The sequence below is a fragment of the Lutjanus erythropterus genome, chromosome 9 (genome assembly GCF_056507025.1).
Source record: "Lutjanus erythropterus isolate fLutEry1 chromosome 9, fLutEry1.hap2, whole genome shotgun sequence".
In the NCBI taxonomy this organism is placed as follows: Eukaryota; Metazoa; Chordata; class Actinopteri; order Lutjaniformes; family Lutjanidae; genus Lutjanus; species Lutjanus erythropterus.
Window position 1 is genome coordinate 7,060,697 of NC_139325.1, and position 144,179 is coordinate 7,204,875.

Below are 144,179 nucleotides of genomic sequence, written 5' to 3' on the forward strand. Positions count from 1 at the left end.
ATGTTTTTACAAAAAGAAAGGGAAAAAAATTATTTATAACATTTGTCAAATTTACGAAAAGGCCAAAATGATTAAGAATTTGTTGCAGACAGCAGTATACATATTCCATAAAATTTCTCCAAACTCAACAACTCACAAAATTATGTGATTTTTTTTAAGGAAGTCTGGGGACATCTTCAACAGGAAACAAAGAAGTGGCCTATATCTGTTTACTGTTTAATGTATTTGTAAAATCCGATGTTTAACATCAATAAAATGTTGTCTTCTTTCATAATTTTAGTGTAAATGGTGAAATCAGCTGAAGGAGTGTGTTCAAGCAGCTGCTAAATGTTGGCAGGTAGGCACACTTCAGACACACAGTATCCACCGGTACAGTGACGCTGCGACAAACTCACACAATGGGCCACATTGTAAGAACATTTATGTATTTTGATCTTAAATTTCTCATATTTTTTGTAATACAAAGGGCTCGTATGAAGATTCCATGTCAGATTCAGCAAACACGTAACTTCAGATAACTTCAGATGTGTAAATGATCCACCTGTGTGTATCTGACTGCATGTGCATAAGACTCGTAAATTAGCATAAATAACATCACAGTTATACCATATAAGGCTGCTCTTCCTGCCCCACATGTCAGGAAGTGTTCATTCCTGAAAATGGCATCAAAGAAAGAGTTTGACATCCTGCTTTCAGAGATCCATACAGTAAAATCTGCCGATGCTAACATGCTAAATGGGAAAAACTAGTGCTGTTAATGCCATGTTACCTGAGGGTCGGACTGTCGTTGAAATAAAGAAAAAATGAAAAAAATTTCGATATGAAAGAGAAGAGAAAAAAATGCCTTGCCACAGCAGGGCGACTGATTACTGAAACAGGAAGAGGTGGTCAGGGTGAAGTTTCCATCATAGATATAGAGGACAGAATAAATGAGGATGTTCCAGTGGACAGTGATTTCATTAAGTGTAATTTATTTTTCAAACTCAAAATGTCTTCGAACTAATGAGATATATAGTCATTAGTGGAAAAACTGGACCTCGTAAGTTGTGGTGTATCTGAAAGAAATTTCAACAAGAAAACTGGTGAATGTGACAAGTTCTCTTAAATCACTAGTAAACACCATTTAAGAATAAATCTGTTACAAGTTCTTACATGAGGCCCAGTATTTTTATTTTTATTTTTTTAACAAAAGAATGCTGAAATGTGGCAAAGTTTATTAAGTTTATTTTTACTCAAAAACTCACAAAATAATGAGATTATTTTAAGTTTTGATACTGTGGTTACTCTTTCAATTTTTAAATCAGTTGAAACAGACAGTGTGTTCACAAACATCTGCTGCTTATCCTGGTAGGTAAGAGAGCCCAAACTGCCCATTTGCATTAAATGAACCAAATGAAAATCAGAGGGCTGTTTTGTGTGACATTACAGGATGTCAGTTAAGTGGGTGGTCCTACCTAAACAACAGAATAGGTTTATTGCCAATGACTCCCAAAACCAAATATAACTGCTGCACAGTATCCACAATAGGCTTACTGGACCTTTAGTACAACCCCAGTTCTATATAAGTTGTGATGTTGTGTAAAACATATGTGAAAACTGAATGCCATGATGCAAAAACTTTTTGACCTATATTCAATCATATAAAGTACAAATACAAGATATTTACTGTTCAGGGCCCCGTTTCCCAGAGCCTTCGTAGCGCTACGTGCGTCATAAGTTGTATTTTAAGGTCTTGCTAAACGTTATGGGCTGTTTCCCAGAGTTGGGACAACCTTAAGGGAGACCTTAAAATACAACTTACGACACACGTAGTGCTACGAAGGCTCTGGGAAACGAGGCCCAGACTGATTAAGTCTGTCTTTGTTTGACCCATCCAGCCACCCCTTCTCCTTCATATGCAGATTTTCTCACTCTGTATTCTGCTCCAGTCACAATAACTGTGGCCGCTAGAATTACCACAAATGTGGCTTCTTATAAGTTGCTTGTGCAGATGACTTAAACATCTGTTATTCTTGTAAGGATAAGGTGAGAATTTACAACATAATGTACATCCTGTTGTGTTGACCATAGTTCAGAAGCCTCCACAGAGGCTCAGTACTACCCTTTAGCTGACTCTTTCTCACAGATGAACATGTTCACTGATTGTGTTTATAACTGACAGTCTCAGTAATGTCCATACATTGGTGGTGAGGGGACAGATGATAGGGATGTACAAAGCAAAGGCTGAAGTTTGTGTAAAGAGAAAAGGGAGTTTTTCTTCTGAACACACCATATATGTTAGAAAATAGTTGCTGAAAACATTTGAAAACACTAAAAACTGAACTGTGGAGTCAGACCGTAACTGTTTTTTATGATTTCTGTGTTCAGGATTTTTTGGGCAGACCTGAAACACGGCTTGGTGACAAGCCAGACTGACACTACCTCCCCCTCCCTAAAGATCAGTTACAAACGTACCTTCAGTGACTCTCATTCCAAATCAGCCCAGCAGTTCATTTCAGCTCACTTCACTTCCAACAACCCGACACAGAAAACAAAAAAATACCATCCTGTCACTGTCCTCTGGCTCTGGTGGCTCAAACATGTCTGGACATGTCCAATAAAGCTGCTACCCAGAATAAAAGTTAACTTCAGATGACATAACACACAAAAGACAACGAGTGTCTTTGCTAGTCACTGAGGCTAGAAAGACACATAAGACAGCAAGTGTTTTGCTAGCTGAGGGGGTTAGCAACAAGACATAAGACACAAAAAGACAAGTGTCCTTGCTAACCAGTGGGGCTAGCAAGTCACATAATACTACTACTAATAATAATAACTAAAAAGCAGACTCGACTGCCAGCACAGGACTTGTCTGCAGAGATGCAGGCTGTTATCTATCAAACAGCCCACTGGTTTTGTTCTGCTGCAAACTCCCTGCTTTTAAGCACCAGGCCCTGATTGCAGATTGACTGCTGCTGCTGCCAATCACTGCAGCTGCAAGGAGGGGGAGGGGCAGTACCTGGGCACAGGAGAGCACAGCCACACACACAGTGGCACATAACACAGAGCACCATTGTTTAAGGTGGTTTTCAGGTCAGGGTGTTTGACACTGAGACAGCGTTGCAGAGTAAAGAAAACTCCTACTTTTTTAATGGTTTTAAACTTAATTTTATATACTTTTATATATTTATTATTATACTTAGGTCTTTTTAATCATACAAATCCAGCTGGGTGGTTAATAGCATGTTTTTGTGGTGTGACAAACCTAGAACACACATTTATTGTTGCCTTGCATGATCTTTAAAAGCACTGCTTAGTCTCTGAAATGATTGACAGTCACTGAGTTTGAAAAATCTCTCTTGTCTGCTTTCTTTTCTGTTCATCAGTGTTTGCAATTTGCAAGTTTTCCAACACCCCAGTGTCCCCATCCATGCCTCACTTCTACATTTTTGCATTTCCTACTCTATTATGGTGTAGACAACCATGTGGTAGTGACAGACAGCTGTCAGTGCAGTGGCAGAGACAGTGACCCTCAGTGGAAACCCACCCGCAAACACTACAAATTCTACTGAGAATTGAAACCTGACTGTTTTCGGTGGTAGATGGAAATGTCACGCCTGCACCACCTGTGCACCTCCCTGTTTTATCTGCATCCCTGTTTAAGGCAGGTGGGTGGTGTTAGATCATACAAACCTCAAACAAAGATCAGTCAGGATACATGTTGTATTTATTATTCTAAAAAGAGAACATGTGAACTGAAGTCATTTCCTCTTGATCTCCACAGGTAAAACAGGCACCAAACATTTGAGAAACACTGTCACACTCTGTACTGCAGGACAGAACCTGCTTTTGGCTCTTCCTCACTGAGTGAAATGACTAATCAGGTGATGAGACAGTTCGACTTTGATCCCCCAGACCTCCAGCTCCTCTACATTGTACCTCCTTCAATAGAAGGATTTAATGACCAGCCCGCTTGGCTAATTTCCCAAATTCAACATTGACGTAGGTATTATTTCTGTGTAAACTGTGAGGGTTAGATGTCAATCAGCGTTTGGATGTAGCAGTGTGTGATGATTAGAGCTTTTCACTCCGGGATGCATTCAGAGACTAATCAGAATAATCACTTTAATGAGGCCTCTTTCCGAGCCACGCCACGGAGCACCGGGGAGCCTCGCGACTTCCTGTGTGGTCCGGTTTCATTCTGCCTAATGAGATGAGAGTGGGATGAAACCCAGACATGCCAACAGAGTTTCATGATAGGAACACTCACATCTGAAAATGTACTTAAAGGTGGAATGAGAACTGTTACACTGACCCTTTGAACAGAGCAAGCATGTACTATTAGCAGAGGTTTGCTGATCAGCGGCGGTGTGTACCTGCTGGGATCTCATGCTCTCAGCGTGTTTACTGGCAGCGCTCAACACCCACCAGTGCACCATGCCAGCCCTGTGCTCCTACTAATTATAATAACTGGGCGATCACGCAGGGTATGATTGACGTCCAGTGCCAACGTTCAGTGTCCCCTTTATGCAGCACAGTGGTAACTAAAGAGGGACACACACACATCAGCAGTCACCAGGACACACCATTCAGTGGAATTAATGTGATATATTTGGAAGTAGGACACACGTTACCTGAGTTACCTGTTTTTCTTATGGCATATATTTTTGTATATTTTAGCACTACAATCAGACAGGTTTTTGGTGAGTTTCCTTTTGTTTCTGTTGAATTTGGAGTGTGTTCTCCAAACAAGATGACCAATACCTACCGGACCAAATCACAGCACAGGTTAGGGTGCCTCATTTCGGTGCCACACACCTGAGTCGTCTATCGAAATCGCATCAGCAAACATGCCAAGCTAACATGACTCACACTACATGGCTCTGGTGACAGGAAGCCTTCTGCTAGGTAGTAACTACGGTTAAAATGCCTGGTTAAACGATCTGAAGTGCAGTGGCGAACCATGACTGTTAGAGCTGGGACTTCAGCTCGGTCAAAACATAGCCAGACACCAAAAATGCAGTAAAATGGAAAAAGATTTTGCTGCAACCAGCAGGCAGCAGGTACCTTGTGACATGTATTTGTAGTGTGTAGTTGCCATATACAAAAAAAACCAGTAGAGGGCAGCAAACACCACACAGTGATAGTAGAATAAGGAATGTAATAAGTAACAATCATAATGAAGTTTGTGTTTTATATTAAGAGTTGTAATAATCTCAATGTTCTTATTTCTCTGTTTCAGTAACAATCACACAGTTACACAGATCTCCAGTTATATTATTTCTGTTTACCAGTACAGCTCTGTCTGCTGTGCTGCACTGTTGGAAGGTGCTTTAAAAAACAAGATTCACTGTTTTCTAACAGACGCAGGGTTGAGTGCAATGTCAGTCTCCTAAATAACACAGTCCATCACAGATCCTCCGCTACGTTGCTAAAGTCCTCCTCGAAAAAGGCAGCGCTATCAACTTAGCCGCCTAGCAACAGTGTTGGTCTCGACTGCTGCGTCTCGAGCAAGATATTAGGCTCATTTGGAAAGTAGACGACATCAGGTGGCTGCAGCATGAGGTGGAGACAAAAAGCTGCAGTCAAGTTAGACAGTTTTCAACAGACTTAAGAGAGCATAGAGGAAGAGACACGAACATCCTGTTAGATCACCTGTAGGTTACCTCTAGTTTGCAGACCACTTTCATAAATGAAGAGATGAAATGTGTTCTTGGTCGCTGATTGGAGTTGAAATAAAAGAGATCCCCTTCTGTTACATGTAAGATCTGTTCTTTTATCCGCTTTGTAAAGCACTTTGTAACTGTTGATTTGATAAGTCATATATAAAACCTGTATTATTATCAGACACAAAAGACAGATTAAAGCTTCCTAGCACAACAGAAGACTGATATGTCCAGCATTAAATATTACAATTACACAGAAAATTAGTATTTTATACAACACGTGGTGTTTGTTGTCAAAATTCAGAGCCAATCAGAGCCTGTCAGCTCATTGATCAGGTGACAGCCAGGCGTTTGCAGCTGGTGGAGAGAAACAGAGGCACCTGGCTCTAAAAACTGCGGCTGCCTCAACCTTGTGAGGTTACTGTCACCCCCGTGTGCATGACGTCAGAGCGAGTCAGTATCAAGTCAGACACAAATCTAACCTGCATGCATTGTGTGGTGATTGCTGATGATCCATTCTGCGCAGGCCTGGCTCATCTGGAACACACCTATTGCTGGCCTTCAGGAAAGAGAAAATCAAAATGTGATTGGTTAATTCACCTGTCACTTCCTAAACAAACACACAGGCTGTGGCCTTCTGTCCCAGTGATGAAGTCCAAACCAGTGAGTGAGCCAGCTCTAACCTTTCTCTGCCTAGAGACAACAACAAAAAAATGTGATTGGATAACTTTATTTTTTCTGTTTTCAGGACCGTAAACCTTTAATTTCTGAAGCAAAGTAAGCAAAGCAAAAGAAATGAGATTTGAATTTAAATTACAGGAGAATATCCTAATAATTAAATGAAACAAATCAAATATAATATATTTAAATATAACATTTAAAATACTTATATGTTAGGCTTCTCTGAAGGCCTAGAAGGCCCTCAGGGTTCCTCTCTGCTGAAGTGCATCTGCTAAGTCATGCACTGCTTAACTCTTAAAAAACTGCTAATACAGTATTCAATTTAAAATGCAAACTTGCCATAGCAATGAAAAATTCTGTTCTTTCATGTCATCGACTGTCATTTTGTGCTTCCTTTTTGAAAAAGTATCTGTTCAGGCATCAGTATCATTTTATCACCGGTACTGAAAAAAAAACAAACGATGCCCAACCCTACAGGTTTAAGTATATTTTCTTTCTTGACATTTTGTTAGTTTATTTTGTTTATTAGACTATAAAAGCAAAGACCCTGTGGAAGTAAAAATGTAGCCAAATTCATCTCCCAGCTGAGACTGAGAGGATCAGACAATCTTGTTAGAAGGAAGGGAGGGAGGGCATCAGCACTATAACCCAAGTCACTGCTTTTTGCTAACAGCTGACAGGGAGTTTCCATTTGAAAAACCTGGAAATGATTAAGGACGCAGTCTCCCTTTAATACACAGAAAACATGCTGACTGACTAATTAAAATGCTCCCTTATAAATGATTAAACATTTTATCAAGAAACATTACAAATTGAACACCAAGAGCCTCGTAAATGTAGTTTAAACATCTCTCATAAAAAGTATTGATCAGTGGAGCTTTTAAAATAAAAAAGAGTGTTTTCCCACTATGTGTTACTAAGACATATTTCACTGATTGTAACCTTAAAAATCAGCCCTCAAGAAATGTCACCTTATACTGTGTCATCTCAGTGAGAATTATGGAGGCAGCTGTGGAAATTATTAATAAGAGCTTTGAGAGCTTTTGGGTGCAGATTCAGGAGGCTTAACCTCATCATCATCAAGAGCCACTCAGAGAGGGATCAGGATGGATGTCTCAGTCACATCCAGAAAATAACCTTGGAATTTTGTCAGAACAGTGAAATATGAAGTTTTTACTGTGTCAAAGTATCACGAGAAACAACAAAGTACGGGCTAAACTCCTAAATTACACAAAGGTCTTTTCCAGTGACCCTCAGTCCAGTGCAATGACTACAGTTCTTCCTTTACTATAACCCAGCAGTTCCCAAACTTTTTTTGGCATGCCCACCTTTCAGAAGCTGAAATCATTCACTCAAAACAATAACTGGGGATGGAACTAATGAAAAAAATTCAAACGTTGAATTGTAGTGGAATAATGTGTGTGTGTGTGTGTGTGTGTGTGTGTCCATAACCACATGCTGAAGGACCTCTGTGCGTCACAATTTTTGAAAAACCTTGAAAAACTTCTTTTATGACTTTGATGCCTTTATGTTTATATGGACAGAGGCATTATGTTTTCAGGTCATCTCAGTTTGTGAAGGCGATATCTCAAACACACCTTCAGGGAGTTTCTTCAAACTTGGTTCAAGCATTGATGTTTTGGTGGTCAAAGGTTAAAGGTCACAATGACCTCACACCTGCCCCAGTATCATAGAGGTGGTCTCTCAAAAACTGCTTGAGGCAACTTCTGTAACTTGAACAAATGTTGGACTCAAAGATGATTAGATTTTTGTGGTCAAAGGTCACAGTGACCTCACTAAACACATTTTTGCCAATAATTCATGAACTGATACACTTATCATGACATTATACACAAATGTCTAATAGGATAAAATGAGGTGATGACATTTTACTTTCAAAAGGTAAAAGCTGAAGTTCACTGTGACATCATAATGTTCAGCTCTTCATGATCAGTCCTCTGTCCTCCGCTGTAAAGACAGTCTGCAAGTGAAGACAGCATGTTTCTACCTGGAAATGATTCACTGGAATCACACATGTAAGGTGAGAACTTCCATTTTCTCCCAAAAAATACACCTTTTATTAAATTACTTCAAAGTTACAGGTCAATAAATCGGTAAGTTCCATATTCAGTTCCTTCACAGTCTTCACTACAGACATTATATGAGTGTGGACAAACATGAATGTAAACAGTAACTTGACTGGTTGGTGAAGACAAACAACTGTGAGGCAGTAATTTTCTGTTTTTTTTTTTACAATCATTGACAGCTGACTTCTCACTCTTCTTAACTGGCCACTAGGGGCCGCAAGTGATCAACAACTGCTTCAGTTTGAGATCTTGTTTCAGCTCGGGACAATGGATGTGGGGTCATGTTAATGTTAGCAGGACTTTACAGATCTCCACTGGTTGCTTCTGGTAGGACTTCGTGGTGTCATTGCTGTAGGTGCTTCACCATCTGTTGCCTGGCAGGGATCTGCACTCCACTGAGTGACCCATTCTAGATTAATCTGGAATGATTCTTACAGGCAGAAATAATGTGTTTCTGGGTGCAGGATCATAAATAGCTTATACTGGCAGTTTCAACGCAATGACAACATATTTTGTTGTGTAATTTCGGAAGACTTGAAACAGCTTCTGAAACTGCATTGATACTCTCACTGGAAACTGTCCAATCAGAGGGCGTGTCACTAATAATGCTATTAATAACAATAGTGCATATTGATATGTGTGGAATCACTTCATCAAGCTGAGTGTCTCCCAAAGACAACCACTGGACGGCTGATCAATTCTGCACTAAACATGTAATCAATGAAGCTGCATCATATCAACCAATCAGAGGTGGGCGACACTCATCTGGTTGTTGTTCAGGGTGTATTCTGGTCTCACCTCTCATGTGCGGTCATATGCTTTGTGGGACAGATGAGACCTTTTAATGATCCTGCAGTGGCACACATCAATCATGTGTCCGTGGGACCTTGCGAGCCGCAGAAAGACAGACGAGACGAAAATCCGTTTGACCTGTCCGGGACTAAATTAATTATCCAATTACTCCTTTCCGAGTGACTGTGCTGCCCAGATAACTTCAGAGCTATTTACAACAGACTGCCTCGCCAAGATAACAAAAGGGCCAGTTGCCGTATAATCACTTCACATGGTAAACGATCGGCACGAAACTCCTGAGACTGCTAAAAACTCCCCAGACCTCCAAGAAGTCATCAGCATATTTTACTTTTTCTCCCCGTGAAGCTGATGATAAGGTAATGAGCAAAAATACACTGAAAATAAGACAAACCAGAGGTGATTTAACTCAACAAAATTCACTTATTTTGTCACTCATTTGCTCTCACATTCATCCCGAGCTCATCTTCAGCCTCTTCAGCCAGTTGTTTCATTACTAATGCAGCCATCCATTTTGTTTTTATCTCGCCCAAAGTACCAAAGAGGGGCAGGAGGGGGGAGCATGGCTGCGGGGGTGGGTGTCACTCGTTTCTAAAGCCCAATTACACCCTCCATCCACTCATCACCTTGGCGAGACGAGGAGCAGCGATGTTTTAATCCGGAGTTTTCACCATGGCCAAGGACGGCGGCCAGCGGGGAGATTTATCAGAGTTCTGTAACAATCTTGATGGATAAAAGCACTCCGCCAGATATCGCCACTCCACACGGGACAATACGTCTCCCCCTGTTCTCCAGGAGTAAGCATATTTCTCTCCAGAAAACAAGAAAGGAAAGAGCTCTATACATCTTTTCACAGCTTGGAAACAAGTGTCAAAGGCTGCTGTCTGTTATCTCTCTCAGAGCACCGAGCCTCAGTCATTTTCTTACATATGCTAATAGAAACCGATTCCTGCTCCCTGCCTGCCTCTGTCTTTATTTCTCACTTTTCTTTATAGCCACAATTTTAAGAGAAAAAGCCAACCTCAAGTGACATTTTAGCTGTGATAGTTTCATAAAGAATCACTAAGACTGGGTTGCACTAATAAAGATTAATTTAATTTAAGTTCTGATCATAGTTTAGTGTAAAATGAGTAAATCCAGATTTTAAATTGAGCAGAGCTGTGTTTGCTAGCTATCTAAAAAGAAGTTAGATTGTTTGCTAACAAGCTAAAAAGTATTTTAAGTTATATTGTTTGCTAGCTATCTAAAAAGTTAAAATGTTTCATTGTTTGCTAGTTATCTAAAACCAAAAAAGTTACTTTTTTTGCTAGCTAGCTAAAAACAAACAAAAAAGTTACATTGTTTGCTAGCTTGCTGAAAATTCTAGGTTTATAGTAAAAAAAATAAATTGAGACTTCTTCTTCTTCATCTTCTTCTTCTTCATTTTAAGCTAGTTTAAAAGTGTGGTACAACATAAACTGAAGTTAAACTATGCTTTAATCCTTGTTGGTGAAAAAGAATGGCCTCTGTATGCTAAAGACACACTGATGAAAGTTAAATATATCTTATTTCTGCTGGACCTGTGCCAATCACAAGGGAGGAAAGCAATTTGGCCTCAAAAGTCCATGCAGCATGTGATCGCTCTACATGAAACTGAAGAGATGGAGCTGTGAGATCAATACGGCATGTCAGCGGCCTACAGGCCTGACACAGACACCCCGAGGCCCAGCTCCACGCATCAGGGGTGGCGGCGAGCGCGGCGGCGCAGAACTGCAGCCCGGCCCACTCCACCACTGGCAACATCAGAGCCAATGTCAAACAGAGGTGGAGAGAGTTCAAACATGGAAACATGATTACTGCTCTGAACCGCTGACCCCTCGAACGCGCTCCAGCGCTAATGTGTATTCATGACTGCCGAGCAAAAAGAGGCAAGGCCAGGCTGTGGGAGAGTCCACACACACTGACTCACACTCACACACATTATAGAGTGGTTAATCCGTGCTTTGATGGGTTGACCCTTTCATAGTGCTGTGAGGCAGGAAAAAAAAAAAGCACAAGGAGGGTGACCCTGGTCATAACCCTGACCTCTGCTTTGAGGCCCGAGGCAGAGGAAGAGGAGGAGGAAGAGGAGGAGGATCCATGCATAAAAAAACAACCTGAGGCGTTCGCTCTGCCTCTCTGCCCTCCAGTGTTCACACAACATCCTGTGAGTCAAGGCTGCCACCTGGAGACACACTGCTTTCCTCATGGCCTTCACACTTTACATTTATGTTGTTTTTACATTCAAACTGAGGACAGCTAACTCACGTCTAACTCATTCTCAGTCAAATACAAATGGTACCAAATGCACCACAAGCATGGACACAGTCCCTGCTCTTTATCTGAGGCTGGGCAGATAACCACACAAGCATTTGCCAAATCAGCCAGTTAGCTTTGGTCCTTGAAGTCTTTGCTCTTGTAAAAATGAAAAATCCTGTTTGAAACTACTTGTGATGAAGAAAGCGGCAAACCTCCGGCCTCTGAAGCAGAGATGAACACACAAAAGAAACAAGGTTTCTGCTCCGTGCCGAATGAGAGGACAAAGATGTGGCTCTGAAAAATAGACTCAGACAAGCCACAAGGAGGTGAGATTTGTGCTTTATTGTGTTTTCAAACAATATGTCTTACTTCTGCAAGGTAAAATACTGAGGACTAAGTGTTTGATTTGGCAAAGGTACATCAGGTTTACCTCCCTGCTTTCACCTCACCTTCAGGATGAAAAATGGTCGCCATTAAAAAAAACCCAAAACACTGCCATAAATATTTTATACATTCCACTTTGACTGTTTTTTTTTTAACCAGCATCAGTCATATTTTTTCACTTTCAGAATTTTAACCCTTTAAATGTCAGGTTGATTACATAATATAAAAAAAAAAAAACAAAAAATGAATTATTTTCCATATACCAAGTGCTAATGGGAATTCTTGTAGAGGGGATTAACGCAGCCTGGGATATGTCAACGATGAGAAACAATTGTATTTATTTATGTATTTATCTATGTATTCCTCAGGGACAGTGCATATTAATAAATATTGCTCTAAATATGCCAATGTTAGAAACCTAAACTCAATATAAAAATTAAGAATTAAGAAACAAGTTACAACAATTCTAAATGCGTACTTTGATTTTGATGCATTATTATGTTTTTACAATGCCAGGTCACTCAGCACCACTGGGACAAAAAATGGTCACCTGAAAAAAACTACCATAAAAACATGACTACATTTTTCAGTGCTGCTATATTGATGGAGAACGTTGAGTTCTGCTGCAAGCTTTTATGTCTAGACTACTCCTCTAGGTATCCAGGGGGGTTGGTACCTAACATTGTGTTTTGGCCAACAAACTAGCAGTAACATGTCAGTGTGGTGAAACACGGCAACATGGCCGTGGGTGTCAGAAGGTTTCTGGTACAAGTAGACATCTCTGGCACGGCTCCTGAAACTGACTACATTTACCATCAACACTGTCTGGACATCCACGTTTACACTGATATTTTCCTGAGCTTTTGCACTCAGTGGATGAGACGGTCCTGAACAGGGCTAAGAGAAGCAACACCAAGCGGCAGGGATGCATTATGTGGGAAACTGAGAGACACAAAACACTTGAAAAACACACAAGCTTTGTTAATAAACGATCTTACATGAACTAGATATACAGGAAATAAGTAATTTGTGACAAAATATTCTGATATGAAAACAGCTTAGTACTTGATGAATGAACACAGCAGATTCATGAGAAAATGTTTTCAAACTTGGCACAAATGTCGACTTGGACTCAAAGATGAACTGGTTAGTTTTTGTTGGTCAAAGAAAAAACGTGTAATTAAATTACAGTTATAAATGAAAATGGGATTACATCCAGCTATATTTTTCTGGTTGCCTGGCAGACATCTGCTCTCCACTGAGTGACCTCTCCTCGTGATGATAAATACACAGAGAATCAGCCTCATATCCATTTGCAATTCTATTTGTGTGTAAATCTGCCTCCAAAACTCAAAAATGTGCATATTTGTCTGTTTGGATTTTTACTGAATCATTATTTTCATCATTATTTTCTTACCAGCTGAGCCACTCAACAGTCTCTCCATGTGGTAACAGCAGAGGCACCATCTGAGGTTCACACAGTTCAGGTAAAGAATTTACCAATTAGCAAACTGAGTCTCCTTATAAACTAGTTGGTTTGACTAAATAACAAGCTGCTGTACCTCACCCATTCACCCCACAATTAGGACCAATCATGTCCTCCAAAATAACTTAATTTTTCTTAAAAGCAACACTTTAATTCCATTTTTTGGTGAAAATGTATCATTTAAGGTTGAGGAGAAAGGCTCATTACATGAGTGAAACAGTCTCAGTAAAAGATCGAGACTACAAGTCTCCTTCAAAAACTCTCTGAGGCTCACTGTAAGGTTTGAACAGGATGAAAATGTATTTATTTTACATGGCATAAAGTCTTAAAAATGACCAACACAGGTCTTCATCAGGGTCAGACAGATCTGTGCTGTGTTCCACTCATGAGTTCAGTGACAGTGACATCAACAAAGTGAAAAAGTGGGGTGGGGGACAAGAGGAAAGGAGAAAAATAGAAAAAAGAAGAGAAATTTACAAAAAAAAAAAAGGTAAGAAAGAAAAATTCAAAAAATAAAAACCAAAAGGAGAGAAAAAGAAAAAATGAAATAAGAAAAAAAGTAATAGGAAAAAAAGAGAGAAGGACCTCATCATTTCTTTATGTACACATCACATTCTACATATATTAACATACATTTTTTTTATATTCATTCATTCATAGAAAAGAAGAAAAGTCAGTGTCATCGTTGAGGCTGGGTTGTTTCGTTGCTTTTAAGTGTACTTGCATTTTTGATGAGCCCTTCACCTGAACAATGAGCACAAAATACCTGATGTATCCAAAGATCACCTGTATTGTGACCAACAAATAGACCCAGCAGTGCTTCCATTGTGTTGTCCCAATGTTCTTTTGACATAGTTTTGTAAATCCTAATTGACACAATCATAAAAAGGCATTTCAGAGCTGGATCTGTTTGTCTGTCATAACATATTTATATATTGTGTAAAATGTTAGCTAACAATAATTGACAATAAACATCAGGTCTCTGAATGAAATCACCACACTAAGTTTGTTATTCAAATAAATGTTTCCCCTAAACAGAGCTGAATCACAAAAACCTGTGTTGCTGACATGTCTTGTTAGGAGCATGGCCAAAATATTTGTGTCAATGAGCTGATTAACTTCATCTTCATCACAAGGTTACTTTACAGCCTGTCACATTTAAAAAACTGTAAACATCCTGTACAAGACAGGAGACGTGTGGCGGCTTTGTAGGTCTGTGACAGGGACAAAATGTCAGCGACTTATATTAGAAAGTAACTAAGACTGTGCCATTTTTATGAGTAAATTAGTTCTCAGTAATGGTGAGAAATGACCAGATTATCTGTGGATCTACTCTGTATAGGAACACATCAAGCCCGAAATGAGGAGAGAAAGAGTGAGAGAGGAGCTCAAACAAACTATTTACATGTTTACAGGCTGTGGGAACAACTCCGTCTCCTGGAGTGTCTTCCTAAGTCATCTTTAGAAGGGAATCCTTGATTTACCAAACTGTCCTGAGAACATGGTTTACATTAGACTGACCACTCTTGCAAGTTTCTTAGCAGGTCTGGGGTTCCCTTCTAGACACGACCGTTCTCCTGCCTGCCAGCATGGCTCGATGGAGGGAGAAGAAAAAAGAGATCCCTACACTGTTTTCAGAATAAGTTGCTAAACTTGTCGCTACTCACTTTTTAGAAATAAAGACACTAAGGGTCTGAAAAGTCGCTAAATCTGTAGGCAACACTGTCTGTGTGATGTGTGTGATGTGAATTTCTCTGTGCCAGAAAATGCCCTTGTCCCGGATAAGAATTCACAACTTGAAACTAGTTAAAAATGTGCCTTAAAAAATCTAAAACTAACAATAACTATTGATAACATAGGTGTAAAAATTTGCTATTATAACAATATTTGTTTTAAAATATGTGTCTTTAATGAAAATGCTGGTAGTTTAAATGTGTCCCAGATTTCTAAGAGTTAGTTATATCCTAAGGACCCCTGTCTCACATCCTGGTTTAAAAAAGGCAGTGATACTGCTCAAACACCGGTAAACTTTATATTTTTAGACAAATTCATTCAATAATATTTCTATCAGATGTGTCTCAACCATAACATGTCAACTCTGTAGTCCTTCTAAATCAAAGCTAAATAAGAATTATGGTTTAAAAATGTCTATTTTGATTAACATTGAGAGAAATCTGAGACACTTTAATAAATAAGATGGCTGCTCACTATGACTATGCTGTGAAATGAAAAACTGTAACATTTTATTACTCTGTGAGATGTCAACTCTGTCAAATTTTCCATCTGAAGGAGCTGAAGTCTGCATTTAATAAAAAATGTAATCACCGGGAGGCTGACCTGTTACAAGGTTTAAGAGTTTGATCTTTTAAAATATATTTTCCACCACAACTGAAGAGTAAAAATCAAAACCTTGACCTGTTCTGTGAGATTCTGTTACCACCTCTGCACACACAAGAACATCTCAGCTTCAGTTACACGTCTTCACTGTAGCAGGTTTGTTGAAGCTGTTCAGGTCTCCTCTGCACGAGAGAGACGTTGACAGAATAGGACGAGCTGCTGGAAATGAAGGCAGAGGAGAGTGTGTGTATTAAGTCGTTGGTTTGGGCTTCTGTGTACCAACAGGAGACTCTTTTGACTGGGAGCAGACAGAGTGGCAGGTGCTATTCAGACACGCCGACACACTCTGAATATTCAGCAGGACTGACAATCCTGTGTTGTGGCGAAGCCTGTTTCTCTTGTTACCTTGTTGGACTGTGACTCAGCCCCCCCCCCCCACCTCCCCACCGACCCTATCTCTGAGGCCCGGCTGGCACGGCTCTGAGTGAATTAATGAGTGAAAGCAGCTCCTGTAACGAGGATGCCAGAGCACGTTAAGGCTGCAGCCCGATCCCGGTAAGCAGCGGCGAGGGCTGCAGTCTGCTTCAATGAGGAGCTCTCAGGGTGGGGGAGCAGGAGGAGAGGACGGGAAGAGGGGAGGGAGGGTGAGTTTGAAGGGGATGAAGCTGATACCTGCATCTGCTGCAAATACCACCTGTACGTGAAGAACAATCCCGACTAACAAAGGGTTATATGTTACACCTGTTAAGTTCGAAATCTCATTTTCAAGGAAGAGTTGAGTATGGAAAAAATGAATAATTTACCCATTAATGACGACCAATCATATGTATTATGCCAACCCTAGTTGGTTAGCCAACATGAACAGCAAGCGTATGATTACAGCTAGGATTGGGTGATATCCATTTTTCCATACCTTCATATTGTCCTGACATTTTACAGGGGTGTATGGTTTTATGACAGTATTGTGTAAAACAGCTCAACTACTCTGACCAGTCAGTAGTCTGCAGTGTTTGTTAACTTACTTTTATCATCAGCACTGAAGCTAAAATAAACCAAAGCAGGGGCAGAGGCATTCTTCATCGTTTTTATGAATAAGTCTTGTTACTTTATCACCAAGACACCATGTGTTTTCTTCTCATGATTTTTTTCTGCTCAGCTGCACCGCCACATAAAGCTTGACCCTTGGTGGTGTACGCTACACACTACAACACAGCACCTCCCCATCAGTTAAATAGAAAAAGGAGTATCAGTATTTATGACAGTATTGAAAATCACACCATCAGGATTTCTTAATACCCTGGTAATACCTTTATACTGCTCAAGCCTAATTACAACTGCAAACATCATTTAAATTCCTCTGCACATTGGCTCTTTCATTGTTCTCTGTGTCCCATCATGCATCTGGCCACAACAGCGTGATGACCCTGAGGCCTGCGACTATGATCAATGCAAATGTAAATCAGCTGCAGTTTCCTGCTGACTTCCTTAGTGCAGCTCAGCCTCCTAAATGCTTACTAAGCTTCCATGGATGCATGCACCCCTGCGTCTTTCACCCATAATCCAATCAAAGGTACCAAAGGGACAAGGTGAGTCCTAATAACCATCAGTTCTCCCCGGTGAGGACTGAGCTGCCTGCAGTAATAATTACTGGGCCAGTTAAGAGTGTGATGGTTTGAGACTGGTGCCATCAAACATGGCTGCCCTCTGCTCATCTGGAAACTGAGGATACTGTCATTATTTAAAGGTGAAGAGGGGGTAAAGGTTTTCACAGTAATAAAAATACTGTCATCATCAGCTCATGGCTCTTTATCAATAACTTCTTATGGACAGCTGTTATTAAATCTTAAAGGAAAGGTTCACAACTTTTCAAGGCTATATCTATATTGAAACAATAGCCAGGTGCCTATATGAATATTCAGACAGGTTTTGTTTGTTGTAATCATCCCTCCTGACTATTAAAAGATCCCTTCCTAATGCAGTTTCAGTGAAAGTGAAGGGAGATGACATCCACAGTCCAGCACAGTTACATAAAGCCTTCAGAATTCTTTAGGACAACATACAGGGTGTCTATAAAGTCTCTTCACAATTTAACAGATTTATTACAAAAGCAAATGAATAGACAAATCTGTGAAAATTATTACAAAATGAAAAGTAGATTTTTTTTTTTTGCCTCATTTAATACACCTCTATATGGGCACCCTTAGCTGCACGATGCACATCAAGACGGTACTTGATTTCTTGCCATGTTCGCTGTAGCACAGCCTCATCAATGGTGGCAATGGCATCAGCAATCTTTTGCTTCAGGTCGTTTATGTCCCATCTCTTGGTTCGATACATGATATCTTTAACATAACCCCATAGAAAGAAGTCCAGGGGAGTGATATCTGGTGAACGAGGTGGCCATCCCTTCCTCCCTTTATCCAAAACTGTCCGTCTCCATAAATTTCTTGTGCCATGCATGAATTGATGGACGTGATGGTGGATGTCTTCCATACTTAATCCTGTAGTTTTGCTGAGTCTGCGTATCCAATTTTGTTTCAATAAACCACAATATACACTCTGCCTTTTCTTGAAGAGTAGCCATTTTTTAGGGATGTAACAGAACCTATTTTATCAACATCATACCTGATATACACAAATGTAATGTGATTAAAAACTTTGATAACCACTGAGTACAAATCTTTTAAACTGTAAAGACACTTTATGGACACAATGTACAATAAGTGCATTAATATCGTCAACACTTGTTTTTCAGGTCTCAAAAAAGTTTCAAGTCTTTGTACTCAAGTCCTAAACTTTGACTTCTGAGTCCTAAACAAGTCATAATGTGCTCTTCACCAAATGTAATTACAGAATAAGATCTGTGCCCGAACCCAATGGGACGCGATGGGTTTGGGTCAGGTTGAGCTGCGCTTCTCACATATTTCATGGGCTTGCATCGTGTTTGGGTTTTATATTATTATTGTTTTGTTTGTATTATTATTATTATTATTATTAGTAGTAGTAGTAGTAGTAGTAGTAGTAGTAGTATTATCATCAGTAGTAGTAGTAGTAGTTTAGTTCATGTTTTGTCCCTGTCACTGCCAGCTCCTATTTTTTGGCCTGTACTCGGGTTAATGAGGGACAGGTTCGACTGGTTCAGACAGAATTTTTGTCGGGCTTTGGCCTTTCTGAGCTCAACTTTTTAGGCCCCAATAAAGTCCTAAAGTTGTGCAACTTCAAATGCTGAATAAAGTTGGTGATGATGTGACTCCATCTGTAAATTTCAACCTGCATTACTGCAGTTATTTTTTTTGTTATTGATTGCCTTGTGGTTTTTTAAGATGAACAAAATGATCTCATGGTTCCTGTGCCTTTTCTGAAGTCAAATTCAAGGACTTTTTAAGCATTTTCAAGGTGCATTTTTCAAGCTTTTCCAGCACCTTACAGCTGTGTTAAATTACATATTTATATATACATTTGCATGCTCAAAATACTTAAATCAGATCTTGCTGTACTATAAACAACTAAAATTATGTTTCAAGCAGAGGTTGCGCTAGACTTTTTCGTTGTCTGTCATTTTGACTGACAGGGTCATAAAAATCACGTCATAATCTATTTTTACCCGTCATTTTAATTTTTAAAATTATAATAATGACATATTCAATAGCATTTAATTTTCATTCATTTTAATTAATATTCAGTCCAAACAAGCTGAACAGAGAATCCACACTGTGCCATCACACATCAAGCAGATGAATACATGTAACTTTTTCTCTGCAGCGACAAAAAACACTGACTGTGGCCTCAGTAGCTACATATCAACAATTAAATTAAATGATTGCACCTAAAATATGAACAGTTCACCTGCTGTGTCTCACACCGTCCTCCTGGACCGCATGGACTTGAATTGCGTGCCTGCTTGTGCATAATCAAATGTCTCAAGTAGATTGCTGCAGAGGATATTGTCATGAGGTTTTGGACTTTTACCTCGGACAGACGATTTCTCATGACTGTTTTGATGTTGTTCTGGAGGCTGAATCCATGCTCTGCTGCCACACTGGAGACTGGAATTACAAGCACCACTTCAGCCAAAGTTTTGAAATCAGGGAAAATTTCTCCAAGTGAAGTGATCAGAAGTCGGCAAGACTCTCTGAACGAGGGGTTTCCTGATCCCGCAAGCACTCGCTTCAGCAGAAGGAAATCCCACAGCATGCGCTCCTTCTGCACCAGTGGTTCAGCTGCACCGGTCTGTGACCCGTAGTAGTCAGAGACATGCTCCAAAGCCTCCTGTCCATAACTCTTCAACACGCTGTCAGCACCGATAGCGAGATGCAATGAGTATGGTGTCCAGGTCAGAGATGATGCTCAGATGCTCTGATGGGAATCTTTTTTTGATTGATTTGGTTACCACGCGGTGTACTCTGTGCGTAAAGTTGAAAATGTCTGCGCGTCTGCATGTGTGAGTGTGACACCACAGAACTTGCTGTCTTATGAGGCCTCGTTGAATCTTTTCTCTGCCTCACCTGGCCCATTCATCAAGTCTTCCAGACTGGCCACAGTCATGCTCACGACAGGTGAGATGGAGGAGATGTTAACGTCTTCTTTTTGGAAGGTGAGGTTCATGCGGTTCACCACGGCCAAAACGTCAGTCAGCAAGTGAGTCAAAGCAGGGAACGTGTTTGTTTGAAGGTGCTTTCTGATGTCCTTAGCTACTGGGAGGTTTTTCGAATCTTCCTCCTCCCCCAACTCTGACACCAGAGCAGCCCAGTTAGCAGGTATGCCCTTAACTGCCCTCTCCAGCGACAGCCAGCATGTAGCCGATGGTTGCTTTAGGCTCAGCAGGTCGTGTTCCCCCATTTCTTTTTGAAGTTCATTTAGTCTCTATGTTCGTATGGGGGAATTCTTGTAGTATGTGTATATGTTATTAACAGTGGTAACATATGCACTTACTTGACGCACAGCCGTGGAGGCATCACAGGCAGCAAGTGCTGTCCTGTGCGCACCACAGTGAATGTTTACGAGGAAGGGACAGTCATTCTGGTGCAACTGCTGTGTAACTCCAGCCTTTCGACCCACCATCACATTCACTCCATCACTTCCAAGCCCAACAATCTGAACCATAGCGACCCCACGGCCCAACAGCACATCTCTTATTTTTGCTGTGATGCATTCAGCAGTGCCAGTGGGAATTGCGTAACTGCCGATAAACGCAGTTTCAGGCTCCCCTTTCTGTTGAAGTGACAGGTATGTGATTAGCATATTCTCCACCGTGATATTAGTGATTTCATCTACTGTTATTCCAACATATCTACTGTTGGCGACACGGCCATCAATATCGCTGGTTATGGTCTTCGCTAAGGCCTCCTCCATCTGACTGACTGTCTCATGGTGGGTTTATCTGTGTGCACTGTTAAGGTTTGGACAGCCAGCAGACTGTAAGAGGTTTATCAGGTCAGGATACAGGTGGCTCGGGGTGTTTGTTTTAGCCATATGCAACAACTTAAGTTTTTAATGCTTCGTTGCAGGCAACCTGTGATTTCTCCACATGCTTAATCATAGCCACACTCTGGTTGAGCACCTTCGAAGCCTCAGTGTGGCTGTGGCTACTTTGGTGGTCAGTTAATGCTGATTTCTGCATGTTCGTGCATCCTCAGACAAATCCGTTACTCATATTGGCTTTTTTACATATGTCGCAGAACATTTTTCCATCCTCCCTCCTCAGCCAGGAGAACTCCTGCTCCCACTGAACTCTGTACTTCCTCCTGACCTCATAGTAGTTGCTGAGGGCTGATTACTTGTTTGTCCTTCATCTTCCACTGCATCAGTCCCTCTTTTTTCACCTCTTTTATCAATACCATCATCGTTATTGGGCTTTTTGAAGAAACTTCGGACACTCAGCTGCCATGACATTTTTCTGAGTGAAACCAACGAGGTCATGCATCAAGAGAGACAATATCTAATTAATATGATCACTCGCCACCAAGTGGTCAGGGGTGTGAATTGCAATCTGTCAAAATGACAGATGACCTTCAGATTTTTCCGTCACCGTTTTAAAAAAACGGTCAACGACAGAAAATACTCAGTTAACGTGACCCCTGGTTTCAAGACAGAATTCTATAGAAGGTGGACAACCTGTCTGTAAGTAGACTTAATATCCTATTAGTGCTGCAACAGTTAATCAATTAATTGGTTATAAATTGATTATTACATTACTTTAAGGGCTGAAAGACCAACTGTGGTAAATGTGTCCAGGAATCCAAAAGTAAATTCATTCAATATACTCCATGTGTTTGGAAATGCCACAGAGAAATAGACACTTTCTCACATTGTGTTTCACTCTGCCATATTTGTTCAAGATATTACAACTACAACTGAGCAGTCCATCAGTCACTTTATGTTCTAATGCAACTTAATGAGAATGATGGGACAAAATCCACCATTCTTATTCTATGCAAAAATAATGGGCCTTTTCCACTGCTCCAAGTGGGTTGCGATGACGTCTCACTGACCGTGGCAAATCCATGATGACTCCTTTCTCCTCCTTGAGCAAGCAAATGTTGTGATACTCGTGTGTGCAAAAGAGCATAGATAAAGAAGTTTCTTATTGTCTCTTTATGATCATCTCTCAGCATTTTTGTAGCTTCTAACAGAATCTTTTGAAATGTAGTTTCTCTACTGTGTCGCTGTTTGTTCTTTCACGTATCTGCTTTATTTTACTGTTTCATATTTGTTTTCAGCTGTGTCGAAGTTGTGTTAAGTTACTGTTGATGAAATCAAAAATCAAAAAACAAGATTCTAGCAGATGCACGAGCTGACTCTAAATGGCTGTAGACTTTGTGAAGTGTATATGAAAGAGCTGACAATAATATGAGGCTTTAAGAAAATACATCAGAAATGTATACATTCATATAAAAATAGAATATACTGACTCTGCAACTGGAAAACAGTGACGGTTTTGAAACTGCAGGCTGACTTAAAGTGTGTGTGTGCTTGTCTGACTCTCCTGCTGTGCTTTTGTGAAATATGCCACATGTCTTCAGTGGGACGAGGGAGTCACATCGTACACAACCACATTTTCAGCCTCATTGCTTTGTACTGTTCCAAGCAAAGAGGACATATGTATGAATATCTGGTGTGTATGACACTTGGAGCATGTGGGCTGAATATCGAGCATGTTTCTGTGTGTGTGTGTGTGTGTGTGTGCCGTAAAATGAGGAGGGGAAGTGGAAAGAGAGAGTCAGAAGAAGAGTCAGGCAATGAGGGGGCAGAGGCAGGACGAGGTGTTTTGCAGAATGGAACAGGGTGTTGTTCTACAGGAGAGCAGCAGCCGGAGTGTGTTCCTGTGTGTGAGAGTGCAGGGTTGAACAGATGTAATCAGCTCGTGTGGATGCAGAGGTAATAACTCCATGGGGGGAAAGCTGGAGAAGTGAATTTATCTCTGTCATGAAGACATGGAGCAATCAGGAAAAACCTCAGCCAGCAGATAAAGAAGCAGCAGTTTAGAGTTCAGGCGCAGGGAGAGGATCACCTGTGTGGGATCTGCAGCTGGAGACGAGCAGATGGACTCCATGATGTTTTCTTTTTAAAATGTGGCAAGCATACACAATATGTTAGATAGAAAAACATGTCTCTAAAAGTCAAAATATGATATAAATAAATGTTGCTCTATCATGCAGTATATGTCCCACTTAGTTTGGGTCATTGTGAATTTTATTCTGTGGCTGAAGTGAAATTTGGCTAAAGGATCTCTTTTGATAGCCGCTCTTTAAATTAGGCCAGTAGTCTATAAAACTTAATTAATGAAGAGTGTCATTAAGAAAGTTCATAAATTAGGCCAAATATATCAAGCAGTATGCAGGACACGCTGCTTAAATATGTCCAAAGTTAAGTTACGCCCTCAAGTCCATCAAAGTCACCAAAACTCTCTTTCTTTGTGAAGACACTTCATTAAGCTAATGAAGATCCAGCTGCAGTATCCTTTCATGTGGACATTAGATGGGTTTTAGGGTTTGGCCTTCAGCTTCATAAAGGCCTTATGAACATTTGGGTCACAAAAGGTACCAAGCAGACTTTAGCTTGGGCCAACGTGAGCCATCATTCCCATCAGGAACCCTTTTGTCCCCTTTGTACCTGTAGTTTGGATCAGTTGGTTCATTGAATTAAAAGAGCTGGTCCATTGTTGTTTTAGTTTTGGTCTGATTGGTGTTCATACTAAAAGGCTTTTCACACCTGAAAGTCTGAACCAGAGTTTACATTTTTGTTTTATTCCAGTTACTTTTGGTTTCATATTGTAATTATATATTATGCTAGTGCACTAAGAACTATACATGGCATTCCTATGTCCTGTTGTCGGCAGTTTTCTCCCATCCATCCATCCATCCATCCATCCATCCGTCACCTGTTTCCTACACTTATCCAGGAGAGGACTGTGATGGCAGCAGATTAAGCACGGTATTCCAAGTCTTGCATATTGGAAAGAATGGTCTGCTTCATGATTGTTCTGCTATTTGTCAGCGTTTTGTCCCTCCCTCACATTACACTTTTAATGCCCTGAACGCTTTTAATTATATATTTAATCGGAGTAAGGCTTTTAGCAATTGGGCACTTTAATCTTAAGCTAACAGAGGAGCAAGCTGTGCACACAAGCTAAAGTGGCCATGGCCCCACTTACCTCGCCATCCGGCTGCAAGAGCTGTGTCTACCTCGGCAAAAAGAGGTGCTCCGGCCACTGGCTCCACTCCACTGACTGCTGCTGCTGGTGCTCCGCCTGCTGGCTTCACTCCGCCGACTGCTGCTGCTGGTGCTCCGCCCGCTGGCTCCACTCCGCCGACTGCTGCTGCTGGTGCTCCGCCCGCTGGCTTCACTCCACCGGCTGATACTGCTGCTGCTCTGGCCGCTGGCTCTACTCTTCCTGCTGTGGCCTGCGCCCGATCCTGCTCCAATGTCCTTTCCAGAGGATTCCTTGCTCCGGCTCAGAGCAAAGCCCAAAGCCCCAGTCAGTTTAACTCCATCACACCCGGAGCCTTGGGTTGCTGTCGGCAAGCGCGGAAATAAGGGGAGGCTCTCCGCTTGCACTGCTGCAGCCTATGGCATCCAGCTGGAGAACCGATATGATATCCTCAACCTGCATGACTTTCCCCCACTATCTGGGAATTGGCAGCCTCCTCCACCTCCCATCATATCATCCGGGTCCAGCGGATCTCCATCTCCCTCGGTGAACATACCTGGACGAGCCTCTCGCCCCATGCCCCGCCGCTCAATGCCGAATTTCACTCCGGCTCCGCGGGGCCGTTACTCCGCCATCTCACCTGTCCATCCTCCACACTCTGCTACCTCACCGAGGGCAAAATCTACATCTCCGCTGCCTGCTTCGCTCAACACGCTGGTTATAGGTGAATCAATAATAAAGCATGTCAGGAGAAGGTCAGCAGAGACATACTGTTTCCCAGGTGCTAAGGTAGCAGACATCATGGGCGAGATCCCCAGCCTCTTAGCAAAGCACACCTGTACTAAGAATGTCATCATTCATGTCAGCTGCAACGACGTCTCCAGCCAGACCTCTGAAATATTACAACAGGATTTTGGCAAGCTTCTCCACTTGCTGTGGACAGCCCCATACCTCCACTTGGCTGAAGTGTCGGTCATTTTAGCCAGATTCTTAGTCTTCACACATGGCTCCAGTCTGCTTGCATAGTGCATAACATGGTTTTTATTGACAATTTTAACCTCTTCTGGAACCGTCCGTCTTTTTATCAAAAAGACAGCATCCATCCCAGCAAGCTTGGTGTTCATATTTTAACGCACAACATATATCCCATTCTGTTCTTAATGCTCACACAGTTTGACTGTATCCTGCCACATGTCCAGGTGACCAAAGAGGCTCTGTCTCGACACCGGTCACTTCCGGTCAGGGTGACTTCTTCCCTGCCCCGCCCTCATCATCACCTAATCAGGGTACAGGCTTGATAACTCCCCCTTGTGCCCAGATGCCATCTATGCTAATTGTTCCAATCATAGGTCAGAGATCACAATATAGGTGCAGGGCACGTACACAGAAGAGTGTCAGACATCCAAATAATATTGTTGCTGTACCTCACCAAATTCAATCACAGCCAGTTCCAGCCACAACTAAGATGGCCTTACTTAATGTCGGATCCTTTACAATTAATGATTTAATCTCCGACATGTGTCTTGACTTCATATTTCTTGTTGAGACATGGCTTAGCTCTGATGGTGCTGCTGTCCTTATTGAAACTTGTCCACCAAACTACAGCTTCTTCCACTCAGTTAGACAGAACAAAAGAGGGGGTGGGATTGCTGTTGTTTTTTCAAACAACTTCAGCTGTGCAAGAGTTAACTTTGGTGTTTTTCCCTCATTTGAGTACATTTCATTTACTGTAAAGGCTGAGCCAATGATACTCATTCTTACAGTATACCGCCATAAGACATCATTTTGAAACCACAATTAAGAGAAGAAATTTAAGTAACGCTGTAGAGTTACAATTTGCTGAGCTTGCAAACTCCCTAGATCAACATATTTTTAATCATCCTATAGATGCAATGATAGATTCATTCATTAGTCATTTGGCTGACACACTGAATAAAGTAGCTCCTATGAAAACTATAAAACGTTCTCACAATAAACCAAGGCCCTGGATGAATAAAGATATTCGTGCATTAAAGCAGTCATGTAGGAAAGCTGAAAGAACCTGGAGAAAAACAAAGCTAGAGGTACACCACAAGATCCTTAGAGACATTTTTTTATTGCATAATAAAAATGTCTGCAGACAGAGATGGATCCATTTCTCAAAGATCATTGATGAGAATAGTGGAAACTCTAGAGTCCTATGCTCAACCATCAGTAGACGTCTACATCAGGTTCCCTCTGGCCCCATGGAGGCTTCTGCCCAGAGATGTGAGGAGTTTGCTATCTTTTTTAAAAATAGAGTTACCTCGATCAGGTCGGGCATTAGTGGTACAGATGATAAAATCTGTAACACACCCCATGGCTGCTCCCCAGTCTTTAGATGTTTTGCTAGTGTTTCCCATACTGACCTTCTCTCGCCTTCCACTTGCATGCTTCAGTTGGTCCAGAACTCTGCTGCTAGACTTTTAACAAGGACAAGGAAAAGAGAGCACATTACTACTATTTTAGCTTCCCTGCACTGGCTCCCCATTTCTTTTAGAATTGATTTTAAGGTTCTTTTACTCACATATAAAGCTCTTAACAATATAGCACCTTCATACATTTCCGACCTTTTAATTCCATATCAACCAACAAGAGCACTCCGGTCTGCCGACGCTGGTATTTTAACTGTTCCTAAGGTAGCTCACAAAACAAGTGGGGAAACTGCTTTTAGCTACTATGCTCCGAGACTCTGGAAAAGTCTACCCAGTTACCTCAGACATGCGAGCTCTGTTGGCACTTTTAAAACTCAACTGAAAACCTACTTGGTCAGGCAAGCTTTTAGTTAGTGTAATAGATTTCTACCCTGGTCTGTCATTTTTTTTTTTTTTTTTGCTATCTGCATTTGCCCGCTTATTTATTAGACCTTATATTAGAATCATTTCTATTTTTATTTTCTATTTATTCATTTACTTATTCATATTTTTTTCCTCTTTCTTTGTGATCCTCCATTATGTCTTTTAATGCCTGTTTTTAATTTTTTTACTCTGATTTTATGTTGTTACTGTGATTTTCTGTATTTCTGTCTTGTCTGTTTTTGCCTATGTTGTCATTTTAATGCCACATTATCAAAAAAGCTCTGACTTGATTGTATTTCTCTAAACCAATCACAATCTTCTTGGGTGGCGCTGAGCCCAGGATGCAGCAATGGTGCCCCTGCAAAACAGTGTCAGAGGGAACTTGTTCTGGAGGAACATTAGCAGGCAGGAGGCAAGCCTGGGCATTATGGTAACAGCTGTTAGGTTGTATTTATTCCAGGACGGTAATTTGCCATTTTAGGTTGCTGTCTCCAAGGTTGCTGTTCCCAGGGACTATAAAAAATAGATAGCAAATGCCACGATGCCAAGTGGAAAAAATCATCCAATAGCTGGTCTATACCTACAGAGTACATCCAGTGAAACAAACTAGAATATTCCAGATGTCCTGAGGGAGATTCCAAGGCATTCCCAGGCCAGATTAAATATTTTCTGGGTCTACCTGGGTCTTCCTCCCAGTTGGATGTACCTAGAAAACCTCCAAAAGGAGGAGGCATTCCAGTGAGAAGCCTGAACCACCTCAGCTGGCTCTTTGGACATGAAGGAGAAACAGCTCTGCTCTGAGCTACCGCTGGATCTGCAGGCTCATCACCCTGTCTCTAAGCCCAGATACTCTATGGAGGACACTCATTTCGGCCGTTTACATTCATGATCTCATTCTTTCTGTCACTACCCAGAGCTCGTGACCATAGGTGTGGGTTGGGATGTAGATGGACTGGTAAATTGAAAGCTTGCCTTTGGGCTCAGCTCCCTCTTCACCACAATGGTCTGATACAATGCCCACATTAATGTTGACAATGCACTAATCCAGCTGTTGATGTCATATTCCATTTTTTACTCGTGAATAAGATATTTAAACTCTGTCACTTGAGGCAGCCACTCACTCCCAACCCCGAGGGAGCAGTCCACTATTTTTCCAACAGAGACCCACGGCCTCAGACTAGGACGTGCTGGTGTTCATCACGGGCCTTTTATAATTGGCTGAAAACCACCCCTGCTGAAGGTCACGACCTCCAGGACCTTCAGTTGTGACTCCCTATGCTTGTAACTGAATGCTATGCCGGTGAATTTTCAGTTTAATTCAGTTGCTCTCCCATCTTCTTGGGAAATAATTTAAAAGTGAATTTTTGAGTTTTTTTCCAACCAACTTTTTACAAAGTTGTTGGACTAAATATCAAATACACATCTGGGCTGTCAGGACTTCTTGTAAATGGTCCAAAAATCTAAACTATCCCAAAAATATTTTCACACAAGAACGAAACGGAACTATGATTTTGATCTTGACTGTGGCCACTTCTTTTGGTCGGACCAAGATCTGTCTTTTTGGTCTGGATGTTTCCCAACTGTACATATGGTTCAGATCAAAAGTCAGAAACTTCAAACTAAACCAGGTAGGTGTTAAAGGGCCATAATTGTTTACAAATGAACCCAGAAGAGTAAACATGAAGTCATGTGGACTAGAATTATTGACTGGTGAGCATCATCCTGCATCATCAGCACTTCATGGACATGCTAGGGACATTGGGTTCCAGGGATTGACAGAAAATCATGCAGACAACACGTTGTAATTTCCTTCCACTCTGGTTGATAAAAGAAAATTCATGCACTTTGTGCTGATGTGGATATTGTTAGCACCATCACAATAACCTGTGTTATGTCAGGGAAGTTTACATACTCCACTGGAACCATACCAGAGATCAGTTTGAAGTGGGCAAAGACCCAACTTCTCTAGTTGGTTGGTTGTTTGGTCCTCAACAATTTGATAGCCTAACAGATTTTAACCAAACTAACCAAACCTCACTGGTAAATGCAGTGAGTGCATGAGTTCATTTAATCACACCAAACAAGTTAGGTGTGAAAGCTCCCTTATGCCAAAATTATACATAAAGAGTATGCAACAGTCTGTTTGCCACAAATTCTATCCTCAGTGGAACAACTATGTACCTCCAATTTGTTGTGACTGTGAAGACTTGTCCGTGGGTTGTCTGCGAGTCCACTACACTACAGCAAGCTATGGAAAACCGTCTGCTCATATGTTGAATGGGTCCTTCAAGCGAACTCCATAAAGTATAAACAGGACTTCTATGGGTCTGGTGTTCACGGCTCTGTACATGTCTGTTTAGGAGTATATTCAGGACTTCATGGTGTATGCTCTGATTTGTCCAAGCTGAGCTCAGTCTTCACCCCAAGTAAAAGGACAACCAATCAGGACTAATGCATGTGGGGTCCACATGGACCCTGCTGGCAAGGATATTTGTTTGATGATGATTGATTAACTCTTCTCCTTGATCCAGTCCCATACACATTATTTCAGTATTCAGAAAGTGCACTCATGTGCAGACAGGGGTCTTTAATGTAATTTCATGTCATGTGTGTCCCATATGACTTGGAGTGGGGTAAATAGTGATAAAATGTACATGGCTAAGCGGACACAATCTAGAACAGGTACACTGGGGGCAAAGTATGACCCTAAGATCTTAAGTGCCCACTTGGATGCCTGTATGGTAGGTGAGACATGATAAAGTGACCTCTATGGTGTCCTTCAGTAGACAGAACATGCTGCATGCCATGCATTAGAAAAGGATTTGGAACTATTTCAGCATAAATGCATCACAACTTCTACATGCTGGTGCCGTACCACATGCAGCTGGTGCCCTTTTTTACATATGCTATTAGCCAACAATATTATTTGTACCCAGGTGTAATACCCAATGTGGCTATGTACACTCAGGTGTATATAGTCTAGCATGGCAGAGAGCATGGCAGAGACAAGCGCCCAGGTGTCTATATTTGACAATGCTATTTGGACCTCAGGTGTAAAAACTATTTACACCCTGGGGTTTATAGCCTAGTATGGCAGAGACAAGCACACAGATATCCGTAGACAACAATGCTATTTGCTCCGAGGGTGTTAATAGCCTGCATGGCACAGACAAACTTTGATCTTTATCTGAACCTAACCAAGTAGTTTTGCTTCCTATTTACACCCTGGATGTATATAGCAAGACATGCAAGAGACAAGCACCCGGATAACCATAGCCAATAATTCCATTTGCACCCAGGGTGTAATTACCCAAGGGAAATTGCCAGTGTGGCTATATACACCCTGGGGTATATAGCCTTGTATAGTAAAGATAAGCACCCAGGTATCCATAGCCAATAATGCTATTTGCACCCAGGGTGTAAATAGCTTGCATAGCAGTGAAAAAAAAGTGATTTTTTTTACCTAACCAAGTAATTTTGTTTCCTAATTCAAACTGCAACTGAAAATTCAAGAAATGAAAATGATGAGTCTAAAAATTTAAAGTTGACACTGACTTCTGACAGGACTCAAACCCCAGAGAGAGTGACACACTTCAGACTTTGTGGCTCTTTACAGCTAAAGTAGAGGGCCAGGTGTAAATAGTAGAATTGCTGCCATGTGACTATTCTTACCAGAGGTGCAAATAGATACTCCGTCTGCCACTGTTAATGACCACTGCTAAATCTCCTGCAGCATTTTGCTGTGGATGATGTATTGTGTACCGTTTTCACTGTGCTGTGTTTTGGATGAGTTGAAGCATTGTAAGAAAGGAAGCCAACAGTGCTGCTGAACACTACAGCAACCATACAGTAACAGACACATAGGCAGATATATAGTCGATATAATGTAGTAGTGTAAAGCTGAGGGTGTACCGTGCAGGCTGTGACAGAGTAAATGTCAGAGCTCAGTCAAAGTCTGACTCTTGTGTGCTTCAGGCCTGCCAGCAGGAAACAGGTAGCACTTGAAAAGCCGTGACCATGGCAATACCAGATGGATGTTGTGAGGAAGTTGTTGCTATGGCAAGCATCCTGTGTTTAAAGAAGAGTGCAGCACGTTATTGGTGAGGGGGAGGGGTTGCCATGGGGACCAGGTACCGTGGTGAAGAATAAGGTTAGACAGATATATGGGTTTGCCAGCAGAGCAGCCTTTCATTAGAAATCAAATATTATCTGTTTGGCGTCACCCGTGGTGATTCTTGTGTGTCCTGCTCTGAAGTTTCTTTACGATCATATCATTCAGCTCCCTACAGCTGTTAATAAAAACCAGGAATAATTCACTCCATATGATCCAGGCATGATATTATGAAGATGGAACACCTTCAGGAATCCGCAATTATGATGTCCATTTAACTCATGTGGCTTTTTTCTGCTTTATTAAAGGCAATAATAAAAATCACTTTCTCCCAGGTTTGTGTTAAATGCTCTGCTCTCTTTCATCATCATCCACTGAATAGAGATTTCTGTGTATTTATCTGCAGTTGGTAATGTGAAATGCAGTTCAATGTCTTTATTAGAAGCAGCAACAGAGAGATAACAGGAAGCCCCACAGTTTGAAGCGTTTTCACAGACTCTGTATTACACCTTCAATATTAAGCAAATCCACTCCTCACATCTCTCCTGTGAGCACTAAATCTAAGTTCCACGCTGCCTCCAGTTGTTCTCAGTCTCGTTGTGTAAATTAAATCTTACAGGAGGGTATTTAAGCAGAAATGTATTCATTTTTCCAGCATATTATAAATGTTCAACTCTCTCATTTCCTCCTTAATTTTTTCTAAACCTTCCAAGTTATACGTTCCAAGGTTTTATTACATGGCTTTGTTGAAAACTCAGTTCTGATTGGTCAGTTATAACATTCTGAGGTCTGTCATTTCTTTCAGGATGATTCAAGACCCATCTGCTTCACATCGGGGTCCTGCATCATCCTGTCAGGGTTTATTTTGCAATAATGACCTGCTCACTGTGCATTATCCCTTACGTAATGGATGACATGGAGGTTTGCCTCCTGCTAATAGCTTCCACAGGCATTTGTAGATGAAATGCTGTATTAAGAAAATATTAGTCATTAATTGGCCAGCTTCACTACAGCTAATGTTTTTGATCTGTCATCCATTACATGTACAAATGTGGAGGATCTTATTTAGCTTATCCCATGGAAAAATGCCAAATAAAAAAATATCAGTTGTTTATGTACACATACAACTAATTTAGATCTTGCTTTAATTTTTATGAAGGCATTATAAAATTTAAGCTTTACTTCCTGAGCCTGTTGATTTTTTCCTTTGTCAGGCAGCATATAGATAAAGACAAACCCTGCACCAAACTAAATGGGAAAATTAGATTAAAAAGTGGTGTCTGTTTGTTGTTGGTTTGAATTCCCACTTTGAAATTTCCAGTATCATTCTTACTGAGTTTTATTACAGCCAGGACAAGAAGGAGTTTTTTAAAATTTGCCATTTTAAGAAAAAAAGTCAAAAAGTGGAGAGTAAAGAGTTACTTTCACTATTAATGCCAGACATACCAAGAACATGAATAAAATATAGAAAAATAAAGAATAAGGTCAAAACACTGTTCCCTCTTTATTCTTGACATAGTATTTTAACTATTCTTGACATTTCAGCTTTAATCTCAAAATTGAACAATAAATATCTTTCTCCACTCTTGCTTTTTCTTTAATGTGGTCCTAACAGGCCCCTGCTCTGTCATACACTTCAAATGGTGCAATTTCAAAAACATTTTCAAAACAACAAATTCAGACAAAATATATGTGACTTAAATGTTAATTCTACCAAAAATAGAAGAGGAAGACATGTTTTTTCACCTGTTCTGGCATCAATTTTTAAATTACTTTTATGATCTTTTTTTTTCACTGTACCTACATTTTCAAATCATACTTGACATGACTGAATACAGTTTTGGATGTTTCGAGCAGGAACATCAAAACCACATGAAATCAGCTGGATGGCTTTTCAAAGTAAAACTTAAATATTGATTCATTGATTGATTCAGTTACTCAGTTGCAAATAAAATATTTCACTCATTCTTGAGTATTGGGACAAAACAGTATTTCAATCAAACAAGAGTTTGGTGTCTAGGCCCCAACCTCATCACTCCCCACAGATTATGTTTACATAGAGATACTGAGGAGATATTGATGAACAAATATGTTAAACCCCTATCAGAGCCTGCAGGTGGATGCTGGGGTGGTGGGGCTAAAAGAACAGGCAGCGACACTGGTGCAAGACAACAATGCATTGATTGGCATTTGGAGAGATGGGAGGTTTTAGCAGTTTAAATAAACGGCCAGATTGGAAGGGTGTGTTTGGTTTGTACTACAGAGAGTGAGACATGTACATGTGACTGGCGGTAACTGCTGAACTAGCTCACAGGCATTGCTATATTTTGAAGGGATTTTGATTTTAACACAAAATTATGGTAAAATACATTTTTAAAAGATAAAACTCTTCACTTTGTAATAAATATAGACGTCTTACAGAGGTCACAAAATGTTACGTGTTTTCATTTCACAGCATCGTCGTAGTCAGCAGTCATTTTATTTTTAAAGTGTCTCTAACCAAAATACACATTTGTAAACCATAATTCTTATTTATCTTTGATTTAGAAGGACTACAGAGTTGACATGTTATGGTTGAGACACATCTGATAGAAATATTATTGAATGAATTTGTCTAAAAATAGAAAGTTTACCAGTGCTTGAACAGTATTCCTGCCTTTTTTAAAAAACAGGAAGTGAGACAGGGGTTCTTAGGGTATAGCTATCTTATTTTATGCCTGATTAAATCATGTTTTTATAAAAATCTGATAGAGCTGATGGAAATCTGGGACACAACTTTTTCATTAAAAATATAAAAGAATTTATTACAATAGAACATTTTGACACCTGTTATCAGTTTTGGATTTTGAAGTTTTTAGATTGTTTGAGGTTGTGAATTCTTGTCTGGGACAAGGCTGTTTTCTGACACAGAGCAAGTTTAGAAATGACAAAAATTAAAGCAAACTAAAACATTTTATAGATTACATATATAGAAATCCATAAAGAATAGATTTTTAGCAATAAATTGGGATTAGAGTGTTGGTATTACCAATTCTTAAAGTTTCTTGGGGTAAGAAAAAATTCTCAAAATGAAATATTATTATGGCCATCTTCTGCTTCCACAGATGTTTTATTCTTTTTGAGTATTAAGTTTAGGTATTTATTTTATTCAAGTGACTCTCTGAACTTTGTAACAGTACTCCACAGTGTACAGGCTTGACATTTCTGTACAGGGCATTGATTGGACTTGTAGTTGATGTTATGTCCTGGACTGGCCTTCAAACAGCCACTGCTCTGACAGTGTAACAGGGCGAGGAGTGAGGCAGAGGTTGCAGTTGGTGTAATGTGCTGTTAGGACCGAGCTGCAGCAGATGCTGGACTCACTGAACGCTGGTTAGGGGCCATTTAGCACCAGTAGACCTGCTGCTCTAAACTGGTGACCCAACACAGCTCTCACGCTGCGGCCACATATGTCTATCCAGGCAGACACAAAGCTCAGCACGCGCACGCGCACACACACACACACACACACACACACACACACACACACACACACACACACACACACACACACACACACACACACACACACACACACACACACACACAGCAGAGGGCTGCTGCACATCAGCTGCTCGCTCCTCCTTCTCACTCTCACTGCCTTCATCTATTCACCCACACACAAACATGTTTTCATCTGCAGCTCGTGGCAACATCACCAAAATCACCTGGATTGTCAAAACAACTTTTATTGGATAAAATCTCAAAGCACAACATATATTTATGGTAATAAACATTTCATATTGAGGACATTTACAGAAATATGTATAAAGGCTCCATTTTCAATAAACATTGACATCAGTTTACAAAAGCATTTCAGGCGAGGCATTCAAAACAATACTGATATGAAATATTTAATATGTACTCTCCCTTTACAAATGGAAAGAAGGAAAACTTCATGACATGATCCTGCTCTCCTGTAGAATAAAAACATATTCTCAGCATGCTTGTATACAAAGAAAAGAATGTATTTAAAAGGATTCCAGCTTGTACTTTTTGGCACTGTGAGCCAAACATTTGTTGTGTGGATGTGTTGTATTGCTCCTTGTGGATGTTTGTATTCGTGAGAGGACAAACACAAACAGAAAGCTATCGCTAAAGAAGATTGTTGTTCATTCATGAAGCACAGATACAGATCACAGCAAAGTACCCACTGCTCAAATGACAAACACAGTAAACCTCACGACACCTGCATTTCATGCTACAGGGCAGGAGGGGCAACGTCATGCAGCCGAGGCGATGCAAACCCCTCAGTCACACACAAACACACACTCATCACAGCTGGACGAGTCCAGGCACACACACAACAGGTCCAAATTAAACCAGAACTCCTCAAGAAATATTGTCCTTGGCATTAATGTGTCCTTATTTGGTCAAAATTGGTTATGACACAGACATAACCATGATATGACAGCTGACATAATTATGAGGGAGCTTTTATGAATGTTTCTGGCTGTTTGCATCTGTTGGTCAATTATGTCATTTTTAATTCAAAGTTGACATTGTTTGAGATGTTATAACAATGACTAACCAAGACAACAATGTCTTTGATATGACAACTTGACACTGTCCAGAACAACGTCACTGCTATGACAACTTGACACTGTCCAGGACAACACTGTGTTTGTTATGACAACTTGACACTGACCAAGACAACAATGTCACTGTTATGACAACTTGACACTGTTCAGGACAATAACGTGTTTGTTATGACAACTTGACACTGACCAAGACAACGTCACTGTTATGACAACTTGACACTGTTCAGGACAACAACGTGTTTGTTATGATAACTTGACATTGACCAAGATACCAGTGTCTTTGTTATGACAACTTGACATTGACCAAGACAACAATGCTATTGCTATAACAACTTGACACTAACCAATACAACAATGTCACTGTTACAACAATTTGACACTAACCAGGACAATTTTTTTGTTATGACAACTTTACAATAATCAAAACAGTGTCTTTGTTATGACAACTTGGCTTGAACCAAGGCAGCATAACCTGTCATAACCATGTCATAGCAGGCCTAGCTTAATTTTATGTGTTAACATGACATTACACTTTCATATAGTTGCTTAAACATTGGCTGTCATGAGAGCATTACAATTATGACGAGGACATCTCAAACAATATTAAACAATAATAATACAAATAATGACATCGGTCATAAACATTCATAAAGACTTCTTCATGCTTATGACAGTTGTAATGTAATGGTTAGGACATTGTCATGTCAGTCTTATGCACACCATTTTTTAACCTATTATCCTGCACGCTCTGTATCAGTGTTCAGCAGTGGGTGTGATTTTTTAACGACTGTTGATTGGTGCGATATGTGTGTGTGTGTGTGTGTGTGTGTGTGTGTGTGTGTGTGTGTGTGTGTGTGTGTGACAGCACAGGACTGCAGCCAGGATTTCATAAATCCACCACCACCGTCACAATGCAAACATCACATACTGGATTTCAGTTAACTCTAAACTTACATTAAAATTCTGATGAAGAAATACTTTATCCCTTTGCGTTCATCTAAAAGTAGACTAATTTTAATATATTCAGACTAGAAATACAGAAATCAACCCACACTTGTGTCCGTCCTGTGCTGTTTGAGGATGATGTTTGAATTTAGTTCATTCCCAGATTAAACCCCAAATTTGAAGAACATGAATGAAGTGATGGAACAAACAGTCAGCTTTGTGCTCACAGAGTGTTCGCTCTGGTCAGTTGCCGTCACCACATCTGGACCAATGAACGAGAGACAGCTGAAGCTGCCAGTGAGTCAGCAGATGTTGAAATAACCGGATCAAAAAGTAACACGTGGTGGGAATCAGTGCTGCAGTGAGCAAGCAAGGCTAACTAGCTGCCAAGCTAGGCTAACACATAAAATAAAAAAATACTACACAAAAATGTCAGTGTGGGAAAATTTGCACTTTGGCTGCAGTTTTGTTAAATTATATTTCCTTATACAGGAACAAAAAAAACAAAACGTCAGTTCAAGTGCTGGACTGTTGGACAGAACAGGTGTGTGATGCGTTCAGTCTGCTGTGGATCAGAAAACATTCAAGTGCTCAATGTTGGCACAAAATGCCTGGTCACTTTTTCAGTCTTGATAACTAATGTTTGATCAGGTTTTTCCAGAATTTAAAATCTGAATTTGAATGTCCATAATGTTTTAATGCTGTAATCTTGACATCACAAACTTTTTTTGTAGGTCTCATTATTTGAGGAAACAAACAGCAGCTTTCTCAAGATAAATTAACCCCTTATCAAGAGAAAAAAACCCCAAAACTTTGTTATCTTGAGATAATGAAATGATTAACCTGTTATGATGAGAAAACAGTCTCTGTAATCTCAACATAACACAAGAATGAACCTGGTATAATTAGAAAATTGGCTTTGTTATCTTGAGATAACGCAAAAATCAACCTGTTATCGCAAAAAAAAAATTATTCCAAGATAACAAAATAATGCGCCCATTATTACAAGATAACGAGCTTTGTTATTATGAGATAATGACATCATTAACAGTTCTTTAGTTTTGTAGAATTTCATATTTTGTTTGGCTGATCAGACTGCCTCAGTTTCTATGATGGTAAATGTTAACACAGACTGGTTTTTCTCAGCTTGTGGTGGACGAAGTTGAGCAGCCTGCACTGAGCCCTGACCTCAACTCCATCCAACATCTCTAGGATGAACTGGGATGTAGAATTTGAACCAGGTCTTATCAGCCAACACCAGTGTTGGACCTGACTCATGTTCTGGTGTGTGAATGGGAGCAAATCCCAGCAGCCTGGTTCAACATATGGTGAGAACAGTGAAACCAGAATGTTGGAGGAAGCTACAGCAGCATTTTAATGCCCATGGTTCTGGAATGACATGATTGACTCTCACATACGGCTGAAATATAGGCTGTCCATAAACTTTTGGTCATAAGTGCATCTTTTTAACTGAAATTTAAACATTGTAGGATGTGAGAAGTTTGGCTTATTCTGTTAAACAAAATGAGAGATTTTGGTTTATTTGCAGTGCAATAAGCTATCAAAAGCATTACTTATCATATTGGCACTGGAATCATAAACATGTGATGATACACACACCTGACAGGAAGTGGTTTGGTGGCTCAGAGAAGAGCTACTCGTCCAAAAGATGAGAACTGTTAAAATAAGGAGATGGAGACAAAATAAAGTCTTAAAATGACACCAAAAAAAGATGCCGGCCCTTTAAATAAATCTACATTCTGATCGTGTAATATGGATATGATGCAGTTTGATTGATTGCATGTTTGAAACGGATCAATTCTACACTGGTTCCACCGATCAATATCTGACATTCAGTGAGCTTGCATGAATATATTTTACTGTTCATCCTCTTTTAAGTATAAATGCTGTTTTTTCTTAAATAAATGTATGCATGAAAATAGTCGCATTTAAAGATATGAAATTATTATTTGCATAAATTACCAGATACCAGCTTCAATTGAAAAAAAAAAAACAGCTGAAGTTCTGGCTCAGGTGTGAGTGTCCTCTGTTCAGTGTGTTGTGCCTCTTCAGCAGCTCATTTACAAGAATTTCCCTTTTTTGTCCAGCAAAAGCAGCGGCCGACTACAAAAAGAGAGTCTGTGGAGGAGGTTGGAGTGTCGCAGGAGTCTGCCGACCCTCACAGCAGCAGCAGCAGCAGCAGCAGCAGGGACTGTTATGATGTTTATGCCATGGTGTAACCGTAGCTCCCACAGTGCAGTGCTACCAGCAGCCGGTCTCTCAGGACCTCCTTGCTTGGGTATTCTGGGAGTTTCAGCATGTTGATACTGCGGAGAGGAGGAAGAAAAGAGGGGGAGGGGGAAGGGACACGGTCAGGCCGGTGGAACGCCGTGGTCATGACAATGTATCTATCCAGAGGAGGGAGGAGCCCTGACGTCTCCTACGTATCCAAAAGAAAGACCCGCAGCGATATAAATTACCTGTTGCACATTCCGCCATGCGGAGACCTCTCCCTGTTTTCGCACTGAGCCATCAGTGGAGGAGGACGCCACTACCCAGAGCCAATCACAGAGAAGAGACATACTGCCCTCTAGTGCTCAGAAATACCTGTCAGATGTCCCTCAGTGAAGGCTGCAGAGTGACTTGTACTGAATCTGTGTGTCTCTTTATTTGTTTATTAAAGACAGGAACCATTAGAGAGCTTCACTGAAGAATAAAACTACAACTGAGGCAGAAGTGTTGAGCAGTGCAGCAGGATGTACGGCAACGAACCAGGCTGTAAATCAACACTGAGCACAAAGAAATCACACTCTGATCATTTCACATTCTCCATATTCGTGTCTCACTGTTGTTCACAGTGAGACTCAACTGGAATAGAATAAAATCACTCCGTTTTTTGGATTAGGGATGCAAGAGAATATAAAATGTTTACAATGAAATATCAGCATCAGTCAGAAATGAATATTTCTGCCCATTTAACAGACTGATAAGAAAGGCTGCAACTAACCATTATTTTAATCATTGATTAATCTGTCAATTATTTTCTCGATTAGTTGTTTGGTCTGCAAAATGTCAGAAAATGGTGAAAAATGCTGATCACTGTTTTCCAAAGCCCAAGATGTCCTAAAATGTCTCGTTATGTCCAGAACACAGACATGCAGATATGAGAGGCTGAAATCAGAGAATTTGCCCATTTTCTTAATTTAAAAAAATATTAAATTTATGATTATTCCCCTCTTTTTTCTTTAGTGAATAATCTTAACCTATGAAAACATTCCTGCTATTACTTTCTATGCCCACCAGGATGCTGTTAAATTAAAAAATTAAACTTAAATTTTAAGTATATAATACATGCAATGGAAAATTTATTACTCAATTTAATGCTGTTCTATGTTCATATGTTCTTTGTTTTTGTTTTAATTATTTTTCTTCTTTTCTTGCTTATATTACACCCTATTAATTTATTACTATTGGTTTTTCATTTCTTAGTTTGTTAGTTTTTATTCATTTATGGGAACACGGAATAAATAAATAAATAACTCAAAACAACTATCGAAATAGTTGCAGATTAAATTACGTATTAAATGATACAATGACTAATATATAATCAGAGATTGAAGAAACATGCAAAGTTGAAATATTTCTCTGCTGTAAGACGTCTGTTCTCGTTTCGACCACACTGTTCGTTTCACCTTTACTCACTTTACATGGAGCTAAAGTTCAAACTGAATGTGTGTTTATGAGTTGTCAGAAATCATAAATCCTCATTTAGAAGGAACAGATGATTGTGGAGGAGGGGGCGGGGGAAACAACTCACACTGCAGTGCTTATTCTTTAACACTACAGTGTTACAGATTTGATTATGTACACGTGATGCGACTGTCTGCAGTGTGGTGTGGTGATTTTTTCAAGTGCCTGAAACAGACAGCAAAGATGCTGTTTACAGTGATTGCTCAGTGTCGGTCATGTGAGGATGAGCCAATCACATTCCTTCAACACTACACATTTAATTAACCATCTCAAGAGCTGCCATCCTGATTATTACAATGACTTTGGAAAAGGAAAAGAAAAGTTTGTGATGAGAAAGAAAACTGTCAGCAATATCTTGAAAAGCACTGTATTTTATATCTGCATCTGCCAAGAGGGTCATCATGATAAGAGAGGCCAGAATAATATATTAAACCTCCACAGAGGGCACCTAAAGCAATTAAGTGGGAAAAATATATTCATATATATGAGCAATCAGCCAAAATGTGTTCAAAAATATCTGCATTTCAGATATTCTCAAAAAATGTACATTGAGCATCCCTGGTTTGGATGTAGAAAAGTGATGGTAACTACATCAAACACAGTGAAGGAAGAACAGAATCGACTGACTGAACTTGAGGTTGAAACGTTTGTTTTCCTTCAAGAATACAAATTGAGGCATTTTATGAGTAACTCTGACTGAATGTTGCATTATTTGCTGAAATTGGAACTGAAACTCTCAACAAAACAGCTTCATCGCTCCATGTTGACGTGACAGCAGTGTTTGAAAGACTCTGAGTCCTCGGTCACGAAAAACATTATAACTATTGACTTTAGATTGTTATAAAGACATAAAAAACTGCTCTAACATATCAGAACAGATTATAAATTCTGTTTCTGACAATGAAGAATGTCTTATAAACATCAATAATGCACCATAGGATGACTTAGTGAGCTTTAAGTTAAGTAACAACAGTGTATTGTTTTAACAATTATATGCTGTTTATAAGATATTCCTTCAGAAACGTATGATACATTAGAGCAATAACAAGTTATCATGCATCATTTTTTTTTATAGGGCCCATCGTTTCTGATAATTTCCTGGCAAGAAAATGACATGTTATTTATTTACATATATAATTTAATTATGTTTTATTAAGTAATTTAATTTGTAAATTCATGTGAAGGTTCCTAGACATTTCAATTTAATTTTGAAACAGATTTAAGGAAAATGGAGACATGTTCAATTAATGCATTTTCAAATAATTAATTCTATTTTTTATAACTAACTAAAGGTCAACTAAACCTGCAAAACAGTGACATGTGTTTACAGATAAGCAAACAATTCAACAAATATAAAACTCAAAATTGATAAAAATTAGTATTAGAAAACAAACAGCTACTTGGGTTTAAACTGACTGTCATTTGAAGAGTTCTTTTGAAGAAGTTCCTCTCAAAATTACTGCCTTAGGTGCTACTAACATGTCATTAACACTGACTGACACAGGCACTTCACTGGCCTCCTGTATCTTCTAGAACTCATATGAGGTCTTTTACATGTTTATCAAGCTTTGAATGACCTTGCTTCTTCCTGTCATTTTATGTTCCAGTCAGATCTCTCAGGTCCACCACCGCTTTTCTTTTAAATGTTCCTTATGTGTCCCATAAAATTCCCGCTGAGAGCGCCTGCTTCTGTTTTTATGCCCCTAAACCGTGGAAGAAAGTGCCTCCGGATAATAGAAAGGCAAGCTCTCACTGTATTTTTAAGAGGAAATTAATTAAAGAGCTCTCTTTTTAATCTAGGTTTTAATTTGGAGTAATATTATAGCCTTAGTTTTTAAGTTTTAATCATTGGTTTTAACATTAGTTTCCTCCCTGATGTTCTTTTTCTTTCATTTCATCCTGTTAACTTTTTATGTATTTATTCTTGTGATTTTTAGTCAAGAGACCAGGACAAGTCACAGATAAGAGAATAAACATCTCAAAAAAGGCCCAGACTCTCATCCTAAAGGATTTAACAGAACTCAGTCAACAGAAGGATCATTACCAGGTACTGGAGGTAGGCAGTAGGTTGGAGGTGTATGGCACTGCAGCGACGGTGAACTTCTGCAAACCGCTGCCGCCCATCAGGAAGGCAAAGCCGCCATGAGGAACCCTGGAACTGATGGAGAAGGATTCTTTACTACAAAACACATCCACACAGTTTTCTGAATCACAAACCATGAATGAGATCCAGCAGACGAACCTTCCAGTGACAAACTGAAGCAGGAGAACTCGCTCCTCCTGCGTCAGGCTCTTCACCACGTCCCAGAACCACTGCAACAAGACGCACACAGGTCAGAGTTCTGTTAGAGATCAAACAACTTCTTCAACATCATCTTCATCATCTTTCTAAGGAAAACGACTTCTTTAGAAACTTTGGGGTATTTTTCCTTTTATTTTGGTCATAATTAATCACATGACTGAATGCACAAACTGCTCCTGTGTTTGGTTGCTAAACTGTGTTCAAAATGTCAAATGATGCTCAAATGTCCAAAGTATTTTTTTTTTTCTTAAACGTGAATATTTTCTGGTTTCTTTACTCCTCTTTGACAGTAAACGGAATATCTTTGGGTTGTGGACAAAACAAGACATCTGAGGACGCCATCTTGGTCTTTGGGAAAACATAAATTCTACTAAAACTACAGCAGGTCAGCTGGGACATTTGTTTTCAGGCAAGCAAATAATACACTAATAAAAATGACTGTCATCTGAACAGTTCTTTTAAAGAGGTTCCTCTCAACTGCTTATCAACTCAACAGTCTTAAATGCTACTGACATGTCATGAACTGTGTACACTGACCCTGCACTGATTTCAAACTTCTTTTACGTGTTTTGAATGACCTTGCTCCTTCCTGCATCACAGGTCTTCTGTCATTTTATGGAAATAATTTGGTAAACACTGATCAATTAACTAATCAAGAAAATAATCAAATGATTAATCTATCAAAATATTCCGCTTCAGTCCATATTTGCTGGTGTTTAGCTGTTCATAAACAACATTTTCACTGCATTGAAAAATCTGTCTGCTCTCCTTCTTGCTGCACACAAAGACACCTTTATCAACAGAGCAGTTCAACAGTGAGCGAACAGCACCAGAAATGACTATTATGTTGAGGAGACTGATAAGTTATGTCCATTAAAGAAAATTGATTTTTTAAAAAAAGGAAAAAAAAAGAGATGATAATGTCATAAAATACAATAATGGATATTCCAAGTTTCATTTACAAACCTCAATAAATATTTTGAGCTTTGAATATTAAAAAAAGCATTCATCATAGTGAGAACACAGACAATGAACAAATGAAGGAGGACAATAAATCCTCTCTGGGTTATATCATATCCATATTTGCACACTTTAGAATTTAGAGATTTAAGAATGAAACAAAGCTGGATGAATGTGTTTAAACACATCTTTATCTGTGGTGCTGGTGCAGACCTGTCCAGGATCATATCAGCTCTTCAATGTCTGACATTTAAAACTTGGAGCACCAATGAAAAACATTGCTAAATGTTGCTTCCCTTGAATTCTTTTCAAACTAATCCATAAATGCAGTCAGATAACAAGCTGTGCCTGAGGCTCGGACAGCCTGACTGGTAAACATCACCGTCACCAGGAGCCCAGTTGAAGCAGTGAGACAGAACCGCTCAGTGTTAAAGGACTCAGTGTGTCAGGAGGAGAAGGAGAAGAAGAGGAGCCCACCTGGATGACTGGCTCCTGAGGGTCGTAGCCGCTGGTGTACTCAGTGTTCCTGCACCAATCCTGAACATCGATCTCTGGCATCCCTGACAGCAGGAGCTCCTGCTCACACACACACACACACACACACACACATACAGCATAAAGAAAAGTACAGGTAAAACCATACGTTAAAACGAGGGTTAATAAACCAGTCCTGTCCTCCTCTGACATGAAAACTGTTTATTGAAGGACCTGCATTGATTCTCAGGGATTCATGGATCTGACTTTTCTCCATTCAACTATCTGTATCTGTAAACGCTGAGTACTGATCTGATACCACACACACAACTCATCTGAATCACTGGTCAAGTTCTTGTGCTGCTGAATGTGTCATCAAACATTTGAGAACTCTGGCTTCATTTGTCAAATTCTAAATCTGATCTATTTTTCTCATTATCACCATATCCCATGTGGTGACCCTGTCTAATAATGTGTTTGTCTGTCTGTCAACACCTTCTGACTTCCCTACCTGATCTGTGACTCCCAGGTCTGATACTGATATATACTCATTTGCTCATCTGATATCTTTTTTCCCACTTCACTTGATATCTATCATGTAAATGGACTCATTCCTGAAATATTTCCACATTTTATGCATTTATTTGTATTAAGATGCCAGAGGCATATAGTATAGCCAGAATGCTTTTTGCAGTGGTCAGTCCAGCGGCTCTCAATTTGGCATGCCCCCCTTTAGATACTGAGAACTGAGACTCATGTTCAGGACCACTAGGGGGCGCCACAAAGGCAAAACGTTTATTTCTTGTAGTTGGCTGCATGTATTAAAAAAAATAATAATTTCTGCTAAATTTCTAGACATTCAATCAAACCTCTAAAAATCAGTTGTGCATCCATCACACTATATTTTTCAAAATATGAAAACTCAATTAACTCCTGTATCTCCACAAGTCTTAAATACACAGTCATTCTGTAGATGATCGATATCGAGTGTTTCATATTGTGTTCAGATCAGTCAAACAGTGAGTCCACAGTTATATTGAATATCTTCCTGTAATTGGTACTGCATACACAACATTTTCTTTTCCTCTCAATGTTTGATGAAATTTCACCAAATTATTTGACAAAATACCTGAAACCAGCAGAATGATGTGTGATTTTTTTCAGAATTTTATCACCAACATTTTGACTTTGTAAGGGGTTTAAGTTTAAACAGATAAAAGTGTTCCGGTTTTGGACATCTGATGTGTTTGCTTCACCTTGTAAAAAAGATGTGTAGAAACTACGTCTCCCCAGTGGTGCAGTCTGTAAGTCACCTCCTCTAGGGATCCACAGGTCACAGGTTTGAATCCACACATGACAGAGTCCTACTTGCCAACGGTGTGAAAAGTCCTGTGTGCTGCATGTCTTATTGGCGCTTGTTTCTTCCAAGCATCCAAATATTCACAATTTGCTTGGACCCTGTTTAATGCTGCTTCTGGCAATATTTCAGCTTAGTTTCACTCCATATTTTGTTGTCCACACTGCACTTGCAGTGGCCTTATGTCCCACCAGTGGGTCCCACCTCACAGTTTGATTAGTTAATTATTATATTAATTAGTTGTTAACTATAAAATTAATCCTCAACTATTTTGATAATTGATTAATCAGTGTGAGTTATTTGAGGATGTCATCTAAGTCTTTGGGTAAAACTGATCAACACTTTTCAACATTTTCGGATATTTTATGGACTAATCAACTAACTGATTAATGGAGAAAATGATCAACATTTTAATAATGAAAATAATCATTACAGAAAACACTTGAAAGGTGCAAACACGTGGAGCACATGGCTGTGCATTCACATGTGTGGACCTATTTTTCAACATTGTGACAGGATTAATTAGTCAATTAATCAGTTTGACCCATTTCTAGGGGAAAACCAGTCCAAATTCTCTGATTTCAGCTTCTTACTTACATTTTCTGGTTTCTTTCTTAATTGGAGTCTTTCTCCCTTATTTTATTTCTTTATCTAAAAAGAAACTCTTCAGTCAGACAGTAATTTATTGTAAAAGTAATGTAATTATAATTTCAAGCAGTTTCAAGCACTTTTTAAACCTTGAAAACATTAAAATTCAAGCATATTCAAGGATTTCCTCCACCCATCACAACCCTGTATATTGCAATAAACTATCCTTTTAACGGAGCAGCCAGCAGCTGATCAGAGTGCAGTGAAACAGCTGTTCTGCAGTCCGCTGCCCTGCAATGACAGCATGACCGAGGCATGTCCAACAAATCCAGGCTGGGATAATCATCATGCTACACTATTGATCCTCACACGAGTGAGGACATCAAGCCTGCCGACACACACAGAAAAGAGCCTCTAATGGAGCCGAGGAAGAGGGAGGGGCTTCAAGGTGACCCCAGCCCCTCCTCCCCACCTCACCCAAACATGGCTAATCAATCCCTGCATCAGAGGCGGACGGGCGGAGGGGAACAAGGAGAATACCAACTGTAAAAGACAATGGATGAGAGGAGGAGGAGGAGGTGTAAAAGTGTGGAAGGACAGGGAGGTCGGAGGAGGACGACTAACCAATTCATATTCGTCGAAAAGCTGGATGAGCGAGGCGGGGATGAAGGTGTGGAATCCCTGCAGGAAGGCGTTAATCTGAGGCTGGATGGCTCGCGTCATCCTCAGCTCCGTCACCAGCTGGACATACTCGGCCTGAGACACACACACACACACACACACATAGATCAAAGTACTCCAGAAATACTGACGGACACAAGACAGACTCAGAGCTCATACATAGTTATTCTGTCTGCTCCTGTCGGCCCTCACTCTCTGCTTTAGGTGACAGTGCCATCTGCAGGAGCAGCGCAGCACTGCAGCCTCTAATGAGGATTCTTCAGGCAATAAGCTGGAGGAGAGAGATCAATCGCTCATAGGAGACCAACTATGGATGAATATACTAGAGAGGAACTTAGGCAGGTCATTAACGCCACCTTCAGACACCCTGCTGCAGCATGACACCACAGAAACACTCAAGCCAATGTCCTCATCAGACTTTTAACAGATATGATCTGAAGAATATTTGGAAAGAAAGTCATTCAGAAAGAGGACACAGTGTCTGGAAGATTTAAGTTAGGGTTAGGTGATATGGCCTAAATTAATTGTTGTTGTGCATGAGTGGGCTAAAAGAGCAGCATTCATTGAACATGATCATAATTTTGGTGAACTGAATGAATCAGTTTGCAACTAATGAACATGAGCATCGTTCACTCCTGAGAGAGAAAACAGCTCTCACACTGTCAGCTGATTTTTAAAAAGTGTGATCGCAACAGAGAGAGACACAGAGAGAGAGAGTGTGAATATGGACAGAAGTGTCGATGTGATATAAAAACTTTCTTTGGTCACAAAGACTCATGTTTCTCTATAATTCTGTGTTGTATCAGTGAGGTGTATGAACTGCACTGCAGGCTGTTAACACTTATCTCCTAACATCTGGATCTATGGAAGCATATTTCTGTCAATACGATGGAACAAGAAGATCCTGTAAATTATTATAATGAGAAACTGCTGAAATAATGTCTTGGAATCTCAAAATAATGATTTAGTCTTTTAAAATACTGACTACATACCTCAAAATGAGAAACTTTCTCAAAAAGACTTACATGTCATTAATTTAAGATATTAAGTCATAATTTTCAGAAAGTTTCTCATTATTTTGAGATTTAAAAACTCAATATTTTAAGACAGGGAGACTGGGGGTAATTGTAACATTAGGAAAAAAAATCCTTCATAACTTACAGACTACTTGAAATACACCATTTACATTAGGGGTGTAATGACTCACTCATGCATCCGATGCATCGGACTTTAATTTGTTAGATATGAGTTCATCAGTTCAGTCAGCCTGTATCGGTAAAAAGCTGAACATGAATCAGAAACAAATCGATGCAGCACTAACATATCAATACATCTCATTAGGACACGCATATGTTTCATTTTTGGTATCAGGGAGCTGCCGCTGTAACTTTCCCCTGTTTTCTCTCTCCTCCTGCCTCTACCTGCACTGCTCTCACAAGACACCTGCTGCCACAGTCACACAAAACAAGCGCTCCCTCCTCTCTCCTGTGTCTCCTCCTCATTTCCTTAACACAGACCGCACTGAAAACAGCGACAGAAGTGACATTGTACTGCGTCGCACCACCAAACTTTCATAACGCTCAAGTGTAGAATAAGTTTGGGTTTTATAAGAAAGATGATAAACTCTGCTGCAGATCATTTATGTAAAACGTCTGACAGCAGAGAACAGAGACACGAGTCTGAGCCACAGAGACATCATGTCACTGTCAGAGCAGGTAACACAGAACATCACTGTTTCTCCACAATAATCAAAACCACAGCACTCTTCATATGAAACAGTCTTACTGCAAAAATACTAATATTTTAAACACTTTTAAAGTTTCTCATTTAGGCTACAGGATCTCATTTACACATGTGACTCAAAATAAGATATAAACATCACTGTAATGTCTCCTTCTCTCTGTCTCTACTGTTACTATATTTAGTAAAACTATCAGGATTTCATTGTGCAACTAATAGCACTCTACAAATGTAGCATTAATTGAATTAAAATGTAAAGATTCACACTTTGCATTGTCTTGTATTGCATCATATTGTATCATATTGTGACAGAGCTGAATTGCATCGAACCAGAATCGAGATACGCATCGAATTGGTCTCAGTCAGTGAGATACACACCTCTAAGAAACACATATATGTGCACTAATTAATAACAGAGTTAATATATTTTCACCAATAAAGTGAAAAGGTAATATAAAATTTCATGTCTCAAGGCAGTTAAAACACTGAAAGTGGCACCCCAAGTTCATTATCCTCAAAGTAATCACATTACTGCTGTGGTATCTAATAATGTTACTCAGGTTTTTTTGTATTCTTTTAGTGTCAGGCATTGTCTGTGTTCAAAGCAAAAGTCAAATAAAGTACGCACAAAAATACAAATATTGCACACCATTGCACACCAGTATAACATCATTCTGTAGACTCCAGTATGCCTGGTAAGAGGAAACTTTTTTTTTAAAAAGGAAGGAATGAACATAAACCAATTCATTTTAGGGACTGTGAACTGTGAATTAAAAAATGGGAACTATGAATATGAACCAGGTCATTTTAATATCTGGGATCTGAACTTTGAGCTCTTTTTAAGTGTGCAGTTTTTAAGGTGCACAACACTGATAAGATATGATCACAATATTTCTGTAGATTATCACCATATGGCAAATATAAGGAAATTAAATATAAGGAAATGGAATAAAATTAAATAAATATTAGGAAGGAAATGAAAGGAAATATAATGATAGTTAAATCACGTCTCCACACTTTGACTGGGTAGCACCAACAAAGATTAATTTAATCAAAGTATAGCAACTAGGTTTAAAATGAGTAAATCAAGTTTTAAAATTAAGCAGAATATTGTTGTATAATTTAAAACTGATCTCTGTTTAGTAAATCAAATTTGAATGATGTAAACTGAATCAATATGTTTCATGAGAGGAGATGCTTGTTTAATCAAATTAAAATAAATAATAAATAAATTGCTGTCGTGACCTACTAAGTATAAAAAAGGAGGAAAACTGTTGATATTAGCCTGCTCTGTAACCCTAATAAACAGATTATTTGCTCTCTAAAATATTTTTTGAAATTACATTGTTTGTTGGCTAGCTAAAAGGTAAACAAAGAACATGTATGCATAAAAAACCTGGAGTGGCCTCTTGCAGTATTGCTGTATTTTCAAGAGGTTTGGTCCCTCTTGTTTACTTTTCAGTGTGTGTTAAATGAATTAATTAATCCTTCAAAATATTAAACAAGCAATACCAAGGCCAATAAAAGTCAAGGATGGATTGATACTGTTTGTTTGTGACCCGACTTCAAACTTAGAAGCTGTGAGTTTTTCCATTGCAAGCATTATAAAGCCTCTATAAACCTCAAACTGCAAACACAGTCAATTATGACTGTGTTTGCACACACACAGTCAATTATGACTTTCTATGATGAATTTTTGATTCATGGATGTTTTATATTTCTAAAACTTTTCCCTCAAGTGGAGACAAGTGATTTAAAAAACAGAAAGAAGACAAGTGTATATTAGTGGACCCTGGAAGTAAACCTAGAAAAAAGCTAGAGAACGATTCCTACTGGACTGAATTGGGACAATATTTGCATCTGGTATCCTGTGTAGAATACATTCATGACATTTTCTCGCTAACTAAAAAGTTAAAATGTTACATTGTTTGCTAGAGAGCTATAAAGTTAGTTAGCCTAGTTAGCCTACTCATAATAGCTCAGCAGAGAAGCTTTAATTTCTCCTCCTTTGAGAAAAACTTGGCAGAATTAATGGAATAATATGGCCAAATAATAAAAGATTAAAAAGAAAAAAACAAACAACAGCACAGCAGGAAACGAGAAACTGCCTAGCAGCACCTGGCAGAATTTTTTACTGGATCAACTCCAGTGAAAGAAAGAAAGAGGAGCCTAAATCAAATAAAACACAACTGCGTTGAGTCCATCTCTTGACTTTCTGTGAGGAACTTGATTATTTCACTCAATCCATTTCAGAAAGGCAGACATTTAAAAAAAATCCTCCAAAATAAGTTTAGAGTTAACACTGGATTGGAATTTAAACTGGAGTTTAAAGTTTTGGTGCAAGAGAATTAAATTTAATCTAGCTTTAGAGTAAAAAGTAAACTGAGGTTTGAACCATGATTTAATCAGGTTTCAAAATGAATCTTTGTTGGTGCAACCTCTTTAATCACCACACCAACTCCTCACTTAAACTCTGACTGGTGCTTTGAAATGTTCAGCTTGATTTGATCTGACCTCAGTCTGTCATAAACAACATACACATCAGACACCTGTCCAAAAATTCACAGGAGTAAGAGGACATGAGGAGAAGCAAAAGAAAGAAATCACGTCTTTAAAGCTCTGAGACATTCTGAGGATCTGAGAGTTTTTCCCAAGAAAACATCATTAACATCAAATTTGAGACAACATGTGAAATAGCACTGAGTTTTTTCCTTTAGCTAAAGAGACTGTTGTGTCCTGTTGCCACTGGGCGACATAATGCCTCTGACTGACCTTGTTGTCCTGTGTGACCAGGATGCTGATGCCTCCTGGTTTGAGCGGCACCTCCTCCATGGCCCCGAACACGTCCGTCTCTACAGAGAAGGTGAGCTCCAGACCCAGATCACTGATGTCATTGTCCAGGATCCACTGCAGGTTCTTGGCGTACTCTGGATCGATGGATGATACGTCCTGGTAGTTCACAGGGATACCTGCAACACACACACACACACACACACGCACGCACACACACACACACATTCCATATAGTATGTATCATGATCCAGGAGGTTATAGTCTACAAAAATGAAGCAAATCAGATACATACTGCTCTAAACATGTCAGCCAAATTTAAATTTTTGAGTGTGTGTGTGTGTGTATAACAAACTTACAAACACAAAAAGGTTAACTTTAATATTCACTAAAGCTTGACATTTCATTTTCCCCCACATTGTTTTTATGTTCAGATGGAAAATCTTTGGGACTGAATAATTCCCTACTCAGCAATTGTTTTAAAGAAATTAAACAGCTAGAACTTAATAGTCAAGTCATAATTTATAGTACCAATACAATATCTGAGAAAAAATGCAACATTTTAATAATACTAATACTGCTGTGTGTAGTAACACACTTGTCTGAAATATGATGAAATGTCAAGTTAAGATCAATTGTACAATAATGTGTAATCAATAAAAATGATCAGTATATTGAATGCCGAACTTGGACTGATTTATTCCATTTTCTCTCCAAGCCTTAAAACACATGTTGTTTAGGTTGGCTGGTTATTTTCAAGTTGTCATAACAAAGACATTGACAGATTATGCTGCCTAATTATGCCCCAGTTGTCATACTGAACATATTGACACTTTATGTTGTCTTGGTTATTGTCAAGTTGTCATAACAAAGACATTGACAGGCTATGTTGTTTGTCAAATGGTCATAACAAACATATTGGAAATTCATGTTGTCTTAGTGAAGGCACGGTGGTGCAGTGGTTAGCACTGCTGCCTCACAGCAAGAAGGTCCTGAGTTCAAATGAGTTTGCAGCTGGGGCAGGGCCTTTCTGTGCAGAGTTTGCATGTTCTCCTCGTGTTGGTATGGGTTCTCTCTAGGTACTCCGGCTTCCTCCCACAAGTACAAAGACATGCATTAAATAGATATTAGGGTGAAAATCTAAATTGTCCATAGGTGTAAATAGTTGTCTGTCTCTATGTGTCAGCCCTGTGATGAACTGGCAACTTGTCCAGGGTGAACCCCGCCTCTCACCCAATGCCAGCTGGGATAGGCTCCAGCCTCCCGCAACCCTTCAAGGATAAACCGTTACGGACAAAGAATGAGTGAATGAATGTTGCCTTAGTAAAGTTGTCATAACAAAGACTGACAGATTATGTCAAGTAGTCATGACAAAGACACTCTTATCTTGATTGAAGTTGAGTTATTATTAGAAAGAAAGAAAAAAAGAAACATCTCAAACAATGTCAACTTTACAAATGACTGAATGACACTTAATGACAACAGTCAAAAAAGTTCTTAAGACTCCTTCATGTTCATGGCAGGTGTTATGTCAGCCTTATCCTTCAAATAAAGTGTTACCCAACACTCACCCTGATTACAGTTAATACTACAGAAAATGTCTCAGACATTTAGTTAAGTTACATCAAGTCAAATCTGACCACCATGACAGGACACAGTCGTCACACTGGGTCCAGCTGTGTGTGTATGATGTGCTCCAGTTTGACGGAGTTGATTTGTGGTTGAGGGGACTTTTGAAGCAAAAATTTAAAAGTTAAACACACTTCCTGTCTGACACTTCTGTCCCCATCTGTGTACAGTGTCTTACCCAGTATGTGTTTGTAGAAGGAGCGGGTGAAGTAGATGTTGACCAGCTGTCGGTGATACAGAGCCAGACCCAGGATCTGACCCGCGAACCGGAAGTAGTTCAGGTGATCTGGGTTCACTGAGGAGTTACTGTTGGGCTGGAAAGTGGTACCGTCGGCTGACTGAGTGAACAGAGCGTAGTCTGGGTTGATGATCTCATTGGACAGGATGTCAAACCACTCCCGAACCACACCTTGGCCCTGAAACACACAAAAAACACACAACCACAACATAATGAGACCATGAGCTGAAAGAGGCCAACAGGTAAGAACTCATGCAGCATCAAAGGTCAAATCATGCAAAGTTAGACACCAACCATCCCCTCCTCGCCATGGAAGCGAACAGCAATGCCCTGTTTGAGTTTCTCATTGGTGGACTTGGACACCATCTCACAGCTACTCCTGAATATGGATTCTGTCAGATAGAAAAACAGAATTAGTTAAAAACAAAAACTGTAAGGACAAAAAGACAGGAAGAGCAAGAAGGAAATGTGGTGCTCAGGGTTGGCTTTCTGTTCTCTCTTTTATGACAAACTCAAGTGAGGAGCTGGCAGCAGGCACACACCCACATGCTGTTGAACGTCTTTATCACTTTGTCAAACCATTTTGCACCAAGCAGCATGTTTGTAATTCATTTGCAGTTGGATCCAACTATTCACAACAAACATCCACATCTACCATTTGTGGGAGAAACTAGTTCTTAAAGTTAAATTTTTTCTGAAAAAATATGACATTTGGTGCATTGGACTGGAGCTCTGATAAGAAATGTAAACGAACACTTTTAAGGTCTCAAGTTCCATCTAGAATCATTCTAATTTTTATATTAACCACAATTAAAAGATCCGATCAAATATTATCTTGGCCCGATAGGCATTTATTGGGTATCAACCTCGTGACACTGGTCTGCATGTCGATCTAAATTCCACACTGGTGGAAGTACTTCATTTCTACTCACTGTTCATTTGCATGGACAATCAAAATTCCCCAAAAAGTTGGGATGTTGCGTAAACATACATAAAACAGAATGCACTGATTTGCAAATCATTTTTGACTTGTATAGTACAAAGACAAGAGGCTTATAATTATCAATTCATTAATTGTGCTAATTTTTGCCTGCTTTCTGGGTGTTTTCTTACTGTTAGACTAGTCAACAAGTCTAAATTAAAATCTTTATGTTAATCGACAGGAAAATTAGTGTCCAGGAACATCCCTATTCTTAACACAAAGTCTCATAAACTACCATGTTCTGAGCAAACATATTACAAACATGTGGCAAACGCATAACAAACACTAACACAAAGTAACAGTAGCCCATCAGCAGCACATTTTAATGTCACAAGCCAGAATCCTACAGCGCACCACAAAAGAATGCCATGATGCAAGTCATATTACACAAACTACACAAGCTTTCCTGACCAAGTTCAGTTTCAGCCTCATGTAACTCTACTACTGCAACCAGAAGGTTGCGAGTTCAATCCCCCCGACCAGCAGGATGAATCTGAGTGGGGAAAGTGAAAGGCAGTGCTTGCCCCTCCCTAATTACCAGCACTACGGTGCCCTTGAGCAAGGCCCTTCCCAAATGCTCCAGTTGAGCTGCTCAGTGGCTGCAGATACTGTGTAGCTGTATGAATGTGATCAGGGCGTTCCTGCAAAAGACAGCGTCACTCTCAGTGAACCTAACCTGAATAAATAAAGGTTTTTAAAAAAGGAGGTATAACACCTTCCAACTTTGTTTAACTTTCAAGTTGCACAAAGAAGTCTAGGTCAGTCAAGCCTCTCTTGTTAAAATGGCAGCACATTTGGTGAAGTGCACATTAGGACTTGTTTAGGACTCCAAACTCAAAGTTTAGGAAGTGGGACTTGCCAGTAGCCAGCAGAGGTACTAATCACAACTTTTGATAATGAAAAACCAAAAAGAGTTTACCATACAGTAGAACCACAGCATAAAATAAAATGTGCATGATATCCTACATGAAGCAGTCAGAAATACAGTGAAAACGGCTTTTAGTGAGGAAATCTGCTGTCTGTTTTGGCACTGATTCCATCATGACATTAGACTAAATATTCACACTGTAGCAACTCTTGGCACATATCCACCCTTAAGGAAGTCTGTGTGTGTTTGGGAACTTTTCACTGGAGTGTGAATTACATATGTGAGTGGACGTTGGCATGGTCTTCTCTTTCTACATGAAAGTAGGAGTGTGAGGTGCTGAGCTCAGTTTGTACCTCGGTGGATGAGCAGGATGTCGTTCTCATTGACCGGACGATGAACCATGTCTGAGTCGGGCTGGCCGGCCAGCAGATGCTCGTAGAACCACTCACAGCGATCCTTGAAGGGCTGAGGGGGAAAACAAGACTTCATCCCACACTGCACAGCACTTTCCTAAACTAATTACCACTTCGCTGTGCTTTTAACTCTCAGACTGTGGATTTTTCCAGTCTCAGCCGACTGCTCGGAGAGCTTTCAGAGCTAAAATACTCGTCTGAAATACAGAGATGAGGCTGGGGTCTATTTGCATAATATATGCCTTTGTTCTCTAAGCGTTGGAGGTAGAGTGAAGGATGAGCGTGGAAGAGAAAGAAAGGTTTTTCCCCCTGGGGCTGCGGGGCGTACCGAGAGAGGAATCAGGAGATGAAATCAAATTCACAGGTTAAAGTCTGTAATTAAAACAAGGGCCTACTCCCAGGCGAGCCATAATCCATGGGTAACGAGGCTCGAACGCTGCAGCTCAAATATGAATACTGAAGAGTGAGTGAACAGCGCACAACTCGCAGCAGCACTTAAAATTTATGGAGCCGTATAAATGGAACTTAAGACAAGTGTTATCGCCGTGGTTGTAACACTGTTAAATGATCCTGAAGTGAAGACAGGGGACTTTCAAAGTCACTTTCCATAAAGTCCCTGAAGACACAAACATAAAGACACTCAGACACTTGTCAAGGTAAATACTCTGGGAGCCACAGTGTAGTTTGCTTACAACAGAGACAAATCAAGCAGCGTAGGCTGATGGGAGAAATCTGATGTATTTTATTCAGTTTGGCAGCTAGTTTACGATTGGCTGATTTTACAAGGTATTGTCTCTACATTAGCTTAACAGTGTGCCCCGAGGAGAAAACCTTGAATTAAAACGAGGGTTTGCCATGCAGATATGGACTTGAGCTACCTACAGAGACAATGATTATGACTTTGCAACCAGAGTAAACTCCTGCAGGCTGAGACTTCAGTCAGTTCCAGTGGTGTAACTGGGTAACTGGGCATTTTGTCATCATAGAAAAATAGATCATATGAATGTGAAGTTTATTGCAACTTGCAGTATTTGCTGCCTTCACTCACACAGCTCAGCTCGCTCAGCGGAGCACATCTGTTTCTTTGATTGTCTGTGGCACAGAAGCTTCCATGTTGATAGGCTATTACTCGTAATGTGTAACTACTCAGTGCTGAGGGTGACTGCAGAGTGGTAACTAGCATGAGATTGTATTTACTGACTTTTTATTTATTTGATTTTTTATAGATCTTTATGTACAGACAGTCTGTGGTGACTACAGACAGAGAGAGGCGGCTACATTAGATAGAAAGCAAAGAAGCACATTCTTCCTTGAAAACTGAATGGATTGTTTTGACATATTGTAGTGTAAAACTTGTATTTAATGTTATGTGGTCTCAAGTATGGTTATATTCATGTATTTAACAATCTTAAACATCTACAGGAATAAATGAAACATACATGCTAATGCAGCAGTAATACTGGCCTATAACATCATAAAACTAAATGAGTACTGAAACTTTAGATACTTAAAACTATCTACATTTTGTTATAATACTTAGGCAGTTTTACTTTACTAAGGTTCATAATGCAGAATTTTTACTTGTATGAGTATTTTTAAACAGGGTTTGGAATGAGTACTTTTGCTTCAGTAGTGGACCTGAACGCTGACAGTCAAACTGCACCTGAACTGTGTGTGTGACAGAGTCTGGTGGGTTTGTTGTGAAAGTGAGCTAACGTTAGTTAACAGCTACAAGTCATTGTGATTTTTCACTGTGGTGGTAGAAGATCACAAAGGAAACACAATCAATCATCTACCCACGGCTTCCAGCTCTGCAGCTCTGAAACAGTTTGGAGAGACCTCTGATTTTATGCTGTTGTAATTGTCTTCAGCCTGACTCATAACTGCTCACAAGCTTTTTACAGTCTGAACCAATTCTGCTAATGTTGCATAAACAGGGGCTTTTTATTTCTTTTCTGTGGCAGTAAATACAATACACAATGGTAAATTTACTGGGTCCTTTCAGAATGAATGAATGAATGTGAATGAATAATAAATGTGGGAGCAGAATTAAGATATTTTGGTACTGCATGTACAGTATATGTACACTGTATATCTCCATGTGTCACTGCGTAGCATCAGGCCATTCAAACTACAAGAGGAAAACATTCAAATCAATATGAGAAAAGCTATATGGTCGTACATTTTCTGAAAACATAAAGACAATTAGGGCTGCAACTAACAATTATTTTCATCATTGATTAAACTGTCTATTATTATTTTGATTAATCGATTACTAATTGCTCTATAAAATGTCAGAAAATGGTTAAAAAAATCATAAGTGTTTCCCAAAACCTAAGATGACGTTCTTAGGTTTTGGCCACATCTCAAGGATATTCAGTTTGCTATCATAGAGGAGTAAAGAACCCAGAAATATTCACACTTACTGAGCTGGAACCAGAGAATTTTGACTATTTTTAAGAAAAAATAGTCTGTGATTAATTTAATAATCGATTAATAATTGATTATTCAGTTAATCATTGCAGCTCTAAAGAAAATTACTACTTCTTGCTCAAACATTTAATAAATGAACTGATTGTGTCTTACCTGTCCCTTAATAATGTGCATGAAGCGTGACATCAGCTCCGGACACTCCAGGAGGAAGTGGAAGTGGTTAAAGATGATCTTTGGGTTCCTGAAACAGAGGAGGCAGAGGGAGCAACAAGACAGGGAGAAGTGAGAAAACAAAGAGAGCAGAGTGGAGATAAATTAAGAGGAGAGAAGTTGTTGGATCAATACTCGGTCTCCGGTGTGTGAGGAGGTTGAAGTATGGCAGAGGGCCACATCGACTCACCTGGTTACAAAACACTTGAGCACCTCGTCATGCTTGCAGACAAACTCGATGAAGCGAGGGGACGTCATCCTGGGTGAGGAAACAGAGGAGGGAGGAGGAGGAGTGAGGAAGATGGAGTGAGAAGAGGAAAAGAGATGGGTGGCAGCAGCAGCATCTGTTTTACAATCAGGTCACTCATTTCTATCTGAAAAGGCAAAATCTCAACACTGAAAATTGATGTTGGATGATAACAGAAGACATCACGGATCCAGAATGCTGATGGAAAGGGCGAGAGCAACAACAGCAGACACACAGACAGCTCAGTTCAGCAGGCATTCAATAGCGGGCCTCTATAGGCTGTTAGTTAAGCGTCTTTAATGATCTAATTGTGTGTAATTATGGAGCAGGAGAAGAGAGATAAATGTGGGAGCAAACAGGAGGTAGATGAGGCAGAGCTGCTCACAGTGGGAGACTGTGATCGTGACTTCTTGGAAACTAAGTATTGAGAAATCATCATACTACGTGGTAGCAATATTAGATATGAATGCAGCCTATCTACAGAGCTGCATGTAGTCGAGGCATAAGTCTGTCCTGGGCTCTGCACTGCATAAAGGGACAGTTCACCCCAAAATCAAAAATACATACTTATCACCTGCCCTGTAGTGCTATTTATTCATTTTGCGTAAATTAATTGTTATAATGATACGTAATAAAGAAGTCTTTAGAATAGTTGAGAAATTCGTAGTTTGATTAGTCGACTAAATGAAAAGATAATTATTAGATTAGTTGTTTGAAAGATAATCATAATGTGTAGCCATAAATGCTACAAACTCAAAACTTAAAAGCCCTCTAGCATTTCAGTGGAGAGAAACCCATCATTTCTTAACAAGACTTTTATTGTGCAAGATTTGCAGAGAAGTATTGTAGAATTAATTCTTGGGCTCAAATTATGTTCCACTCAGGAGCGACTGAGTCATGTGCGATGACACCTAGTGGTACTATTCATTATTACCGGTCTGGTCTGGTCAGGGAACAGGGATTAGTGATTAAATGGATATGTGTTACTTTTGTTATTTTTCTTATCAGACACCTGACAAATAGGGATTATGAAATAGAATGGAAATAAGATTAAAATATGCTGACATTATTTTAACATGCTTTATGGGTCTATTTTTCAGAATTATAATTGAATAAACATTGAAATATTAATGAAAGGTTTTTGATATTTGTTTAGGGTAAATTAATTGTTATATTAACAAAGTAGACAAATACAAAATTAACCTGTAGAACAATCTATAAATTAGTAGTTAGATTACAAACATTCCTGTATCTGTTTCAAATTAAAAGCCCTGCGTTTCAGTGGAGAGAAACCCATCATTACTTAACAAGGCTTTTATTGTGAAACATTTGCAGAACAGTAAAACTTGCAATTCCATTTGAGAACAACTGAGTCTCATGTGACACCTAGCGGTAATATTTGGCATTACTTGTCCAAGCAGGTATTTGGCTTAAAAGGACAGTTCACCCCAAAATCATAAATACACATTTCTCTTCTGTCCTGTAGTACCATCTATACATCTAGACAGTTTTGGTTTGAGTTGCAGAGTTAGGGACATACAGTCCCATTTCACTGGAGGAGAAGGCAGACATCTCTACTGTCTACTGTCCCTTTAATATTAAACTGGCCCAACCCTACTGGTACTGTTGGAGTTGTAGTGGTAGCAGTAGTAACACCAGCAGTAGTACTGTAGAAGTAGTGGGAGTAGTAGAAGCAGTAACAGTGTGTAGGTAGCACTAGCTTTCAAAGTGGCTGTAGGAGCAGCAGTAGTGAGTCTGGATAAAATAAACCAGTGATTTTGGTGCTATATGTTTCGATGACAGCTGTTAAGTGATGCATATTGAATATTGATTAGATAGCATATGACAGCTGACATAAAGACTGAGCACAGACCCTTGTGGCATCTGACAGGAGCAGCACATGTAGAAAGCCTGGATCACAGCGCTCAGGCGATTGGCTGTCATTGAGATGACGTCTTCCCCGTCTGCATAAACCTCGGTTTCCATAACAATCTGAGGGTCCAGCAGGGACGGGAGCTTCGGCGTGGAGCCGGTGTGGTCGGCCTCCCTCTGTTTGAGAAGCAGAGAGGCTATCTCGCTGCTGGAGGAGGAAGAAGAAGATGGGTTCTTCTTGGTCCTGTCCAGCTCTGTGGAGATGAGCACCAGCCACTCATCCAGGGAGTGCCACAGCAGCTCCAGCGGCTGCAGACAGACACACAGAGACAGACAGACAGACAGACAGACAGGCAGATAGGAGGTGAGATGCACACAGGATCACAGAGAATACAAATGGAGTGATCCATGAAGACATTAGAAGAGAGGAGTGGCTGTGACCTTCAGGGAGTCTACAGGTTTTACAAAGCTTCATTCAGCTTTAGCACCTTCTCACCTTTTCTGGGACTCACTTCAAAGATAAAAAGAAGCTCTACAGAGAGACCTCTGTCCTGCTACAAATCTACTGCAGGTCAGTTTCAGGATTTTTAAGGACCTGAGGATACCCTGTCAGTTGCACCAGCAGAGAAGCTTCTATACATACATATTTCCTTAATTACCTCTTGTGCAACAGAGAGCTATGTTTCAACTGACAAGGTTTAAAGATATCAGATATCAAATTATTTCTGCCTCCACATCAGTATAATGGAGGTGAATGGAATTTCTGTGATCTATTCATTGGAGCCACTTTATATGGAAGAACGAGTCCACTTATTCTTAAGAATTCAGACAAAACTTTGATTATGCTGGAAAATATATCTTAAAATATCAAACTCTTGGTTATTTAAACCTTGTAATGGGCCAACCTCATTTGTTATTAAATGTTGACATCAAATTGACATCTTAGCATGTTCTTATCAGGTACAAGGCTGTTTTCTGACACAGAGCAAGTGTAGAAATAAAGATAAAAAATCAAACCAAAATATTTAATAAATTACATATATTTCATACACATATATCTAAATCCTAAAAAAATGGAATTAGAGTGTTGGTATTGAGAAATCTTTTTTTTTGTTTGTTTTGATAGGAAATGATTTGTCCCATGTTTCATGAGCAGGTAAGTCCCGATGCAAACTCTTCATCTTCAGTGTACTTGGATGGAGAAGGACAAAACAATTCCATTCAGTTCAATTAACTTCTTCTTTGTACTGCACTAAATCATGACAGTTATGACAAGTTATCTCTGGGCACTTTCCATATCGAGCAGGTCTAGACCGTACTGTTTATAAAACCAAGCACTGTGTGAGCACAGAGGCGACATGTTTTCTCTAAACCTAAACTATCTGCAGGGCTGGATACGCTTTTTGCTATTCAGATTCCTGCAAGAGAAGAAATGATTTGAGGTTTATGCAAGAGCAGAATCATGTGAAGAGTTACATCAATCATTTCAAGGTTATCAGAGTCATTAAATCATGTGATGTGCAAAGGGCAAAAAAGCAGGAAAATATACAGAGCGCAAAGAGCCGCACGGTATTGTGGTTCTGGTGAGGTATTCCTGGGATTTTGAGGTCCCCCCTCAAGAAATCCTGATGCTGTTTGACTGAAACCTAATTTTATACATTTATAATTATAATATTCTCTGTAAAAGTCATACAGGTTGTAGTTTTTCACATTACAATCAGACATTATCAAGAAAGAAAATAATTAAATCAGGGTTTAGGGTTGCAACTAAAAATGATTTTAATCACTGATTAATCTGTCAATTATCTTCTCAATTAAACGGTTATTTATCGATAGTGGTTTGGTCTGTAAAATGTAAGAAAATGGTGAAAAATGCTGATCACTGTTTTCCAAAGACGTCCTCAAATGTCTTATTATATCCAAAACATCAAGACATTAAGTTTACTCTCATAAGGAGACTAAAGAAGCCAGAAAATGTTCTTTTTTATTTAAAAAAATGATCAAAATTGTAGCAAAAATGTGACTGTGTCCACCAAATATTCCACGTACGTGGCCCCTTGTGGCCACCCAGTTTTATCCCCATACTGTGAGACTTCACCAATATATTACAGATCCACAAGTGTCCTGATTCCTTTGCGTCTTTTAGTTCAACATTCTCCAGAAACAGTAGAACAGCCCCCGCAAGTCTGGGTTTAATGAGCTGACTCAAACTGCTAACAGCATCCTTCAGAAGAACCAGAAGAACAAAAGGCAGAAAAAACGAGACAGCGACAAAATGAGTGAAAGGAAGCAGGAGTTTAAGTTTAAGTAAGTTTAAGTTTAAGTGTCTACAGACACAATTGTGATATACTGCGGTGTGGACTGCCAGTTTCCTCAACTAGCCGAGGACACTTGTTTTTCTTTGGAAAGTCCACAGTTCACGAGAAAAGTGGACAACACAAGCATCAGTTAATGAGAGCTGTGTTAAGGAGTGTTAAATGGTCTTTTCTTGTTTTTACATTAGTTTACATTTGGGTCACTGAAAATGGACCTATGCACTTGGTAGCCTGTGTTTAAAAATACCAGTATGTTACAGATCCACAGATACCCAAACAATGGAAGTGAATGGTGACTAGTTTTCAAATGTAAAAAAACAACAGAATAAAAACATAAAATGCCTCCATACTGCTCATCCGGTATAAATGACGTCTTTTAAGTCAACTTGGCATGCTGATTTTTATGTTTGAAAACTGGTCACCATTCACTTCCATTGTTTGGGCGATTCTGCAACAATGTTTTCCTGTGAAACTTCAGTAGTGTTTTGTAGACTAACAAAATGAACCCGACCCTCAGTCAGCATCATTTGCTCGTCCTCCTAATGTCAAGGTGAAGCTGCAGGGATGGGTATTGTTAGGAGTAATTATTATTTTTTAAAAAGAATAAATTCAGAACAGGATTCAAATTGATTTATATTTTAAATAGAAGTAAATGTTGTTTCTAGAGCAGCAACAGTAATGTTTCCAACAGAGACTGAGAAAAACGTTGTCAGCTGCTTTGCTACTTGTAATAATGATTAGCTTCTGATAGCCGCGAGCTAAGTAAATCGTCGCCGAGGAAACACGTCGACAGCTGCAGGAGCACAGGAGCTGACAGAAACTTTATCAGAAACACAAGTGAGTGACAAGTGAGTGACGTGTGTAATGTGTGTTTAATCACAGGTCCAGGCAGGTCCAGATCTGACTTGGAGATATTTGTGGGTAACGGCTCGGTTCTGGTACTCAGCTTTGCCGGTGCAGGTTTGGAATGCTGGACCCGTGCAGGAGTCTGCCGAACACAGCAAAATAACGAAAAAATAAGAGAATATAAGAGATTAAAGAATAGGATATGATATAAACAAATATAAAAAAGACATTCATTATATACATATGTATCTTTCTCATATTTGTTTATATAAAATCCTATACTTTATCCTTTATCCTAATATATATATACCAGTCTCTTTGTATAATATGTCCTTATATATTTTTTATTATATATATACATATTACATATTATATATTTTGACGGTTAAATCCTCCTGTGCAATAGCATCTTCATACTCCAACTACTTCCAGGTCAAGGCCAATTTTATCATAAAATGACACAGAGTACAATTATACAGTCAAATTCACTCTCTGCATTTAACCTGTTGTATTATTAGGAGCAGTGGGCGGCCACGGTACAGTGACCGAGGGCCAACTCCAGTTCTAAGGCAGTACTTTGGTGAGGGGAACTGACTGGAGAAGTGACTGAGCATACATGTTCTTAATGGTGGCGGAAATCGGAGCACCGGGAACACGGAAAGACTGCGGCCGACCCAGGATGCAAACCCACAACCTTCTTGCTGTGAGGTGAAAGTGCTAACTACAAGGTATGTAATGATACATCTGGATCAATATATTGGTTCAGTGTTTGATGATCCAATATGATCGATGCAAAGTGAAAATATCGATTTATATTGTTGTCTCTATGATGCGTCTTTATTTTGTCATGTCTGTGTAACAATGTCTGGAAGAGTTCAGTCATAAAACTGTTGAGTCATAACTTAGTTGCTCTTTGTCAGTTGACATAAATGTAACTAAATTTGTTAAATGGACATATGATTTTGTCTGTGGATCTCAGGCCCCTATAAAATCAAATCAAAATCGTATCATTGCAGACTTTGTAATATCGGCAAATATTGTATTATTGTCCAAATAATTGATATCATGCCCTGCGATGAACTGGCGACTTGTCCGGAGTGAACCCCGCCTCTCACCGAGTGTCAGCTGAGATAGGTTCCAGCCCCTTCGCGACCCTTCAAGGATAAGTGGTTACGGACAATGAATGAATGAATAATTGATATCATACCGTATCGTGATGAAACTTGTGATTTACACCAATAATAACTAGTGCACCATCTACATATACATACATACACATACACACTAGGGGTGCAATGGATCACAAAATTCAAGATTCGGATCGTTTCAAGGTGTCGAGTCATTTTTCAGATCAGTAAAAAAGAAAAAAGGGTAAGATTAAGGTTAAATTATTTTAAAATGCACTGTCTGTAGTTATTACCATAGTAATGTAATGTAAAAATAATAATGATAATAATTATAATATTAAAATTTGGCTATAATATTATATATAATAAAATTACACTATAGTAACAAAATTATACAGTATACTCTGAATACTATATTGTACTGTACTACCAGTACAGTACAATGTACATATAATAGATGATTATACACTGTACAATACAATACAGTGTCACACAGTGTAGTCTGGCTCAATGTCCTGCCCACAGCACTATCTGATTGGTTAGAAGCCACAAGTAACAGCCAATCAATATAGACACACTGTGTCACAGGCAGAGACACAGAGCTGCTCCTCTGAGCTGAGAGGAGCTGTGTGTGTGTGTGTGCGTGTGTGTGTGTGTGTGTGTGTGTATGCTGTGTATGGTTGATTTCACTCGAGGCGATGTGATGGCTTCAGTCGCTCTTCACAGAGTTGAGCTGCAGAGTAAAAGACAGCAGCATATGTCCTGACTGTTCACTGCAACTCTGCATTGAGATATTGGGTATTATAACTCATAACAGTAACAGCGATAGTAAAATTGTATTTCATACTATGATGGTTACATGTAGGTCGCGGATCATGTGTGCCGAACCGTGGGGAGGTGATCCGTGTGGAACACGGGACAACTGTTGCACCCCTAATACACACACGGGCACAGTGCAGAGTCTCTACAGACAGACACCACCACACACACTTGGGTCATGGATCAAGCGATGATTAATCTGGGGTCTTTTTTTATGAGTCTATTAGGGATGAGCAGTGTGTGATTTCATCACTGTTGCCTGTGTCACATTCTCTCATAACATTGCTTTAGCCATACCATAATTACCATGACAAATATTTCATCATATTAAAATTAAAATGTTTAACGGTGGCTTTGATAACATGCAGCTAAGTGCTGTGCATGTACTCACAGAACTGGAGTTACATCCAGTAACTGCCATTTTCCTCACTAATACCAACTCTGATACAAAACTGCAGCTAAAGAATTGATCGATACTGATTTCAAACATGGAAGCTGTAAGTTTTGCTATTAATTTACTGTTTGTTTTGCAGGTTACACTGTTGCACTTGTTGTTAGCATGTTGTGGGTTGTGGCTAGTAAGGGCTGTACTATCTATACATTGTTTTTTAAGAAAATCCTGCATAGTACAGCTTTAATGATTTTTTGTCTTTTCTTTTGAAATTCATTTTCCCTAGCCCCTCCTGTGAACAGCAGTCATAGGGTATCAACTGTAACTAGGGTACCACAGACCTGTCAAGCTTTGCATTTCTCCACATGTTGAAGATGTGTGAAAGACAAATAATACTCTGTGTTTCATGAGTTTGGCATCTTTTTTGTAGTCTTCCAAAAACATGAAACACAGGAGCACACGTGGGGAATGGATTACACTTACAAATGTTAGCGTGTCTGGCTAAGTAACACTAGCTTTCTACCTACAGTAATGTTACCTCCAGACAAACCTGTGTTAGACACCACTGCATTGACAAAGTCATGAATTATTCCCAGTGGGTACATCAGGATTTGTTATGTGTGGATTTCAGGTGGAAGATGTGGGCTGGTGCAGGATCAAAGTGGGCCAACAACAACACCTCTCTCTTTGGTGGTCCAGCTGGGTGACCATCTCTAGGTCTGCTGCACTAATCTAGTCCCTGCGCTCCCTTTCCCCCCATTACTATGGATTTATGTTGTTTGTCCTGTACATACACATCCATGTCATATTTCAACATCTGACCTGTGTTTACTGGGACATAAGTGTTCTTGTTTTAAAATCTGTCAGATGGAAACATTAAAAAGTCAGCTGGAGATGGACTTCTATCTTCTTCAAAACATTGTATAGTAACAGTCATTAAAAAATGTTGTGGTAGCAAAAATCAGCACACAGATTTTTTTTATTCCTGATTTTTCAATATACATACTTTTTTGTTCATCAAATGTCCCAGAATTAAGCATGAACAAAATCATGATTTAAAAAGGATAATTATATCAGTTTTTATATGACATTCAGTTTGAATTGAGGTTCTTACTACTCGATACTGTGTATTGTACATACAGTCCACCTCGTACTGACCTTAAAGACCTGGCTGCGAGGCGTCTTGTTGCCGTTGTAGCCCATGTCGTTGCCATTGTTGGGTGATGACGGTCCCAGACGAAACACGTGGCAGAAAATACGAACAATTCTCAGCAGACTCTTCATCTGAGCTTCATAACTGCTGGACAGGCTGAGGAGGGACACAAACACATCTGAGCACTACTCAACAATCAATAATCAATAAGCACAGCTTATTATAACTACAATAACAGCTGAGAAAAAGTTCTGTGTAACAAGATCAATAAATGCAACAGAGAGTAGAACAAATATGAAAAAGAAAGCAAATATGTCAGTGAAACATGTACAGCTGTACCTGAGGAGCTTGTGTCCATTGGTAGTTGCCACCTCAGCAAGACTGATCAAGATCCTCTGGTAGTGACTGTCACTCTGCTGAGAGACATGCTCCAGAACCTGCCTGAGCTACACACACACACACACACACACACGCACGCACACACACACACACACACACACACACAGTGGGGGCTTATCATGAACTCATGTAGTGCCTGATCAAAACAGGCCTCTGGTTATTGCTGTATCTCAAGAACTGCTCATTCCAAGACTTCACACTCGACACTGACTGTTCAGGGTTATCTAAACTTTAACACTGGAACTCAAATTAGTAGTAATATATTTGAAATTTCTTTGAAACTACAAACAAATTACCCACAAATTTTATGGTAAGCATGTGATAATTAACACGTGTCGTTTTCATGCAAGTAGTAATAGTACTTGCTAACTATCACATATTTACCATGAAATTTGTGGTTAATTTCAAAGAAAGTTCAAATATGTGAAATGGTAATTACCTTCTATTTTGCTTGTGTCTTAGTTTTACTTCAGTTTTAGCTTAATTTTGACTTGAACCTGTCTGGCCTTCTGTTGTTTCTTTGTAAAAAAAAAAGGTATTTTAGGTAGGATCATATGTAAATTACTTTCAAAACTGTCCCTTGTTTGTGTTATAGTTTATGTGTGGTTGACTCACTGTTTTGAATAAATTACCTTGATTATTATTTTTTTTAGCTGCAGCTTGTTCTCTGTGGGAATCCTGGTTTGATTGGGCGCAGACATCTTTGAGACATGCCGCTGTCATGATGTTAATTGATTTCATCAATGAGTCACCCCAGCCCAACATGGGCACTGACCGTCATGTAAACTCACACATGCAGGGCAACGTGTCTCTTTTTATGTTTCTCTAAACGACTTCACACTCAAGACAGCACCTCAGTAATACATCCAACAAGTGTGAAGTCGATCGGATGCATGTTGTCGAGAAAAATCAAAGGAGACCTACCATGCTCTCTTTAATATCATCGTTCTGTGTCATCTGGATGAGGGTCTGGAACAGTCTGTTGTGATGCTGGATGAGGATCTCACATGTTTCCCCGTATCCACCCTGAACACACACACACACACACACACACACACACACACACACACACACACACACAGGACAGACAGTAACCATAGGAGCTCCACATGAAAACTGAGACGAAGGTAAAAAGACAAACTCACCTGTACACAGAGGTCCAGAGGAGTGATTCCATTCTTGTCAGCAAGGTATTTGGCACCTCGAGAGAGCAGAATCTGTGCTGTGTCTCTCTGACCATGGCTGCAGAATGACACAAGACAAGAGTCAAGACAGCTGCAGTCACAGAATGTCATATGTTGGCACTCACATGTGTAAAGCTATCTGTGGGCATTGAAAAAAAGTTATTTTTGTATTCTGACAATTTAAAAAACTAGGGTCCAGGCTGACCTGCAGGCGAAGTAAAGAGGCGTGGCTCCAGAGACGTTTGGCCGATTGATGTCTGCCCCGCTGTCCAGAAGACACAACACCGTCTGAGCAGACAGAAGTCAACAATCAAGAATGCTCAAGCACAGTTTGAATAATGAAGAATATCAAAGATTGAATATCTTTGCTAGTTTTGGTGCCAACATTATCATGAAGTGATGCTGCATCATCATTTGAATAAAAGTTTACAGTTTCTAGTTGGTTATTCATATTTCAGGAGGAGGGCCAAGCTCAGGCAGCAGCTCCATACACTAACTGTGATCACTAACACTCTGGTCACACATGGTGCCTCAACTGTAAGACTGCATCATTACAATGGTGTGACACATGATATCCTCTGCAGGTGCACTGAACTGACAAGGCGTTTTGATGAGGCAATCTGATATGGCATTTTACTTGCCCTGGGCAAGTCCTACTATTGAGACCTACATGATAAATTTTCTTTTAACTGTACTGCCACTCTACTCTTTGTTTTACTACACTGTCAATGTCTGCCCTATATTTATAGATTCTCTTCATGGTTAGCACAAAATTCTCCTCTGACACCAGTGGCACTGGTAACAGAACTGGGTAGCGAGGCTCAAATAGAGAAGTGCGATACAATTTTGGATGGTCATACGTTGCATGCAGCCACCAGTGTGCAGAGTCAATGTAAAACAAAACCCAGTCAATCAAGTTATGTTATATAATTAAGTTACGCAGAGATGAGAGTTTGCTTCAAAGGGATGGTGCTGAGCTGATATTCAGGAGTTTAATCCGTCATGATCTATTAGCCTAAATGCTTAACTAAACTTTAAGTGGCAGGCTGTAAAGAGAGATGTCACAGTAACAGAGATGAGCAGCATGTGTCAAATGAACAGCAGCTAGAATGTCAGTGCGACCTGTCATGTCAGCTGTGAGTGACATTTAGGCATTTATACAACTTATTTAAATGTAATTTTGAATGTTTGAATGGTGCTGGCCAATCAAAATGCTGCTAAAGTGTGTGTGAAAGAGCTGAAATAAAAAGAAGCAGCAGTGATGAGTGAGTCGTGTTGTGATCTGTGTGTTTCTTCAGAATACTTGTTTCACAGTTTGAACAGGATGTTTTTTAGATGGCAGGTAAAGCAAAGTGCTTAAGAGAGGGGTGAAGTATATTGTTCTGATACCACGATCAGAAATGCTTGATAGTGCAAGAAATGCTGGATCAGGTACTGCAAGCACTGATCTGATATCACATAATTTATTAGCCCTGAAATGGGACCCTGCTATCTATATCCCAGCAGTGTCCCATACACCCTGTTTTCATCTATGTCAGACCATACAACAATGATAGCAATCATATCACATCCATACAGGGTTAGTAGTATATAGTTGTTAAAAATTATTTGTATATATTGTATATATGAGTGGCAGGTGATGATTTTGGCCCCTGTTGCTAAGCACTGTGAAGCTTCACATCTGTCACATCTGTAAGAAGTATCAGATTCAAATCCTGGCTGTTCTGACCAACTGTAGAGATTTGGCAATATCATTGGGACTGTTAACTATGTTCTAAACTGGTTTACCAACCACCACAGAAGAAGAGAGTGACAAGAAAACATGGAGGAAGAGACTGACACTACAAATACAAAGCAGGACCAGGAACCAGGCTGCTATTTATTTAAACCTCTTAACCTTAAAACCTGTAACACTTGAATTTGACGTTCTCATTTGGAACCTTCAAACTTCTATTTTGGAAGAATGATTTTACTGTTTTAAGTCTTTGGTTTGTTTGTTGTCTCACGTGAGACAGTTGTTTTTGTATGTTTGGAAGTAGAAGAAGAAAAAAATCAAATGTGATGAAGTACAGTACGGTATGTTATTTTAAACTATTACTTCATTAAATCTACACTGAATTTAAACTGTAGTTTAACCACCTTGTTTCCCCTCATTGTCTGGTAGAGGATACTTGAGTTTAACCTCCACTCTGCCCCTGTTTACTGTGACATACAATCACATGTGATGGAACATTTTGAGCATAACACCCACCCCAAACCACAAAACCACAGGTTAGCTAACTGGCCATACTGCTGTAGCTATACTCAGTGGTTATGTTGGATGTCAGAGTTTTCTGGAAACATGGAAGCAAAGAGAATGCAAACATTATTGTGAGGGAACAAAAAAGGAGTAGAAATAATTTCCCACAGTGAGCTTCCTGGAGCTCTGTAGTCAAAACTCTCTGTACTGAAGCTAAAATCCAACATATACTGTGCTCTAACTACAGGCCATGAAGACCAGAAGTCTAATAAGCAGCCATGCTGACACGGACGTCCGACACCTCAAACCTGGTAAAGGAGGCTCAACAAAGACTTTTCCTCCTCAGGAAGCTGAAACAGGTCCAGCTTCCACAGAGACTGATGCTCAATTTCTACAGAAGCACTACTGAGAGCATCCTGACTAACTGTGTGGTACGGCAGCTGCACGGCTGCTGAGAGGAAGGATTCACATTGCGTGGTGAAGGCAGTCCAGTGCATTATTGGGATGGAGCTCCCATCCCTGTACAGTTTATATGCCCCCCGACTGAGGAAGAAAGCTAGCAGCTTATTCAGAGACAACACACACCCCGGCCACTCCCTGTTTGAACCACTTCCCTCCAGCAGGCAGTTCAGGACAACAAAGTCTCACACTAACAGACTGAGGAACAGCTTCTTTTCCAGAGATGTGGCCTCCATCACACCCCTCCCTGCCCCAACACACAGCAGACCCCAAGAACTGTGAGCACACACACACACACCCAAACACACACACACACACACACACTCAGAGATTTTAAAACAAGATGTGACCAGCACACACACCCCTCAGGCTGCAACTACAACTGCAGACCAGTTATTACACAATGTAAATAGTAGTTTGTAGCATTTATTTATTCATTTTTTACCCACTACCTCTAAATAACCTGCAAATGTGAAGAATCTGCACAATGTACATAAACTTAATCTATTTCAGAGCTGCTATAACTGGTTTTTGTTTTCTATTTCTATAATTCTATACATTTAAATGTGTATATTTTTCTGATTCAAGGAGAGAAGCCATTCATAATTTCATTGTATCTGAGTATAATGACAATAAAGCTTGTTTCTGATTCAGATTTCTGATTGTGATGCTGTTCCTCACACCCAGCAGGACTGAACCAAAGGACTGAACAAGCCAAATGGTTTATTCTTTTTCAATCTTGTCATGTCATGTGACTAAGTGACTCCAAACTAACCCCGAATTATACAACAACACTGGACAAAAGAGACACACCTCATTTAATTGGATTTGAGTAATTATTCTATTTTATATTAATATTTTAATGAAGAAAATTTGATTTTTATTCAATAGTTTCCATCTCTTTATTAATAGTTTTTTCTTTAAAAATATGCGAAATATTTATTCTATAGCCTCCAGGTCATGTGACACAGTCCCTCCAAATTGTACTTTAGTGCTTCTACTATTTTATATTAATATTTTTTAGGGGAAAAATATCATTTTTTTTAATAACTTCCATGTAATGTGACCAAGTGACTCCAAACATTGGCTGCAAAACTTCAGGCCTCATACTAGCAGGGCTAAAAATACACATGCAGCTTTTCAATTATAGATATATGTGAATTTGCTCACAGTCTTGTGTCCATTCTGACAGGCTACATGTAGAGCTGTCTGTCCCATGGCGTCCTCCACATCCACGTTGGACACATGCTGGACCAGATCGTGGAGGAGCTCCGTCCGCCCGTTCACTGCCAGCCAGTGGATCTGCAGAAGAGGGTCACGGAGACATTTCATTAACCAGCAGTCACACAGAGGACAGGAATTAGAATGATTAATGAAGACATTCAATACAGCATGAAGCACAGGACTACAGTCCACTCACAGCAGTCAGTCCCTCATTGTTGCAGATGTTGACATCAGCATTATACTCCAGCAGTTTGCCCATACACTTCTTCTGTCTGAGGGAACAGGAAAAGGAAGTGTTAAAATTCTGATCAGAAACGTAACCGAAAATCTTTTTTAGGACAAAATTAGTCAGTCAAAATTTTATCAGGAACCGCTTTGGTGCATTTATACCAAACAAACACAGATATTATGCAAAGGTGCACAATTCCAGTGTGAAGGCACTGGGGGGAATGACACTTTTACAATTTCTGACAGATCGGGGTAATAATGAGGCAATAAAATGTGTTTGTAATGAATAATGATGTTAGCTTAAGTTACAGAAGTAAATAGGACTGGATATCAAACATCGGTTGCTGACTGTTCGAGGGCCGGTACTCAACAGATCATTTAGAACTGTGTTTCCATAACTTTTTTTCTGGGGAACCACTTTTTTAAAAATGGCAAACTATCATGACCCAGTTCATGATCAGTTCAGTTCAGGGCTAATAAATTATGTGATATCAGATCCAGTTCAGGCCTTATTAATAAATCTTGGGAGAGTAAATCTGTGCATTATCAAATGTTCTTGACCATTTTTATAGCCCTTTACACATCACCATATGTTATACTGTATACATATTAAATACTTTATAAATAAATAATACATGCATTTAGGCTGACTTAACAGAAAATCTCCTTTTTTTTTATTTCCTGTTATTAAGAAAACAAACCTAAAAAAAGTTGTGATGACTCAAAGTAACTTACTTCAACAACTGTAATCAAATTTTGAAATACAATTTTTCGAATACATGAATGCAGAGTGCTGATATTTCCCCTAACAGATGAAAAGCTGTTCAAACTGCTGTTTATATCCTACTGTGTGTACTTTGTACTTTGTCCATTCTGTCCATTATAAACAGTTACGAGGATCCCTCAGTAATAAACCTCCTGTTCATTCTGTCTCCACCTGATCAGATGCAACAAGTTTTGCAGAAACTTCTGTCAGTTTGCTTAATTACAATCAATTGTAATCAATTACTGTTTGACTGACACATACCCAATGTTATTAATTCATTAATTAAACACCTTCATGCTGACTTTTTGGAAATTATGATTAGAAGATTACAGTAAATTGGTCTCATGTTGCATGCCTATTTTGATTGCAAATGTGTAATTAATTTATTTTACATGAATACTTGAACAGAAGATAGCTACAGTTTTTTCAACAGCTTCGTGTCATGTGACCCAGTGACTCTAACTCTATACTGAACTGTGCTGAATTGTAGGGACAAACAGAACACACCTGTTTTTACTGGATTTTAGTGCTTTTTCATTTTATATGAATGTATTTACAGGAGAGAAATAAAATTCCCTGTTCTCCTCGTCTAACTGTCTGAGGTGATCCTTCACTTCTTAGAGATCTCAGTCCCTCAGATGCAGAGTGGACTCAGACAGCACTCATGCTGGGACACAAACTAACTCTGTGTGAATGGAAGGCAGATCCTCTGTCAGTTCCTGGCTTAGTCAGCTTGGTCATCTGGTAACTCTGGAAAAGAGCTGACATTCAGACTAATGAATACAGTCGACCGTTACATGTTGAACTGGGTAACCCACATTAAAGGCTTAGACGGACGTTTGACTTGTACCTAAACCCTCTGGTCCTCAGTCTTATTGTTTATCACTGTAAACACATTTATTTATTTATTTATTTACTTATTTATTTATTTTAATTCTCATCTACTTCTTTTATTTTCTTCTCACTTTTTTTACTATTTAGGTTCTGTGAATATATTGTCATGCCTCCTTTTATTTCTCTAGATACAAGTTTAGTTCATTTAAAGGGGTTGTTCTGTACAGTTTATGTATTGCTTTGTCTTTTTGTAATTTATAGGAGTATACACTGAGGAATCTGCATTTAGCATATTTAAAATTATAATAAAACTATAAATCTCAAAAAATGAATGTATTAATCAAAAATTCATTTTATTTTAATACCAGACTCTGTGCGCTTTTTCCCTTTTTCTCTCCAGTTGCTAAACAAAAAGTGAAATTGATTTTTTGTTCACATAAGTGCAGGGCACTCTAAAGGTGGATTTCCAAACTGTGTACGACACACACACACACACACACACGCACACACACACACACACACACTAGGCTTTGCCACCTTTGTCTCAAATAAAATCCAGGAAAAACCCTGGACTGTATCATGGATCCATGCAGTTGTATTTTCAGGACAGCAGCACTTTGACGAGCTTCATTTGCTTCTAGATGTATGTTTTAGAGTGTGACTTGAGTAAAGTCAGCTCAGTTTTCATAAACTTCTTCTTCTTAGCTTTTAAACCTGCAGGCTACTAAACCAGAGCAAACCACACATTCAGGATTATTTTGACTTAAATTAAAGAAGATAAAAGTGTAGCATGCATGGTGTCACTAAGCTGTAATTGGAAATTATCCAGTAGGATGCACACAGCAGGGGATGGGACAGAGATAGTAATCATATGTTTGGCCACAGTAGCTCTAAACAAGCTAATCAGCTGCTGATGCTTCTGTCTGGTAGTGAGAGTAAGGAGTAAACAGAGTAGAAGCAGGCTGCAGAAACAGTTCAGATCCTGTCTTATGGCTCAAATGTTATATTGGTTTCTGTTAGGCCAGTGCCTCGCCCAGTTTGCTGATGTTTATTTGTGTCTGTTCAGCCACTGGATGGCTGGGAGATCTCAGATTACAGACAATGTAGTGCCAGCTGAAGTCCACACATTAATACACTGGCTGGAGCTTGTCTGGGATGGTGCACATCACTGCAAAATTCAGTGAGAGGCCTTATTCAGGACTCAAATCTTCTGATCCTCTAATCTTACTGGCAGAATTTTTAGAAGAGTTAAAGACATCCTGTGGCTTTTTTTGCCTCCAGTAGCACTACAGAGGAGTCCTTTTATGAGTGGTTCCCATTGGCCAGATACACAAAGCCAAGTGTCACAAGAGTGTCACAAGACCTTGTATTAAAACTGAACACAGCAACATGTAAGCAGATTAAGATTAAACACTGGTACCCGTTCCGTGCAGCGAGGTGCAGAGGGGTGCAGCCTGAGATGTCCTGGTAGTTTGGGTTGGCTCCTCTCTTCAACAGCAGAACCAGACACTCCACTGACCCACAGCTGGAAAGAGACAACACACAGAGACTTGGTGACTTAGTGCAGCTGAGAATACATCTGGTTGGTTTTCAATCATTGTGCCACAGTCTCATCTGTAGGGTGGCCATAATGCGAGCTATCTTAAGTCAGTCTTTTTCTTGTCTCGACATTTCCATGAAATCAGACATTTTTAAAATATCACAAGGAGGTTGGTGAGGCGCTCTCTCCAGAACCAAACAGAAAGCAGTAAACTGCATAGTTACTTTGATAGAGACAGAAAAACTTCTCAAACACCGTCACACATGACAGACAGTGAATTAAATTAGTCAGCGTTTGATTCTGCTTGTATCTGATCCACCAACCACAATGTATTTTAGTGAGAAATCCTAATTTCTGAAACGCTTTGCCTCTCATTCTCACAGTCCTCTCCCAAAATAATGCAGCTAACCAATGGGGCTGGAAGAGCTGAAGTGACAGGATGTAAAGTTTATAGAGAAAGACAGTTTATCTTTGTGGATTATTTTGATGCTGAATTGACGAGAAGACTGTTGACATATGACAGGCTTGATCTTGTGTTTCTAGAGTTATGCATTTTAACAGTTCTGTGAATTGTTAATATGTCATATTTCTTAAAGAGAGTTTGGTGTAATATTGGAGAGCACAGGGAGTATTACTTTATTTGACACTGCTAATATGTTTATTTTCACTAGAAAGACACTAGAAAACTGCTAAAGTATAATGAGGTAAAGAAAATAAAGTAGCCTCTGTTTTGCTTAAAAGAGGACAATTTGATTTTTGTAAAAGGTTTTATCAGTATTCATAACAGAAACAGGACAAGCAAAACAAAACAAAAATAACCAAACAGACATTGATATAATAATAGTCATTATTTCGTCGTAATGACTTGGTGGGCATTAGTGCGTTACAATAATCATATAATGTTGTATTAAACCTTAAAGTTCTTGTGAAGGTCAGGTCACATGCATATCCACTAAAGCTGTCCCACTAGTCCATCACCACATTTTGCAGTTCAGTCTTTCCAGCATCTTTTCACATGCAACTATTTTCATCATTTGTTCATTCCACACTGTCAGTGTGGGAGTTTGAGGCTCCCTCCAACATCAAGAATCATCTGAGCACAAGTTGTTAACCCAGTTATTAATACTCTGAATGCAGGTTTACTTAACTTTGGCACCACAGTTTTGTCCCCAAGAAGACACAACCTTCATTCATAAATTCCAGAACATTTCTCCAGTTTGAATGAATTTAAGAATACTGGGCTTCTTAGGTACAAGACTAAACACACTCACACAGACATTCCCACCCACTGTCCATGTCTTTGTTGCTATTTTTTAACCATGCTGGACAGGCGGGGACAGGAGTCCTGGCAGAATTAAAGAGTCTGCTTACTCGTTAATAAGAACAACATCTTACTTGGCAGCGATGTGCAGCAGACTTCTCTTCACCCGTCCAAAGGCGTAGTTCACATCAAACTTGGAGTTGAGCAGCAGCTCTGACACCGACCTTTTAGAGACAGGATGAAAAAAATTGAAGACAACAACAACAGATTCGCCCCTGCAGGGGTAACTGATGTGCAGGAGAAAATAAAAACACGATGAGACTTGTTACTACTGACAAAAGTAGGTAAACATGCCACAACACACGGATTCTACCTCAGGCACTGAGATCACACTGCCAACACTGATCCATTACACATGTTGTACAGGCTGGTGTGATGCTCACCTGTGCTGGTCCGCCATGACCATTGGCATGAGTGTGTACACAGCAGTCTCATTGTCTGTGGAGGGACAAACAGAGGAAGCATAAAACAATGCTGAACACTGCTGGGAAGTAGCAGAGTTCCATTTCAGGGCTAATAAACGACATGAATATTGGATAAGTGCATACATTTACAAACTTGCCGATCCAGCATTCTAAGCTGCATTAGAGGCATTTCACACACTGCTATCAGTGCCAGAACAACACTATCACAGACATTTTCATAAGGATGACAACTTTTCTTTGTACTGTAACAAGAAATGATGTCATAAATCTAATCAGCTAATTCAATGAACATCACTCTCCAATCACATCATATTGCAACTTTGGTATAATTACTACCAGTGACAATGAACATTTTTTTTTAGTTAGAGATATTTCAACACCTTTTTTTTCCTTCCTGATTCCAATTATGACACCTGAACCTTAAGTATCAGCAAATACCGACTACTCATCTGATACCAGTGCATTAAAAAAAACTGTAACCGCTGTATACTATGCTAACCCTGTGTGGATGGGATAAGATTGCTGACATTGTTGCATGGCTTGGCTCAAGTTAAAACCTTTGTAAGAGACAGTTCTCAAACTCTGGTACACGCACATGAGCTCCTTCTAGTGGAATTAATTTTTTTAATGAAATAAATTAATTTATTAAATGAATGAAAACACATAAAATATGATATCCTTCAAATATATTTTGTCTTGAATGTATTTTTGTTTTGATATCAGCCAGCTATGTAGTCACAATCATACATCAGTCATCCATGATTACCAGTAGTTACCTGCTAAACTGTGATGGCAGGATAGTAAACGGAGGTCAAATGTAGAGACCTAAAATTAATAATTCAAAAACACTGTAATTGTGGCTCTACATGGATATTATTATGAAGAGAAGTGCAGATCAGGAGGAGAGGATTTTGAGCAGCCATACTGAAAACAAAGTGGATAACAAGGACCTGAGCACAACACTCATAGCTACTTCAGAAGCATCCACAGCACCTGCTACTTGGAGAGTTCTTTATGTTCTCAGGTGGTACGTACTGTAAAAAGTTTGAGAGACACGACCGTAGAACATGTGTTCACCATTCTGGAGAACAAATGGCATATCAGATGCTGCTGGGAGGTAGCAGGTTCCCGTTTCAGGGTTACTGGTAGGCTACTGGATCAGTGGTTGAAGTCACAGAGTCGACAATACCGACCAGCATTTTAGGCAGTATCAGAGCGTGTTAATGTTGTCAATGCAAACTGACAATAAGTATTCACTGACATCTTTTTATGTTTATTATATAATTGTGACAACTTTAAATAAAAAAACCCTGTTAAATATGCTCTAACAAATAAAGGACTTTAAATCTTTCATCAACTTCAGTGACACATATGCTCCTGAAGACCAAATAGATCCCTGATATCAAATCACACATAACATCACATGCTTGTCATACTACAGACTATGCAAATCAAATCATAAATATTAAGCACAGCGATTAGATTTTGTTATTCTGTATCATTTCTCAAAACACTGTATTGTGATATTGTAATATGTGCAAGGATTAATGGAAGTGGTTAATTTGGTGCTGTGTTTAAACCCTCGACCACGAGACAGAAGTGCTGTTACCCATCTTCCCTGTTCTGATGCATAAAATAGCAAACTTTTTTAACTCAAATGTTTTACATATGGTGGTTTATTCTTTATACAACTGTTTCCCAACCCTGGTCCTCAGGAACCTCTGTCCTGCATGTTTTTGATGATTCCCTGCTCCAACACACCTGATTCAAATGATCAGCTCGTCATCAAGCCTCTGAAGAAGCCTGACAACAACCTGATCATTTGAATCAGGTGTGTTGGAGCAGGGAAACACCTCAAACATGCAGATCAGGGTTGGGAAACACTGCTTTATACAATGATGGTTCTCCTAAAATTTGACAAAAAGAAAAATAGCAACATATCATCTTGTTTACAGTATCACAATATGTTGAATCATAAATCCTATATCATGATACATATTGTATTGCAAGATTCTTGTGGATACACAGCCCTACTACAGGCTACAAAAACATATTTGCAAACACTTAGTACACAATCTATTGTTACTATTATTATTACAGTTTTCTATTTATATCATCAATAACACCTGTGTTTATCCTATTATTTCAAGTCAAAATGGCTGCTGAAAAAATTGTCTACTTGAATACATTGTCTGCCTTCTTGTAAACAGTCCAGTTTTGATAATTTGTACAAAAATCTTTTTAATTGTATAACAAACATGATGTTGCTGTCCACTCAGAGTGGATAACAGAGCAGTGACATCCCTCTGACAGTTGCTGACGTCAGGCTGTCACAGCTGAGTCACATATTCAACACATACAATGTGTAGGTTATTTTAACAGACACGACTATGAATTAATATCATATCGGTGTGTGTACGTATGTGTTTATGTGTGTGTGACATTAACAGAGGTCCGGGGGCAGGGTGCTCCTCCTCTGACACCTCACTATGACTATAATTAGCACGTGAACACCATTGTTTACGCCGCAGCTCGCGCTCTTGTAGCTAACCCTCGGTACCTTCCGGGAGTTCCACGGTCCTGGCCCGGCGGAGGGAGCGGGTCAGCCGGTTGAGCTGTACGTTGAGCTGCTCCATCGCCCGTTCCATCATAGGTGAACGGTCCACCGGGGTGAGCAGAAGGAACAAAGCCTCTCCCGCCGGGTTTAGAGTTATGTGTTCCTGTCGGGGCTGAGCTGTTTCCGGCCGTCGTCCATGGGCGCTGGCTGGAGGAAAACTGCTTCAGTGACTGACTCTGTGATTTACAGAGGCATTACACTCAGTTTTTCCTACCACACTGGCTGCTTACTGCCCAGCCTCTCATACTTCCTGTTGTGATGACTTCAAACGCAATGCAATGCGGGTAATGTAGTTTCAAAGGCCGTTGGGTTTAAAGGACACTGCTCGTTTGCCACAAAGGAAAAGCTTCAAATGTTTCAGCTTGACAAAAACAATATTCATGTGCCCATTTTGTTTTCTGTAATCATTCCTCCTGTTCATTAGATTAATTCTTCAGAGATAGTTCATCCTCTAGTGGGTCTGTGTTGTTTAATATGTTGCTAGACATTTTTCACAGCAGCCATTTTGACATGAAATAATAGAGTAAACACAGGTGTTATTAATGACGCTAATGAAGGTTTTGTTCTATTGGTTCAAACAGAGTGCTGCTATTGTGCATGTGAACTCACTGTAAAGACTGCTACACTAAATGGAATGGGACCTTAATTAGTATCACTAGTAACACCTGTGTCGCACTACTATTTCATATCAATATGGTTGCCATGAAAAGGTCACTTCCAGATAATTGTAAAAAGGCTGCATAAAGATAGCCAACAGTTTCCACTACTGTATTTATAGCAGTCATTCTGAAAGGCTGGGTCATGACTCACAGGTGGGTCACTGCAGGTTTTCTTTGGTTGCCAAATAGTTAAAAGCCTATGGGAGAATGCAAATTTAAGATATGTATATTGACAGCACACCTTTTATAAAGCATTTAAAATGAGTATGTTATTTTACTGATGAGAGGAAAAATGGGAGCCTGTAAATTTTGCCTAAATGCACTTTGGTTTGTAGCACAGTGATCAGTGCCTTTGAAACATTGTTCCACACTGTAACTGTAGATTTTGTCCCTCTGAGGAAGCACTTAAAGGTACAGTGTGAAAAGATTTGGGGGGATTTTCTGGAAGAATATGGCGGAAATGTAACATAGTATTCTCTAGTATGTATTCATTAGTGTATAATCACCTGAAAATATGAATTGGTATGTTTTTGTTACATTAATGAGACTCTTATATCTACAGAGGATGTAGCCTTCTTCCACAGACACTGCCATGTTTCTACAGTAGCCCAGAACAGACAAACCAAACACTGGCTCTAACATGGCCTTTTGCATTTTTCGTGAGTTTCTTGGCCCCTGTAGGTTCTCCTCTACACACTCAGGGTGTTTGCAATATGCAACTTCATCACTAGATGCCACTAAATCGGCCGTATTGGCGCTTTAGAAAGGGATTTGATGTCCTAAATAGTAAAATTTATCTGGCACATACCTGGGCCACATCGTGTTTCTTCAGGCCCTCTATGTGCTCGATTCCACGACTAGAGTTTACAGCATGACTGTCAAATCAACAAGTGGCCCATACACCGTATACTGATTTCAAATTTTATAAGTACTGCCAGACAAAACTTGGCCCACAACAAAAAATACACAAACAGAAAAATATAGTGTGTATACTCAAAAGGTTATTTTTATTTGAATTCATTATCATAAAGAGTACATGCCACGTATGTGAAAAAACAGAAATTCCAAAAGTCAAAATGCCAGAAAAACATCTTCCTCCTGATGATTTTTTTTCTGATGCCCGGTACTAGTAATGAATGTTCAACTTTATCCTCAAAAAAATAAAGGAAAATCCTCCTGTTTTCATTATATCTGGCACTGACACTGAAATATTGACTTTACTCCCCACAGTTCAAATTTATTCTCCAAGTGTAAAATTTAAAAAGCTCTTCTTCCTGTGATGAATCTTTTCTTATGCCTGGTTCTAATAATGAAAGTTCAACTTCATTCTTATCATTTCAACTTTACTCTCACAAAATTAAATGAAAATCCTCCTTTTTTAGTTATACTTGGCACTAACACTAAAAAATCAACTAGACAAAACTCTTCTTCCTCTCATTTTTTCCCTTATGTCTGGCCTTAAAACTCTTTCGTAATATTATTTAAAGGACACTAAGCCTTTACTTTAGTACCTGCAAACAGTGTCTGTCTTAGTAATGACACGTTTAACATGCATCAGACTTAAAGAGATAGTTCACCCAAAAATGAAAATTCAGTTATTATCTACTCACCCTCATGCTGATTGAAGGTCGGGTTTATTTTTTTTTTTCACAGGAAAACTCCCAAACAATGGAAGTGAATGGTGAGCAGTTTTCAAAGGTAAAAAAAACAACAGAATAAAATCATAAAAAGCCTCCATACTGCTCATCTGGTGTAAGTCTCCTAAAGCCCCAACATGCCAAACTGACTAAAAATATGTTATTAATACCATGTTTTTAGCCTGAATCTTCACTGTAGATCCTTAGCTAGGAGCCATGTGCACATGCACACTGTCTGAAGTTATGTTTATGTCTTTATTCAATTGTTTTTTTCACCTTTGAAAACTGGGAAACTGAAATCTCCAGCAGTGTTACGCAGACTAACAAAATAAACCCGACCCTCAATCGACATGAGAGTGAGTAGATAATAACTGAATATTTTTGGGTGAACTATCCCTTTAAGCCTTACCTGCAAATAGCAAGAAACTGCCATAATATCTGAGATCATTTTTCTGAGGACTGTTTATGACTTGACTCTGATGAACCAAGCATGGGTGGCAAATGATGGCCACAGGGGGGCGCTCCACTCCAACAAATCCCTCAACCTGATTGAGAATTCAGTTGTAACTCAAAGGTTTTAGTAATCTAGTAAAGAGCAGACCACAGAGTGAGATGACTGATCAGATATATTTAATGAGGTTCAACAGTGAAATCACAATAATAATAACTGAGTCCAAAACTTTAACATTCCACAAACAACAAACTGGACAAAACATTTCACTCTAAATGTTTATTCGACAAACAAAGTGCACTGGTCTCAGTTTCAAACATTAAAAAAAAGAATACACCGATAAATAAAATCATTTCTCCAAAGAAAACAAAAGATTTTCTTGTGAACGTTGTGACACTTATGAGCTTGTGGATAAAACAGGAAAATATTTGTGTGTATATATAATAAAGAATATGATACAAAAGTGATTTTTAATAACACAAAGAGACTTACCAGTTATGTTTTCCAGAAACAAATGAAAGAATTCATGTCATTTTGTTATGAGAGTTATCTGTGCAGGATAGTTGTCAAAGCCCGACCAATACAGGACTTATTTAAATTTGACAATTTAAAGCTTCTTGTTTAAAGCTTTTAATTGAACAGTGGATCAAATAACTAAATGTGAACGGTGTCCTTCCCTTCCCCACAGTTCTTCTAGCATCTTTTAGCTTATTGTTCTCAGCAGCACACACACACACACACACACAGTTGGAGACAGAGGAGGCAGGTTTAGTGGAGCATTTAGCAGTTAAACAGACAGCCAGCAGGGCTCCACAATAAAGCTTGCCTGCTTGTCCTGAGCAAATAAAATGCCATGTCAGACAAGTAAATCTAGCAACTCACTTGCCTGACTGGGGAAGTGGTAAAAAAAAGAATTAAACTATTGATAAATATAATGGTTAAAGTAATTTTTCAGGCAAAAATGGCAGATAATGCTTGTATAAAGAAATTTCCTGCTTTGCCCTGTTACTATCCCAATTAAACTGGATACCTTTAGGGTCAGATTAACAAACACAACATTATAAATTATCACTTTGGACTCTGAAGAATCTGTGAAGGACAATTTTCACAATTTCATAGATGCTGCATCCCTGGATTAAACATGAAAATTAACTTTTTTTCATTGTTGGTATTTGATAACTGCTAGTAAATGAAACCATTGTTTATGAGGACAAGTAGAATTTTACTTTGGACAAATAGATTTCGACCCCAAATTTTTTTATGTTGAACCCTGTCAGAAATGTCAGAAATACATCACCTGGAGATTCAATAGGGTACTTATATATGGCAGGATATACCACCTCTGAACAAAGTACTCAGATGAGTTACTCTGATCTATGAGCAAGAGGGTCAAAGTTCTGAGGAAGTAGCGTGTCCCAACTGTATGAATACTGCATGCAACAGTTTGTCAGGGCAGCTGCAGTACGTGCTCAAAGTAAAACAAAAAGTATGCAATTTGGAACTGTTTCATAAATGACCACGAACATATCTTTGATATCTCTGCATAACTGGGAAGATGGCATGTCTGAACAGCCAGTGTATCGCTCAGGCTCTAGATGTGAGGTTGCTAAACAGACTTACAGAGTATGCATTTGACGTTGTGTTTTGTTTCCCTGCTGGCTATACCTCCTCGGTGGAGGTGCTGGGCATCCGACGAGACTTGGAGGGAGAAGATTCTTCGAACACGTCATCCTCCATGCCTTCTTCTATGGGCTTCATTTTTGCAGAAGTCTTGGTGCCGGGTGACTTTTCTAAAAAGAAAAAACAAACAAAGAAAATGTTACAACTGAATCAACGTGTTTTCAATAAATAACTGGTTGCAATTTCTTTTTGCTCTTAGGCACCCGGGGGTGGAAAAAGTGCATCATTCTGGCTCAACAACCAACAGAGGAGGTCACATGTCACAGGGGACACAAACCTGCAGAGCACATAGCAAACAGTTCACACCAGAGGAGGTTATTATCAAATGTGCGCCCATACCCACCCTCCCAACCCTGACACAAGATGAGTGGATGAACAGATAGTGTGAAGCCAGAAAAAGCCCTGTCAGTGTGTTTCCATTAGCACCAACAGTTGCTGCATTACAACTCTAAGAGCTCTTGTGCAGAATGGAAATAGAGCTGCTCCTCTGCACTAAAAGCATTTAGAGCAACACTCCACTGCACAGGCTTTTAGTCTGTATTCAGGCTACAACAGATACAAATATTTGGTTTCACAGAGTGTCTCCTGGTAATGCATGTGATGCTTTCACTCTGTTTTGGAGAATATGAATGAGTGATGTCACTTGGGTTCAACAAATATGGGTTGTTGAAGGAAGAAGTGGTATTATTAGATAAAAGCTAACAAGAGCTGATCGTCTGTGCAATATGCATTTAAAGTGTTTTGCAATTCAGTTTTTTTGCAGACTAATCTTGTCACAATAAAAAAATCTTCCTGAGAAGGTTTTCACAACAAGAGACACTAAATCTCTACTGAAACTCAAGATCCAACTACCAGGGTAGAAGTTACTAATTACAGATACTCTAATTACTATAATTAAGTAGGTTTTTGGGGTACCTGTACTTTCAGGAGTAGATTTTCAAGTCTGTAGTTTTACTTGTACTTAAGTATGTATTACACTTTGTAATCTACTTAGTTACTTTTAAAATAATAAGTCAGTACAATTTGAATTAAGATTAAGATCTTTCATCTGCATTCTTGTAGCCAATGAGGTGATCTGATCACAAACAGGCCAATGGGAACCAGGACATATGGGGAAAAAATGCTGCACCAGACAGGTTTGGAGAAGGGATGTTAATGATTAATCGTTAACCAATTAATTGATTAATAATTTTAAAAAAAATGTATTAATAGATATTTAATCAACAGTCTAGAAATGGTTATTGGTTGTTAGGATTTTCAACTAAGGAAATTGCACAAAAATTGCAACCCTAGTTTGGAGAGGTAAGTGTGATCACTGGGAGATTTGGAGAAACAAACTGAGAAACTGTAATTGTGTATTGTAATTGAGTCATATTTTAGTAATGTCACAATACTTGTACTTGAGTACAGATTTTCCACCACTGCCAGTTACTGATGAAACATGTTTGAAAATGTCTTATTTTGTAGGCCTACATTCAGATCTATTCTCACTGACAACATGATACACAATTTAGTCGTCCACTTCAGCTGTTTAGTGCTATTCCTCGCAAGAGGCTAAATGAAAAATTGACAGTAAAATTGAAGCAGCAGAAGCTGAAATACCCTGACTTGACCCCCAAAGCTCCAAAAACACTGGAACCTACATTTCCCAAAATGCAACACAATATCATCTTCACTAGACCCACGCTGCCACATCTCTACTGTGTCATCATTGTCATTTTATCAGACAACAAAGCTTAAACTCTTCTTCCATCATATCAGCGGTGGGCGGCTCTGTTGTGCAGGTGCACACCAGGAACTTGTGACATCACTGGGTGCACTGGGTGGGGCTACAGGCGGAACAAAGCACACTTCTGATCTCACCCAACCACACCCATCAGTGATGCTGGCTGTGGTTGGGTGATATGAGGGTATACACCAGGGCTTCTCAACCTTCAGTAACTGAAGGCAACACCTCTGATTGTTAAAAAAGTTCCCTTCCTGAAAAAGTGAGATCAAAACATGACAAAAAAAGAAAAAAAAATAATTCTGTCAGTTTGAATCCAACCTTAATGTATTGAGGGTCATATTTCCTCACCATGATCTTTGGAGCTTTTACTGCCGCAGGGTTGTCTCCCACATCACTTTTTCATTTAAAAAACAATCCAATTTGTGTGACCGCATCTGAGAGAACATTGGCTAGCTAACAGTGGTAAAGAAAAAGAAAAGAAGAAAAAAAGAAAAATATAGTCCAACCATTTGGCATTTGGCACAGTGCCACTGAGAACGGCTGGTATATATCACGCGATAGTAGAAATGTGTCGACGGCAGAGATTTAACATTTCTACCATGTGAGCTATTCTCACGTGATCTTGTGAATCCAGCTGCCTTGCAAGGTGACAAGATCTGGGGTTCAAGACTGGTTACCATGTTGTCACATGAAGAGTGACAAGAAAACATAGAGGAGGAGAGTGAAACTGTAAATACAGAGCATCCCATCCAGACTGGTACTTGTTTGAATTGTTAAAAAATGATAAGTAGGTTAGAAAGGGGGGGGGGCTTTTAGGACACGGTTTAAAGGTTACAGCTTCTAGACCCAGTTTGAAGAGGTAATGATTTGGTTACAGGGTGAATAGAGAATATAATGAGGACAATGAGGTTGGGTTGGGGTAGAGGTAGTGGTGGTGGGGGGGAAATAAAAGAGGTGGTCTTACAGCCCAATTCAGGGAATGGCTCAATCTGAGGGTGTGGTCAGAGCTGGAGGAGGGACAGGAGGAAGAACGTCAGAAAAAACACTGACACAAGTTTTAGAAAAGCATGCAACCTGTCAGGAAACCTGTCTCCACATGTGTGTGCACATCACAGACTGTATGATAAGTAGTGGACAGAGCCATCGTGACGTCACCCATTGAACTGTGGACTACCCGTCTCAAGTTTGACATTATAGCCGACACCATCTGTTTTTTTTTAGAGCCAGAATTGACCATATTTGAATGAGAGGGTGAAACTGGGGTGTAGCCACTTGTCAATCACGAGGTAGAAATAAATCAAACAATGAAAATAATCCCTCATAAACTGTTCCCCTGCTGTCGGGCACTCATAGTTACAGTAACCTTGAAACATTCAAACATCGTGCCGGGTGACCATGTGACTTACGGAGTGACGATCCAGCAGATCCTCCCCGTAGGATCTGGTTGAGGACGTCGTCAGTGTCGCTGGTGCTCGCCATGCTGTTCCTCATCTGCATCATAGACAGCTGAGAGCACAGGCTGGGCTGACGGTCCATCTTCTTCACCGCCTGAGACACACCCACCACCACCACCACCACCATCATCATCATCATCATCATCAGTACAGTAAGATGTGTTGCTGCTGTCATACCAGCATGTTCTCACTCCCAACTAATCAAATACAGCAGCACATAATGAACATAAATACGTAACATAACTAGAGATAAACCAATCAACTTTTTTATGTTCTGATGCGATTCCAATGCCTTAGATATCTGCCGATAGCGATACTATACTATACCATGACAGGTACTCTTTTTATCTTGCTGTTTATGATTATCTATTATTATTATTACCTATTATTATAATATCATATTATTATTGGTAGTAGTAGTAGCAGCAGTAATAGTCATAGTAGTGGTGGTGGTAGTGGTAATAGTGGTAGTAGTAGCATCAGTAGTAGTAGTAGTAGTAGTAGTAGTAATAAGATCACATGAGGCTGAACCAAACTGACTTGCTGTCAGAAACTTTTGACTCTTCTTCTTCTTTGGGGTAACTTTTGACTCTGAGCAGCGCCCTCTAGTGGATGTGACCATTACATAATTAGAAACAGACTCATCTATTTTTATACATAGAGGGAACATGAATGAGATTTAAGGCAGTAAGTAACTTGCTTAACATCTTAAAAGAAGTCAACATTCACTTTTGGTTTCATGTCTCATCTGTGAAAGTCTCCAGAGATGACCCTGCACTACGGGGCTACACAGTGTTTTTGAAGTTCGAAGCATAGACTAGATTTGACACATTAGGAGTGAGAAGAGGTTGGTCATACAGTGTGGTGCTGAGGTGTTAGCACTTTCTGTTTGTGCTACCTAAACGTTTTCATGATACTGTGACAGTAGAGCTGTGAACCCACCTTGTCGCTGAGTGTTGGGTCATTCAGAGAGTACAGTTTGTTGGTGATGTCTTTGCCGATGAGGTACCTGAACACCTCATTGAGGAACGTGTCTGACTCCAGGAAGTAGGTGAGCCTCTCTCGAGACCAACACAGGAACTTACAGTTCTCCTCCGCCATGATGGTCACCTGTCAATCCAACACATTTGTTTTTCAAGAAAATAGGATTCTATGATCTATCCATGAAACACATCCATTATTCACTTCACTACTGCAGTCACTGAGGCTGAGTGGAGGTAACAGGGCAGAGGTTATTTAATGATGTCACAAATGGGGTTTGTTCATTTTCTTTTTACCTGGAACTTCTCTCCTCGGTGCATCTCAGTGGACCTGAACTCTGGAGAGTCGATGAATGAGTTGGTGTAGATGTTGTGGAGGAAATGTCCTCGGTACGACACCTTCATCCTGTCACAGAGAAACTTCACAGTCAAAACTCTGAAAGTGATTCATTGATTCACTGATTTTTTATGTTGAAAAAGTGACAGCCACATGTTTTGATTGGCAAAGTCATAATTGCTCTAATGGCTACATAGGGTGAAAACTTTATATTGCACAGCATTTTAATCCCATCTCACCACCCCATATATTGTCCAGGAAGCCAGTGCAGTGATTTAAGCTCTGGTGTAATGTGCTCCACTCTCTTGGTGTTGGTGAGGAGGTGGCAGCAGTGTTCTGGATGAGCTGCAGCTGTCTGATAGATTTTTTACTCAGACCTGTGAAAACACTGCTACAATAGTCCAGCCTGCTGACAAATGAAAGCAGGAACAAGTTTTTCTGTATTATATATTATATATATTCTTGCTATGTTTTTAAGGTGGTACTAGGCTGATTTAGTAATTGTCTTTATCTGACTATTAAAATTTAGGTCTGAGTCCAGAACTACACCAAGATTTCTGGCTCGATTTGTAGGCTTTAGTGACGTGGATTCGAGGTGAGCACAGACTTTGTTCTTTGGGGCCAAAAACAACTATCTCAGTTTTTTCTGTGTTAAGTTGTAGAAAGGTCTAGATAAAAAGAAACTCAAAAATAATTGTATTTCAGAAATTGGTCACTGTGAGCTGTTAACCTTATTGGTCATTATTTTTTTGGTGCCTGGAAATTAAATTATTATTCACTTTCACTTCAAAGAGTTTAGTCAATCATTTTTAAAATAGTTTTGTCAGGTTTATTGTTTTTTGTAAATATACACTCATTCTGAATTTGATTTCTGCAGCATTTCAACATTCCACAGGTAAACAGGAGTAAAAGTGTCATGATTGGATATTAAAGGGGCGTCCTGGAAAGGTTCAGTCGTTCACATGTGTGTGGATGTGGAAAACTGCATTTAAAGAAAACTTTTCTCAACACACAACTGCAACCCCACATCATTGTATAAATGATACTACATGGGCTCAGGAATACTTCTGAAAACTGTTGTCAGTAAACACAGTTTGTTGCTGCATCTACAAGTTAAGACTCTACCGTGCAAAGAGAAAGACATTTATCAACAACATCCAGAAACACTGCAGACTTCTCTGGACCCAAGCTCATCTTATATGGACTGACGCAAAGTGGAAAAGTGTGCTGTGGTCTGATTAGTCCACATCTCAGATTGTTTTCACAAATTGTGGATGTCGTGTCCTCCAGGCTAAAGAGGAAAAGGACCATCCAGATGAACTAACTTCAAAAGATAGCATCTGTGATGGTATGGGGTTGTGTTAGCCCCCATAGCATCATGGGTAACTGTTACATCTGTGAACCAATAATATGAACCAATCAGCATCAACATATCCATCACATAGAGAAGAAGAGAACAGCAGGGTCAGACAAACAGCACATACTTTCCTTTGAGCAGAATGCTGAGGCGTTCGTCCACAGACGTCTTGTCCTCGGCGGCGTAGGCCTGTCCTTTCTTCAGCGTCTGGATGGTGCAGAACTGTCCTGTGAGCCTCTGGAACAGAGCCTCCTGCACATGGAGGGGCTCAAACATCCGCTTGTAGACCGACCGCAGCTCCCTGTCAATCTTAATCTAAGAGGGGCGAGACACAGCCTTAAAGGGACACTTCACCCCATAATCAAAAATACTTTTATAGTATAGTTAATAGTTTTGGAGATATGGGCTGTGGAGATGTCTGCCTTCTCTCCAGTATGATGGGACTAGATGGCACTCAGCTTGTGGTGCTCAAAGCACCAAAAATATAAATTTGAAAAATTTAAAACCAGTGTCTCTTTCCAAAAACCATGACCCAGTTACTCAAGATAATCCACAAACTTTGTTGTAAGCAATTTCATGTAGGAACTACTTTCTTTCTGTAGTAGAATCTACCAAAAGTACTTTAGAATCTACCGGAACTACTTCCTTTTCAACTAGAAAGAAAGTAGTTCCTACATGAAACTGCTCACAACAAGGTCTGTGGATTATCTAGGGTAACTAGGTCATGATTTCTAGACAAAGACACTGGTTTTGAATTTTTCAAATGCGTGTTTTAGTCCTTTCAGCACCATAAAATGAGTGCCATCTAGTTTCATTATACTGTAGAGAAGGCAAACATCTCTATGACTGATATCTCAATACTCAAAAAGGGATTATTTATCAAAACTCAGCTTTCTAATGACATTCTATAAGAAAAGACTGCTGTGGTCTGTGAAAATATCCATAGAGTAGGTAAAGAAGCAGTGTCTGAGGAGGACAGGTCTCCTGTCTCCTTATCAACAGTCCTGGTCTGATTCTATCAGCTCACCGGCGGACCCTGAGTTACACTAAATCCCCCGGTGCACACATGGATTTTATCTGCATCTCATTAGCATAAAGTAGGAGTAGACCTGGGAGGAAATGCTGCTGAAAATCTGAGCATAAATAAACAACACCTGGGGCCACTATTTCAATTTAGAGGAACACTCAACTGGCCTGAATGTAAAGTGACTGGAATGTGACTGATGGCAGGTGTGATGATGGAGGACCCACCGGCCTGCGTTTGTACAGCAGGAAGAACAGGTGCATGAAGTTGACCACCAGGAACACCACGTTCCAAACCATCACGTCCAGGTTACACCTGTACAGAGTCGCCCAGGCAATGAACAGACCACATCCTGTCAGAGTCACAGACACACAGTGTTAACACTTCAAACTTCAGTACTTCTGACTAGTTTCATATCCATTCATAAAGAATACATCATGTGATGTGGATGTCATGTCAAGACATTTAGTATCTGTACTGTGGGTTATTGAAACTTGCTTGTCCTAATATAGAGCACAAAAATAAAAATATGGATAAAATCCAATCCACTGAACACTGATATGCAAAGACGTGAAATGTTCAACAGTGTATTTAAGACCACTGTAGGTAAGAATCTGTAGCTGGTAGAGGGAGGTAATATTCCAAGAAAAAACTCAAGTCAAGGTGTCTGTGGTGTGATGAGTTCTGCAAAATAAAGCAGTGTGGATCACTGACAGCAAAAAACACATTTTTTTTGTGTCCCCTTGTAAATATCAGAGAATATCCTCTTAAATTTTTTGTTTTTTACTTGTAAATTTATCACTTTAATCTCAGACTTTTTTTTTCAAATGGATTTGTGATTTTTTTTCTTGTAAATATACTACTTTAATGTAAGAAAATATCATTTTTTTCTCCTATATTTATGTTTTTTTCCTCACAGATTTACAATGTTAATCTCAGATAATATGCAAGTTTTTTTCTTAGAAATCTGTTTTTTCCTCATAAATCTAACACTTTAATCTCAGAGAATATCCAAGATTCTCTTCTCTAACTCTCTTCTCTATTTGTGAAGTAATTCACAAAAAATTACCACTTTCATCTCTGAGAATATCTAATTTTTTTCTCCAAAATATGGAGTTCTTTCTTATAAATTTACCACTTCCATCTAAGAGAATATCCAAGATTTGTCTTTTTTTAAAAACAATATTCCAGTACAATATTTGTGTGTGAGATGTAGTGGAGTATAATTATAAAGTGTCATGAAAAGAAAAGACTTAAGACTAAACAAAGTGCCTTAAATTTGTTTCAGAGCTTAAACGTACTTAGTTACATTCCATCACTGTTTGTTTGTTCAACACTGTAAAAGTTAAACACACTAAAGTACTTCAACTCAGCTTCAGCTAAGAAAATGTACCTATTCATCATAATAATTCAGATATTTATTTGTCCATTTCATATCCATTTACCATTCAGTTTATGATATGACATTATGACCCATGTAGACTTGCATAATAAAACAGGCAGGATGTTTTAAAGTTCCCTCACATGATGAAGAGCTGCAGCTCTGTTAGTTGACTCTTCCTCTTTCCTGTCTGTTTCTTTTTCTCTTTAAAACCCTCTGGGATGAGTGCAATGTAAATAAACGAAATGTCAAAACTGTGACCACATTACCCATAAATCCTGCTACTTCCTGTCTCCATTCTCCTTCCAGCAGAAGATAAACATGTTGGAAGTGTTTTTCCATCCGCCATCCCTCCTTCCTTTATCTACCAGTGTCAGAGCCTTTTAAGGCCTCGGCTCTGTGACGAGGTTCTTTCTGTGTCTCACAGACTTTAAAACTGTACAAATGTTCCAAATGTTCCACTGAGAACTAAACTAAAATAAACCCTTAACCAGCTCCTGGTCATACTGTACAGATGTGTTGAGGGTACAGTGTTAGCGGCAGGGGGTGGAATGCGGTCAGTGGGGGGTGCTGTGTACAGACCTGTCATCAGGAGGAGGCGCAGCAGGATCATGTGCAGGCCCAGGGTGGTGGGGATGACCAGGCCCAGCAGCAGGGACACGTTCCCCAGATGGAAGAGGAGGTGGTGGGCCTGCTCCCACTCCTGGCACGAGGTGGCGTTGGGCTCCACCGCCGGGACTCCCGGAGTGGCCGAGGGGAAGGAGGGCAGCGTGGTGAGGAGGAGGGGGGACAGGTCTGGGCTGGAGGACATCCTGCAGCAGGGTCACCTTCAAGACTGGGACAAGGTGGGAGAACAAGAGGATGGATCAGAGCTGCTCATTTCTGAAAAGACCTTGTTTATTTCTTTGTTCTATTCAGGTACATTACTGTCCTGTTAGAAAATAAGGAAATAGTATATTTATCAATAATAATCTTTCTTTGAGCTTAAGTTATTTGTACTTGCAGTATGTTTGCTCTCCTATGTGACTTAAAGGAAGAATATGTAGCCATTTCACAGTCCAAATAGTGAGTTGGAGCCATAGACTGTATATTAAATAGGTTGTAATCCTGTTTCATATGTGATCTATGGTTGAAGTGAGTTGTTTCCTCCCCTCCTCCAGTGAAGCTCTTCAGGCTGCAGGAGCTCTGCAGGAGTGCAGGATGTGTGCAACATCGTAAACTGACAATAACACGACAACGAGTCCTGTCAGTTGTCTGTCAATGTAAAGTTCAGTCTGTTATCCTGAAAACAAAAGCTCTGAAATAACACACTCTGGATGATGAGTTCAGTGGCTGCCTGTCTCACTGCTGCCAAACTCCATTAGCATTTTGCTCAATTTAACAGTTATAAACACCTATGCCTTCTATAAGATTTATAAGTCACACATAAAAAGACATTTACTCATTCTGTGAAAATGTGAATTTAATTTGACCTCTGATTAATGTGAAACAGACGTACAGAACAGTTATTCTGGTCTGGAATGGAAACTGGTGACTTGGGTTGAGCAACCAATCCAAAGTGTTGAGAATGACACTCAACAATCGACTATCTTTCTCCAGAATTGTGTGTAGCACCTTTAAAGGGCAGGTCTGTTATTATTTGCAAGTTGTTTTTTTTAGGTTTTTATATTATTCTGTACCTTTGCACAGAGTGTGTTATTTCACAGCAGTGGGCTTTTGTTTTCAGGATAATGGGCTTAACTTAACAACTCACTTCAACCATAGACATTACATAAAAGAGGGATTCAATCTATTTAATATACAGTCTATGGCTCCAACTTGCTGCTTGAACTGCTCTGTTCATTTTGTTACACACAGTTGCTACATATTTCTCCTTCAAGACTGCAGTCATTGTTTAGGTTTTTTTTTTTTTTTTTTGAGACCACAAAGAAAAGCTGACAACAACCTAGGACACATCATCACCTTACTGCACACATGTTATCAGACAGAGCTGTCTTTGTGTCCAACATTCAGCTCTTGTATGGCTCTCAGTAGCATCTTTATATAAATGAACTAAATGTTTATTATGTTACATATTAGTAGAGGTTTTGTTAACAAAGGGCTTGATTTTAATTACCTGGATGGACACTATATCACAGCTATGAGGGAGACTTGAATGGTTTTTACCATCACAGTCACTCAGAGTCTGAACATTATGACATGATGTGGGAGGGTCTGACCGATTATCACATCCAATATTCAGCATTTAAAATAAAATCTGGATTCTGATTAAACAAATCAATTTAAAAATGTGGTAATTTGTCTCTGATGCAGCTGCCTCTCTCTGTCTGTAGTCACTACTCAGTGTCCCACCCACAGCAACTCTCTGATTGGCTTCATGTCACAGGTAATATCCTATCACTCCTGAAGGCTGCTGTGCTCCAGGCTGTCAGAGAGTCTGGAGCTGCTCTGATGAACAAGCAGATTTTCATTTTTTCTGCAAATGTAAATCTGTCCCAGATATCAGTTTCCCTGATTACTAAAAATCAGTATCAGCCCAGTACCAAAACAAAGAGTGAAAAGTGTCTAAAAGGCTCTGTAGATCTCAGAGGAACTGCAGACGTGTTTTTTTTGTTTTGTCTTGTTTTTAGCTCACGGACAAATCAAACAAAGTTGCCTGTTGCACACTGATTACTGCAGCAGCAGTAATCTCTCTTCTCCCTCCTGCTCATTCTCAAACCAGCTGATTATGGGTGTTCACTTGTCAGTTAACCAACCAGATTTAACTGATATCTCCATCAGCCAATCACGTTGTTGCTGTCAAACATTAAAATCGCTTCTCCTCTGTCATTTCAGTGCAGAGACACTCCTCCACCCTGTTCACCTCCAGTTCTTCATATCCAGAGCCCAGGCTGAGCTCATCGCAAGTCTGTTTCATTCAGACTGTGCACATGTCAACTAGATATATTTCATACACTCAGACAGAAGTGTCTGCTGACTGAAACACAACTGCTGTGTGAAAAAACCCACAAAAACAACTGGATTCCTGAAAAATTATAAATTATGGATAGGATATGGATTTTTTCTAATCAATGATAATTACCCATTTCTCATGGCAGATACTGATAAGATACTTGATCATTTCACTTTTTTGTAATTTAAAAAGAAGTTGATATAACCTGATTTAATGCAGGGCTGGGCAGTATATCAGTATTATATTGTATCATGATGTGATTGATTGAGATTATTTTGAATGTGTTACCATTAGTAGGATGATTCTGCAGTTGGGATATTGCACTTATTGCCATTTTGCCGTTTTGATAAAATTGTGATTAAAGGGATAGATCACCCAAAAATGATAATTTAGTCATTATCTACTCACCCTCATGCTGGCTGAAGGTCAGGTTTAGTTTTTTAGTCCACAAAACACTGCTGGAGTTTCACAGGAAAACAGTGCTGCACAATCTCCCAAAGGAAGTGAATAGTGACCAGTTTTCAAATTGAAAAAACAACTGGTAAAAAAAAAAAACAGCCTGAATCTTCACTGCAGATCTTTAGCTTGGAGCCACGTTCACATGCACTCTGTCTGAACTGTGTGTGTGTGTGGTGTGACAGTGTGTGAACAGCATGCTGGGGCCGATGTTTTTTTAACGTTTGAAAATTGGTCACCATTCACTTAAATTATTTGGGAGTTTCTGCAACGCTGTTTTCCCGTGAAACTCCAGCAGAGTTTTCTGGACTAAAAAACTAAACCTGACCTCCACTCAGTAGATGACTGAATTGTCATTTTAGGGTGAACTATCCCTTTAACTGTAAATACAATGTAAAAATGAAATACTGTGATGTCAGAGATCAGTTCATGTCACAAAACATCCTGTGATGATGTAGCAGTACAGCTCCTCTGTTTAAACTGAGACTAAGTGAAGTTACAGGAGCTCTCAGGATCATTTTCAGTCAGCTCAAACATGAAATAGTTTAACTTGTGAACTCCACAATCCCTCCAGTGTATCAGAGGTCTGTGAGCTGCGGTGTTTGTTCAGTCTCAGGCTGATGGGAGGCTCTCGTGTAAAAATAGATGCTGGGATACACACAGACACATGCAGACTCTCACACAGGAATTTCTCACAGCTGCAACTTTCTGACTGCTCGTCAAAGTACAGAGAGAATCGGACGGCTCGGTACTCACCGACACAACGAGAGCAGCAGGACCAGGATGAGAGGAGGAGAGGAGGAGGACAAGAAGAAGAAGAGGAGGACCGATTTCTTCTGTGAGACTCTGAAGACAGAGACTGGAGACAGACAGAGCTGTGGACTGACGGCAGGCTGGACCCTCACACTGGGGGGACTGCACAGTGTGTGTCGCACATTCCACACAGCTGACAGGGACAGACTAAAATGGGCAACGAGGAGAGAGCGGAGCAGCTGCAGGGACAGACAGCACCGACAGGCGGAGACAGAGCTCACATTAACCCCGCTCATCTCCAGTGATGGACAGAGGACTGACAGTCTCTACTCAAGTACAAATACAGTTACAAGTAGAAGTACTGCTGTTAGAATTACTCAAATTAATGTATTTTTTACATTTATGAGTAGGTTTTCAAGTCTGTACTTCTACTTGTACTTAAGTATGTATTTCTCCACGTAATCTACTCAGTTACTTTTAAAATCATAGTTGAGTATTGAGTACAATTTGAATTTAATTGAATTAAATTTAACCCAGAATTTATTAATCAATATTTAATGAATAGTGTAAAAACAGCAGTAACTGCACCTCATCTGACATTTTTTTGTCTGCTGGAGACAAAGAAACTTAAACTTAGAGTTAAAATGAGAAATGAAATAAAAAAAAAGATTTTAGACAGAAGATTTGGACAAACAGAAACCCCTTTAGACTGAATGGCTGCTATTGATGATCTGTTAAACATGAGCGGTTAAAAAGTAACTAATACTCTGAGTAATTCTTTGAAGAATATTTTGTACTTTTACTGATGTATTTTTATAACACCAATACTTTTACTTGTAACTGACAAATATCTTAGTAATGTAACAGTATTTGTACTTGAGTACAGATTTTCAGTACTCTTTCCACCACTGAGTTTTAATTACTTTTAACCGATGATATCACAGTCACCTCTCCAAATTAGGGTTGCAAATTTTGTGCGTTTAGTAATTAGTTACTTCCACCCCTGGTTATCTGTCCGACTGTGCGGGGACATGACTGAGAGATGGTTGCACTCCTCCAAATAATTCATTCTTAAGACTTTTTTTTAATATATTTTTAAATGTAGATATAGATGGAGATATATTTTCATCAAAAACTAAGAGGCGGGCCTCACTGAGGAGCCATAGAGCCTCTACAAGGTGGGGAAGGGGGGACCAGAAAAAGTTTGGGAACCACTGTGTTAACTAATGTAGGTGTGAGGAGCTATTCATATTGAATTTGACAAAAAGTGTATTGAACTAGAATGGCACACCCACCTTTAACTGAAGACCAACTTACTGAGTCATTTTCATGACAACTGAGAAAACCCCACCCTGTCTGAAGGCACCCACAAAATGTATTAATGAACATTGAGTTAAAGGGATAGTTCACCCAAAAATGAAAACTCAGTCATTATCTACTCACCTTCATGCTGACTGAAGGTAGGTTTAGTTTTGTTAGTCCACAAAACACTGCTGGAGTTTCACAGGAAAACACCATTGCAGAATCTCCCAGACAATGGAAGTGAGCGGTGACACCACACACACACAGTTCAGACAGTGTGCATATACACATGAATGTGGCTCCAAGCTAAAGATCTACAGTAAAGATTCAGACTAAAAACATGGTGTAAATAGCATTTTTTAGTCAACTTGGCATGTTGGGTCTTTAGGAGACGTGAATTGCAGCAGTATGGAGGCATTTTATGTTTTTATTCTATTGTTTTTTTTTTTTTTTTACATAACAATTGTGTTAAACTGCTGTCAAAATTAACTTTCATGGTGAATTTATGCAACACATATACTAACATTTAAATAACACAAATTGACACAGTAAAATAAAGTCATTTATTTCTACAGTACAATATAAACACAATGAGCCTATTTACATCCACATTTTACATTTGCACAATATTACATTCACAACAGGCACTGATCTACTCTGTCAACGGCACGTATTAAATACAGTTAAGACATCTGCAGTCACCTGTTTGACTTTATACATTCATAACTATTAAAGCATGAATCTCTCAGTTCAGCTGTTTGTCTTTACATTCAGTTGAAACTCAGATTTACAGCAAGATCTGATGAATGTGACGAGCATAAAAACCACTTCAATACATACACCAATGATCAGAAGCTCTCCTCAGTTATGTCCACTGCTTCTCCGTGGACAACGATTCAAATCAAGAGTCAGGTCAGAAGCCTCAGGATCCATCAGCTGCTCAGTCAGAGCGTCGCCTGTGTGACGTCAGAGAGCAGCGGTGAAGACGTGCTGAGGGAGTTTCTCATGTTCTGCTTCAGTATATAATTCAAAGCACAGAGACTCAGATGAACTAATTAACTACAGACACAGTCACAACATCAGCTCTCCTAAAGGTTTTTTTCCCTCTCAGTTAAAGTCTGTGTAAAGGAAAAAGGCATTAAAAAACAAAAACACATTATACATGTGAAAACGTGAAAACACTGAGAACTGGTGCAGTACTGAATTGTGGAAACAGGCAGATCAGAAACATGGAATATGCTCTAATTTTTTTTAATTGTTCAGATTTGGTTGGCTGGTTAATAAGATGTGGTGTTGACATGATGGAGTGACAAACTCAGAACACACATTCATTGTTCCTTTACACAATCTTTAAAGCGCTCAGACAGTATGTTAGTGTCCAGTGTAGGACAGTAACTTTCAATAAGGACATTAAATCCTACTGTCATGATTCAAAGAAAGACCAACCAAGGAAAACCAAGGAGAAACTGAGAAAAGTGACTGCAGGTCTGTTGTGGAAACATCAATGACAAGTAAAGGAACTTTATAGGAAAATGATTACAGAAGAATTTTAGGGCATCAGGGGAAAAAAGAGATAAAAAATGTATTTCAAGAATAAAGTCAAAATCTTGAGAAGAAAGCCAAATTTCAGAATTAGTGCCAGGCACAGGAAAAAGTAATCAGAGGGATTTTTTTAATTAATCAAAATCAAAATATTGAGAGTACAGGTGATGTTGAGAATAAAGTCAACATGTCAAGAATAAAGTTGAAAAGACGTAAGGTGTAAGACGAAATAAAGTTTTTTTAATTTTGCATTTTATGAGTCGTAATGTCGAGAATAACATTGAAATGTCCAGAATAAGGTCCAACTTTTTATCAGCGGCCGGCATTCAAAATAAAATAAACCAGAGTTGGAAGATTTTTTATATTTTACATTTTCAGAATAAAGTTGAAATGTTGAAACTTAGGTTGAAAAGTTGAGAATGAAGGGAATAAAATGTTGAGAATAAAGTTGAAATGTCAAGAATAAAGTCAAACTTTCAGTATTAGTGCCTGACACAAGAAAAAAAAAAATCAGAGGAAAGTTTTTAGTTTTATTTTGCATTTTGAGAATAAAGTCAGTCACAAATTTCTGTTGTGTACATATTAGACAAAGAACATAATGCTTAAGTTGAACTCTTTAAAGCAAACATTGGTCCAGTTCTGTGGACCTCTTGCAGTTTTTCAGCTAGTTTTTTTCCAGCCGGGTGAACATTACTTCTGATGATGCTCTAATTCGCATATTGAGATGTGATGATAATGTGAGCAGATGACATGAGATGGTACAGATAACACCACGCTGTGTCCTCTTCACTGACACTCATTCTTTCAGCCAGTAGGTCGCTCAAGTTAGTGGAGCAGTGTGTGTGTATGTGTGTGTGTGTGTGTTCAGGCAGTCCTTTCACCCTGCACCGGCACTTGCAGGAAGGCATCTGCTTTTTCTAATTCTGTCCCTGGCATGTGACAGTAACTTGGTAAGCGGAGATCGTAGCGGTGGCCGGACCTGTCGAAGGCCTTGTCGTTGAGGGAGTACAGCTTCTCTGCTATGTCATTGCGCACAACCAGGGCAAAGATCTTGGCTATGTAGCGATGCTTCGCAAACAGCAGGTAGAGTTTTTTCCTCCTCCACGCTACATATCTGCAGGGGTTATCAGCACGCAGGGTCACCTGTGGAGGAGACACATCACAAAGAGAGGAGGCTGAAAGGACATAATAATATAATTCTAATAATATAATATACAGGGGTGTGTATCTCACTGAATGGGACCAATTTGATATGCATTTTGATACATGTTCAACAATACAATACATCTTAGAAATTTTTAAATCGCTAACAATTTGGTACAATATGAGTCAGCCCTGTCATGATATGATATGAGATGATGCAATGTGTGAGTCTTTACATTCTGATTCTATTAGTGATATATTTGTAGGATGCTATTAGTTGCAAGAAGAAATTCTGATAGTTTTACTAAATCCAGTCACAGGAGAGACAGAGAGAAGGAGACATTACAGTGGTGTTAACATCTTATTATGAATCTCATGTGTAAATGAGATACTGTAGCCTAAATGAGAATCTGTGAACAAACTTTAAAACATTAAAATGCATTTTCACAGTAAGATGATCTGCTGCTCTGTTTCATGAGAAGAGTGCTGTGGTTTTGATTGAATTTGACCGTGTAGAGGAAGAGGGGGAGCGGAGGAACAGTGATGCTACATGTTACCTGCTCTACCAGTGATATGACAGATTTTGTTTCTCATCTTTCTTATAAAACCCAGACTTATTCTACACTTGCACGTTCTTTAAGTTTTTTGGTGCAATATATTTCTTTTTTTTCTTTTCTGTCTGTTTTGAGGAAATGAAGAGGAGAGACAGGAGAGGTAGGGGAAGCACTTGTTATGTGTGAGCGAGACAGCAGGTGTCCAGTGACAGCGTCCTAATGAGACTTTTTGATACACTAATGCTGCATCAATTGTTTTCCAATTCATGTTCAGCTTTTTACCGACACAGGCTGTCTGAACTGATGCACTCACAATGTACACGTTAAAGCCGCATGAGTGAATCCTTACACCCGTAATAATACTGTATAAAATAATATTAATAATTCCACTTTATGACAATGTGTAGTTTTACCCATAACAATATCTGAGATCTGGGAACAGATGGATGAAGGTAAGAGCCAAGTTGCAATAAAGTAGAATTATCCTTAAATGGGGACAGATGGAATTCAACCCAAGGTAAAACTTACTCAAATAACCAGTAAAAAAAAATACTCATTATTAGGGCTGCACAGTAAATCGCAATATTATCAAAATCGTAAAATGGCCAAGTACAACACCTGAATCACAGAACTCGAGCCAAATTGGAAAAATGTGAGGAAAAAAAAACAGCATTATATGGAGTAAGTTAAATAGTATCACATACTGTGATTGTAATTTCAGTCAAAATAATCGCATAGACAGGATAAAAAGAGCCTTTACTGATGCCCAGAGGGAAAATTTTGGTAGGTTTTGAAAGAAGACCCACTGCTGACATACTAAAGGCTGATTTGACTTTTTCTTTTGCAATTCTGTCCGATCAGTCATCATAGCTTCCTGCAAGGTCCACCAATTATGGTATTTGCCCAGTGTTTTATTATTTACTTTTCTGGTCATGGTCGTTTAAAAGAACTCAAGCTTTGTCATTGTTATTGTCATTTGTCAACGCTCTGTGCACCTTTATATCTAATAATTTTGTGCCTCCTATTCTGACTCTGAGTTTGAGCTCCAAAAAGATTTTGCTTCTTTGTGGAATACCCCCTACGTGCACTTCTCCATTTACAAATAAATCATATTTTGTTAGAATTTTTATAATTAAATTTCAAAAAGTGCTTAATAATATTTCAAAATGCATTTCAACATTAATAAAACCAACCTGGAAGACACCCTCCTCTGATGGTCTGAGAGAGTCCCATTCAGGTGAGTCCAGGAACTGGAAAGGGTAAATAAAATGCAGGAACTCTCCATTGACTGTCACACGGATTCTGCAGGAGAACAGAGGGAATGTTGATGTGAAATAATCCACTTTACAATGGGAAACAGGACAACACTAAATCACACAGGACGCACAATCTGCTGCTGGGCGCTGCCTTTTAACCTGACACACCAGATGGTTTGTTACACAGAACCATCTGGGAAGCCGTCCATAGAAACTGTTTGGAAAAGGGTGCGAACTTTCATAAAAACACTTGGCTGCACTGGGGCTGAAGCTAAGAGAATAAAACTAAATGTCTCACACTCCTTAAAAATACAATAATATAGAGATAATGCAATATAGAAAGTCAGCTCTACTTGTGTCCTATGATGGAGCAGTGATATTATAAGAGCCTTTGTCCACCACAGTATTACTTCACCTGACAGAGTTAATTAATTTACACCTTAACACCTTACATCTTAACCTTTACAGCTTTCATTTATGATTAATATTGTGTGTTGTTTTCTATGATCATTTTAGCTGATGTAGTGTCCTTAAAGGGCTCTGTTAAATAAATGTATTATTATTCAGTCAGCGATTTGTTTTTCCAGCATACTAATATTCAGCATATTTCCTGTCATATTAGGCATTACTGTCATTACTGTCAGGTGGTGTGACCACCATGTCATATTAATTTAAGCCAATAAATAATAGGTCAAAGTGAACAACACTAAACATCTGGCCACTATTCAATACTCTTAAATGATTGTAAATACAAAACACCCACAAAATAATATTGTGTTATACAACATAAGCACTCTAAGGGACACATGCCAAAGATTTAACTTAGAATTATATATGTATATATATATATATATATATATCTCTATGTATCTATGTATCTATGTATATATATATATATATATATATATATATATATATATATATATATATATATATATATATATATATATTCATCCACTTTGACATGACTTTCTAAAATACTTTTTTAGAAGCTTTATTTGTCATTGACCCAGCTGCAGCTTTGTTTGTTTTCAGTTTGGATTATGATGCTTATGATCTGGTTCTTCATATTTGTCTAATATTATAGTTTGCTCCTTGTCTGTAAAATATGCTGCCAGTGGACTTGTCCGGGCTGCCATTGGTCAGATGATGCAAACACCGCTCCGTTCATGTAAACACGCTCATCACTAGATCAGGAAACCCTGGGTTGACTTATCAAGCTGATAACCAGCTTTGTGTGACGGCTCAGTGTGATTTCTTTTGTTAGGTTTAGTGAAACCAGAAGTTACAAAAAGATATCCTGGGTATGTTGAACCACCTTCGTAGCTCAGGCCCCAGGTCTTCAATGAATATGAAACTACAGCAACATCTCTCAATTTGATATTTTCTGAAACATATAGGCCGCTTTGCAAAGCAGACTTTACCGTTTTTGTATTCTTTATGTCTTTTATCTTACTGTGTAAACCATTCTGTTCCTCTGTATACTGAATAAAGTATTTTGTGAGAATGACAATAAATAAATATCTTCTGCCTGCCTGTATGTCAGCTGCTCAGACTCAGCTCATAGCCTGAATATGTCTGCAAACACAATGATGATAATCAGTCTGGTCAATAGAACAGCAAATAATTACTGGAATGTATTTGCTGTGGCCTACATTACTCTATAAGCATAATTAATATGATGACAGTAATACACTATGAAGTATGAAAAAGAAACAGTTCTAAGTCCCAGGACAGTATATGTTTCCCTTCAGATGAATTATTCATAGACTGTACACTTATGTTTATTTATTATATATTGTCTGTGTTTATTTATGCATGAAATCTCTTGTGTTTCAGTTGTGGCTGTCCATGTGTCTGTGCTGAGGTGACGGATGATTATATGGCAGCCTCCATAGTTTTGATTCCCAATATCTTATTATTGCAATTCCTCAGCTCTGTGTGATGTGTGAGTCATATCAATCACGGCTCCTGCAGGGTCAGGATAAAAAAAAAAAAAACTCTCTTCATGTCATCATGTTGAAGATGGTAACACAGACACCTCAGCATCATATCAGGCAGGTCAAAACAGGGACTGAATCTACTGTTTGTGTAAACATGTACAGAAAGATAAAGGAGAGTTTCACTCCACACATTAATGTAGCAGCTGTTGCATCAGTTCTGTTAAGGCTAAATGTGGACTCTGACAGGGACACTAACAGCAGACTCTGATGGAGGACACTTGTGGAGCACGTCTTCATATCACAGTGTCTAGTGTAATAACTAATTAATAATTCTGTATTTTGGTCTTTTGGGCTGATATAGTGGCTTTGCCAACGCATTAAGCACTGAAAACCTCAAACAGAGTGGCTGAATTGGCATGCATTATTTTGTACAGCAAATTAATTTATTTTCAATGAATATAAATTTAGAATGAGCTTATTTCTTTACATGCCATATCACAAGTTAGACTCCTTGATCGACTCTCAGTATTTAAGATGGAATTTCAAATATAGATGCTGAATTGCCAGGATCTGACATAAAGTCTCTGTTGGTCTCTGTGTCACATTTTAGCCTTAAGTAAAACTATAAAAGCCCATTCCTGACAATTTGGTGTAAGAAAATCCTGTAGGTTATTGGTTGTCAAACTGAGGGGCGGGCCTTGTGTCACTACAGGGGACCTGAGCCGAATGATATTATTTGATACTGATACTATTATGCTGGCATTTATGTCACTGAAATTCAACTTCAGTCTTCTTTTAGCAGTTGCTTCCTCAATCATTCATCTTGATTGATAATAATTGTGGGATGGAGGTGAGAACTTTTTTTCGGCTGATCGAGGACATGCCAGAAAAGAATACTAATAATGAGAACTAAAAGCTTCTAAAAGTTTACAGGAAGTGTGGCACTTACGTGTAAAGATTATTGTTATAACAAGATGTTTTTCAGGTTATAACAAGATATTTGATGTTATTATATCATACAAACTTTTCACCTTAAAACAAACAACCTTTCTTGATTTTAGGACAGTTTATGTTATAACATGATAACACACTGTGACATTATGCAATGTAGAATAGGCTATAAGTTATTATATGAAACAATTTGATAAAACAATGAGTTATCACATTATAACATGATGTTATAACAAGATAAATGTTATAATGAGATGAATATTGAAACAAGATGGATTTTTTTTTTATTATAAGTTTGTTCATAATAGTATGAAAATATATTGTCATAGGCTCCTGGAAAACATCTTGTTACAACCTGAAGTTTCATTTTATACTTTGATAAATTTTTTTTAACAAAAAATGTTTTATGTTACAACATGATATAACATGTTGGGATAAGATATGTTGAAGATATGTTCTACATTGTAAGAATGTAGCCTACGATTTAAATTGTTATAACACAAAACATATCACGTTATAACATGATAACATGACATTATGAGAATAGGCTATAAGTTATCAAGTTATAACATGAAACATTTTGATAAAACAATAAGATATCACATTATGACATGATACACAACAAGATCCATGTTGTAACAACAACTTTCATGGTATAACTTAAGTTTGTTGATACAGGCCAACATGAAAAACGTTGTTATAACAACACACTTTTCACGTTATAACTTGATATTGATCAATTCTTGTTTTTTTTCTGACATGGCAGCCATATTAAGTCATTATTGTGAGATAGTACATCATTATTAGATCAGTGAGTCATTCTTTTGATTTAGAACAAAGTTATTCTTTTGAGTCATTACTTACAGATATGAAAGTCATTGTTTCAATAAAGTTTGTCATTATTTTGAGATACTACAAAGCTAATATTTTGAGATCTGCAAGTCATTATTTTCAGATAACCAGATCATTATTTGGAGATAGTACGAAGACATAATTTTGACAATTATTTTGAGATAAAACAATTATTATTTTTGAGATACATAAGTCATTATTTTGAGGAAGTTTGTCACTATGTTGAGATAGTGAAAAAGTTATTATTCATTATTTAGAAGTTTCTCATCGTAATGACTCAGAGGATGTTTCTTTCATGACATGGACAGAAATGGTCTTCCTTAAACTCTAAGCATTAGTGTAAATGTAGTTTGCTGTGAGTCTATCAGAAGTGAGGTGTTCACCTGCCAGACAGCAGCACCGACAGCTTGTCTATGGCGGTTTTTCCCTCGATGGCGAAGCAGTGGTCCTGCTCTATGGAGTGGATGTCTCCGTCACAGCAGGCCACTATCTTCCCAAACTGTGTGAGCGACACCCCGAGCTTCTTGAACAGGCAGTTGTAGAGGTCCTGGAAGTCCTTCTCGAAGGAGACGCTCCTCAGCCTGTAGGACACGTGGAGCACCTGTCCCAAACACACCCCGAAGAGCGCGAAACTCCACAGGAACGAGTCCGTGGTGCACAAGTCCGACCAGGCCCACAGAGTGGAGCAGAAGAAGCCCAGAGTGAGGAAGGTGAACAGGTAGATCAGACCGTAGAAGCCGCTGCCGCCCATGAAGCCGAGGAAGAGGAAGATGTGAGCGAGGTGGAACACGGAGCCCTCGGAGCCCTCCCTCCACTCCTCACACAGCGGGTACCCCGCCGCCGCCGGCTCCGCCGTGAAGTTCATGGCTTCAAAGTCCGGAGGCTCCATGTCTGCTGGAGGGACACGAGCTAACAGCACATTTCACACCAGAGTCCACCCGGAGTCCGTCAGAGCTCACAGACGCTCAGGACAACTGCAACACTCAGGCAACATGTCAGGAGTTACTCACAGCTGAGCTGAGGGCGAGGAGAGGAGCGAGAGAGCTGACACACGACAGGAAACTGAAAAAATAAAACCAGGTTCTCAGGTCCGCACAATGATGTGACCTCCTTTGGTTTATTATTGGAATTTATACTGAGTCAAAATTAACCTTTCTTTTTTATTTTATTGTCAAACAAGATCTATATTCTAGCTCTCCAACATAATTAAATTGCTGTGATCATTTTAAGTGGGCTCACTATAACAATAGGGGAGACTGGGGTACATTTTACCAGTGGGCAGAATGAGTCCATGTACAGTTAACTGTAAACAAAAGTAATCATGTGGCCAAAAATTAAGGAGTAGAGTTCACACAGTCAGTCTCAATCATCATAAGCAAACCAGAGCTAAAAAAAAGATTTTTGTTATGCCAAGTGAATTCATCATTCACCAGCTAATCACAGCACAGGTGGTTTTCCGACAGCCAGTTGTGGCACAGGAGGATTTTACGACAACCAATCACAGCACAGGGGAGTTTGCGACAGACAATCACAGCATAGGAGAGTTTACAACAGTCAGTCGCAATAACAACCAATCACAAATAAAACCACACCGAGTTTATTTGTTCTCAGTTCGAGACAAATGGTGTGACCTTTCATGCCAAAATCAGCTCTACTGACTAGATGGAGGTTCAAACACAAAAGTAATCATGAGACCAAGAATTAATGAGTGGAAGCAAAGCAGAGCCAAAAAAAAGATTTTTGTCATACCAAGTGAATTCATTATGTTACTAAAGTTATCAGTGTATCTTAATTAATATAGTTACATTTTGTGTTTGAATTTTCTGTTATTACATGTTCATTTAAGTCAGCTGAAGTGAAAAAACTAGATCATAAACAGCACCAGAAATGAGGGATGTCCCGTTGTCCAGCCGACAATAAAAATAGCACCTGGGACACAAAGAACCTGTTGTTAAAAATATGACTCAACTCTGAATTTTCTCTTGCCTTGCAACATCACAACAGAGGTGTTTTTTAAAACAGCCAATCACCACACAGATGGTTTTCAAACAGCCAATCACAACACAGGTGATTTTTACAGTCACTGGTTACAACACAGTGGGATTTTACAACAGCCAGTCACAGCGCAGGTGGTTTTACAACAGCCAATCACATCACAGGTGTTTTGAAAAATGGAACAGTGTGAAAATGCTAATATGCAGCTTTATTCAAGGTTGTTTTGTCATATTTGTGCCAGAAAAATTGCATGAGCACAATCCACACATTCTCTTATACAGTATGTCATCTAATGCGATGTGTGTGAAAGTGTCTAAAATTGCACTGTTAAAATATGTATACAAATTATTTTACTTAAGGAAAATGAGCAACAATTTCAGAAAATTTGGGACAGTGGTTGTCAAGTCTGGCACAGTTGTTGGACACAGGAAAAAAAATGATTATCGAGCCCTGATTGATGGATGCTGTGAGGTAAACATGCCAGTGATGTACAAGAAAGTTGATCCTATCCTAAACATGAAAATAGCCTACAAAATAAACTTTATATTTAAGTATTCTTTTCTGGTATTCTACAGTTAAGATCAGGATGGTGAGGCAGTGCAAAAGAAAAACAGATAGAGGCTCAGCTTCCTTGGGTGATCTAAAGAGAGCAGCAATGCAAACGTCAGAGGAGATTTCTATTCAGTGTGTGGTAAAGGACCGAGAGATAGACAGAATCTCTCTGAGGAGGTACATCAACAAAACAAATAAAGGAGAATTTCCTGCAAAAGGTTATACCAGACCAGCAAGAGCTCACCAGATGAGAACATGGAGTTTGATATCGCAGAAATGTGCAGACCAGTTTCAACTCCTTAAGATGCAATGAACTTACATTTAAGTCAGCAAGCAAGAACAACATTTATATTCCTGAAAACTGGACTGATGGACTGATTGATGGGTCACTGTTTTAAAACCATAATATTAAGAAAACATGTTTTAATTTCTATGGGTACACAGCAACCTGAGGTATATGTAGTAGCCTAATTGTTATTTAGTAACAAATACACCTTTACTTTGGAGTAAAATCATCAAATGTAAAGAGTGTCATGTTACCCCGTTCTCCCCTTCTGTGCAGCTGTGCTATATAAGAAAATGATACTCAACATTTAAGAACTCAGATCTGGATTAGGAGTAAAAAAAAAAAAAAAACATGACGAGGACACCCTGACTTTAGATTGAGCTCAGGTCACTTCAAACATGGCTTTGCCCCCCCTGTACCCTTTGGTCTCAAGGCCTGTGCCCAGTGGGGTCACTCAGCTTGATTTGAAGGAAAAATCAGTCATACCAGAGGTCTGTGGAAAAACAATCATTCCTACAAAGAGAAAAGTCATCTTGAAGACAGACTGAATTCAATTAAATTTAAGATTACATCATGTGGAATTAATCCATTGTCTCTCTTTCTTTGTTGCTTACTTTACTTATAATTTATCTTATAATTTATGGAATCCTTTTTCATTTGAATAATTTCATCCATTCATTTATTTATATAAATCTGGCTCTCCATATGTGGAGGAGCTTAACAAGGTGAAACAACTCCAAATGTTTTACTTTCAAATCTGCATTGATTAATTTCATGAACTCCTACATCCTGTGTACATCTGTGTAGGCTGCAGGTTTTGGAACATCTGTTTTTTTTTATTGGCTCAGCACTGCTTCAAATTAAGGTCAGGTCAAATAAATTGTTTGTGCAGCTCTAAAAATCGTTAAAGCAGCTACACTTTTATTTTGACAGCCAGAACATCTAATTTCCCATGCCTGTCTCTGTTGGCTTGACACCACAATAAAACCTGATATGATATCAGTGGTCCTCTTGGTCCTGATGTCCTCCTGATTCTGAATATGAGATGCTGATTGTGAGAGTGTGGAGAAACAAGAGAAATATCAATAATAAACCAGATAAATGGCAAAGTGAGCAGCAGCAGCAGATTGTGTGAGGGCGTCCAGTCAGAGAGCGGTGAACTGATTTCTGCTCATTAATCAGATGGAGGACTCTGAGAGTGGCTGATCTTTGAGGACCAGAATAGCAGCAGCCCTCCCTCTGTGTACCTGGTCAAGGTGACTTTGACTATTTGCTGGGTGGGAGAAAGTGAGCGTGGCTGATATATCTGGGTCAGCAGAGACGGACACAGAACCCTGCGGTGTATTTCATATCATGTCAGACGTAAGGAGCGAGAGCAGACAGTCTCAGCGGGTCTGGCCTTGTTTTTTCACATGAAGGGGCAGTGGTACCTGGAGAGGTGGATATACTCTTCATTTATGCCCCATTTTTTTACAGCTCATCCAGCAAAGGATGTGTGTTATCAACAGTGACAATTAATGTGTGTCCTGAGTTTGTCACACCACAGAAACATGTTATCATCCATCCAGTCATGTTTGAAAGATTAAAAAAATCACTAAAGAAAATTAGGGCTCAAAATCATGAAAAATTGATCTTTTTCTCTGCTCTGAAACTCTGGGGACATGTCCACTCCACTGCCTCGGTGTCAAACACCACTACAACCCAAAAAACACCTGAAACATGGACGGTCTGTCCAGCAGCTTTATTTGTACTCAATACTGGTCCACTCATTATAAGGTGAGAAAACTACATAATTGTGCATTTTAACTAGTCCGTAGTTCCTTAACTGGTAGTCTAGAGGTTCCAAAACTTTTTCTGCCATGCCCCCTTTCAGAAGCCAACAAAAGTTTGCCCCCCCATTATATTCTGCCTATTTGTTTAAGCTGGGCATACACTGCACAGTTTGAGCATGTTTCAATTTTGAACTGCACAACTTGTATTTTTAGCTTCGTCAGGCACGTTTGCCTTGCAGTGTACAAGGGGGTTTGAAGACCGATCAACAGCCGTTGGATGGGATTAATGTCTAATTTCTGATTTCTCCCATGTCAAAATTTGTTTGCCCATTGTCACATAGTTGATTCCTGAGGTCAGAATTCTCAGTGCACCTACACGAAGTGGCAAACAGAGCGCCTGAAAGTGCCATGATGACAGGACCTATCATGTGGACAAGTAATTTGGGCAGTGAAGCATTAACTGCAAAATGGACGCGCCATGCTGTCCACATCTTCCTTGCCACCTGTGAGTCCATATAGGCCACTGCCCCCTTTTTCTCCTTCAAGTTTCATGACACAGGACAGCACAGATGATCCAGGCAACAAGTTTCTGCCTTGTTAGTATTATTGCCAGCAAACAAATTTCTACCTGCTTCCAAGCTTTTAAACAAATCCTTATTGACAATAGTCAGAACCATCTACAAGAAGCTGACTGTCTGTTTTATTTTCAATTTTACACATACAGTGTGAGCACACTTTGAGGTTGTGCCTTCGTGAGCCTTATGTTTACTCATACAGTAGGAGCTGAAATTGAAAGTGTGTGTCCAGCTTTACCCTGATAGTCTTACCCTGACCAACCACGAGTCCTCAGGCCTAAACCAAGCAGCAACCTAGAATGTACTAGTACAATAACGCTGTCAGTAGCCAGCTAGACAGTACCTGAACATCTCATTTATTAAGCTAAGCTAACCTCTCTCCCGGCATTATCCACGGTAAATAAATCTAAAATTATTTACACTTCTCATGTAACTTATTGTAACTCGCCAAACGTGCATTTAATTTCTTATATATTTGCCCAAGATGCAAATAGTGCTTCACTTTCCTAGTTAAGAACATGACGATTTCCTGTCAGTGTTTTGTGTACACCTACTGTATACAGTAAAACGGTCATTTGCCAGCGGCAAATCTTGCGTATTTAATTTGTCAAATGTTGATTTAACTAATTTATCTATTTTCCCGCAGTCTTACTTGGTGGTTCACTTTGCAGGCTAAGAACATAAAGCTGTAACTGTCTGTGCAGTAACTGTGCCGTTACAGTAACGCTGTCAGTAACCAGCTACAGTAGTTGTAATGTGATTTAACAAAGAAACGCCCTCTTCCTGGCATTTTTCGTGGCATGAACGTCTCATGTATTAAATTTGTTATACGTTCATTTAATTTATTATTTATTTGCCCAAGATCATGATGTGCATCACAGAAGGGGCCAGAGAGAAATGTAACATAGTATGCAATGCCTGTATTATATTGAATGAGATATTTTAGTATTATCATATACAGTACTTATAGCTAATCATCTGTTGATGTTAATTTCCTAGACTGCTTTGGTAATATAAGTAAATGTAAATTTTTATTTGAAAGAAATGGATAGCTGTTAAGCCCATCTCTATGACTTATAGGCTAGCATTCCAACTTTGACCCTATAATGCAGTATTATGTTGAGAAAAACAATGATTATAATAGGAAGAGCTGAAGGATACATCAAAAACAAAAATCATATTGCGATTATCTTGTGTCATATATGACATATTATCAGTGTTTAACTTTTTTGCATGACAATTTTCATTTTCACAAAAAAAAAAAAGTTTCAGTCATGATGATGTGACATTTTTGGAGTCTGTACAAGGATTTTTAGGTCAGAGCATCTCTGCAGCACTACTCGACTTCATTATAATGCATTCATAATAAGGTGCTTCCTGTTAAGCAATTTGTAGATGATAGAAATTAGTAATTTATGGTAATTTAATTTTATTTTATTATATAATGTTATACATAAGTTTTGTGTCGTTGGAGAGGAGCACCTCCTATTGCCTCAGATGGCATCCCAACCCAAGCAGCACCACGCCATGGAGAATGATGGTGAAAAATATTGATCAGTTTCCAAAAGTCCAAGATGACATCTTCAAATGTCTTGTTTTGTCCACAACTCAACGATATTAAGTTCACTGTCAGAGAGGAAAATACTCATATTTAAGAAGCTGACCATAATATATGTTATTAAGATTGCCTTGAAATTCATGGATGTGGGCTTGTTTGTTATTTTTTCAGACACCTCAGGAGCACACGGTCAGAGCTGATGTTGCTGCTGCTGGTCCAGCTCCTTCAGTAGCTGTGGGCTCTGCTGCAGTTTCTCCATCTAATGCTGCACCCTCTTCTTCTACAAGTCATGTTGGACCCAAACTAAGCCTTCAAATGGCACTTATATATACAGTACATGTATATAGATTTGACCTGTACACCTCAGTGGTTGTTTAATTTGTGATATTTTATCATTCTCCAGTTTGTCAAGTTACAGAGCGCTGCACTCAAACCTAACCTCAGCCTCTCCAGAAACCTCAGGTATGATTCCATATATTGCTTATGAATGTGGTAACTATTTTCTAATGTTATTTACAATACTTAAAGAAAAATTTGAATCTGCTGTTGTGTATCTCTTCCAAATTCTGTGAATCTCATAGTGTCTGGTTTCATTTCTTATCTTATGATTTTTTATTATCTCATCCATTGTGAGACATGAAAGTTTATGTGATATATTACTTTGTATTGAAAGTTTTTGAAATGTGTTTGAATAATTTGTATTGTTATGCTTCTCATAGAATGTCTCATTTTGTATCACACCATATATGTAATTTCTCTTTTCTCTCAGCCCTCATTCAGCACCATCACCACCTCATCTGACAGTTCGACCTCAACAAATCCCAGCCTCCCTGGGACAGTGTGGACAGTTTGGGACTGCAGAGACTGGGCACAGCCAGTATCAGGACACAGTATCTACTGCCTCAGTACAGAGACAATCCCAAAAGAACTGTGTTTGGAACAGATCAAAAAATCAAAAATGTAAATATGTAATGTAAATCAAAAATGTCAGTAGGTTAGGATGTTCATATACAGACAGTGTGTTATGTATGGTGCTTTAAACTGTCTTGATCGTTTATTTTTTATTTATTTAGAGTTTTCAGGCATTTGATAATTTTCATGCTATTTTTAAGGTTGAATATGCAGCATTGTAAATGCACCATTCAGTGTTGAAAGTTTACCTCACATTTCTTAACGCCTTATTTTCTGATTGTTTCACAGCGGTTACATTCTAAAGCACAAATTAACACACTGACAGCAGAGCATTTGCCCCATGTACTGAGGCTGTTGGTCCTCTGCAGCGGTCACTGGTTCAATTCCCACCTGTAACCCATGTGCTGCATGTCATTCACACTCTCTCTACTCGCTTTCCTGTCAATCTTCAGCTGTCCCTATCAAAATAAAGGCAAAAGCCCACAAAATAATCTTAAAAAAAAAAAAATTACATTAAAACTTAAAGTTATGCATATTTCAGACTGTTTCCCTTTTGAGTTACTGTTGTCATAGGTGGCTCGTCATCAGGTAACCACTTCATTTGGTCGCCTCAACGCCACCCACGCTGCACCTCTTTGCCTGTTTTTGGACTAGCAGAGTCAGTTAGCAGAGTCAGGCACTGCCAAGTACCACCACACTGAGCTTCACAATGCAGAAACAGAAACCTATGAGTGATATCAAAGGGACTAGGACTGTTTTATGCCAGGGGTGGGCAATTTTTTTTTCATGGAGGGGTCACGTGAGATATTGATCAGGCCGCTGTGGGCCAGACACAAATGATATCAGGTCCTAATAATGGCCAAATCTCTAACAGTGGAATGGTCAGCGGTGTTCTAAATAGCACTCTTCTACTGGTGGTCACCTGTTCTGAATTGTTATGCGGTGAATTGTGGGCTGAATTATTTCCATGATGGCCTTGTGGACCACATGAAACCTTTCAGTGGGCCACATCCAGCCCCTGGGCCATGTTTGTCTCACCTTTGTTTTGTACAGTCTATGGTCTAAACAGAACCAACACCAACTAAGACAATTTGTATTAATGAATCAGAGGCAGAGTTGTTTTGCAGTACACTGCTGAATAATGTGCGTCAGAGGGGATTCACAGATGGATGTACACAATGCAGACTGAGAAATATTACACTGTGTAGCTGCATTTACCCTGCAGTACATCAGTGTGAGGGGTAAAGGGGCCAAAGAACACAGGGGCATTAGATGCCAGTTGTGGAGCTATTTTTACTGGTATAATCGTTGAGTTTGTGTGTGTGTGTATGTGAGGACATTTTTGGCATACAGCTCAAATAAAAGAATATCTCCACACGTATCACAAGACACCCAGCACAGGCTATTTTTAGCACATTCCAGCCACGGCCAGTCTATGTGTGTGTGTGCATGTGTGTGAGAGACAGTGTGTGACAGTGTGTGACAGTGTGTGACTGTGTATATACCTGCTTCTCAGTCTGGTTGAAGAGCTCAGATAGCCAGAGGTGACCAAGTGTAAATTAGCACTGATATAGTTGAGAATGCAGGAAATAAGGTTATATAGTGGCTGCTATTGGGCAGCAGATGTGTCCAATCACACGCCACCCTCCTGAGAGACAAACAGCAGTAATTAATCTCCTTCACAAGATGAGTTTAGTGTTATCTGACAGCGCCGTCTTATTTTTAGCCGGCCTGCGATAGAAGACTAACTCTGTGTCAGGGTATATATGTGGCAGCAGCAGGAATCCATTCTGCTGCCAGAAGGTTTCAGGTTCCATCTCACACATGAGTGTGTGTTGAACTCAGAGCTGGCCTAAGAACACACACCCTGTACTCAAGTAGAAGTAGAGATACTTTTGTAAAAATAGACTCTGGTAAAAGTAGAAGTACTGATTCAACTTGTTTACTGCAGTAAAAGTGAAAAAGTTCAGGCTCTGAAATGTCCTCAAAGTATCAAAGTAAAAAGTCGTCCTCTGAAGGACATTTGTACTGACGGTTTCTGTGCAAAGCTAAGTGAACCTCAGCTTGTCTCTGGTTGAGCATCCTTCGCCTGTCTCATCTTGCTATGTCTTTTTGTCTTTATGCATCATTTTCATCATGTTATGTCTATTATTTTTTAGTGTTGCTATGTCTTCATTTGTCTTGTTACATCTTGTTGTGTCTTTTCGTCATGTTTTTAGTCTTGTTATGTCTGTTTCACCTTCACATCATTGTCGTCATATGTCTTTTCTGTCTTGTCACCTGTCGTCTATGATATGTACTGATGGATATACTAAGGAATCTATCTTTTCTATTTTAAATAATCAATAATTCCCCTCAAATGCATTAAAACTAAAGTAACAAGCCTGTTTTGAAAATGTCAAATGTAGAAAGTACAGATATTTGTGTTCAAATATAGGGTGTAAAGGTAAAAATCTGTCAGAAAAATCAAGTACAACTCAAGTACAGATGCCTGAAAAATCTACTTGAGTTTAGTTACAAAGTATTTGTATTTAGTTACTTCACCTGTGCTGCAGACTGTTTTGGGAAAGCTCATGTTTGGAGGGTTTAAAATCACAGTTTTAGTCTGGACTGAAAAGGAGATGTTGTTACAATGTACCCAGTTTAGTGCTGATGTAGTCTCAGTTTGACCTCCAGATAAAGTGCTTTAGATCACCTGACTGAACTGTCGCCTCGTTTCCGACCTGCTTTTGCTCATTTGTTCATTAGCTGACAGACCGGACAGAAGATCCTGCAGGCCTGCTCTGATTGGACCTGCTCCTCTCTCCTGGTAATAGATTCCCACCTCTGGCATACCAATGAGACACTGTCCTGCCTGGAAGGCAGCGCGCTGCAGCTGGTGTACCCGCTCCACAGATGTGCTTTGACAGGCCTGTTGTACCTTGTTAGAGGAACAGAGACTTACAGGGAGCTACAGCGGAGAGAGAGAGCGTGAAGTACACAGCGGCCGGGGAGGGGCTTTCGGTGGGCTCGAGGCGTGGGCACACAGGATGCGAGGGTGAAATCAGAGGGTGGGAGGCAGGTGTCAGGAGAGCGGTGGTGGGCTACACATTATTGTGTCTTTAAAAGCATTTTGATAATGTTCGAAAAAAGGCAAACGGTTCAGGATAAGTGCACACAGATAGGATGTTTGACATCTGATGTGATAGCCTTTTCTCCCTCCACCAACCACATCAAACATCCATCAAGAGGCATGAAATCTGCCCCCAGGAGGAGAATAGCAGCCATTTACTCTTCATGACAATCATTGTTGCCTGTCCTCATACACAGAGAGGAAATGATTGTCACTCTCAGTGTGTCCATCAGCGGGCCGATCAGCCTGATGATGTGTGTTCAAGTCTTTACAACGGAGGAAATGAAAGAGGAGCACGGAGGATGGGTTCAAGCCCAACACAAGAGAATATGGAAAGCAGCTTCACCCTCCTTTTATCCTCCACGCATAATGAGAGAGCAGCAGACAGGAGATTCCTATCTGACCTTTTTTTTATGGGTTACCCTAGAGACGTCTATTCTTTGAGGAACACAGAGTTTCTCTGCTCTAAAGGCCAGGGGAGAAGAGGAAGAGAAGGCTTGTATTGTTACATGGACTCTCTTCATGTGCTCATCAAACTGCAGAGATGACAGAAGCTGTGTGTAAGAGCTCACAGCGTTCTCATGTACGCCACGAAGCCAGCAGACATTAAATCACCATACTATGTTGAGAAAAAAGGCCACCTGTGAGAACAGCGTGGCTGGCTAGAGTTTGAAAATGTTTTAGATTTGTGTGATACATGACCTCCATGATACATGATAAAATGGGCACCAGTTGGTGGGTCATCAGTGTGGTGAAAACCATGATGCATTTCAAGTGAAAAAGTTCCTGCTTTATATTTAATTTTTTGTTGTATTCTATTTAACTATTTAAATAGATACATACTTTTGTAAGTATGTAGAGCAACTTTAGCGGACACTTCATCACATTTTCTGGAAGGGCACTTTACTACATTTACTCTTTACTACATTTGTCTGCTGAAAAGGCAGGACACTTTACCGTGTTATGTCCACTGAAAGGGCACTTTAGAGGACACTTTTCCACATTTTATCTACCAGACGGGCATTCAAGAAGGCAGTTTGTTAGTTAAGCAGCAAAATGTGTGTATATGTCCAATCAGAACAATATATTGTTTGGTTGCTTGCCACAATGTGATATTTTATTTTCCACAAACATCTGGCAAGCTCAGGAAATTGTCTCGCGCCTCTTTAGTGGTCCTAACTCCAATGTTGAGAACCACTCCTTTAAAGGACCAGCATGTAGGAGTCACATGTTTATATACTTGCTTGTACACATGTTCCCATGTGCATCATGGCTGCCTTGCGTATCCTGCATCCGTTTGGAGTGTTGGTTGTGCACCTCCTCAGAACCTAACTGAAGGATGGAGAACATGGCAGACTAAAGAGCTCAGTCTAAGGTCACAAACAAATATTCAATTTCTGCTATATTCTGCCAATAGATCCCTCTAAATCTTTCACACTGAACCTTAATGACGTCATTAGAATGAGAGAAAGGAAATGAGCATTTAAATGACCACCTGATGAAATCATACTACTGTATCTTTCAGGGTGTTAAAACCTCAGTACATTTTATTCTTGTCCAGCACTACACAGAGGACTGTTAGCAGCTGGACACCTTGTCATACAGTGTAGTTGTGTTGGACAGACAGTTCTTCCTTTATGGTGAAAACAGTGATAATGTGATTTTTGTTTTTTTAATTGTAGAAGCTCTGTTTTTGTGAGACACAACATTTCCAAAACTAACAAGTACACAGCGTTCCTCCGAACGATGTTTACTGTCACAGTTAAAAGCCTCTGAAGAAGAATTTAGAACCACAGGAAATGAAACTTCTTATTGAGTCTCGCTCATTACAATCCTCTGCTGTCACAATATCACCAGACTGGGGCTGCTGGGAAAAATCCTCCTCCACAATACTGGAGTGATGCTTCTAATCAGACATGTGATAACAACCTGATGAGCCTGATGCCAGCAGCTCTGTACATGCTAACATGCTGACAGTGTCAATGCTAACATGCTGATGTTTTGCAGGTATAGAGAGGTGAAGTCCCTCCCCTTCCACTGGACCGCCATGTCACTTTATTTTGGAAAAAAAATATGCACAATGAAGCAGTTTGATCCCATCTGAATTGTACCATGAATTTAAAAAGCTAATTTTACAAGTCACTAAAGTTGCAGAGTAAATGACTGTGAACATTAGAGGTAATTAGAAAGGCTACACCCAAAAGTCTCATTGCTGATCATCATGTTCGTTCTTACCTCCTTCCACACATCTGCAGCTCTCAACATGGCCAGACTCACAATGTTCTACTCTTTTAATTCATTTTCCCTGCTTCTGGAAGAACAAGGTGAAATGATGCGGTGACGGTCATGTTGGTGGTGTGGAGGAATTGCATGTTTTGTCCCTTAAGAGGAGACCTGCTTCACAATGTCCTGGATCAAGCTGTTGCACTTAATGGGCAGAGAAGTTCCAAACTGACAGGACATGACATGCAAGACTCCAGCAGGACAATGTGTTTACATCAGTGAGGCAGAGCTGATGGAAAATGTTTCTCAGATGTTGAACTTTTTACGTGAAGCTGTCGACCGTTTTATCGACAGTATCTTGTTTTTGCTGTCTGCATTCAACCTGATGCAAATTCAAAAAATGACCTACAGAATTATTTCATGGGTGTGTTCTGACCTTCAGAGGAAAGAGGCAGGAACTTCTCAGAGTGCAGAACTCAGAAAAAATGACTTGGAAAGTTTTCTTGTTGTCGAGTCAAAATATTTGCAAGCAGATAATTTAGTATGTGTTAGTTTTATAGCTTTATATCAGATTATTCTTTCTATATTTTAATCTTGGCTTCTGATTTGATCTTTGTAGAACTGGGTGATACCAAAGCAAAAGGTAGTAACTTCTACTTAATCTTCAGCTAACACTTCAGCTTTCATAAGCAGTATAATTACAAATATACCAAATTTCTGAATATTCTTGCAGATATTTGACATGTTAGAAAACAGTAACTGAAGTTACGGTGGTTTGCTGTGGTTTGTCCATGGCTTTTTGCAGCTACTGTAATTTTGATCCCCTATTTTCTCCAAAATAAAACACATTTGAGAGAAGATACATCATAGTCCCTTCATTCCTCATGTGTCAGCTGTTTCTCCCTCCCCTGTGTTTTTTGTGGTTCCTTGTTTGTCTCTTTCTGTGTCTGTGTCTCTGCTGCCAATCAACTCAGCTATCAATCTGCCTGCTCACCTGAAAACCATCCACGAATCAACTGCAGCAGTACAAATACCCCGGCTCTGCAGTCCAGTCTCTGCCAGATCATTCAGTCTGCCTTGTGGTACTAACCATGGCCTACCTGTTACTGATTTCTTTTTTTCCTCTTGTGGATTTTTGCCTAAGACTTGTCTGTTTTCTGCTTCAGATCAACACTTGCTGGCAACCCATTTGCCGGCCGCCTGTTTCCAGCTTTGCCCTGCCTGCCTGCCCTGTTTCCCCTGCATCTACCCGACACGTCTATTCCTGTTTTGTTTTAAAATAAAGACACCTAAAACTGAACCGCTGTCTGGGTTTCGCTTTTGGGTCCAGTTCTCTCCATTGCACACGACAAGATATTTGTCAACATGACAACATGAATGTCTTTAATGAAAAATATATATATATTCTAACTAACTTTTGATATACAATTAAGTTACTGCCTTTTTGAAGAGTAGTATAGCTATATATGTAGTCTAGATAAATAACTATATATTTGTTTTATTTTAATATGTATTTTATCTTATTCTATTCTGTTCTGATTTTAATTATCTGTGAATATGTTATGTGTGTGTAGCATAAATCTCAATGATCATTAAGTAGCTTGATAATGAGTGAAAATAAATCTAAAAACACTTTTATGAACAACTGAACCCATACACAGGACTTCATTATACTGCTTTTCATTGATCCATATTGTTAATATTTTATTTGTGACTGTTGTTTTCTTGGTATTTGTTGGTAATGTCATTCTGTGGTGGACTAGTGTTGATTTCCAGTGTGTTGTGTATAATAATGGCTGTGGACTGTGAGTGAGAGATCATTTCCAGCCTGATGAAGACCCTCAGTTCATCGACACTGAAAAAAAAACTGATTCTAAACCTTGGGAAATGTTGCATGTTTTAATCTAGCTTATTTCATAAATTTCATTGTGTTACTGTGACCATCTTACATTAACATCTGTAGAACAAAAGTGTGTCTAAAATATGAACATGTGGATAATTATGTGGATAAAAATGTCTCATTAGTATCAGTTCAGGAGAAGGAATGAGGGCAAAGGTTTCATAACTGATCACATAAAATTTGTTGCTTGTTGAGCTGGTTGCTTGTGATTGGCTGACCCCTTGTCTGTAATAAAAATCCAGTGTTCACAGCTTCATGTTGAGTGTTGAGTCATGGCGGCGGGGGAGCAGCCGAGCTGCTGGGACCTGATGACCTTCCAGAGATGTTGAAGACCACTCGGTGCTCCTCCATCGCCACGAGACGGCGTGTAACCACGACAACCCCGATGTTAGCCTCTTTGCATCCCACCACACTCTCATTACCTGCTCATTAGCTATTCCATCCACACTCATGATGCTGAGTGTCTCATCGAGACGTTTCAGGTCCCTCTGCCGTTAGAACAGGTTGGCTTTACCTCAGAGGGCAGCAGCACTGATGTAAACAACACAAACACATCAACAACACAATAACAACACTGCAGAACAGACAGACAGTTAGTATTGGGTCCAATCAGCAGAGAACATCCCCATTACCATTACTCTTTTATTACATCAACTCGAGCTTCACTTTAGTGGCTACAAGTGCAGTCCAGGACTGATTTCACTGGCAATCAACTCATCAGAGTGATTAACTGACCTGCACGCTGTTAGAGGAGCTGCAGGGAAAATGAAAAAACTGAAAAAAAACTAAAAAACAATGAATTTCATTTCCAATGTTTCCTACATGTGATCATACGTAGGAAACATGTTACCACAAATGGCATGTTTTCCACATGGGAATATACATTTTACACCATGGAAATGTTCCAAAACCACACTTCCCATGTGCAAAGAACATGTTCCACATATTTCACATGTAATTTTGCGGCTGTGAAAGTCATGTTTTTCTGTAAGGGATTCAACTTAATTATCAACAATGCCACTTTTGATTGTTCAACTTTATTTGCAAAATTTCAAATTTATATTCTTGACAATTCTGCTTTATTCTCGATGTTTCGACTTTATTCTCAACAGTTCATCTCTATCAGTTCCACGTAATTCTCTACTATTCAACTTTATTCTCAACAGTTCAACTTACTTCTTCAAAATTCAACTTTATTCTCCACAATCTGGGTCTGTTCTCAACATTTTGACTGTTTTCTCAACAGTTCCACTTTATCAACAATTCAACTTTATTCGCAAAACTTTTACTATATTCTTGACAATTTGACTTTATACTCAGCATTTCAACTTTAGTTTCAATTTTGCCTTATTCTTGACAATCTGACATAATGTTTCATGACTGAACTTTATTCTCCACAATTCAACTTTCTTCTTGAAATGCTACACGATGAAGAGAAATCCTCCTCCTTTCTTTTTTCCCCTATGCCTGGCCCTGATATGCTTCTCTAGTAGTAGTAGCAGTAGTGGCAACAAGAGTCAGTTTCCTGAAAATCCATATAAACACATATCTGTAAATGATCTGTTCATGACAGACGTCAGTGTCAAGTTTTTCTTGGAACTGCTTTCCACTCATCTACTCTAATAATCCCTATGAAAACTGTTTTTCAGGGAACAAATATTACTATTGATGAAGGTAATTTTTCAATGCCCTGAGCTCAACAAACTAAATCCCATTCACCCACACTGTACTGTGCTACAGCCAGAGATATCATGGTCGCATATATCTTTTTTTAATTATTATTTCCTTGGTATTTCTTCCACTACTCATGTGTAACATCAGGTGAGCTGGTGTCTCTCATGCTGAGCTCGCCCTCTGGTGGACAAAATGAGACATGACATCAGCAGCACTTCGTCAGGTGGAACTGTATTCAATTCTCAGGTGAAAGTGACAGTTTTCTAAAGACAGAAGACATTCTACCAGCTGCTAACAGTCAATATTTCTTTCAACATTCTCAGAGATAAGACACACTTCATATTCAAACCAGACAGAGTTTACACTTCATCAACTTGTATACAAAATTGTGCAACATTGCGTTTGTTAAGACACTCCACACACGTCCTACAGCAGTGATACAGGTTACACTGAGGAACATTTGACTGTTTAGTGTTGGAATGTAGGGCTCTCTTTCTCTCTCTCTCACACACACACATACACAGAAAGCTAAAGCATCATCAAACATTCATGAGATAGTGCCATACGAACCCGTCTCCACTGTCAACTACTAACACAACAGTCAAGTGTTTATTATGAGGCTACAGCTGAGATTCAGACATGTTCTATACATCTCCCGTCTGCTTATTATTATCAGTGTTAGTAGCAGTAGTCATACATGTTCTCAGTGGAGTTTTAAAGGGATAGTTTGAGGTTTTTGAAGTGTGGTTTATAAGCTACTTCTCCACAGTCAGTGTATTACCTACAGTAGATGGAGGTCGACATGCCCCCAGTTTGGAGAAGCAGCAGGAGTACTGGTGGAGGAAGCTAAACAATGTCCTGCTGTGGACATCTACAGAAGGTAAGAAATAAATATCTGTTTTAATTGTATGCTTTTCTCACAGGAAACCTCTGTTATATAAGACAAATGTCACTCTTTCCAAACCAACCAACTCCATAGGCCAAAACGGTAATTTGGCCTCACAGAACACAGGAGTTGCTGCTCTACTTCTGCCTCAAACTGTTAGTTTGTTCCTGTTATTGTGTGACTTTGGCATTTTAAAAGGTTAGATTGGATTCATCAAAGTCTCACAATAACACAAACAAACTAACAGATCAAGGCAGCAGTAGAACAGCAACTCCCCTGTTCTGTGAGGTAAAATGACTGATTTTGTAAAAGGATTCTGGTTGAGTGATATTTGGCTCATATAACGGCAGTTTCCCATCAGAAAATGCAAAGTAAAGCTGTGAAAATATTCTAATTATAGTGTTTGTTTAAACTGATATTGATAAAATACATTTTGCTTCTGACAGGACGTCATGTCCTGCTGCTTCTCCAAACTGGGAGCGTGTCGACCACCATCTACTGTAGGAAACACACTGATCACAGAGTAGAACCTCATACTACCACAATTCAAACTATTCCTTCAAGACCCCAAACTAGGAGACATTAATACAAGTCAGTTTTTTATTTGAGGAAACAAACAAAAAATATATATAATAATAAAAATCTTGAATATCATGACAAAGAATTGGCAAATTTGTTCTGAGCATGTTGCTGTTAGTCTTTAAAAAAGCCTACATTTAAGGAACCCATTCATTAACATACATGAACACATCCACAGACAGTCACACACAGTGACTGAACAAAGGTGGATGAAGGATAAACTGAGGAATATTGACTTTTTTGTATTGGAATGTAGGCTTTATTTGTTCTCACACTAACATGCAGACATGCTCACATACATCTCTCTCTTTAATTCTCTCTCTCTCTGTCTCTCTCACACACACACAAATACACACATCGGAAGTCATCTGAAGGTTTCAGTGCTTCTCCTCTCATTTGATGGCCTGCCAGATGATGATGATGAGGATGATGAGGACCAGCGACAGCACCATGGCCAGCATGCACATCCTCTTACGGGACTTCCTCTGCACACAACAAAGAATCATCAGTGAGAGCAGCTTCACACTGTCTGACAGGACATCATTGGAAACTTTATTACTGAATTTCTACAACACTGCACACACACGAATCAGTTAAGAAAAAATATTAACGCAGCTGTGATCAGAATGTGATTGGATCTGTCTGACCACAGGTGTAGTTAGTCTGGCTTGAGTTGTGTTGAGATCTATATAAAAATAGTCCATCATGCTGCCATCTGTACACAACATGGCACTGATACAGATCACTGTGCTTAGCAAACAAATATAGGATGTTCAAATTTAGAAAGCAAACAAGAGAGAAGGCTAAAAGAGACAGACCTCTAAAAACCTGATTATATGTCTATTATGTGCCATGAAAGCAGCACAGTGTGTCACAGTCACAGGGTAATCTATGAGCGGGTACTGCAACACACTAGGATGAACTGATGCAATATATTTTATACACAGAAAGGAATAATGTATTAGATATATAGGAAGTGTTATACAAAGTTTATTATTGATCCTCTCACTCAACAACTTCTGAAACTCTGTGATTGTTGCAGGCAGTCTGGAGCTGATCTGACACCACTTTTAATTACTCATGTCCAGGTTTTTGCTCCAGAGGACAGATCTGATCTCAATGAGGACAACAAGAACATACTCAAATTATCAGGTGTGATCAGATCATTTATCATCCAGAAAACCAATCCAGATACAGATGCCATTTAAACAGCAGGTCTAACTGGGTGCACAGATAAATAAGATATCAGACTCTGACACACACACACACACACACACGCACGCACGCACGCACGCACGCACACACACACACACACACACACACACACACACACACACACACACACACACACTTGTTGGTAGATCATTGTTAGTTTTGTATTTTCATGGAATGTTGGATATGGGCAGACTTATCCATGAAAACACTGGATGGATGGATTCTATCTTTTATTATGACTGACAGTTTGCAAACATCTTTTAATGTAGTGTTTCCATTACTGTGTCCAGGTCCTCTGTCTTACCTGATAATAGGCAGCCTTCTGCAGCTGGACGGCCCCTCTGTCTACATGCACCTCTGCACTCTCCACGTTGGCCTCGATGCTGTCTGTTAGACACAACACACACACACACACACTGTCACATCTGAATGTCCTGTGTGCAGGATGCTGACCTGAGTGTGTTCTCACTCACCGATCATCTCTCCCTGGTCGTGGATCATCACAGCCAGGTCCTTGAAGATCTGGTTCACATCCATGATGTCAGCCTGCGGAGGACAGGAGAGGGTTAACTGCTGAACAGAACTACATGTCTGCTGCTGTGGGACGTCCTGTGGTTCAGGCTGGTACCTCCAGCTGTTTGATGTTGGTCTCTCTCTCCTTGATGATCTCCAGGTCCTCCTCTGTGATGGTGGCCTCCTCAGTCTGAGTCTGGCTCTGACCCCACTCATCCTCCCTGCACAGCCACACACACACGCATACAACTTTAGTTTCTGACTTCAATTATTAGATCAATCACCAACTATTTTGATTATCAATTACAATTTTATAATTTCAGCTTTTGAAATGTGAATATTTTCACCTTTCTTTACTCCTCTCTGACAGTAAACTGAATCATTTTGAGTTGTGGACAAAACAAGACATTTGTGGACGTCATTTTGGACTTTGGGAAACACTGATTAACATTTTTCACCATTCTCTGACATTTTATAGCCCAAAAAGCTGACTGATCAATGTGTTGACTGACTCTGCATCTCAAAGTAGCAATATACTCTCTGACTGATAAGATGTCAGTGTGTGATATAACACATAAAACCTGGTTCCCTTGACTTGAAGTCAAAGGATTTTTTGACCATGTTTTTGGTTAGATGTCTGTATTTAACTAGTGTTCATCTGGTATGGATTTTTCATTAGCTGATGGTAAAATTTAGAGTGCAAGGCAGCTAATTTACAAGCTTAATGAAAAACAAAGAAAAGCCATGTAGAATTGTATTATTCGATGCACGTTACAATCTAATATACCGTACATGGTTAGATGGTTAGATTGGGTTATGCTGCAGATTTCCGAAGGTAACTGATATATAAGGTAGATCAGGGTCAGAAGCCATTCAGCTGCATTATTATGTACATTATAACATAATTTAACACTAGCCAGCAGGACTGCACAATTAGTTGCAATATTATCTAAACTGCAGTATGGCCAAGCGCTGTATGCAAATCACAGAACCAGAACCAAAATTATTTTTTTATTTTAAAAAGGAAAAACTTTGTGAGAAAACACCATTATAATAAACCACAATTTCAGTCCAAATAATATGATTTGGACTTTTTTACCATTTTGTACAGCCATTTGGAGGTTGCTAACCAGTGGCTAAATGAGACTACAGAGGTTATTGTGGACATTTAACGTTATCACGCTGAACACAAGTACTTACTAGCAGTGACGTGAGGCCATGTGACCATAGTGTAGTTAGCTTTTAAGATCTGGTGAAAGCATCTTCAACTTCAGTACTTTTCAACCTGGACCCTATTTTCTCTCTTTTTTTTTTAACTCTCTAAGTAACTAACAGGAAGTGAGACAACTGTAAACCATCACAACACGTCTACTCAAAGTCTTTGTTTTGTTTCTGACAGGCTCAGATTGTTTATCTGTGTTTGTCTGACATCATTATGATCCCTAGAGAGAAGATGTTTTTTGTTCAACCACAAACTGTTCTATTGCTCTCACCAAAGTCACCAGACTCCATTTAGAGAAACACTAGTTTTACCTCACAGATCATTCTTCACACCTCAAAAACATGTTATTAATCACCCAGACAAATTTAAGTGATAAAAAAATGCTAAGTACATAAAACTAGGTCTCAAAATCATGAAAGAAATGATTAGTTTTCTCTGCTGTGAAACATTATGGCCTGAAAATGATAACGTGTTAAGAAAGTAAACTCCCTTTTTCCATTACACAACAACAAAAACAACAACAAAAAACCTCATCACAGCCGTCTTGGCTCGTCTTTTCACAGTTCTCAGGTTCAGTTGAAATTGAAACAGTATATGCTTAGCTAATTCACCGAGTTAGATGTGAAACTATCAGGAGCGGAGTGAGGCGGAGGTGAGACATCAGAGAAGCAGCAGGGAGAAATTCAACCAAACAACCAGAGTTGGTCATTTTTGGCCAAGTGGAATGAATGAGATAATGTTTTTGGTGAGTTTAATTTTGTTTCTGAATGAAGTGTGTTTGTGTCTGAATGTGACTGTGTCTGTAAATGGAGTCTGGTGGTTTTGATCAGAGTGATAAATGGTCTGTTTCTGGTTAAACAAAATGATCTTACTCTTTAACAAAAAGCTCTCTCTCTACAGGGATCCTTTCCATAATAACAAGCTAAGCCTGTCATTGGCAAAAAAAAAAACACTTTTAGTCGGCGGACTTTGACGCGGCGAAATTGCCCTCAAATTGCAGACCATTTTGCGGCTGACGGCATCACTCTCCATCAAAACGGTACCAATTTCAAAAATTGTTGTTCCCATTAGTCACTTATACATAAAAACATGAGAAAATAGTGTCCAGGGTGAAAAATACTCAAGTTTTTATGGCTGAGGTACAGATGCAGCACAGAGGAAAAGTCCACATTCAGGTCAGAAGTTGAAACACACCTACTTTCAAACATTATGTTACACTTGGATATCAGCAGCATTTTGGATATACTGTAAGACGTATGTCATTATCAGACTATGCAAGGCTGCATGTAAACAGGAATAATAGTGGAATATTCATTTTCATTAGCCATGTAAACTACTAATTAGGAATATTGTTTTTTTCCGAATAAGGGCAAAAACTGGAATATTTTGTGCATACATGTAGTGGTTTCCAAACCACCTCAAACATTTCTTATCACACATTGGCTGGTGTTCAGGCAATACTTCTGCAACAAGCCGTAGATTGTTCCTTTAAATAGCTCTGGAGTAACAGCACAGTGTGCAGTCACTCAAAGAACAGAGGTGAAACATATTCTGGCCTTAGTGTAGCTTCATCACACCAAAATCTATAAAGAAAAAAATGGTGAGAGGAGAAAGGACTGAAGGTAAAATATTTAAAAACTTACTTCTCAAATGTAACCAGCTGTTCGTTCACATTGCCTCCATCTCCCTGTAGGCAGAGGAAAAAGTGTCATCAACATCAGCTCACAGTTATGTTTCTAAATGTATCAGAAGTCATTCAATGAATCACTGGGTGTCTTAGAGTGACGTTAGCTGTTATAAAGCCTGCTAGTTACCATGACTCTTGATCCAGCTCTGGCTCTGACCACTGACTCCTTCTCTTTCTCAGCTGCCCTCCGCTGCACCACCTGGAAGTTGTTGAGGGCAGCGGAGAAATCGTTCATCAAGCGCTCCTTGCGCAGTTTTTGCTGCCTCTGGAGGAAACAAAAAAAGACCATCAGAATGTATTTTACATGTGGTTCTGTCACACAAATGTCAAAAATCTTTCCCTAACCCTAATGAAGAAATCAATAAATCACAATCTTTCCATAACTTTACAGTTGGGCATTTTTGCATTTGATGGTGAGTTGGTTGAAGGCAAACAAGGCTGTAATGTAGTTTCTGGCCAACTTTTTCAGATCCACCACATTTTTGCATTCTAAGCTTCAGTGATTTTGAGCTTTTGGCCTTCTATAGTAACATTCAGTTGTATTCTAGGGCCCAGGAGGTCAAAAAGACACATTTTGAAGTCAGACTTGATCTTGAACTTGACTTTCTTGAAGGCAAAGCAAGCAAGGACTTATTGTACATTCTGTAGAGAAAAGTCAGGCATAACTGAATGGCGATGTGGAATTCTTAATTCTACCATTACTTTAATGTGTAGTGAGTGAAATGTAACTATGGTTCTGATGCCTGAGAAGCCCTTTAATCCCTCTCAAAGCTCAGCTCATTTTTATCCCATCCTTGTCCAAAATATAGAACCAATGAAATACAGTAGATGTTATTTCATCTGCTTGAAAATACGTAGCAGAAGGAGAATTAAAGTGACCTCTAAAGTTTTTGAAATTACATTTTTGTTTGCAGGTACAACCATACCTGCCAAACTTGAGACCAAAAACATAGGGAGGATTTTGAGTTTCAGAGACATTGTTGCCTGCATTCTGGTAACTTAAAAAGAATAAACATTGCACTGTCACAGCATTTTTATGTTGAATCCTTCATTAATTATTACTAAAACTAAAATTACTTTCTTAATTTGACTTTTAATGCACAGGAAATAATACAGAGTAATTGTCTGTCTAGCATGAACTTTGGTAAATCTCTGGCACAAACTGATACTCATCAGTTTTCTTTCATTCATTTATTTTTTGCTCCTGCCTCTAAAAGATTTTACAGGATGCATACCCTTTTTCTTTTAAACTTTCATTAAGTAACAAGAATTCTTCTTAGGAAGTCTGAATGGGGTTTGCAGCTGTATTGTTGTCTGCCTTGTTGTTGAATGTGTTCAGGGCTTTTACACACTGTCACAGTGTCAGAAGGAGAAATACAGAAGAAATGTGATCCTGGGAGGAAATAGGGAGACTGAAAAACAGGAGTCTCCTGGAAAAATGGGGAGAGTTAGCAAGTATGGTACAAGATATCTAAAATGCCATACCATATCCAAAATAGAAAAAAAGTTTGAGTTTCTGATGTGATTCCAGTTATTGTTGGGGAAATCTAATAATTACTAAGTTCACTAAGAGTGGGTTACAATCTTATTTTAAAAATAATTCTAGGTATTATATTTTAACAGTTACAGTAGAGAGAAATACCTGTCAAAAACACAGTGCTATGGTGCACTGGATCTGCAGGAGACACAGGATATTTTTAGCAAAATGAGCCAAAAATAAAATGGACAGTGTAAAGCAGCCTGCCAAACAGAACAGGCTGTAGTGCTATCAATAAATCCCTCAGCTTTTACTAAAGATAACAATGAGCTGATATCCCAAACATAGAACATAAATCCTGGTTGACAGATATATCCTCGCATATGAACTTAAAACAAGATTTAAAATATTAGACTGAAATTTTGGAAAAGGAACATTGATCCACTGAAGTCACCAGCTGCACTTATTCACACGTTAAGTTGTAAAATGAATAAGAACCTGGTTTATAATGGATTATAATGCAGCTCTAAGCAGATGTAAGTGTTCACTGATGTATTGTCAACAACTATAACTCCTCCAGTGGACAGCCACACACAGAGGCTGCTGTATAAACACATAATTGATGACAATACAGTAAAACCGCTGCAATAAGATTAAATGTCTTCACATGAGAAGTTATCATTTCTGACTAATACAGTACATGAATAAACACTTAAACATGTCCTACATTTCAGTGTGTTATAAAGCTGTGTTTAAATATTTGTACACTGCTTATAATTGCTGGTTGAGTTTAAACGTTAGCAGCACACTTGTTTCATCTCATTGTTCAGATGTACAAACAAGTTAGTTTGTCACAGATTTTGAACGCTCGTGTCATGAACTGTTACTGGACTAATGTGGCATTCTAATGCAGCTGACTGTAGAGAAATGTGGATCATGAGATCTCCTTCGTCAGGCTTACACGCTGCCTTGGTCTGCTCTTAGATCCTTTAGATACTATTTATGTAAAAGGAATTTTTATTGGCAATTGATGTTCACATTTGCTTTTGGAGCATGGATTATTGAGGGCCTCAAGTGTCTGATCTGCCCTATTTTAGTTTTGAACTATGTACGCAATCTGCTGGGCCTTTAATTATGTGTTTTAATAAACATGTCCTCATACTAACTAAGTCAACTGCCACTGACTGTGAAAACAAATATGACTGCTGGAAAGAACCAGTGACAGGCACATCTGACCTTAAAAACTGGGTAAGAAATGACCTTTTCAAAATGTCAACTTCTACCAGTCACTGAAAGAAAATGTTCAAATTCACAAGCCGCTTGATTGCAAATCCTGACTTTATATGATGTTATGTTGACTGTTTGGACTTTTTGGAATCACATCACACAGTAGTGTGGCGCTTCGAAGACAGAGATTGATTTCTAGGCATGGAAGAAGTCTGCCTCCCTCCCACTTCACATGACTGAAACATGACTATCCCCACATTCTTACCATGACTCATGTTTAACATGATTATTCTGTCATCTTTTCATTAATTAAAAGAACTGAGTGTTTGTGTCTTGAGGCTAATTTCTTCCCATTGCTCAGTATTCAAAGTTTTAAGTTCTCATGATGACTTTTTATTTTGTTTGCATTTTTTATGATTAAATGCCCAATGTGGCATTTATTCTTTAATTTTGATATTTCACATATTATCATGGAAAAAACTCTTTATATATGAGTTGTTAAATATGTTATTTTGACTACACTGACAGTGACATGTTACACTATATGACACTATACGATGAAAGTATAAGGACAGGTATATGGTGTCCATATACTTTAGTACTGTTTTTTTCTGGTTTGGTCTCAGCCCCAACTATATAACTGTATTCTTTTGCTTGCAGGAATGTAGTCATACACACATCCCATGCGGCTACAGAGCTATTGTAAAATAGCATTGAGTCAGTGTGCATGTGTAGCAAATCCCCTTTTAATGCTATGTTATTTACAATTAAAATCTTTGGTAATATTGTTTATAATTCAGTGGTTCCCAAACCGGGAGGCAGGATGCCAGTTATTATGAACTATTATTATGTTTTCCCTCTGGGTCTGGTGTGTTATGTCACTGACATATATCAAGATGGCCAACATGACAGCTCCCCACGAGCAACGCCAAATCAAATCAAATCGTGCCCCGTCAGCTGGCTGCAGTACAGGTTATAAATCCCGCCCCTCCATGATAGGACAGGACATGGGCCAAACTAAAAAACAGTACATCAAATAAATTGTCCTCTTACATCGTTCCTGTCATTTTAAGTAGTTCCTATCACACTGACGTTTGCTCAGGTGTTAACTGTTCTCATCACTTTGGGTTTAATTTGTTATTGGATGCTATAGAAAGAGTGTTTGACGGCTTGACCATTATTGAGCTGTCAAGACAGGACATCGATACTGCGACTCCATCCCCAGTCACTACTGCTCAGACTCTGGCTACAAACAACATCACCAGAGTAAATTGCTGGTGCTCATATGCAGGACACATTTTTTTAACTTTAACTTTTAACTTATTGTTCATGTGTTATGTGCAGCATGAGCGCCCTCTGCTGGGGCCCTGCAGACTTGAGGGCTGTGCCTCAAATTCTGTTGCACGTCTGCTGTACTCTGTCTCTGTGTATTTTCCAGAGCTTGTTACCACAGAGACCTAAAATCACTGGAGCCAAAAACATGCCAGTGTGATTCAACAATTCCCAACGATTGGCTGCGATGACCATCTTTCTGTCTTCCTCTCTCCTATCCTGAGGTTTTGACAAGTTTTTAATGACACGTTGCCTCCAAAACACTGATCTAACCATGGAATAATCTTATCATGCTGGATGACAGCTATATATTTTTTAACAGCAACCTGTTGCACCAGGTACGCTTAAGTTCAAACATGTTGTATCACGTTAGCAACTGATGTTCACACATGATAGCATATGTCTACAGTATGTGGTGATTTAAATTTAGTGCTAAAAGTATCTATAGGCTGACCTGTTCTGATGGAGACAGTGGTGGAGGCAGTGAGCCCAGCTCCTTCAGGTGTCTGTTGGTTTCTTTAGCCAGCTGGTTGGTGTAGTGTTGGAGCTGTTGGCTGCAGGGGAACACAAACATGAAGAAGAGCTCACTCAAAAGCTTGATCAGATAATATAATATGTGATGACCTGGGATAGTAATACTTACAGTTTCTCCTGAAGCTCGGGGGTCTCCTGTCTTGTCTCCAGTTGGTAGAGGAGGTTTTTGATCTGACCAGCTGCAGAAAAAAAGAACCACTTCAGTAAACATGCAGCTCTGTGGGAGATTTATTCAAGTGTGTTTGCTGCTGATCTAGTCTTGAAGAGGTCGTGTGTGATTGAAAGAGTGTTGGACAGAGTAGGCACTCACAGTTTTGGCTGATCTTCTGGATGTTGGAGCTGCATGTCTGGATGAGGCTGCTGAAGTCCCATGGCTGGGAGCTGCTGCTGTCTGCTCTCATGTAAGACATGGTAGCTGTGGGTCACCAGCCTGTCACACTGCTGAGGAACACACTCCAAGCACAACCTGAACACAACTGGAACGAGGAGAAAAGAGCAGTTTTAGTCACAGTCAATTCTGTAAGAGAGAAAGAGATTTATTGTTTCTGAACTGTTTTGCTGGTGCTAATTTTAGCCTCTGTCTGTACTTGAAGTGTAACTTGCAGGTTAAATGTCCTAATGAGATTTATGTATAATCTTGTGTAAAATGACATTTTTAAAACTTCATTTAAGACTGTTTGGACAAAAAGACAAAAAATTATTGGAAAATTTGGTTTGTTAGAGCAAGGCTGTTAAAAAACCCTTTTTTTTCAATGTCAGGTCATATGACGTAAGAAGAGGTACTTGCTGTGCCTGAGTCTGCCTCTGACCTACAAGCAGGAGTAGGTCGTTGGTTGGTGTTTTTTCGCTGGTTTTACAGTGCATTTCACTTCTGGTGACCATGCTGAATCATTATGTATGATGCAAGGACACAAACTTCTGCCTGTCAGGAAATCGAGTCTGCGGTGTTCCTGACAGTAGAAGAGCAGGTGCTGCTTCTCGCTCCTGGGTGCGTATCGTGCAGGTGAAGAGGCGGGACTTCACTGCTGCCTCTGTAACTAAAATGGTGGCCTGACTGCCTGCTGACTGCCTGCATAATGGAGCGTCCGAGTAACACACAAACAGCCAATCATTCAACAGGTGTGTTGTTAAGCTGCACCATCAACATGTGACACAACAGAAACATTGTGTAGTTTTTAAGAAAAGACAGGTCAGCTAACTGGTATTTAATAGGTAAGATCACCCATTTATCCTTATTTATTTGTGTTAATTTATTTCTGTTTTCATTGTTGTGTTCACATTAAAATTAAAATAAAAACATGCTAGTGTGCCTTGATAAATTAAGTGGTTTAATTCAAAATAAGGTGGTAAAATTCAACTTTTTTCTCCTTGTCTTTATTAAAAAGAGGTTGTTGAAAATTATGAGTAATTGTAATTATTGATATTGACTGAAATGAAAGATTCCATTGAGATATATGATTCAGCAATATCGCTATAGCTGTCAAACACATAACAATCAATTAATTGATTAATCATTATTTAAAAATAAATAAATAAATTTGCTTATACCAAACAATACCAAATGTTTCCCCCCCCAATTAATAGGGATGTCCCGATACAACTTTTTCACTTCCGATACGATACCGATATTGATCCGATACGATATCAGCACGAATCATACATACTTTTATTACTTATTTTGTAGTGTTAGAAAAGGCTTGATTAAATGATGTTACTCAAACAGAGAACAATAGTCAGCAACCAGAGTCACCTATGGATAGAAGTGCTGGAGCGGAAAATGGACTGCTTATTAGAGCGCTTATATCAGAGATTTTAGATTGGCTGATATCAGACCAATATCTGATATCAATATCGGATCAGGACACCCCTACCAATCAAAGCATTATTTCCACAGCAGCATGTTGCATATTGTCTGACAGTGTTACACAGCCTATGAAACATATTAAGATGTAAAGGCCGACACATATACTTGAAGATAATATAACAGATGGGGAGACCTTCTTATAAAAGTAGTGTCTGCTATAGATCTTTATTTGATAGTAGACTGATTCAATTTTATTTGATTGATAAATTCTTAACAACCCATTAATACATCATCAATTAATTGTTAACATTCCTAATGTACATACACACATACATGTGTACATATACTCAAACAAAGTACAAAAAATCTCAAAATTGACATTGAGTACTGTACTTGAGTAAATGTATTTATCTATTTACTAGGCTTGGGTGGTATCTATTTTTTTATAACTTCCTGACATTTCACCTGGGTGTACTGTATGTGACAGTATTACTGTCAAAAAACAAACAAACAAAACATTAAAAGCTGGTGATGGAAGTCATCGTAGCATATATGACATTGTCTAGCTTACAATGATTTGTGTCTAATATGCAATTACAGAGGAAATAAGCACCCTTATTCCACAGATTCTTGCTAGAGGACGTGATGACAGCACAATACAAACTCATCCTTTGGCTGACATGAGATCATTTACAGATGTGTAATGCGGCTTTCATAGTTGGAAGAAGTCATGTCAAAATAAAGTTATATGTGACAATATTTTCATGATTCCATTTATGGTTATATTTAGCAAGAAGACCTAGGCTATAGAGCAAATATGACAAGCCCATCTTTTCTATCTACATTTAATTCCATGTTAACAATACAAACACTATAACACATCATTAACCATCGACACAAACATACACCATCAAAACAAACAACGAGCAGAAACCCTGTTAACAAGGACAATATTAAAATAAAATAATAAAAAAAAAATCCTTTTCTTGTCTCAGTACCGAATTGTAATAAATTAAATAAAACAATTAATTATTTTAGATTTATATTTGCCATCAATAATAAACAGCAACTTCTACGTTTCAGATAATTTTATTCATGATTTTTCACAACGATTTCTTAATACCCTGCACCGTCATACCTTCATACTGCCCATGCCTATTTACTATTTACTTTTTTAAAATCTTTTAGGCACTACCGATTCAAAATCAGAATTTTCTCAAAATCTGATGACAATGTAGAGACACGTTTATTTATTTTTTTAAATTTTTTTCACAAATCCTCACGATCTCTCTGGGCTCAAAATGTGTTCTCAAAACACCTGAACAATGTGCAGTCATTGTATTGTTGAGTACAGACCCACAACAACAACAACAGCAGCAGCAGCATAATGTGACACTGTCCTGCTGTCTTTCTTCACTGTATTGGTTTATCTGGACATATATTTATCTGGACACATATGCGTATATTTGTACAGAATTCACTGTGTTATCTTCAGTATCCTAAAGTCCCCGTTACAGGCAGCTGACACTCAACACAGAGACACAACGTTAGAGGCCAGCGCGAGACAAACACACATCACGCGGGTTAATCTTCTGACGGACAATTCTGGAAGGAAAATAAACCTGCGCGATACACAGTCAGTCTGTAGCCTGCCAAAAGATTAAAACCATATTTAATTATAGAAAGATACTATACCATGACATTTTACACCAGTCAGAGGATAACGCGTTATTCAGCGGTAATAACAGGTCGCAGCGTGTCTCGTACATCAGTTTCAGCGCAGATATTCGTTCTCGTGTTTTCTACGACAGGTTCAACATGTCGGTTCATACAAATGTTATAAATGTTCGCAATGAATCTCTTACTTTGTAAAGAAGCTGACGTCCACTGCGCTTGTTGCTCCAAATGCTTCAGATAAATGTTATTTCTGTGTCAGAATTAACAAACCCAGCCCGTCTGTGACGTCGCACGTTCAAACCACTAATCCGACGTGGGTTTGATGCTGCGTTCCACTCCAGTAGGAAATACGGCAACACAGCTTCTTTTAAGTGATTTTATAGCTTACTTTTAACCATCATGTTATAATTACTGTTAGAAATGATTTATATCAGCTTTCTGTTAACATATTAGTCAACTTTGGAGTGTAACGTTTTGTGAGAACCTCATAACAAATATATTGCTTGAGTATAGCCCGGGTGAGGACAATTTCTGTGAAACTGGATGACACAAACACTCCCTGAATGCCGCATAGGAAATCTTATAATAAATCATAAATTTTGTCATTTAAAACACAGATAATCCTGAAACTCGCCACTGTGATTTGGAGACATCAACAAGAATCTACTGTCCATCAAAAATACTCATTGTGATGCTCTGCTATCACCATGAAGTGGAAACGAGGCTGGTATACTGCAGTCCCATGACTCTCACGCTGACTCTAATAATAAGCCTGAAGGCACCAGTGTGCTGCCCTGCACGTGACAGCACACTGAGGTCAATATAGACCCATGTAAAATATGAAAAAAAAGCAATTAGGCTACGCATTAATTACCAGTAGTATGGATGAGGAAGTGTTCAGACCATTTACTTAAATAAAAATGCTACAAAACCACAGCACTTTAAAGTCCTGCTTTGAAAATGTTAAGGGAGACTGGGGGCATAACTGTATATATATATTGCCCCTTTGGTGGTAAAATCAGTCATATTAACCCAATATATCTGAAATAAAAGCACATCTAAAACTAATATCATTACTGCTGCAGTAACCAATAATTTTACTTTATTTATTTATCATATAGTCCTTATTAGTCTTTTAGATGTTAGGTATTGTTTGCATTCAAAGGAAATGTCTATTTCTACTTTGACAGACGACTAAGTCACTATTCTAGTGGTAGGTAGATGTTAATTATTTGAATTAAGGTAAAAGTAATTTTATATTTAATTTAGTGAAATATGTTCAATACTTATATTTGTATTGATTGTTCATGGTGATCTTTAACCCAGTGGTTCCCAAACTTTTTTTCAGAAGCTGTAAAAAGTTCACCTGGAACTGAGTGTTAAAATTGCCCCCTGTTACAACTGTCCCCTAGTTTCCCCTACTTAAGTAAAATTGAAGTAAAATTGAAGTATAATCAGGAGAATGCGCTTAAAGTATCAAAAGTAAACATACTCAGTGCAGTAAAATTCTACTATCACAGTTGATCTCATTACATTCTGACTCATGCATTCATGTAAAATGAGAATTTTACTCTTGTAGCTGGTTGAGGTGGAGCTCATTTTGAATGTTTTTGTATAGGGCTGCAACTAATGGTTATTTTCATTGTGGATTTATCGGCTGATAATTTTCTCCATGAACTGACTGACTGTTTAGTTTGTAAAAACACTCAACTCAAAAAAGTTTCACATTATTTGTTTTATTCCAACCAATAGGTAAAACCTCAAAATTATTAAACATAAAGTCAAATTATTGTGAAGCTGGAGCCAAGTGTTTTTGCATGAAAAAAATGCCTCATTGATTTAAAAAAATGTAAACACAACACTAATTTTGGGGTCAAATGTTGCCACTGTACACTGCAGTTCTGTTGCAGTGTACAGACGTGAAAATCCATTAATCATAATCTGAATAGAGGATTTTGATTATAAGCCATGTTGTCATTATCATCCGGGGTAGACTCACCACCAGCTATGAGACTGTGAAATGATGGTATATGTTCCTGTAGAGGACAGTCTGTGTGATCTTATTTGAATGTCATGGAGAAGTACTACACTACCCACAATCCTGAAGTGAGGTCTGTCATTGGCCGAGCTCGTTGTTACCATGGTCATGTAACAACACACCTGTGAATGGGCAGTTCTGCTAGCAGTGTGGCTAGTTATGTAGCTAACATGAGTTGTACTAATAATGTTGTTATTCTGCAGTGAATCCAATTTATATACACAGACACAGACACACACACAGACACAGACACACACACACGACACATGCACGACAAACTACATAACACATCACTTGTTTTAACAATATAAATATTATAATAATGTTTAGATTATCATATTTATTTTGTCATTGAATGACAGGAGAGATTTTCTTAAATTTTCACCCTAAATCCTAAAGTGTAACAGTGACATCTCTGATTGGTAGAGCTGTTACCATAGAAATGTTTACCACACCTGTGAATGGCTAGTGAGTTTCTGTGACCTTATGGTATTTTTGCACTTTGCCTAATGACAAATACAGTCAGTGTCATCTTTCCAAAGAGAAACCTGTCTGTCTGCAGTGTTACACTGACTGACTGCTCATTGCTCCTCTCCTCCAGCTGGAGGCAGTGTAGGACAAACAAACAGAACTGCTGTCTGAAGGTTTTCAAAGAAGGAAGATGAAGCAGCAGTGGTAACAATGATGTATCATGTAAATACATCAGGTGTGTTTGTTGTCAAATTTATTTTTTTGGGGGGGGGTATGGAGGGGGTGTGGGTGGGAGGTGTTTTTATGCCTTTAACTTATAGGACAACTGAAGATATGACAGGAAAGGGGGAAGAGATGGCTGCTGCAGAGGACACACAGTCTCAATACATGGGGCGAATGCTCCACCAACTGAGCTACCAGGCCAGCTGTTGTCACAGTTGGTTGAAGGGGTACAATCACTTTATCTTCACTTTATCACATTTATGATTTTTAACCCACATATTGTCTGGGGGAAAAACTGCATTCATTGTGCAGTGGTGGAAAGAGTACTGAATATCTATACTCAAGTTCAAGTGCTGTTACATTACAAAAATATTACTCAGTTACAAGTAGAAGTACTGGTGTTAGGAAAATACTTCAGTAAAAGTACAAAGTACTCGTCTCAAAAACGTCTCAGAGTATTAGTTACTTTTTAACCACTGATGCTCAACACATTAATACCAGCTGATTAATCAGAGAAGTTTCTGTTTCTTCAAACCTCCACAAACCGGGATAACAGATTTTCAGTTTTCCTTAACCGATAGTTGAAAATACTAAGAACTGATTAATCATTAATAATGTATAAAATACAAAACACAAGTTTTTTAAAAATTCTTTCTCATTTTCATTTTTTTCTGTTTTTTCCCCTCATATTTAAGTTTAGTTTCTTTATTCAACAAATGTCTCCACCAGATAGAACAATGACAGATGAGGTGCAATTACTGTATTTAAAGACTGTTAATAAATTGGTTCAATTCTCAATGCTGATAAATTGATTAATGATTGATCGTTAACATCTTTACTCCAACCTGCTGCTGCTGCAGTGTTTTTTATCCATATGTCTTGGTTCTCATTGGCCTTTTTGTGATCAGGTCACCTGATTGGCTACAAAAATGCAGGTGAAGGGTTTGGATATTAATGCAACTTGTACTTAGGACTCAACTATGATTTTGAAAGTGACTAAATACATGGCGGAATGAAAAACTACTTACTTACAGTATCTTGAGTATTTGTAATTAGTTACTTCCACCCGTCATTATGTTATGAGTGAAACTGACCTGTACTGTTGGTGACTAGAAATTACTATTAGTATTTGTTTGTTAGTATTTGTTCATTAGTTGAAATGTGATGAAATCTGAAAACATTAAGAACTCCCAAAAACTCTCACTTACTGCTGAAAAAACATATAACGTTTCAGTCTGTCTGAACTTCAACAGGTACACATGCAGCATCACAACACTTTCATATACATACTAAAACTGCTTCAATCATCCAATCAGAGGAGCACAGAGAACTGGCTCATTAGCACCTTTAACCAACACAGAACATATGTGTCAATAGTCAGAAAACAGTGTTAAAAAGATTGAAAATACACAACATCCTACCACCTCTACAATGGTCAAAAGATTAAGAACAAGTGAATTCAGGGCAAATGTTTGATTCATGCAGTGCCATCAAACAGTAAATCTGTTCAGTCAAAAGGAAAGCTAAATAAAGGACCAAATGTAGTGGAATCGAAACAAAACCAGTCTAGTGTTTCTGTTGCACTGTGGGGTCAAAGTGAAAGTTATTCATCCAAATTAACCATAACTTCTTTGATGAAAGGATTCTGGAGATCTACCAAAGCACAGCAGAGCTGCATCACCACGTCAGCACTGCTCAACTCGGTGTGAGTGTAACCGTTGGCAAGAGATAAATAAAAAAATCCTCCGTTTATTCTGACCATGTGTAGCTCGAGCCCTGACACAGGAATATGTCAGCATATTACACAGTAAGTTAGAGTGAAAAAGTAAACTTATATTTAGCAGTGCTATAACACAGAAAATACTACAAGAACAATGCTGCTCACCTCTCTCATGGAGTATAACAGCAAAAGGGGGGTGTAAGGCAAGAGACACCCCTTTATAGGACGTCTTTATGGGAGGGCGACCCCCAAAAGTGAACGAAGGGCTACAGAAACTTAAACGTGCCACATTATGGCTATGGGGGCCTAAGCATGTCACGGTACAGCAACTTAGACAAATTTTGTACAATTCTAACACTACATCCCAGACAGCACGCATACGTCTCACCGACATCAGCCTCAGATTGTGCGAAAAAGTTCTTCCACACAATTCTGGCCCATTCTGGGAGTCATCAGGAACCTCCCTAAGCATCAGCTGTTTGTGATTGGTCTGTTTTGTGGTACCAGCAAACCATCACTCAGTGAATACCTTGAGGATTTTGTGGATGATGTTTTGGAGCTGAAGAAGGAATTCACATTCCAAGGAATCATCTTGAAGCTCCATCTGTCCTCCATGGTCTGTGATGCTCCAGCCTGAGCATTTGTGAAAAATGTCAAAGGACACACAGGCTACTCTGGATATGAAAAGTGTGTACAGGAGGGGGAATATGTGAATAATCGTGTGATATTCCCCCAAACTAATGCCCACCTCCGCACTGACGATGATTTCAAAAAGATGGCTGTTGAAGGGCATCATCTCGGACCTTCCCCTTTGGTTGTCACCTCTTTGGGCATGGTCAGTGGATTCCCACTAGACTACATGCACCTTGTCTGCTTGGGTGTCATGAGGCGACTCCTGTACCTGTGGCTGAAGGGTCCACTGGCCTGCAGGCTGTCAGGCTTTTGGCTTTCTTGCCATAAATCTGTACTCATACAAGGAATTTGACTTTGTTTTCTTCTTTGCTCCCAATTTACTTAAAGGAATATATATTACAGATAACAAGGACAACAAAGCTGAACAAATGCAGATAAAGAACTATTATGCACACAAGTATGTGGGGGGAAATGGCATATATAAAAAGTACCAGTGACCAAGAACATAAATAAAAAGTCTGTATACAATACCAATGTACACTATACAATCAAGGACAATACAATCTCTGAAACAAGGGGACACATCTAAGAGCATGACAGGTGAAGTAAAACACCACACATGGCTTTTACCTAGTTGAGAAGCTCATAATCATTTCTCAATAAAAAACACAAACAAGAGTTTGATGACGTTGTGAAGCTGTGTGGGATCATGGGAGCTGATGTATTCATTGTAAACAAACTAAAATTACTGGTCTATTTTTGCCTGGGATTCTTTAAGTGGTTATGTTAAGAGGGTTTTGGATGGGTGCCCAATTATCCAGAGGTATTTTTTTCTCCAGTGAGAACAGGTAATACAGCAGTTTGATGTTAAAAATCATGTCAATATTTATAAATGACCTTTATCTATGAAGTTGCAATTAAGTGACTTGAATTAGTCGGCTGGAAATATTTTGTCAGCTGATGCTTGGAAAAAAGCTGGTTGAATGAAACTTCTCTGTTTTTCATTGCTGCATTCTGTTTCACAGTTTAATTGATCAACCCGGGCTCCCCTTGCAGACTGTGTCTCCCCGCAATCCAGACCCTGCTGCCTGGGGGTGTCCCCCGACCTGCCACCTACATGTTTCCTGCTCTGTTTATTCTTATTGTGCTGGGGCTCTTTTGGTTATGCTGCTGAAAATAAATTTATGATCATTAACTTGAATTGTACTTGTCTCTTAATTTTAATTAATTAATTTTATCCACACACAATATTAGGAAGCTATTTGGTGGTCAAGCATATTGTTTCTTATTGTGAAAGTGCCATATTCCTATCACATTTTAATTAAATACATGTTAATTTTGGCCATGGATAGTGAGATATTTATACTAATTCTGATCTGAATAATTAAAGGTCATAGAAGCTGTAGAGAGGCCGCACTGTGCAGCTTTGATACATCGTCCAAACATGGTCTGGAGAGCATTTTTGATCAAACGCCGACGTCTCTGCGACATCTTTCCAATGAGCAAACACTCTCCATGTGACGTCTCTGTGATGCAACTTTATTCATCGTACCGACATCGGCGAGACGTATGTGTGCTGTCTGGGATACTACAAACGTTTGCCTTTGTTACACTTGTTACTGCTGTAAACTGACCCTGTTACATGAAGAGTGAAATGCAGTATTGTCATCCACATGAATCTTGGTCTGAGCATAATTTTAAGAACAAAGAACAAAAGCATATTTTAGGTTTTCTGTACTTGGCCCACTTCAAAATACAG

General features: G+C 39.1%; 4 protein-coding genes across 5 annotated transcripts; all 4 read right to left on the reverse strand.

The window, feature by feature from the left end:
* Nucleotides 1–38,850: 38,850 nt before the first annotated feature.
* hace1 (HECT domain and ankyrin repeat containing E3 ubiquitin protein ligase 1) lies at nt 38,851–80,471 on the reverse strand. Its single transcript, XM_084725991.1, has 23 exons — nt 80,174–80,471; nt 77,572–77,626; nt 77,263–77,352; nt 75,748–75,852; nt 72,696–72,771; nt 72,446–72,577; nt 68,783–68,865; nt 68,539–68,635; nt 68,318–68,419; nt 67,334–67,440; nt 67,000–67,150; nt 60,345–60,652; nt 58,415–58,483; nt 58,168–58,255; nt 55,522–55,633; nt 53,613–53,710; nt 53,259–53,496; nt 51,434–51,630; nt 46,865–46,996; nt 44,299–44,397; nt 42,802–42,872; nt 42,604–42,717; nt 38,851–39,136 (listed from the first exon to the last, which is right to left on the reverse strand). The coding sequence occupies exons 1-23, from the start codon at nt 80,262–80,264 to the stop codon at nt 39,034–39,036; spliced, it is 2,718 nt and encodes a 905-aa protein (XP_084582117.1). The 5' UTR covers nt 80,265–80,471; the 3' UTR covers nt 38,851–39,033.
* Nucleotides 80,472–84,329: 3,858 nt separating this feature from the next.
* Nucleotides 84,330–97,282, reverse strand: popdc1 (popeye domain cAMP effector 1). 2 transcript variants are annotated; one of them, XM_084725994.1, is made up of 8 exons: nt 97,085–97,276; nt 93,502–93,754; nt 91,766–91,890; nt 90,642–90,829; nt 89,118–89,226; nt 88,783–88,950; nt 87,793–87,934; nt 84,330–84,767 (listed from the first exon to the last, which is right to left on the reverse strand). In XM_084725994.1, exons 2-8 carry the CDS (start codon nt 93,728–93,730, stop codon nt 84,637–84,639), a joined length of 1,092 nt encoding a protein of 363 aa, XP_084582120.1. In that variant the 5' UTR covers nt 93,731–93,754; nt 97,085–97,276; the 3' UTR covers nt 84,330–84,636. The 2 variants fall into 2 exon arrangements, with proteins under 2 accessions (XP_084582120.1, XP_084582121.1); XM_084725995.1 differs by lacking the exon at nt 84,330–84,767 and adding an exon at nt 87,220–87,393 and having other exon boundaries at nt 97,085–97,282.
* Nucleotides 97,283–100,435: 3,153 nt separating this feature from the next.
* popdc3 (popeye domain cAMP effector 3) lies at nt 100,436–107,600 on the reverse strand. Its single transcript, XM_084725996.1, has 3 exons — nt 107,008–107,600; nt 102,816–102,924; nt 100,436–101,068 (listed from the first exon to the last, which is right to left on the reverse strand). Exons 1-3 carry the CDS (start codon nt 107,511–107,513, stop codon nt 100,790–100,792), a joined length of 894 nt encoding a protein of 297 aa, XP_084582122.1. The 5' UTR covers nt 107,514–107,600; the 3' UTR covers nt 100,436–100,789.
* Nucleotides 107,601–124,884: 17,284 nt separating this feature from the next.
* Nucleotides 124,885–137,659, reverse strand: stx12l (syntaxin 12, like). The gene is made up of 10 exons (XM_084725997.1): nt 137,525–137,659; nt 134,166–134,372; nt 133,965–134,034; nt 133,776–133,875; nt 129,413–129,550; nt 129,242–129,285; nt 126,492–126,597; nt 126,337–126,409; nt 126,168–126,250; nt 124,885–125,133 (listed from the first exon to the last, which is right to left on the reverse strand). Exons 2-10 carry the CDS (start codon nt 134,263–134,265, stop codon nt 125,041–125,043), a joined length of 807 nt encoding a protein of 268 aa, XP_084582123.1. The 5' UTR covers nt 134,266–134,372; nt 137,525–137,659; the 3' UTR covers nt 124,885–125,040.
* Nucleotides 137,660–144,179: the final 6,520 nt, after the last annotated feature.

Excerpts from the sequence above, each read along its gene's own strand:
- hace1 (XM_084725991.1), bottom strand. The coding sequence starts at position 80,264 with ATGATGGAACGGGCGATGGAGCAGCTCAACGTACAGCTCAACCGGCTG. Across the intron at positions 67,441-68,317 it reads ATGATATTAAAGAGAGCATG|CTCAGGCAGGTTCTGGAGCA; the intron begins GTAGGTCTCCTT and ends GTGTGTGTGTAG. Across the intron at positions 46,997-51,433 it reads TGGTCACACAGGACAACAAG|GCCGAGTATGTCCAGCTGGT; the intron begins GTCAGTCAGAGG and ends TGTGTGTCTCAG.
- popdc1 (XM_084725994.1), bottom strand. The coding sequence starts at position 93,730 with ATGTCCTCCAGCCCAGACCTGTCCCCCCTCCTCCTCACCACGCTGCCC. Across the intron at positions 90,830-91,765 it reads TGCTGTACAAACGCAGGCCG|ATTAAGATTGACAGGGAGCT; the intron begins GTGGGTCCTCCA and ends CGCCCCTCTTAG. Across the intron at positions 84,768-87,792 it reads ATCTGCTGGATCGTCACTCC|AAAAGTCACCCGGCACCAAG; the intron begins GTAAGTCACATG and ends TTTTCTTTTTAG.
- popdc3 (XM_084725996.1), bottom strand. The coding sequence starts at position 107,513 with ATGGAGCCTCCGGACTTTGAAGCCATGAACTTCACGGCGGAGCCGGCG. Across the intron at positions 102,925-107,007 it reads TCGGTGCTGCTGTCTGGCAG|AATCCGTGTGACAGTCAATG; the intron begins GTGAACACCTCA and ends GTTCTCCTGCAG. Across the intron at positions 101,069-102,815 it reads CAGAGGAGGGTGTCTTCCAG|GTGACCCTGCGTGCTGATAA; the intron begins GTTGGTTTTATT and ends TCTCCTCCACAG.
- stx12l (XM_084725997.1), bottom strand. The coding sequence starts at position 134,265 with ATGTCTTACATGAGAGCAGACAGCAGCAGCTCCCAGCCATGGGACTTC. Across the intron at positions 134,035-134,165 it reads CCAGAAGATCAGCCAAAACT|CTGGTCAGATCAAAAACCTC; the intron begins GTGAGTGCCTAC and ends TTTTTTCTGCAG. Across the intron at positions 125,134-126,167 it reads AGAAGGCTGCCTATTATCAG|AGGAAGTCCCGTAAGAGGAT; the intron begins GTAAGACAGAGG and ends TGTTGTGTGCAG.